This window comes from Gymnodraco acuticeps, unplaced genomic scaffold (assembly GCF_902827175.1).
Source record: "Gymnodraco acuticeps unplaced genomic scaffold, fGymAcu1.1, whole genome shotgun sequence".
Taxonomy (NCBI): Eukaryota; Metazoa; Chordata; class Actinopteri; order Perciformes; family Bathydraconidae; genus Gymnodraco; species Gymnodraco acuticeps.
In genome coordinates, this window is record NW_022992265.1 from 2,177,179 (window position 1) to 2,289,004 (window position 111,826).

Here is a 111,826-nt window from a genome sequence, read left to right on the forward strand (position 1 = left end):
TAGGGAAAGATGATCTCAGGGTAACTGATTTGAATGTATAGTACTAAGATGTGACAGGAATAGGATGCTGCACATTTGAGGTATAAGTAGATTGAGAGTCAGTCATATGGGAGCAGACAGCTCTGTTTGTTCAAGCATAATAAACTGTGACATGCACAGTGTGTGTGTGGGTGTGTATGTATGTATGTGTGTGTGTGTGTGTGTGTGTGCTTCCAATTGCATTTTGCTAGTCCATCAGGTAAATTGTTACTGTTATTTATATGTTGTTGGTACACACTGAACACCACTGTTCAGAAAAGAATGTCCCAGAAACCCAGAAAACAACACACACACACACACACACACACACAATTGTATGTTAACTAGGGCTGTCAAACGATTACAAATTTTAAATCAGATTAATCACAGCTTAAAAATTAATTATGTAAGAGATAATGTGCAGCAACGCGGTCATTATGGGGAAAAGAACACCGACAGGCTGATCAGGAGCCCGACGCGAAGCGGAGGGATCTAGATCGGCATGAAGGTGTTCTTTTCCCCATAAGCCCAGTTTCGGCCCAACGGTATACAGTTAAATCGACCGGACTTCTTTCTGAAGATGTGAGCGTCCTTAACAACGGTCAATAAGTCCTTGACAGCGGTCTGTCTGTTCGGTATTAACAACGTGTCACGTGTTCTGAATTGACCAATCAGAATCGAGTATTCAACTAAGCCATGTAATAAATCCATTTAACATACAGTATCTATGTTTATTATAACATTGTTCTGCATGTCAAAATGAAAGACAACCCACACACCTATCAATCATTAAACCGTGGGGTCTTAATTCATTACGTGTTGATTTCTATCAACGGGGGAGTACTTCAGGAAAGTCGACAGAGGGGGAGGGGCGGCGGCGGCTAGTGGAGTACTTCGTGACCACAGAGTGTGAACGTTGTGATCAGCTGTTTTAGCGCAGTTCTCAACACTTTTCAAACTGCTTTCCATGCGACAATATTCCCATTAGGAAATGTATTTATCTAGTCTATTTCCAATGTAAACGATCGAGATACGCAAATTTATTTTTTGAAATACGTGCCTAATGACCTTGGGCGCTTCCATCGATCCGGGACTTTACCAGTGACGTCACTGTGTGGGTACGGCTTCCTGGGCCAAAGCTCAATACAGCTGCAAACAACATGGCGTGCAATGCACCAGTGGTTTACAACAAAAGAAAACGGTCGTCGTCAGGAGCGTATTGTATTGCCCCAGGCTGCACAAATGGTTTTTATACAAAGAAGGAAGAAGTACATTTCCATAGGCTGCCACTAAAGGATGAGAAGCTGCTCAAAGCATGGGTTATTTCCATCAAACGGTCCGATCCGCCGCTGATCAGTACGCACGTGTGTGCAGCGAACACTTTACAAATGACGATTATGTCCACAAAATGAGGTTTGATGAGTCTGGATGCCTGGTTCAATACAAAACATCGGATTTGAAGCCAGAATCTGTTCCCACAATATTCGATTTCTCATCATATGCAGTCGGGAACACCGACCGTCCCAGCACGTCGGCCGCGCAAGACAATGACACCAGTGTCAACAAACGTGAAGTTCGAGCCACCAAACGAGCTGCTTCAGCTGCCGAGAGAGAGGTAAATATTGCAGCACTACCAGATTACTACTACTACTTTCCCGGCTCGCCGAGGGTGCTGGCGTTGTTTGTTCGCCGCTCCTCCGCCCCAAATATTGTTCTTTAGTACAGATCAGAACCTCTCCTGTCTGGCTCTCTACTTTTGAAACGTCAGTCATCAGCAAAAATAGCAGCATCTCTATATCGAATCGACACAGATCTTTGTGTTGTCATCTCCTCAGGGGCGTAGCTGGAAATTCTGGGCCCCATGAAAGAATCTATTTGTGGGCCCCCAATCCATGCGAGTGCGCGTTAGCGCGCACGCTAAAAAAAATGTGGCCATTTATTTATTGCATTGCACTAGCTTTTTTGCTGTAGCGGCCGGGTTGCTGCCTTTCTCAGCAGAGTGCTAAAGCCCTACCTGTTACACGCGCAAGTAATTCGAGGAGGCGCGAGTGACAAGTGTTGAGCTATTGGTGGGGACAATTCAGGATTCTTGGATACTGGTGGGGTCATGACCTTGCGTCCACCCCCTAAACGACACGATGAAACCCAACCTCGAAAACCCTGTTGAAGTTAATGAACTGTAATGGACTGCAAGAAATCAACATGCACTGACTATCGACTTTATCTTCTGTCTATTTAATTGAAAATTACACCCAATACAGGAATGAACAAACAAAAAATCTCAACATTCTTTGACTTATTAAATTAAGATTTGAACAACACAAGGACAAAAGTATAAATTAACTGAAGATTTGAACACAATTATAAAACAATAAACTCTCAGGACATGAACACACTTACAGCAAACAATGAAAAATGTAGTGCTAGAGGACTATGCATCAGATAGTAATTGTTCACAATGTGGGCTGTAGCCTGTCAGCTTACTATAGGGAAACATCCCACAATCCTGTCATAGACTGGATTTGTATCCCTAAATCCCGAACGCCAATCGCCGGACCTTCTTGGTGGCAAAATCTTTTACGAGCTCTTTGAAATCAAGTGACAGAGCCAGCTTGCTTTCAATCGATAACATTGCAAGGCTGTTCAACCTCTCTTGCGACATGGTAGATCTTAAATAGCTCTTGATAAGTTTCAACTTACTAAATGATCTTTCACCACCAGCTACGGTAACTGGGAGCGTCAAGAAAATTCTGAGGGCAATGCAAACGTCTCCAAAAATGCTCTGGAGTTCCATCTTGTATATTGCATTCAGTAGATCAAGAGAGCTACAATCAGGGGGGAAAGTGGCAGAAAATATTTTATTGAGATGCCTTATCTCTCTCTCAAACTGATCTGTGAGATCCTGTGAGTATTTCTCCCTCAGTGGCTGACACACAGAAGCCATGACACTGTCACTCAACTTCCCAATTTTAAGTATGGCAGCAAATTCTTCAACAATATTTGCTGTTGTTTGGAACCGAGTGTCCAAGTCACTTATGATCTGGTCCATGGCAGTGAAAAACACAGTGTTACGGAATGTTGTTTCTGGCCTATCCTCCTGACCTGTTCCTTCAGCAGTTTCATCATGAAACCTCTTCCTCCTCCTCTCACGGCAAAGTTCTTTTTTGAAATGAGGTGGAACCTCCCTGACTGGAGTATCACATTTCTGTCATCAATAGATTGCAATACTTTCACCCAAATGGTGAGAAGGACAATGGCATCAAATGACATGAGGTAGTTCCTCAGACCAACAGCTTCAGATCTGGCCTCACCTGTGAGACTGCATGAGCTCAGTATGGTAGCAAGGGCTTCAATGACACCAGGTAGGTGCTTTGCTACAGGTTTCATAGAATCAGGTCTCGCACTCCAGCGAGTGTCAGATAGCCTATGTACAGAGCAACCTGTTTTCTTTTTGTATATAGACCAACGAGATGGACTGGCACTTACAAATGTGTAGAGGCGGTTAATGTAACCAAAAAAGTTGGACACTTCAGGGCTCGATTCTGCAGCATGCACGCCTACCATATTCAACGTGTGGGAGGCACAAGGTGAGAAAGTAGCAAGATTATTCTTTTTCAGTATTTGAGCTTGGACTCCCTTGATTTTCCCTGACATATTCGCCCCATTATCATACCCTTGCCCCCTGCAATCACTAATGTCTATCCCTAGATCCAGAAGCACACTCTCCATCATGCCTGCTATTTCACATCCTGTTTTTCCGTTGAAATCTTTGAATTCAATACATCTTTCAGTGATCTCCCATTCGCCTGTGTCTTCATTATAATGTACATATCTTATGAGCACAACATTTTGCTCGGTGTGGGAAATGTCAGGCGTTGCATCACAAATGATTCCATAGTATATGGCATCCTCCCTTTCCGTCAGAATGGTTTTTAAAACCTTTCCCCCACACAATTCAATAAACTCGTTCTGGATGTCTGGGCTCAGATAATGAGTTAGCTGGCTTCCTTTTTTGGATGTCCTGATTTTGTCTAAGTGGTCTTTCAAGAGTGGATCATATCATGACAAAAGTTCTAGCGTACCTACAACATTTCCATTGTGGACATCGCCCAAAGCATGCGTTTTACCTCGGAAAGCTAAATTCCTCGTTGCCAAGTGCAGAGTGACATCAAGGAGTCTCTGCAAGATAGCTTTGTTTTTCTCAATTTCAGACTGTAGCTCTCTCTGCAACTGATGATCAATGCCACATGCAGTCATAACCGAACACTGTAGGTGTTTCCATCGCAAATAACAGTCCCTGTGATTCCTACTTGTTTCATGGCTTGGGAATTTATCATACATGCGACGCCACTCGACGTCACACATCTTGTATCCCTGGTCACTACTCAAAGCACTAAGAGAGGGTATTTTTTGCTCCTTGGAGAAAAGAACACATGGTATGCAAACAGTGCATTTGCACTTTCACTGTGAATCAACCAGTCCCTTTTCACTTTTCCCCTACCCTTATCTGCTTTGGTGTATTTCAAGTAATCTGGAAATCTCTTTCCCTTTGAATCATGTGGAAATTCTTGATCTGTTTCTCGCATTGCTAATTTATTTACAATAGTTGCCCTGTCCTTGTCACTCATCCTAGCTGGGAACAACCCATGGTCAAGTGATAGCAGATCTTCTACCTCAGACACCACTACAGGTGGCTCAGTATCTGTGGCATCCTGTGTCGGAGCCTCACTTTGTCCCTGACATTGACTGTCCATAGCTGCTTCCTCCTCATCTGTGCTGCTTTCATGGTCCTCGACCTCTTCTTGTACTGGTACTTCTGCCTCTTCACCTCTGCTCTCCTCGTTGGCTGCCTTGCTCGAGGGCCCTGGCTCTAGAGTATCCATAGTGTACATAATTTATAAAATGCCCTATAATAGTAATAACACAGTACAGCTCGAGCTATCTCTTAATTGTTATAATAATAATAATAATAATAATCATTTGTATAGATATTTTCCAATTGCTCAAATCTAGCTATAGCTACTGTAACAACCTCAATTTAATGTGCCAGTGGTCAATGGTATTGCAATTACTGGAAGAACTAGAGTAACTAAATGTGAATATTACCTAAAGTTGTATTCAATGCATGGTAAGCATATTTAAAATCTGTTTGTTAACCCCAAGCCCTGCTGCTTTACCTCCCTCTCCTTCAACTGGGAGCTGGCCTGAGGGAAGGGGTACTGATCCTGAAGCCGCATCTGTGCATTAGAGCAGATGTGATTAGCATGTAACATTATACAGGTTAGGTTAGCTAGCCATAGCAAAAGGGCATAGCTGCTGGATACAAATTCACTGGGCTCATCCACACTCATCTAATTTTTGATAGCAACAGGTAGCTAACGTCAGCCACAAAATGTTGGCCAAGCTGTTATGGGCTTCAAAACAAGTTCTGTGAATAAATACCTTTCTTGTGAAAATACTTGGTGACTAGCTGTCGACCTCTTTTATTATTTTCCTCTTGCTGACGTTTTTTCTTTCGTTTCTGAGCTCCTGATTCATGAGCTGTAGAGGACATTTTCCTGTCAGTCTGTTGAAGCTGCAAGCTGCTGGTGCGCTGCTGTGCCGCCTAGTTATAGTTGAAAGTGGGGGTGCAAGATTAGTAACTGGCAGGCAAGGGGTGGTTTGGAGTGGGTCAGGCACGACCACCTCCATGGCATAATTTAATGAACACCTGTACGTGCAATTTCCTGCAATATAGAGCACAGAACTGTCTCAAAATCCTATGGGATCCTAAAGGATTCCTATAGGGTTCCAAAAACGTATAGAGATTCCTATAGCATTTTTTGACTAGGGATGTTATCCTACACTTTAAGCTGTCTGATATCCCATTACCTGTAACTCTTGGGTCTCTTTCTCACTTCCTCTGCCTCCTCCCTGAGTCTGCACAGTCACCACATCATTCTACATTAAAGAGAGCAATACACTTATGAGTACACTGAACTGGTTTGAATACACAATCTTTATGCTACTCTGTAAAGAAAGGGAGAGGGGGGAATATATTATCCAAGTATTTGTGTCTTAATTTGTTATGTTATCCTACACTTTAAGCTGACTGATATTTCCATTACCTGTAACTCTTGTGTCTCTTTCTCTCCTTCTCTGCCTCCTCCCTGAGTCTGCACTGTCACCACCACATCATTCTACACAGGAGAGCAATAATACACGTATGAATACACTGAACTGGGTTGAATACATGATTTTTTCTTTTTTCTGCCATGTTCTACCTGGTTGGCTGGCTACACACACACACACACACACACACACACACACACACACACACACACACACACACACACACACACACACACACACACACACACACACACACACACACACACACACACACACACACACACACACACACACACACACACACACACACACACACACACACACACACACAGTGTGCAGGTTAGTTACAGTAGGAGATGGGCTTCTATCATATTATCTTCTATCATTCTATAATTCATTCTTCTTTTATTTTCATTTCAGGTAGTTGTACCTTAAGATAATTGAAGGCTGGCATCTGTAAATGCAGATAGATATAAGTACTTTATTCTTATTTTATTATCATTATTTTCTTTCCAATTAAATGAAATCAGGGGGGGGGTGTCACAATCTTTGGAAACTTAAAAACTCGCTATTAAGTGTCTATAATCAGCACAAGTTCTTTCATTGCGTATTATTAATTCGTGCCATCTCCTACCTGCTGGCTCTTTCCTGCTCACCGGTCCCTAGCCCGCTAGCTAGCTAGCATTATCGGACCTAGCAGGCTGCTACCTAGATGCTCCTCGGCTGCCTGAAGTCTGCTGAGCTAACATTTCTGTCTCCACCCCAACTCCACCCTCCGCGGCTCGTGTGGGTCTTCCCATCCCGCTGCGATCAGCCGGCTTCCCCGCTGAAAATGAATATCCGGTATGGATAACCGGAGCGAGGACCCACACAGTGACGTCACCATTTGGGACTCCCCTAATGGCAGCGGCCTGGTCCCGGAATTCCCCACCCGGCCGGCGGATAATTAATTTTCTTTTGGCGAGTAATATCATATACAATAAATATTACGATCAATATCCATTGTAAAATGAATAAACTACTGGAATATTATAGCTGTAATCAGGGCCGGCCCTAGACATTTTGGTGCCCTAGGCGAGATTATGATTTGGTGCCCCCCCCCCCCCCACCCCTCCAAGCAATACACAATAGAATATATAAAGAATAAATGAAAAATCTCTACAAAAGACCAATACACTACAAAAACAGAAACGTATTGACATAGGTAATATACATAAAGGTTTCAAATGTATTCATTATTGTATGAACATGTTTTAATTGGGGGGTGGATGTCACATCCTCTAGGGGGGTCCCTATGCCCCCCCGGAAAGATTTTTTTTTGACATTTTAAAGTAAAATGCTTCAATCTGGTGCACTTTGAGCACACAATTACTAGAGACCTGATAGGAGGTACAACTCTAAAACACCCATATGAAAAAAATCGGTTTACATTTTAATAACCAAATAAGTATGTGAACATAACCAATAACCCACAGCCAATAACAAATAAATGTAACATATTTATTTATTTTATCCTTATTATTAATATTGTAGTTATTAAATGAAAATCACTCATCACTCAAAAGTAGCTTCTCTTAAAACTTTAAGAAAAGAAAGTGCAAACGTGGACACAAATATAGCCAACGGAGCTCTTACAACTGAGGTTATTGCAAATAAATTAAGATAACGAACAACATTACACACACTATAAATCAAATGAAACAGGCAATCAGAACAACAAGTCTCTGCTATGTTATTGTGTCCTTTTAATTAGTCCACATCCTTAAAGTCGGACACGTCTCGACTTCCTTGCTGCAAATTCATTTATTGTATCGTCAAATGATATTTGCCCGAAACCTTGCGATTTATGCTTATTAAAGCTAATGTATTGAGGTATTCTTGAGCCATTGACGAACTCAGGTATGTTTTAATGAGCTTCAATTTGGAGAAGCTCCTCTCCCCAGCAGCAACTGTCACTGGAATAATGACAGCGATCCTGAGGGCCACCCACATATTTGGATACACTTCGTTCATTTTCTTCTTCTGTAGGAAAGTCAGAAGTTCCAGGGTGGTCATGTTGGCTTTTGGCAAAGCTGGGAAATTCTGCATCTCTAGTGCAAGTTCCCTCTTATCTAGGTCTGACTGTCCACCCCAGCTCAGGGTGTTGCTGAGTGTTTCACACTGCTTTGTCAGATCTTCCTTTGGCAGGTCAGGGAAGTTGAGTAGCACCCCAAACTTTTCCTCTACTTCACCTAAGGCCTTGAATCTGTCCTGCAGTGATGCAATGGAAACATCCACCACCATATTGAAAAAAGAAACTTCGAGTTTCTATAGTGCATCACTCACTTGCTCCTCCGGGGACTCATAGGAGAACTGTCTCTTGGTTGTTCTCAGCCTCTTCTGCTTGAGAACAGCTTCCACATTCATTTGGCCACAGATGTCTTTGGCAGATGCTTGGGCAGAAGCAAATCCATTGCTTCTGTAGCTGACCAAATAAACTTCTGTTTTTCTCAGTAGGTCAACAGTAATATCCAGCTGCATTGACACTGATTGCAACATTTTGCTGACATGTTTGATGTTGGTCAGGATGTCATACCATACCACAGTGCATATTGCAAAGCGGTATGATCCAACCTCTTCAGCCAAAGATTGTGCCTCAATTTTTACAACTCCATCTGTAGCTTTATCCCTCACCTCTAGAAGTGACTTCTGCAGCCTGATACCTTACAGCCTCTATGCTGTTGATCCGACTCTCCCATCTGGTATCAGACCATGATTTCAATGTGATGTTCACATGGCTTTTCTCACTGTATCACTCAGTGCTGGCCAGTCAGCAGGATCTGAGGGGACTGCAATGTTAGACTCAGATGGGCCTGGGCAGTCAGCAGGATCTGAGGGGACTGCAATGGTGGACTCAGATGGGCCTGGGCAGTCAGCAGGATCTGAGGGGGCTGCAATGGTGGACTCACATACTGTGCTCGTTATTCCTTCACCTGCAGGCAGGCAATCCAAACATGCAAATAAGTTATTCATGCTTCAGTTTACATTATTTATCATAATAATAACAATAATAATAATGACAAAAGTAGTGTATTAACGATTACACAGAGACCATAAATGTTTGGCAAAACTTACATTCTTCAGAGTGTGATGTACATGGGAGATCAGATGTTCCTTCTCCAGCAACTGGGGGCTTTTTGAGGTATTTCTCAAGTGCAGCTGGAAAATTATAGGGTAGATATTAGCACATTACAAGCAAAAACATGTATATACAGTCAGGCAAAAATACTGCTGCAATCTGCCTCAGCTGTATGCAAGTTCACAACTAGCCTATATAAAAGTTAGGTCTGGACTTTGAATCAGGGGGTAGCAAGTTCGAGTCCCACTGCAGTCAGCATGTCGTTGTGTCCCTGGGCAAGACACTTCACCCCAAATTGCTCCTGTGGGGATTGTCCACAGTACTGAATGTATGTAAGTCGCTTCGGATAAATGCGTCTAACAAATGACATGTAATGTAAATAATAACACCTGCCCATATTTGTTGGTCAGCCTCACTTTATACAAAGGAGCAGTTATCCAGATAGCTTTCTTCTGGCTAACATTCACATTATTTCGTTACAGAAGCATATAAAACAAAGCATTGCACAATAATTAGACATTAAAAAGAGCAGAAAATAAACAAATTATTAAATATAATAGAAAATAAACAGAAAAATAAATATATATATATAATATATATATTTTTTTATATACACACAAGTTGACCGTGAAAATAAACTATCTGACAAATTAAACACTATTGGAGGATCAATTTACAGCTATCACACACATACGGATTTTGGGCCGAGGGCGACACCGTACTTCCGGTATCCACCATTTAACGCGAGGTGCAAGCAGAATATCATAGTCTATTGCCTTAATCAATATCTAGTCAACTCTAAAATACCACATATATGCATTGGCATGATAATATTATTGTGACAAGTGGGGTATTCACCTGGTGTTTCCAGAAGATAGACGTAGATGCTGCCAAAATTGACCGAAGGCCACTTTCGAGAGTCGTTTTTCCATACATCTGCAGGCAGTCTGTAAGGGCAATCGGACAACCCACACAGCTCTAGTTTACGCTGGTACCGACCTAGAGCACACCCCTCAAGTCCAGAGATGTAATCCGAAGACATGCAGTGATTTCTTCGGTCGTTAATTCAGAAAAAAAACCTAGTGCGCTCTGCCTGGCTACGTTAGCTAGCTGTTTATATTAGCACCTCCAGGATATTACCACCTCCAGGAAAATGGCGTATTTCTATATAGATATATGGCGCGCGTTGCATTGTGGGTAGCTCGTGACGTCACTGTGTGTGAAAGAATAAGAATAATAACACATAAATAAAAACTTTAAATCATTTGTATTTATCATTCTGTATCAGAGGCTCGCGGCTAGCATGGCATCAAAGCTGTATCATGGGCAGGCTACCTCCTTAGCTAGCTAGCTAGCTAGCTTAAAATCAAATGTCTAACGGTACAGTACATACTGACTTTTTTCTTTTTTACACAAGCCGACGTACCTCTGTCTTTGACTTTCGATTCCTCCTGTTCTTTTTTCCGTTTCCTTCCCGTTGCCCCTGAAGGCTTGGACCTTTTCATAATGCTAATTGTTTGCCTCTTGCTGTTGCATCATTGCAATCTCCGACACTTTCAGCTGGAGCTGCCGCGTCACTTTGGCTGTGAGCCGCGGCCCGTGGGTGCCAGATAAGCGACCATCCCCCCCTTTCATCACTTACAGTTACAGCGCCCATGGTACAGGGCAAATGCAAAATGTTGCCGCCGGCCCTGGGTGCAAAGGGTGTTTACTTTATTCAATTATTAATGTAAACGTATTACATCAAGGGCATACAATTAGGCAGAATTAAAAAAAAAAACATTTTTTAAATAAAAATAAAAAATGTATTAATTTTTTTTTTTCTCCCAGCGCAGCGCCCCTCCAGATCTGGCGCCCTAGGCGACCGTCTAGTTCGCCAGTGGGAAGGGCCGGCCCTGGCTATAATGGTGTTTCCTTTCCCTTTTAACAGCAGCCCTGTCTGTGCACACGGAGACCGACTCTGTCGTCCGGTGATCTAACCGCCTTCTGGAAAAGCTTCACAAGTACGTCGGTACGCAAATGCGCTTTGTGACACACAAGTGACGGTACGCATTTCAGATTACGCACATAACCTGCGTACCAGTTATGTGCACCCATGTACTACAGCAAAAGTATTCTCCGTCGGGACTTCCTGCAACCCCTGCTGAAAAAACCAGCTTAGACCAACAAGTATATTGTCAAGTATATTGTCTGGCTGGTCAGGCTGGTAAACCAGCCTGACCAGCCAGACAATATTAGGCTGGATTAGTTAGCTGGTTAGAGGGGTTTTGGACACTTTAGCTGATCAGGATAGCTGGTTTGGTCACAGTGGTCTAGCTGGTCACCATTAGCTGCTAGCAAACAATAGCCTTCTCTGCTAAGCACACACGATGCTAACGTGAAACACAACTTGGCTGGTTAACTTACATTAACATACAACTGTCGCCGTGACGCTTAACTCATTTCAGACGGCATGCCGTCAACATGCACATTATTGCTGTAATAACAATTATGAACAATATGGAGCTAAGCATCATAGCGCTTTACTCTTAGCTCCTATGTTAGCTACAGCTATCTAGCATCAGTGACCGACTTCCAGTGAGTACTAGATGAGAACAAACTTAAATTCCTTGTCTAACAGTGAAGCAAGCAGACAACAAGTCTTGTGATGAACCTCAAAAAACGTGAACATTTATATGTAGGACATGATAGACAGTAATATCTTAACTTCCAACATGTCCACACACCAGGAGGAGGGAGGCACGAAAGAGAACCGTTCCTCTGGCCTGCAGCCAAGAATCACCGCAGACGCATGCGCAAAGTGGCAGTGTGGGCCTAATGTCTTCAAGTAGATTTTACCCAGATTGTTTGTGTTTCAGTTGGTACTGTCACAAATTAGGTAGTGTAGGTAGAATTTACCCATTCATATATACTAACAATGCTCACTTATATACCTTGAGTACAATTTAAATGATTTGCTTGGATAATATATACTACCCTCCAAAATCCTTTTTTATAGTGTACCAGCCGTGATTACAGTCGAGCAAAGAGACGCAATGACTGGTGCATCAGACTGTCTGATGGATCTCGGGGAGTTGCATCAGATTCTCTCTTATGATGTAGATGGAAAAAGTGAACTTGCCTTGCTTTTCATCCCATTTTACACACTTCTGGCTGCCTTCCCACAAAGGGTGTCTGTGCCACACATTGCCTGCATCAGACCAGGTGACAGATCACAAATGGAACTGATTGCAGTACATAGATTTCACCACAAGTGTGTTGTCATAGAATGTGCTGAGAAAGTGTTTGTGTGTGATTTACCAAACTCAATTGAGAGAGATTAAAACATGGCAGTAGTTGTTCACATCAGGGATACTTAAGTTATTTGTGAATTGGTCAATATATTATGAAAGCTTGAGCCAACATTCTTAAAAGTTTGCACCATCACCAAGTTTGAATAAAAATGATCAATAAATATGCTATGGAAACAAGTAAATGTTATTTAAACATAGTTTTAGCATGCTACAAGCAATACACATTTGCAGATTCTTGGTCTGAGAACATTTAAAAATAAATTATTATTAAATGTGAGTTTAACAGTCTGCTTTTAATCAGATTGTAATTTTAATCTGCTGCAGTAGGGCGGCAGCAAACAATTATTTTCATTATCGTTAATCTGTCCATTATTTTCTTGTTTAATCGATAGTTTTTTGTGGTCCATAGAATGGTAAAATATGCCCAAATACCAAGGTGATATCTTCAAATGTCTTGTTTTTTCCACAACCAAAAAATATTCAGTTCACTGTCATAGAAGACTATAAACCGGAAAATATTCACATTTTAAAAGTGACTTAAAACGATTAATTGATTTTCCAAATAGTTGTAATTTAATAGTTAGCAAATAATTCATTAATTTAGTAATTGTTGCAGCTCCAATCTGGGGCATCTTGTAGTACATTTGAGTGTTTTATTGATGTATTTTCTTTTAATGTAAAGATACAAGTGGGTCCTGAATTGTGTTTAATGTATTGCTTGATTATTGACTTAATGATGAAATATCATTGTTTGCCATATATTTTGTGTGTCATGTCTTTAATGTAAACATACTGTTAAATTACTAATTACAGTTTGTCAATGATTGTCAGGAACACAATTGTCTGAAAATCCTATATAAAACAGTCTGATATGACAGACAGACCTCTGTATTGCATTCTTATGAAAGGGAACTATACTTTAAAAGGCAAAATGCTACCATTCAAGTACTTTTACTACTACTACTAGTATTTTGGCTTACTGCATTTCTTATTGTTATAAATGTTCTTGAATTGTCCTTGAGACTGAAATGTTGGAACCTACTACTGTTGTGTGAATAAGATGATAAAAAAGAGATGTGATTATTTTTACACATGTAAATGTTTTTTTAAACTTATTTATTCTCTCTTCTAAAGAAATTGGTGTTGGTATGCATTATTGCTGGTTTGTATTATCACCAAAAATCTTCCTTATGATGACAAAACATGGGTAAAACAATGCAGAACAGTTTTTCTACACATTAGAGTACGTAAGTACGTAAGTACCCTTGGCCACCATTTATTGTTTTGCCTTCAAGCCTATTCCCTCTTCCATAGGTCTGTGAGACCTGGGGTCTTATATTAAATCCTTATCTAGCCATCAGATGTGACCTTTTGTCCAGTGTTTGTCCATATTAGCTTCCCTTTGAAGGTATTTCTGTGATGATTGAGTGTTAGAAATTCAGCTGAGTGATGGAATTACACCATTGGTCGGTCGAATGCCACTTCCTGTATCCAATTCAAATTAAAGACTTCGTTTTAAATTAAAAGCTGTGTTGCTTTTCTTAAACTTTGTTTTAAGCCACAGCATATTGCCTTGTTAAATAACATTACTACTACATTTGTCAATCAAAACCACAGTTCCTGCACATTAAACTATTTAGCGTTGAATATGCCACCTGAATGATTGTACTGTTAAATTGTTTGATTATATGAATGAATGAACTGCTCCATGTATCAGATTTTAATTGATTAATTACATTTCACTCAAAGTAAATTAAATAGATGAAATCAAAACAATTTAATCTTATTTTTGTTGAAATAAAGAACAGAACAAACCAGGTCCATAGGTCATATGAATTAACTTAGTTAATAGTATGTGGGGAGAAATCCATAATGTAAAAAATCAAACCATCTTAACCAGCTTGACCAGCTTACCAGGCGGGCTTTGCTGGTCAGTCCAGCCAGCCAGCCCGCAGGACAATCAGCTTGACCAGCAGACACCAGCTTACCTGGCCCGGTTGACCAGCCATACCAAGCTGGCCAACTATACTAACAAACCAGCAAGACCAGCTTGGCCAGCTTGTCCAGCCTGGTAAACCAACTAAACCAGCCTAACACCAGCTAACACCAGCAGACACCAGCTTACCTGGCCCGGTTGACCAGCCATACCAAGCTGGCCAACTATACTAACAAACCAGCAAGACCAGCCTGGCCAGTTTGTCCAGCCTGGTAAACCAACTAAACCAGCCTAACACCAGCCTAACACCAGCTAACACCAGCTAAAACCAGCAACCATCTTAAGCTGGTCTAAGCTGGTTTTTTCAGCAGGGACAACACCACGCCGTTATCAAAGATGTTCTATTGGGAAGACGATCACTACGTGACAAAAGTTTTCAAAACCGTGGCTACTGAAATCAATCTTACTAACTGCTGTCTGTGCAATTTACTCCGCGCGAGTTGGCAGACTTTATTTTGCTTACTTTAACATCATTTTTCATGGTGGGGCTAAGCCATTTCTTGGTATGGGTGTAGCCTACCCCAGCCATACCCTGGCGCTGCCACTGGTGGCACGTATGGGGCGGGCCATTCTGCACATGCGTTAAATGCGTTAAATATTTTAACGCAATTAATTAAAAAAATTAATTACCGCCGTTAACGCGATAATTTTTACAGCACTAATGTTAACAAACAATAATTTCAAAAGGGTCCCTGGGAAGGTGCCCCACCACCATTATCTTTTGATTACAGTAACTATTTGCACTACCCTTTAACCTAATTATCCACACAAATTCAAAAAAGGGGGAGCTCAGAATTACTCAGGAATGCTCAGTGAATATAAGCACCCAGAGGAAAGGCGAGAACAGTAATTTTACAAGTAGAGGACTGAACTATTCTGGTTGGGAAGAATCTTAATTATAGGTCACACAGCTATCCACACAGCCTTGTGTTTTATTCACGCCCATGCTTTAAAAATAGTGTGATGTGGAAAGGAAGTTTTGTATTCTGCCAGCTGTCAAGAACCAAAAAAATCTATCTGTCTTTCAGTAAAATCAAGTAATCTTCACCGACAACAAATGTGCCCATTCATCTGTCACTGGAGAAAAATCTCAGGTTGACACTTTCTTGATTTTCTCATTTCTAGCTGTTGGAGAGACTTGTTGCCTTCACAGGGTGTTGGGAATGTTTATACTAAATTAAAAAACAAAGATCAAAGTTAAGGATACTCTATCAAGTATTATCGGCTTATTAACAAAACAATAATTTATTGTTACTTTGCTCTATGAAATGCTGTTTTAAAAAAATACTATAAGCAAACTTACATTTTGATCAAAAGTTATTTAAGTTAACACTTCAGCCACACCGAATCAGCTGCTTAACCTACTTATACCTGGTCACCACCATGTAGTTTTTCTCAGAACCTGAGATCAAACTATCAAGGTCCTCAGTCGCCAATCATCCCATATCGCTACAACATCCACACAGTGTCTGGGATCTCAGTCAAATCAATACTAACTCAGCTACATTGAAAACGGACTCCTTTTGGAGGCTTATATTCAGATTGGGACCCCCACAATAAATCTCAATCTGCCTGGACTTCAGTTGGTCCTCCAGACCAGCCTGACATATGACATCCATCCCCCATCTTTCTTCATCCCTTCCCCTTGTATTCATCAATGCTTAACATCCAATACCTGCTGTAGTTAAATATTTAACTGACATATTGTTGTTACTTGGTCCTTGCTTTTCTATGCACATATCAGTGGGCATCATTTGATGTTACTTTTCCATTATTTAAGAACTAAATGAAGCCATTACTGTGGTCAGGACTGAGCTGAGTCACTTCTCAGGATCATTAAACTCTTAACTTCATTACAGACCTCAGAAAATCATTCCCTTTAGATGATGTATTTCATATCTGAGGAAAACCTGTGAAAGAGGTTTTTTTTTTAACTTTAATCCCAAATCTTCATTCCTTAGCAGAACATCTTTGATAAAGGTCCCATGTTTTGGCAATTTCTACTGATCATAATTCCATTGTTTAGAATAGATTTACATTGTTCAAAAATCACATTGGTTTCTCATACAGCATCTCTGTATAGTATTCACTCTCTGTCCTACACGCCTTGTTGGAGCTCCTGCCCCCCCCCCCAATTCAGTTGAAATAGTAAGCCAGCATGAAAAATATTTCTGCCATAACTACATTTGATGTTGTCATTAATAGTGTACATTCCTGGTAGTTGAATATATGTTTTATATGTACAAATATCAACAACTAAGTAGCCTACTGTAAGCATCACATATTTACAGACCCAGTATGGCCTACACCTAAACAGTTTTTCACTTTCAATTGGACTTCCAAGTAGGCTACTTGTAGGTGTCTTAATAATTTAAGTGAACAATGTAAATAAAGTATGACTTTAGTAAACACTAGTAAAATATCTTACAAAAACAATTTCAAGATATGGGTGAAAAAGTGTTGGTAAGTTGCTCCCTGTCAGTGACGTGCGGTGAGGTTCATGGCTGGTGAGGCACTGACTCTTTCTGAGTCAGATATACAAATATTATATTTTGACCATAATCGACATATTCGGTTATTTTCAAAAGCTTTTTTAGTTTAACAGACCGTTCAACAAAAGGATACCCAAAATCTAAATATTGGATTGTTCTTTCTTAGTAAGATCCCATTTTCATTACAATTGGGGTCTTACCTTGACTTGAAGTCCATGCTATCCTTCTGGACAACAATCTCTATTACTTTTTTGCAGAGCCCTAGAGAGATAGGGCTCTGCTTTTTTGTAAAAGTCCTCCTTATCTTCCTCTAGTTTCAAAAGTCTAGTTTGTTGTTTGCATCTCTGCGTAGAATAACAGTAGCAACAAGAACCTGTGGGCTCACTTGCGCCCCCTTCAGTGCGGCAGAGGTTATGGCTGCCTCCCCTGGTGCTTTTTTCATTGCCGTTGTATGATGAGACCAGCGAGCCTAAATATCATATATACGTGAAATAAGTTATTTAGAGACTATGGATGGCGAGGATAAATGTAATAAAGGGATCTACAAACATTACATTGGTGACATACAGTGAGATGGTGCAGGCATGCGCTTAGTGCCCGCTTTCCAGACAGTTTCTGTGGGGTGACGCATTCTGAGGTGAGGCAGAGCTCATCTGTGCCTCACCAGCCTCACCTCACCACACAGTAACTGGCTTGAGCGCGCTCACAAAATAAGTGCCCGCGGTAAATTAGTGCCCGCGCTCCAGCCAGTTACTGTGGGTTTACAAGAGGCAGAGCTCGTCCCTGCCTCACTTCTCATCGCTACCCGTAGTTGTAGCGGAGCTCGGCAAATTTGCTAATTTTGACTATAAAAAGCGATTGGAATCATACATAAATCACATTTACAAGTTACAACACAGATCAGTGGAGACATTTTATTATTATTACTATTTAGTTTTTCTTTAGTTGTTTTTCCCTTACATTGGAGTATGACAGGTGAGGCTCTGCCTCCCCTGCCTCCCCTGACTGCACGTCGCTGCTCCCTGTGGCTTCTCTAAGTGCAAGCACAGTTTCCAACTGAACATATTTCTAACTGGAATACACCAAGGTTAAATCATAAAAATCTATAGGCTACTGTGGGCATAGCCTGTGGTATCACTGTCAGTGACATACACATACTTGCCAACCTTGAGACGATTCTTGTTCAGTTTTCTGTGAGTTTCTGCCTCACCCTCTCAGACTTTCAGTTGTGCACGCTACTAAAGAGACGTGCTACCATGAAAACCAAACAATGGTGTAGCTGTATTAAAGTCAGAGTGGAAACAGTCGTGAGTAAATCTGATTTTGTCAGAAATCGGGAGAAATGCGGGAGAAATATAACCCCGGGAGGAAACCGGGAGAGGGCAGTGAAATCGGGAGTCTCCCGCGAAAATCGGGAGGGTTGGCAAGTATGGACATACACTGTCTGTGAGCCTAACTGGCATTTTCACAGCAGATGGTTGTCTTGACAAAACACAGAGTTATTTACAACATTAACGATCCAAATCCAGGGACTACTGGCATTTATTCTAACTGAATAGAGTCATCGTTAATTAATGCAATTAGTTACAGCTGTGCCTTTCCCGCCATGACAACACAGAGTAGGCCTATCTGGTGTGATGAGACTCGCTTTAGGTAGCTACCTTTATCTTTTGAGGGTGTTTATGGTAGGCCTATGTTTGTTTAGCATTAAACCATGCGGTGAGTTAAAATGTATAGCTACTTGATATATTGACCAATATATCAATCAAAAGATAGGCATACGTCTTTCTTTTAACACAAATGACAGACATTTGCTGGCAACAGCTTATCAATTGTGAATGTGTTCTGCTTTGTTTTATATCATTAGTTTACATAATCAGGCTTATTGAGTTTTTTTTCTCCATTAAATATATCTAATCAACGAAGCAATTCATTGGCAAAGTCATCTTTAATGAGAATAATCCTGACATCGAACTTCTCAAATCCTGGCTTTAGCCTCATTATAGTTATATCTGTATAAACTGCAGAGCTGAACACAACTCTAGTGTTGAGGTTTAATACAGGAACCGCTAAAGCCATACATTAATTAAACTGTGTGATGTTAGCTCGCGCTGCCTCAGTGAGCTCTTCCCGCCAGCAGAGCGCGTTGCTGCGCCTCGTACAGAAAACCTGAAGCCTCCTAGCAGAGCACACTCCCCGTTTCTTCTCATCGCTACCCGTAGTTGTAGCGGAGCTCGGCAAATTTGCTATTTTTGACTATAAAAAGCGATTGGAATCATACATAAATCACATTTACAAGTTACAACACAGATCAGTGGAGACATTTTATTATTATTACTATTTAGTTTTTCTTTAGTTGTTTTTCCGTTACATTGGAGTATGACAGGTGAGGCTCTGCCTCCCCTGCCTCCCCTGACTGCACGTCACTGCTCCCTGTGGCTTCTTTAAGTGCAAGCACAGTTTCCAACTGAACATAATTCTAACTGGAATACACCAAGGTTAAATCATAAAAATCTATAGGCTACTGTGGGCATAGCCTGTGGTATCACTGTCAGTGACATACACATACTTGCCAACCTTGAGACGATTCTTGTTCAGTTTTCTGTGAGTTTCTGCCTCACCCTCTCAGACTTTCAGTTGTGCACGCTACTAAAGAGACGCGCTACCATGAAAACCAAACAATGGTGTAGCTGTATTAAAGTCAGAGTGGAAACAGTCGTGAGTAAATCTGATTTTGTCAGAAATCGGGAGAAATGCGGGAGAAATATAACCCCGGGAGGAAACCGGGAGAGGGCAGTGAAATCGGGAGTCTCCCGCGAAAATCGGGAGGGTTGGCAAGTATGGACATACACTGTCTGTGAGCCTAACTGGCATTTTCACAGCAGATGGTTGTCTTGACAAAACACAGAGTTATTTACAACATTAACGATCCAAATCCAGGGACTACTGGCATTTATTCTAACTGAATAGAGTCATAGTTAATTAATGCAATTAGTTACAGCTGTGCCTTTCCCGCCATGACAACACAGAGTAGGCCTATCTGGTGTGATGAGACTCGCTTTAGGTAGCTACCTTTATCTTTTGAGGGTGTTTATGGTAGGCCTATGTTTGTTTAGCATTAAACATTAAACCATGCGGTGAGTTAAAATGTATAGCTACTTGATATATTGACCAATATATCAATCAAAAGATAGGCATACGTCTTTCTTTTAACACAAATGACAGACATTTGCTGGCAACAGCTTATCAATTGTGAATGTGTTCTGCTTTGTTTTATATCATTAGCTTACATAATCAGGCTTATTGAGTTTTTTTTTCCATTAAATATATCTAATCAACGAAGCAATTCATTGGCAAAGTCATCTTTAATGAGAATAATCCTGACATCGAACTTCTCAAATCCTGGCTGCAGCCCCATTATAGTTATATCTGTATAAACTGCAGAGCTGAACACAACTCTAGTGTTGAGGTTTAATACAGGAACCGCTAAAGCCATACATTAATTAAACTGTGTGATGTTAGCTCGCGCTGCCTCAGTGAGCTCTTCCCGCCAGCAGAGCGCGTCGCTGCGCCTCGTACAGAAAACCTGAAGCCTCCTAGCAGAGCACACTCCCCGTTTCTTCTCATCGCTACCCGTAGTTGTAGCGGAGCTCGGCAAATTTGCTAATTTTGACTATAAAAAGCGATTGGAATCATACATAAATCACATTTACAAGTTACAACACAGATCAGTGGAGACATTTTATTATTATTACTATTTAGTTTTTCTTTAGTTGTTTTTCCCTTACATTGGAGTATGACAGGTGAGGCTCTGCCTCCCCTGCCTCCCCTGACTGCACGTCGCTGCTCCCTGTGGCTTCTCTAAGTGCAAGCACAGTTTCCAACTGAACATATTTCTAACTGGAATACACCAAGGTTAAATCATAAAAATCTATAGGCTACTGTGGGCATAGCCTGTGGTATCACTGTCAGTGACATACACATACGTGCCAACCTTGAGACGATTCTTGTTCAGTTTTCTGTGAGTTTCTGCCTCACCCTCTCAGACTTTCAGTTGTGCACGCTACTAAAGAGACGCGCTATCATGGAAACCAAACAATGGTGTAGCTGTATTAAAGTCAGAATGGAAACAGTCGTGAGTAAATCTGATTTTGTCAGAAATCGGGAGAAATGCGGGAGAAATATAACCCCGGGAGGAAACCGGGAGAGGGCAGTGAAATCGGGAGTCTCCCGCGAAAATCGGGAGGGTTGGCAAGTATGGACATACACTGTCTGTGAGCCTAACTGGCATTTTCACAGCAGATGGTTGTCTTGACAAAACACAGAGTTATTTACAACATTAACGATCCAAATCCAGGGACTACTGGCATTTATTCTAACTGAATAGAGTCATCGTTAATTAATGCAATTAGTTACAGCTGTGCCTTTCCCGCCATGACAACACAGAGTAGGCCTATCTGGTGTGATGAGACTCGCTTTAGGTAGCTACCTTTATCTTTTGAGGGTGTTTATGGTAGGCCTATGTTTGTTTAGCATTAAACCATGCGGTGAGTTAAAATGTATAGCTACTTGATATATTGACCAATATATCAATCAAAAGATAGGCATACGTCTTTCTTTTAACACAAATTACAGACATTTGCTGGCAACAGCTTATCAATTGTGAATGTGTTCTGCTTTGTTTTATATCATTAGCTTACATAATCAGGCTTATTGAGTTTTTTTTTTCCATTAAATATATCTAATCAACGAAGCAATTCATTGGCAAAGTCATCTTTAATGAGAATAATCCTGACATCGAACTTCTCAAATCCTGGCTGCAGCCCCATTATAGTTATATCTGTATAAACTGCAGAGCTGAACACAACTCTAGTGTTGAGGTTTAATACAGGAACCGCTAAAGCCATACATTAATTAAACTGTGTGATGTTAGCTCGCGCTGCCTCAGTGAGCTCTTCCCGCCAGCAGAGCGCGTCGCTGCGCCTCATACAGAAAACCTGAAGCCTCCTAGCAGAGCACACTCCCCGTTTCTTCTCATCGCTACCCGTAGTTGTAGCGGAGCTCGGCAAATTTGCTAATTTTGACTATAAAAAGCGATTGGAATCATACATAAATCACATTTACAAGTTACAACACAGATCAGTGGAGACATTTTATTATTATTACTATTTAGTTTTTCTTTAGTTGTTTTTCCCTTACATTGGAGTATGACAGGTGAGGCTCTGCCTCCCCTGCCTCCCCTGACTGCACGTCGCTGCTCCCTGTGGCTTCTCTAAGTGCAAGCACAGTTTCCAACTGAACATATTTCTAACTGGAATACACCAAGGTTAAATCATAAAAATCTATAGGCTACTGTGGGCATAGCCTGTGGTATCACTGTCAGTGACATACACATACGTGCCAACCTTGAGACGATTCTTGTTCAGTTTTCTGTGAGTTTCTGCCTCACCCTCTCAGACTTTCAGTTGTGCACGCTACTAAAGAGACGCGCTATCATGGAAACCAAACAATGGTGTAGCTGTATTAAAGTCAGAATGGAAACAGTCGTGAGTAAATCTGATTTTGTCAGAAATCGGGAGAAATGCGGGAGAAATATAACCCCGGGAGGAAACCGGGAGAGGGCAGTGAAATCGGGAGTCTCCCGCGAAAATCGGGAGGGTTGGCAAGTATGGACATACACTGTCTGTGAGCCTAACTGACATTTTCACAGCAGATGGTTGTCTTGACAAAACACAGAGTTATTTACAACATTAACGATCCAAATCCAGGGACTACTGGCATTTATTCTAACTGAATAGAGTCATCGTTAATTAATGCAATTAGTTACAGCTGTGCCTTTCCCGCCATGACAACACAGAGTAGGCCTATCTGGTGTGATGAGACTCGCTTTAGGTAGCTACCTTTATCTTTTGAGGGTGTTTATGGTAGGCCTATGTTTGTTTAGCATTAAACCATGCGGTGAGTTAAAATGTATAGCTACTTGATATATTGACCAATATATCAATCAAAAGATAGGCATACGTCTTTCTTTTAACACAAATGACAGACATTTGCTGGCAACAGCTTATCAATTGTGAATGTGTTCTGCTTTGTTTTATATCATTAGCTTACATAATCAGGCTTATTGAGTTTTTTTTTCCATTAAATATATCTAATCAACGAAGCAATTCATTGGCAAAGTCATCTTTAATGAGAATAATCCTGACATCGAACTTCTCAAATCCTGGCTGCAGCCCCATTATAGTTATATCTGTATAAACTGCAGAGCTGAACACAACTCTAGTGTTGAGGTTTAATACAGGAACCGCTAAAGCCATACATTAATTAAACTGTGTGATGTTAGCTCGCGCTGCCTCAGTGAGCTCTTCCCGCCAGCAGAGCGCGTCGCTGCGCCTCGTACAGAAAACCTGAAGCCTCCTAGCAGAGCACACTCCCCGTTTCTTCTCATCGCTACCCGTAGTTGTAGCGGAGCTCGGCAAATTTGCTAATTTTGACTATAAAAAGCGATTGGAATCATACATAAATCACATTTACAAGTTACAACACAGATCAGTGGAGACATTTTATTATTATTACTATTTAGTTTTTCTTTAGTTGTTTTTCCCTTACATTGGAGTATGACAGGTGAGGCTCTGCCTCCCCTGCCTCCCCTGACTGCACGTCGCTGCTCCCTGTGGCTTCTCTAAGTGCAAGCACAGTTTCCAACTGAACATATTTCTAACTGGAATACACCAAGGTTAAATCATAAAAATCTATAGGCTACTGTGGGCATAGCCTGTGGTATCACTGTCAGTGACATACACATACGTGCCAACCTTGAGACGATTCTTGTTCAGTTTTCTGTGAGTTTCTGCCTCACCCTCTCAGACTTTCAGTTGTGCACGCTACTAAAGAGACGCGCTATCATGGAAACCAAACAATGGTGTAGCTGTATTAAAGTCAGAATGGAAACAGTCGTGAGTAAATCTGATTTTGTCAGAAATCGGGAGAAATGCGGGAGAAATATAACCCCGGGAGGAAACCGGGAGAGGGCAGTGAAATCGGGAGTCTCCCGCGAAAATCGGGAGGGTTGGCAAGTATGGACATACACTGTCTGTGAGCCTAACTGGCATTTTCACAGCAGATGGTTGTCTTGACAAAACACAGAGTTATTTACAACATTAACGATCCAAATCCAGGGACTACTGGCATTTATTCTAACTGAATAGAGTCATCGTAATTAATGCAATTAGTTACAGCTGTGCCTTTCCCGCCATGACAACACAGAGTAGGCCTATCTGGTGTGATGAGACTCGCTTTAGGTAGCTACCTTTATCTTTTGAGGGTGTTTATGGTAGGCCTACGTTTGTTTAGCATTAAACCATGCGGTGAGTTAAAATGTATAGCTACTTGATATATTGACCAATATATCAATCAAAAGATAGGCATACGTCTTTCTTTTAACACAAATGACAGACATTTGCTGGCAACAGCTTATCAATTGTGAATGTGTTCTGCTTTGTTTTATATCATTAGCTTACATAATCAGGCTTATTGAGTTTTTTTTCCATTAAATATATCTAATCAACGAAGCAATTCATTGGCAAAGTCATCTTTAATGAGAATAATCCTGACATCGAACTTCTCAAATCTTGGCTGCAGCCCCATTATAGTTATATCTGTATAAACTGCAGAGCTGAACACAACTCTAGTGTTGAGGTTTAATACAGGAACCGCTAAAGCCATACATTAATTAAACTGTGTGATGTTAGCTCGCGCTGCCTCAGTGAGCTCTTCCCGCCAGCAGAGCGCGTCGCTGCGCCTCGTACAGAAAACCTGAAGCCTCCTAGCAGAGCACACTCCCCGTTTTCCGTGAAACTGAGAAAAGGGAAAAGCCCTGTTGTGTTTAGTTTTTTTTTTAGCACTGTCAGAAAGCTCATACACTGCGAGCTTCCTCCACCTTCCACACTGCTTACAGGACTCTCCCAGGATGCTGTCGAACAACCCTCACATCGGGCACAAAGTGGCAGGCTGTTTGATTTTCCTCTCCGTCTGTAAGTAGGACTCACTTTACTTTCTAATCTTCATGTCAGTGGGCTCGGACCACACAGCTGTGAGGGACGTACTGACACCCTCCACAGTAAACAGTGTGTGTTGTTTGCAAAGGTGAAGCTATGTTTGGAAAGAAACGACAGTGTAACGTTTTACGATCTTTGAGTCCCTAACTGTTTGTGAAGTGCGGAGCCATGATTCGCCTCAACTTCCTGAGGAGTTGAAAGGCGATGTGCACGCCATGTGGGTTTATGCAGAGCACTAACTGCAAGTTTATACCGGAGTTAATCACAGGAAAAGGTTGGAAAATCTCCTCCTTTTGGAATCACATTTGTGTTTAAAATGTGTTCACGATTGCAAACAGTGAAGTAGCTTCTTCCTGTCATATCCACGGTGCACGAGTGGGAGGCAAGCCCGAGCAAACATGCACCTAAAGCCCCAGCTACTGTCAGCCTTACCAAGTCAGTCTGGATGTATTGTGTACAATGCATTTAGCAACTAAGTAGAAGAGTGAACGACGTGCACTAATTTATTCCTCTGCTGCCAGCATACCCACAGTGCTAACAGACTACTAAAAAAACGCAATTATGCTTAATTTTAAATACAAATATTTATAAGTAATTCTCGACTTGTGCTTGATCACATGTTTACTTACATTCCATGGAAGTGATTGCTTAATTATAAATAGTTAATGGCTTGAATGTCAAATATTTCAGGTGATTTTATTTGACCATTTATAATAGAAATATATGCAGTTTGTCCCTGCATATGTTCTGCTATACAGTATCTAATGTATTCAGTGATGTGTCATGTCCATTAGGTTGGGTGCAGCAGCACACAATGAGTGGCTGCAGCTGTGGAGAGAATTACAGTCAGTGACCAATATTGCATTGGCCTTGTGTACTATGGCCGTCCTCCTGGAATGTGGTGATAAATGCTGAGCGCTGGAGACTGTCTGCCTTGATGGGACTGAAAATTGTCACCGTTATAAGAAATGCCAGAAAACACAAGGATCTGCTAATATGTTGTTACTGCAGAAAAAGGGCTACATCTGCCTGGGTCAATAACTTAGGAAATAATTGTGTGTTGAAGACTACAAACGGAGCTAACAGTTTTCAAGGATGGTATTATGGAATCTTAACGCTGCAAGAATTATCTTCAGGTAACAGTGATTTATTATTAATTTCATTCAATCTATAATATTCAGTTTGAAATATACACTTTGCCACCCTAATGCATTGTTCATCTGCCTACTTTTCACCTTATTCACTCATGCTAGACAATTAACTGACATCATCAAATTATATTCAGTTTTGCCACATTGACCTTTTTTAGGAAGGACATATCAAATATAATTGATGACATGTTTTACCCTCAATTTCTGGTTAGGGGTCACATAAGGCTTATCGCACTAGTTTATTAGCTTGAATGGGTGAATATTCGATATTAGCAATCCTGAAAATGCCCAAAAACCTATACTTCAGAGATATTGCCTGTTGATATGTAAAAAATAGAGTAGTGTGGGCAGCCAGTCATTCTTGCAATCCACTGGTATCCTGTGCACAAGTGAAAGCTGTGTGTGGCACAGAGTTGAGCATGTTTAGTTGGGCTGCTGACTCTGACAGGGCTGCTCTTCTGCTCCCCCTGTATGTAATATTCATGGACCTAACACCAAGGAGCAGCCCAGGTCCAATTTGATGACATTATGGTGCCACCTCCGCTGTTTTTCAATGATGTGGTCCACGAGACATCAACAGACTGTCATTTCTGATGTGCATTGGAGCCATGTGAGTGCGATGCAGTCGGCATGAGGAGCAGCAACCTCCAAGTTGGATGATCCAGCATTCCAGACAGGCCGTATTGCAATTTTGGCAGTTGTGCTAAATCCACAAAGTCTCAATGTGATTGTTGATATAGTTATACAACTACAATGATGTGTGGTATTTTGGAAAGAGAGAGTACTGAACCAAAATCTGGATTCCATTTTTAGGCTGATTGTTCTGTTTTATAATACAGGAACCAACCTCTCATTGGTTAGTGCTGCATTGTCATCTTAGTTTAAGGTTCATTATCTTGAATATCTTATATTTAAGCTTTCACTCAAAAATGTTCTTAAGTATTGTAAGGTTATTGTAGATGATGATGGTTAGAAGATAACTTAATTACAGCAAAAAAACTCACAAACAACCTTAAGTTGACAGCCAGCTGTTGACACATGTTTTTTAAGTGATTGGAGGACTGAGATTGCAGACACTAGTAGCCGAATTGAGTCTTCTCAGCATGCTGGGTGAGAGGATGATGAGGGCTGTGATTCAAGAGGTTTTCAAGGTCCAGCTGCTGCTGTGGCTAAACTGAAAAGCCCCTGCTGAAGTGGATCGGCAGCCATTAGAGATACCATCCACAGGCAAAACTCTTTGGGATGCAGCATATTCTGAAAAGATAACTATGTCTGTTATTCGTTTAGAAGTGCTTGAGGGCCTTCACACAAAACAAAGGATGTTAACTGAATCAAGATAAAGATAGTATTAAGAGAATTCCAACCAGCAGCAAAACTGGGTTAAGATTTGCCTGTACAACTTCTAATTGGCTGCTTCAGTGCCTGAGTGGAAATACAAAGTTTTGATTTAATTTGACACAATGCCAGATGAAGCCTGTTCTTCTTGCATACCTAACATTAAATCAGATGCATTATTACAATTGTATGTGCAGTGCATACTGTGTGCCATCTGTGCCACTTCTTTGAGGAGCTACTTTTATTATAATCAGTTGGCTGCGTCTATCACCGCAAAATGTTTATCATTGAAATATTAATAGAAATAATTTTGTGATTCACTTTAAAGGATTTTCGCCAACAAGGCTAAATCAATCAATCAATGTTTATTTATATAGCCCAATATCACAAATGTTACATTTGTCTCAATGGACTTCACAGTTTGTACAGAATATCAGTATGACAATACGACACCCTCTGTCCTAAGACCCTCACATCGTACAAGGAAAAACGTCCAGTTTAAAGGGGAAAATGGGAGAAACCTCAGGGAGAGCAACAGAGGAGGGATCCCTCTCCCAGGACGGACAGACATGCAATAGATGCCGTGTGTAAATCGAAGAGATAATACATTTGACAGCATAGGTAGTCCAAATGTTTGGAAATGCATGTGTCTATAATAAGAAGATGAATCCACGAGGATGTCAACAATCCTGTGGGAGCCATCAGGGAAGTAGTATGATGAGTCAGGCAGGACCACAGTGATAGGTTCAGCCACGACTCGAAGTCCAGGACTCAAATCCAGGACGCAGGATAGAGGATCCAGGACACAGGATCCAGCACTCAGGATCCAGGACTCAGGATCCAGGACACTGGATGCAGGATCCAGGACACATGACTCAGGATCCAGGACACAGGATCAAAAGGATCAAATGAGTTTAATCTGCAAAGGTGTCCTATCGTGCAAAATGCACTGATGTCTTTTATACATAAATATGTGTCCCCGGTGTGTCAGGGAACTCAGTAAGTGTCAGAAAATAAAACCCTCTCTCTTTTCCTCCGTACCCAAGTCTCTAAAAACGGGGGTACAACAGAGCTGATCCAGATTTACGTCGGATATGACGTAATATCGGAAATGTGGACCCACGGCCCGATCCGAAAGTTGCTATCAGAATCAATGCCCGACGTGTTTTGGAAGTAATATGGTCTTTGTTTACATTAGCAAGCATCACTAAGGGTGCATTCACACCAGCCGTTTATAGTCCGGTTAAATCGAACCCTGGTGCGTTTAGCCGCTTGGTGCGGTTCATTTGGGTCGGTGTGAACGCAGTCCGAGACCTCTGAAGTGAACTAAACAACCGGACTCTGGTCCGCTAAAATAGGTGGTCTCGGAAAGCTTGCTTGCAAACTCTGGAGCGGTTCATTGCTGGTGTGAACGCAGTCCGCACCAAACAGGAAGCGTAGTATTTACGTGTCACAATAATGCGGATGTCTTCAAAAATCTTTAACGAAAGAGTCTTTCAAGACATCCGCAGTTGTTTAGTTAAAGAGTGAAGCAGAATGAAGTGTTGAACAGTGTCGTGTAAAGTAAAAATGCTCCGTCAACTTCATAAAATGAAGAACACCTGTCGTCGGTGAAACGCCCCTCCTTACTGCAGAACGTCTCTCATTATGTTATAATGTTTTTTAACGGACGTTGTCTGATTATATAATCATATGCGCGGGCCGCTAGTGTCTGTTGATCTCCAGATTAACAGCAGCATGAGAATAACCTGCCGAAAGTGCCGATGCTCCATGGCGGAGGCTCCGGTAGAAATTGCCGGGATTTGCGTTTTTACCCCCTTAATGTCTGACCAATGGTTGAACAGCATTTCCGTGCACATGACTTGTGTTTAAAGTTTATAGTCCGTTTGAGTTTTGCTGTGAACGCAAACTGAACCTTTTGAAAAATGAAACAATGTAACAAACTGTGGTCTGGTGCGCACCAGAGAAGCGAACTATTAGGTGTGAATGCACCCTTACGCACGCCGTGTGTAGGGGCCGTTCACTCAGAGCTAAGCTGTACTGAAGACAACAAAAGCAGGAAATAAAAAAGGAACTCTCCTTGTGATAAACCCGCAAAAGAAAAAGCATTTGAGCTCCATACTGTTTCAGAAATAATCCTTGAAGTGGTTTGGAACATGATATGGAAGTATTTAGCTGTATCTGCCGGTAGAAATCTCTCTCTTCCCTCTGCAGCTCACAATGTTGCTCAAAAGGGGGCGGGGCCAGCATCTACTGACTGAGGATCAGCACTTCTCTAACAGGGCTGAAATAGAGGGATATGAGGGATGTCTAAAATGCATTATCTGTTTGGTATTTTGAGCATAATACATCATAGACATGTTTTTAATATATTTGTGTATATATATATGAGACCCATAATATATGCCTAAAAATAGCACGATAGGAGATCTTTAAGCAATGTTTGATTAATAGGGACACAGCTGAATCTTTCATTAAGATGTTTTTTTTTACACTGAACACAAAGCACATTTTAAAGAAGCAAACAGACATGATTTGTTCTACAGGCAACAGAAATTGACGGGTCTGCATGAGTTCAAACACGTTTCTTATTGAGTTATGTGACTCTATTCCTTGTATGTTAAACTGATAGGGGTCTTAAAAGAAGGAATTCTGACTTTTTATACGTTTTTAAAATCACTCTTAGTCTGGTCCATCACAATTTCTGAGGCATGAACCATATTGCCTGACAAGAGTTTCCATATAGAGCGATTCTGCTAACCCAGAATAGGTTCATTGACATTAATTGATGTCCTTTTTTCATTTAACCCGCAGGTTTTTGAAAACTCTTGCTTTCTGCAATATCTGTGCTCAGTTAAAAGGTCAAGGTTTAGAAAAGTCAATCAACATGGTTGTCATAGAAAGGCAAACCTAAATTGTGCCGTGTAGCGAACACCCATCTCCTGCATCAGTCCTTATTGCTACACTTGCATACTAGACACACACCTCGCTACATATGAAGCAATGCATGCATTGGCACAGAAAGTTAAACATTGGCATTGAAATCATAGAAGCATCCAGTATGGTTGTAATACTTGCGTATACCAATTTCAGTGCTGACACACAGTCCGTTAGCTAACAGCTAGACTCGGCATTCAACACCCGTGTTGTGTTGACTGTGGACTCCAAAACACTCTGCAGTCATACATTCTGCATGAATAAAGCAAGATGAAAGTTAACTGTTACATTTTAACACTCCTTAATGGCAGAAACAAGGTGACATGAGAATCCCATTTGAATCTTGTTCGTCACCACCAGTAGTAATTATATTCTCTCTTTGTATGGCCCTCCACCTGGGGAAGTTAGTGCTTTGGCCTGCATTGTTGCATGATTTTAGATTTGATTGTCTTTGCCAGATGAAGGCTTTTCACTATTCTCTCCTCTTCGGGGGCTTTTTAAGTTTAAGTTGGGCATGAGGATTATCAGAGCCCCTTTTTAAAGCTGACACTCACTGCTAATTAGCACTGAAGTAACTATAGCACCTGGATAGCTGCCTTTGTTAATGTGAATTGTGTAGTGCACAATGTGTAGTTCTTCCAAAGTGCTTTCATGTTGTGTCTCCATTCATTCCCACTCCTGCCGTACCCATTTAATCTTGAGTGATGTGAAAACTTTTGTAAGACACCAAATCACTTTCAAAGTAGCAAATAATTTTTTAATTGCCCTGAATGAAGATTTTTTTCAGTAGTTTCTTAGAAGAAAATCGTTCAACTCTTATAAAGACAAATCGTAGTCCTGTGAAGTACACACTGTACATATTTTCTCTGTACACCACCAACTTGATTCTCTCCCATGGTTAAGTTTGTTTCCTGGCTAATTCCATCAGCCATCTGCTTTTATTACAAAGACAATATAAATTGAGATCTTGTTGAAAGGAATTCATCCAAACCATCCTGAGGTTTCGGCGTGTAAAGCACTTTGTAGAGTTTGTAAAATCAAAGCAAGATAGTTCTCCTCGGTGCGGCTCATTTTGAAAACACGGTTGGAAACAACAGACTCGATTATGTAGGCTGGAGAGGCGATGAGATGGAGGTGCTCCGATCAGCAGTCCTGACATTATGTAGGGAGTTACTTTCCCACTCTCGCTCATTGTGTCTCAGCCTCTCCCTCTCCAGGGTAAGCCGTGAAAAGATGGGCAGAATGAGCAGAATGTATTATGGACATATTCCTGGAGGAAGCTTCTTTTCACTTCAACACGTAGATGCCAGGTTACAATGTAGTCAATCTCATTATACAGAGGTGGGATTTAAGAATCTGATGTTATGTTTGTACACTTGGCAGCAGGAAATTATGTCAATTAGTCATTATGTAGTAGAGTAGAGTTTGGTATAGCTGGCTTTTTGTTGCTTTAAAAAAAAAGAGGGGTTGTAATGCAAATCATTATATTTTCCCACATTATATCGCTTGTTTTTTTTCAACATGCATGTGCTTTACTTTTCTTTAGAAGCCATAATGTTCTCTCTTGAAGAGATCAAGGACACTTAAAATGAGCAGTAGATAAATACAAAGTTAATTACTGTGAGAAATATCGAATTGGTGTTTGGAAGAACAGGAATTTGTCAGCATGTCGAGCTTGACTTTTCCTTCTTGACATTGGAGATGGCAGTGGACAATCGATGCTCAAGGTCTTCTTTTGTGTTCAGGGCCATTCATCCATATCGGGAGACAGTGTTATCAGTTGTATCAAATGTACAGGTTCCCCCTTTACGTTATGATGATTTTTAACTTCCTATCCGTGCTATATATTATTCTGTATATTAAACAATTGAATGATTGTAATTGTTTCAGCATCGTTTCAATACTTCCAGGGCCACGGCTTCATCTGAAAGCTCATGAGCAGCTCTGATTGTGTTTCATCCTAAACAGTCCTCATTACAAAAATACTCTGTTAATTGCAGTTTATAGTTTAACTAGTTTTCTGTTATATAAAAAATAAGCAGCTTCGGAAAGAAAATGTGTTTGAACATACGATTCTCTTTTTGAAATCTTAGTGTATTTAGTACTTAGTGTATCTGTGAAAATCTGTTTTTAAAAAAAAAAAGGTGTAACTGTAATCACTACCTTCTTCATTTGGTTATTTTTACTGAGCAGACGTCTTCTCTTTGAAAAGAACATGCACCGAATAATCCTTTTGCATGGTTGGCCAAATTGGACTTTGTTATTTTTTTTGTGCTTTCATGACTTGAATAATTAGGTTCATTACACTGTGCGTTTGTTCTGAACTGATGGCTTTACACACTGAAGTGTTTTGAAGTTCTATCAGCTCCTCTGAATCATTTAATAAGAGGGTTTTCTTGCTTTTAAGCCAATTTACTGTAGCTGGTCAAAATTACACAGATGGTATCCTTTTTATGAAATATGTTCCTATTTTATATACTGTAGGACTTTTTGTGTGGACATTGGATATAATACTACCACAGGAATTTCTGCTGGATTCTTTCTAGATACCTTAGCTTTTAGTTTTAATCAACGCTCTCAGTGGCCGGCTAATGGCTGCCACAGCGAGCCAGGAGGAGAGAGTGTAGCTCTTTCTCAGGTCTATTACCTAGTTAAAGTCAGATTCAAAGCTGACTGATGTTGAAGTGCAAGCTGCCTGATTTGATGTAAACGGCTTTGTGAATTAATTCTCTGAGACATTGCTGTTTTTTGATGTATTGATTTGAAATCCCGGGAATCTTTCTGAGAAGATTTTCCTGGTCTCAGAATCGATGGCAATTTAATTGGATAGAAGCTCTCAGGGCTCTAATTATAAACTCAACTAGATGAATGGTGCTCTCAACGATCCAACACATACTCCGCACGAAGGACTTAGGCTCCGAGTTATCTTTTTAATTGTAATGATTTGTGTATTCCTGGAGACACTGAAATGTTTTGTGTATTCCTGGAGACACTGAAATGTTTTGTGTATTCCTGGAGACACTGAAATGTTTTGTGTATTCCTGGAGACACTGAAATGTTTTGTGTATTGCTGGAGACACTGAAATGTTTTGTGTATTCCTGGAGACACTGAAATGTTTTGTGTATTGCTGGAGACACTGAAATGTTTTGTGTATTGCTGGAGACACTGAAATGTTTTGTGTATTGCTGGAGACACTGAAATGTTTTGTGTATTGCTGGAGACACTGAAATGTTTTGTGTATTGCTGGAGACACTGAAATGTTTTGTGTATTCCTGGAGACACTGAAATGTTTTGTGTATTCCTGGAGACACTGAAATGTTTTGTGTATTGCTGGAGACACTGAAATGGTTAACTGTCAGACAGAGGTCAACTTATATTTTATTAAATGTTGTCAGAAATATTACAGTGACTCACTCACCAGATATATTATCACAAAGGTTTATAGCGCAATATGCACAACATAACTATCAAACACGACATACAATAGAAGGAAGGTTTGTATTACCCAAATCTAAATCAAACATGGGACAGAAAACAGTACAGAGCCATGATCAGCTGGAACTCTTTACCGGTTCACAACTTCACATCATTCAGGAAAATTCTCAAGTACATTTCAAAAGGTTGCTAAAAATATATTTAAGTATTACAAAGTAAATTTGAACTGTGCCTGTGGCTATGTATGCATATATTATGTACACTTATTTGTATTTACTTTTGTTTGGCCTTAGGATGGCGATAATTGGATGACCATTTTAGTTTTCACTTCATTTCACTGTAAATTGCATGAAATTATGAGCTGTTTTGTTTTAATTTTGTTGTATGTATGTTTATGTATGTTTTGAGTGTGTGAGGACCCCAGGAAGAATAGCCAATGCTCATGCTAGTGCTAATGGAGATCCTAATAAAGACAAATATTCCAACTATAATAGCCTATAGCAGTCTTTTGTTGTGTAGCCCTGCCTGTGTAAGGCAGCTTTTAGACAACCTTGATAAAAGAAGAGACTGTTTATGGTTCAGTTTCAAATGATTTGCTCCTATTTGTAACATTGTCTTAAAGAACAACAATTCTCTTTTCTTTTCTTGCAGTTCACATCAACTTTTCTGCTGGCAGCACCGGAAAGGGCTCACAGGTAAGAGAAAACATTGGACTCCTGTGATTCTTTATTTCCTGATTGCAGATCAGTCTGAACTCCTGTGATTTGGCTAGCTTCTTGATAATTAGTGTTAATCATTCATCTGCTGGTCTCATCACCTCTATTAAAGCCTTAATGACCTGACCACCTTAAATGAACAACAATGCTGTTTTGAAAAAGGATTGTTTATTGTCCTCCAGATCAGAAGCTTAATGTTCTCCACAATGCAAATGATTTCCCTCTTTGATTCTGCATTATCTAATTCTGCAGTTGCTGCTCGATAAATAATTAACATGTTCAGTTGTTCTACTTCTCATTGGTGTAAGAAGATGTTGACAGTCTCCTGGCAGTTACGTAGCATCACAGAAATGGGAAACTTATTATCTTTCCACTGATGGCAACCGCTGTTATTCCCAGCAGAGGTAAAAAAAAAATTAATTTTTTTTTCACTTTAAATTGTCTCATATGGTTGTTTTTTTAATTTAAAGTGAAATTGAATAAAACGCTGCATACACAAATATTCTCTTAGAATTCATTATCAGTAGCACACAAAGGTATTGGTCTATAATCAGATTTAAACAGTTTGCTTACGTCTGTTTTATTCTGTAAGATAATTGTGACATGCTATCAGTATGCCTTTTGCTCAGTCAAAGCCTAGGCTCGCATAATATCAACATTGTTAGTTTTCTTTTCTTCTTTTGAATATTACTATTAGGGACAGCTGCCTGTCAAGAGTTATAAAGAAAATATGTAAATGACATCCATTCAGGAGAAGAAACCCATTAAAGAAATGAAAATAGTTTTTGCAACAACGGAAATCAGGACCAGACACCAACACTGCTCCTAGGGCTGTGTATAGCTTCCCACTGCTTTTAATACTAGGATGGGTTGAATGCAGACTCTAAATTACACTGTGTGCTTTATACACGAGTGTCACAATTTAAAAGTTGATTTTGATTCGAATCCTTCATTTCCAAGTAGAACCAAGCATAGAGCACAGAGGAGGCAGAGGAAGTGTAACAGGTTTATGGCTCGTGTCACTGTCGACAGAGATGTGTGGAGGAGAGGGGATGACCAGGTACGACAGAGGGAAGAAGGGAATGGAGAGCTGCTAGGCGGCACCGCAGGCAGTGAAAGCATGGTAGAGTTGGCAGCAGGCGTTTTATTTAACACTTTCCATAATGTCTTTCAGGACTTTGCCCCAGGGAAATACCTTAAATTCCTAGTGTTGTGCATTGAAACATAGCGGCAACCTACGGTGATTTAAAAAGTGTGGTTTCTTGAATGGCCACTTGAGGCTGGCTTCCAAGAGAGTCATTCTACTAAGAACCTAATGTTAAAATGCCCAGCTTTACAGCAGAAATACAGGTTTCAAATTGTTTACAGCCTTTTATCCAAAAACGGACAATGTTTCATATAGCTTACCTGTTGAAATATTATTAAGGCTTACAGTTATACCTAATAAAAGTTGTGAATACTTTGAGTGATAGCTGGGCACCTTTACTTAGCTTACTGCTCTGTCACCTGGGCCCATTATAATATCTATTGAACAGCACAGGAAATCAGAGGTATGCAAGCATAGGCTATATAATACAATTATATTCATCCACAATTTCTTTCTTCTTTGCTTTGCTTAATTATGCTGTTTTGAAGTTAAGTCTGTGATGGTTCAGGTCTCATGGTTTCAGGGGCGACATTGGTATCGGGACACATAGACAAGGTAGCAGAGGGAACACAGGAAGTTAAAAACACAAAGAAAAAAAACATGCAGTGGCAGACCCATGCCATGATTCACTTGTCTCATTTACTCTCCCAGCATGCCCTGTATTTCTTAATTAATTCACAATACCATTTTTAACATCGCTTTTTGACAGCAATCCCCCAGTTGGAGAGTAAGACCAAAATGTGTTTTACACTTCGTATCTGGTGTAGTCAGTATTATATTTAGTGTCTTTTCACAAAGCCCACCTGCAGTGCAAACCTGGTTATTGACCTGTTTTTGGTTCTCCTGAGCCATGAGAACAACATTAGCAAATTAGAGAGGAATACAAATATAGGTCATGAAAGCACTCGACTTAGTTATAGAAAGTCATAGCAGTAGGCCGGGCAGTCATTTACATACTCCTGAGAAATGTGCAGACTCTAAACTTTGCACACAATATTTATTATTTCAAAAGTAAACCAGTTCCTGAATGAGGCAATTCATTGTTGCTCTTCCAACTGAAAATGATTACCTTTCAAACAAAGGTGCAATGAACTGTATGTGGGACCTTTCTGTCAGTAATATCTTTTAGTGGAACAAATCTGATTATATATATAACAACAAGTATCTTAATAGACTACCAGATCAAAAAGATAATAATATGTGTTTTGGGCAAATCAAATATCACCATTTTTTGCTTCTGCCTCAAAACATTGTCAAATATCTTTCCCTTGAATTTTTGAGGGGGCAGATATGTATTGGATTTGTTTCTCTGGAACTTGGGTGTCCAACACCTTTACTCATTAAATTAAACAAGTTGTTTAGAAACATACAGTTTTCAACTCACAGGACTGATAACAGACAGTGGCTGAATTTGCAATTTATTTTTGTATTTTTTCTTCTTTTTTTTTAATGGCAGAACATCAAGAAATAAGTGGATTGTGTATAGACAACACTAATATATAGAAAGTATTTACCTGGCTTCTGAGAAGATGACATTGTAGTATTGTATATATTTAGCTAATTTGTTAGCATGGCATTTAGAAAACACAAATGTATCTCTTTTTAAGCACTGTTTGTTCTACACAAACAGTGCTTAAAAAGAGATACATTTGTGTTTTCTAAATGAAAGTGAAACAGGCTCTACGCCTGTTTCACATAATGTTGTGCCATGCAGTGGTCAGCATTGAAGATCTGGCAATAACTTCAAACATCTGGGCTTATCCCATCACGAATAAAATCCGGCTTCTGCGGGGGCTCCTGTGGTGTGTGTGTGATGATATGGGTAACGCTGATATCCGAATGCTAAGTAGCAACAACCAAACTAGTATAACACTTCCATCAACATGTTTTATAAAATTGATAAATAATCTTTTAATGTGTTTCCGCATCCCATGGCTGATGTTTGCTCCCTCACGGTGGAGGAAAAGATGATCCTCTTTTAAAGTTTGCAGGCAGGATATTTGAAAAGATGCTCTGCTTTGATCAGTATACTGTAGTTGCATCTAACGTTGCTACAAAAGGCATGTGATATGTAAAGCAGGAACTACGGTTGCGGCAGTCATTTTCTGTGGTTGTCTTTGAACACAGTCTGTGGCTTGCATAGAGACACGTTTAAAGTGGACCGATCATGCTATTTTGAAAAATATATTGTAGGACCATACCTATATAACATGTCTGTGAAGTTTTTTTTTCAAAATACCAAACAGATCATGCATTTTAGCCATGCCTCATTTCGCTGTATTTGCTCTATTCCAGCCCTGTTTTTGCAAGGGCTGATTCTGTGACGTAGCTTTAATGCAAATGAGCTGCAGCTGACCACACCCCCCTGCAGGAGAGGGAGATCAGCTGCTGGGCTCACAGAAGAGGGGGAGGAAAAGAGAGGCTCCGTCCTCCATGTTTTGTTCTTATATGATTATATAGAGTCGTTATTCATTTGTTTTAAAGCTCAATAAATAACAAAGAAGACCTTTGACCGGCACTTTTCTAATTTTGTCCGGAAGATTTAAACTTTAACGGACATGTTGACCGGGGAAAAAAACTGAAACTCTGCCGCATGGTCCCCTCGTCCCTTGGAAGAGGCGGAGAGGTAGATGTTTTTCATCTGCTGGTGGCAAACCGGAGAGAATTACAACAGGAGCAAACGCTTGCCTCGGGGAGGGAGAAAAAGAGCCAGAGCGGAGAATAAACAGAAGGGCAACCATGGCAACCATGGCAACCATGCGCGGGAAGTCTTCTTCGCTGCTTTTGTGGCAGGACTACAGCGCCACTTACAGGCCTGGCATATGTACTACAGCGTCTCCAGCGCTTTCGAGCGGTCTCGTGTGAACGGTAGGGGTGTAACGGTATCCGTATTCGTCCCGTACCGTCACAGTTCAGACGTCACGGTTCGGCACATGTAGTCACACGACGAATACGCCTTTTTTTTACGAGTGGGAAAAAAGTCTGTCATTCAGGGCAGTATCCACTACACTATATATAGGCTAATCCAGGGGGCGGAATTGCGCCTAAAAGCTGTTTGCCAGCCGCCCTTAAACGACAAATGAAGAACAAGAAGAAACACAACAACAAAACGAACAAAATACAAGAAGAAGAAAAGTTAGTATGGCGATTTCAGATAACACACAGGAGCTAGAACCCACCTGCTTCTTTTAAATCAGCTGTGTGGGAACATTTCGGGTTCCCTGTGGACTACAATAACGATTAAGTGTGCGAGTGGTGGATCGGACGAGTGGTGGATCGGACGAGGACGGTCTGTCGCTGTTGTTCTACAGTGGTGCGGTATGCTAATGGTAACACACGCCAAACATGCTAAATCATATCAGAAGGCATCACCCAGATTTGCCAATCACCGGAGCCTGGCAAAAGACAACAGCAGTTCAACAGCTGATCCCCGCTGTTTTTAAGAAGCCAATAGACATGAAAGCCGAGAGACCAAAACTAAATAACGGAAGCTTTTGGCATATGTTTTTCAACGACTTTGCGCTCTTGAAACACTTTCTTAATATTTATGTCATATTTTCAAGACATTCTTTTTAGTTTTACAGCTTGATGAAACCTTTTTGTTTGACATCAGCCATTATAGATAATATGGCCATCTGAGTGTACTGTGTAAGGTTTGTTTTTAACTGTTTAATACAGTTAATTATTCAAAATGTCAGAGTTCTTTATTTTTAAAATGAAACTTGCACTATTGTTCAAACATAAATAACAACAAACCTGGAATTATGCATTTGGGACTTTTTTTTTGCTTTTTCTTGTTGTACCGAACCGTACCGAACCGTGACCCCCAAACCGAGGTAAGAACCGAACCGTGACTTCTGTGAACCGTTACACCCCTAGTGAACGGACATGTCTCGTGTGAAGAACACTATTCCGGGCTGACGTCAGCTCGGATGGAATCTGTATCCGCCCGTTGTAGCCTTGTTTTTAAAAGATTTGGGTACGGAGGAAAAGAGAGAGGGTTGTATTTTCTGACACTTGGTGAGTTCCCTGGAACACCGGGGACACATGTTCATGTATAAAAGATGTACAAAAGTGCATTTTGCATGATAGGTCCACTTTAAGTTCCTACAACTCTCGCCCCCCTCCTCCTTTGAAGACGGCCTGAAGCCTCTGATGATTGGCATCAGTTTGAACTTAGAACGACTTGGATAAGTTAGCCAAGACAAGCACAGGTACCGTGATTATCTGCTGCTTCAGGGCTTCATAAACAGACTAAACAACAGGGTAGTACAGGTTTGTGATTTTAAGCAGAACTGCCTTGATCTCATGCACTAAGGACTTCCAAACTGTGAGAAGAATACAGGAGGACAGCAGAGTGTGAGAAATTATTTACACATTTCCTGCTGAGGGTTTTGCAAAGCCAATGGAAAAAGTTGTTCCTGTCACTTTGGCACCATATGGATGTTCTCAAGACACATGAAAACACTTTTAAAAGTAATTTCTGGGCCCAAACAGGGCACATTGTTATATAAGGGGTGACTTTGCCTTCAGGGATTGTTACTAAATGGGGGGAAAGCAACAACAACTCTTACAAAATTCACAAGAACATAACCAGTTCACCAGAAGTAATTGAAAGTGCTGATCTTTGTTAATTCATTGAGCTGTTTCATGTGTTTTCAAAGTTAAATGGTAGCTTCATTTAAAACAAACATTTTCTTAGGGGTTCATCTTAAGGCTTAGCAGTAGGTAGTGGAAACGGCACAATTATTTGGATTCGAAATTATGAGGAAATTACACTAAATAGTCCAAGGACTGAAGCAGCAGGAGACACTTTTTAGACCTTCCACCCTTTGTATATTTAAAGAGTAAAGATAACCATCTCTGTGTACTCAATCTTAAGTGCTATCAGTTGTGGACGTAATGAAAACTCTTGAAGAAAAAGAGCTGCTGCCTTCTTACACAACCAACTCAATTGAAGTCATCATGTTGGTTTGAACAAAAGCATCTTCTCTGATGTGTGCAAGTTTACTTGTTTTCTGCCAAGCATCACTTTAAATGTCATTTGTGCTGCCTAAACAGCTGTCACTTTATGGATACAAGCTTTTCATTCTCCAGCATTCCCTAGGACAGTTTAGCCAGTCGGTAGATCAATTGTATCTACTGACATTATCCCTTACCTGAACCCTAATATCAAAACAACCTTTATTTGTGAGGTCCACAGTACAGTATAAAGACCAAAAATAAGTTTAAAAGATTAGCCTTCAATCAATTATAAATTGTCACCGTCTAATTGAATATTAAAAGGTCATGATGTTGTCTTATGTTGTGTGGCAGACTGTTGTCTTGCTCAGTGTGACGGTGACTTCTGCCCATGACAGATCCTTAAAGTAACTGCTTCATGAAATATTTGATTGCCTCTATCAAAATAGAGTCTCCATTTATGTAGACAGATATCATGATGGTCTCCCTTCAAGTTAATTTACATTTCTACCTTTTTTGTTTACGTTTTTATTCTCAAAGGAGAACACGGGGAAGGTTGTTTGCAGAGCTGCTTTACGTATTTTACCTATCGTGCAAAATCCACTTTTTGATGTCTTTTATACATAAATATGTGTCCCCAGTGTGTCAGGGAACTCACAAAGTGTCAGAAAACAAAACCCTCTCTCTTTTCCTCTGTGCGCAAATCTCTAAAAACGGGGGAACAACGGAGCTGATCCAGATTTGCTGCCGATATTACGTAATATCGGAAATGTGGGCTGGCTTTACACCCACGGCCCTATCAGAAACGTTGCTATCATGAGCAGCCATAAGCTCCACCCCCTCTTTTTCTTTTTATATAAGCTTTATACCCAGAATCAGCACTTAAGTAACAGGAAGTGAAATAGAGGGATATGAAGCATGGCTAGAATGGCTGATCTGTTTGGTATTTTGAGCAAAACACTTCATAGACATGTTTTTTTATATATCTGAGACCTATAATATTATGCCTAAAAATAGCATGATAGGAGACCTTTAAGTTAAATTGGTATTTAACTGAAATGTTTTATTTCTATGTGTAAGACACTAACAACACTTAAATCAATATATTTTGAGAGATGCAGATGCTGGATAATGCTGCTGACAAATCACCCCACCGCAACCAGTGTCATTTTGTAACTCTTTAACCCGATTCAGGTAAGCCACATTTACAGTGAAGCATGAAAGCTACATTGAGTTATGTTTTCATGAGTAAATACACTCTTTATTTTGGTAAAATATATCAGCCGTCTCACCTAGAGGCCAGGGAGTACTGTGACCCTAAATAACTTACACAGCAGGGCCTGACCGCAACAGTTGCCCCAGGCAACCAGAATTGGACCAATGTCAACATTTCTGTGCGGTCTGGTTGCCTCAAACAAAGCTGAATGCCTCCTGCGTACAGTCTTCTAACTAAGTGAGCGTGGCCCAGTTGAACTGCTTTACTGTGTGAGAAATTGTACCATTATAGATGGAAAAATTGAAAATACGAACCTAAAAACTTTAGAGAATTAAACACAAGGCTATTATTGATGCATTAACAAGTGGACCTGGAAGAAAAAAAGTGATACATTTTTTTTTTTTCAAAGAAATGGGAACAAATACTCTTTTGAAGTTTAGGTAAATACAACATTAAGAGTCACAAAGCTGAAAAAAAAAGAAGGCAGCCTAAACATACGTTATTAGTGAAAGAAGAAAGAAAGTAGTGCATCAGCTAATGGAAGAATAGAAATAAGCAAAATTGTACTGGAATGCAAAGATAATTATTTTTCCAGATTTGCCTTTGGTCCCCAGATCAAAAACCTATTTGAAGCGACAGAAAGTGAGAAGCTGTAGATCTAACCTGGCCTGCAGGAGTGCAATATTCTGCTGACTGTAATTTATCCTGCTAATTACATTTAAGTTGCTAATGTGAAATTGAAATGCAGCAACATTAGTCGCTCATTCACACTTTTAGATTCCAGATTGTTAACGAAGCTGAGCCACCTGTTAATCAAATCTATTTTAAGTCTGCGTTGTTGTTTTTCACACAAAAGGAGAGAAATGGAGGCTAAAATGAAAATTGTGTCATTAGAAGTTAATGACAAGGTTAATTTATTTGTCATTGTATGCCAGTTGTAGCACTTTTACGCTACAGTTCACACAGAGACCATAGCACAAATGTTATACATAAAGAAACATCTAATTATCACCGATCAATTACATCTTAAAGTTACATATAATTACTATGTTTTTTCAGTGTTGCCAAGTTAGCAACTTTATTGCTCTTTGACGACATATTTATTGCTGTTTTTCGGCACATGCCAGAGCAGTGTGCATAGTTTATTTTATAAGAGTAGAATTCAGCGTAGAAAAGAAAGTCTTTTTTTTTGCCTTTTCAAAAACACAAGAGCATTAGAGAAAGAATGTATCACAGTGTGTTTATCTGCCCGAACCTGCAATCCTCTGCAAGTCTGCCAACTAGTAGTCAGTGGGCCTCGGTGAGCATTGATGTTAAAGCAAAGGTGTGCATCATTTACTACATGTGGGTTTATGGGTTATATAAAAAGCCTGTCCACAATTAACATATGCACTGTGTAGTATTTATCTTCTGTCTTATATTTTGGGAAGTGTAGACTTCTAGTTAATATACTTTTATATACAGTGTACTGGCCGGGTTTAACTTAAAAAGAAAAATGCTCTCGTCTATCAATTTTCCTTATATTATATAATTTCCCTACTTCGTAGATCACCAACTAGTCAGGATGCTGACTTTTTATCTGAGACATGCAGCTTCAACCTCGATCCTCTAACATGATGTCATGTATGTAACTATCCAGTGAATGGCACCCTATTCGATTCTTGTTTCAGGGATGCTAACTGCCTGATTCTGGAATGACTGTTATCAACATTCTTTTTTTCCTATTTTCCATTTAAAGTCAACAAAATGCAGAAAGAGGATATGAAGAATTGTCTGCTAATGTTCAAAGGCAGCAGACGTTTCAAGCCATTAACCCATCACACATTAAGGGCTTTTACTTGTGAATAGAAAATTACTTCTTCTGGCAGCCTGATATTAAGGAAGCATACAAAAGGCGTGTTAATTCTTAAACACCTCAATGGATCTGAAAGCCTCCTCTAAATTAAACTGACAATTTGCACTTTACCGACAAACCATTTGAATCCTCACTTAATTTAAATAGAGAAGGGCCACCATTTAATAACTGTGTCCTCCTCGGTTCCCAAGGATCTTCTAGACAGCCAGCGTCTGGTAACATCGTACATTTTTCTCATATGTCAAAATTCAGAAAGTCCTGCAACCTTGAATCATTGTTTCCATCAGTGAAGAGAAAGCTAATGCGACCTGACAGGTCACACACATCAGTGGAGCGTCTGAGCCCTCGGGATTGAGAGCTGTCGCAGGGGGCAGGAGCTTTGCCTTGTAAGTCTTTGAAGAGCCGCCAAATCAAAGGCAGGGCTCAAAGGGTCGTCTTTGCTTATGTCCTTGATAACGTAACAATCACATTAAGCATCGTTTTCAAGAAGTTTGCTATACACCTCTTTTGGGAAAACCGTAGCCGCAGTGCTGCTGTTCTGAGGTTTAGCTACACGAGGCACAACATTTCTGTCTGTCTACATCAGTGCTGAGGTGCCACACACCAAAAGCGCTCAAGGCATGGTGAAACTAACCCCTTCAGATGGATAGACAGTGTAGACTCATAGCTATTCCTTTTCTAACAGCTATGGGTTTCTGATTCTGCTGCAAATGGCTGACAGCCTGCTGTCAGATGGGATTAGGGAGAGCGTTACCTGCGTGCAGAAGCATACAAGGCCAGAAAGTGTTGAGCTCTGTAAGCTGAGGATAATTCATTTCTCTGTAATGGCAAAAACAATGTTTGACTTGATCCGAGTTCATTTTTCTGCAGATTATAAGATCGTTTACCAGAGACAGATTTGTAGCCCTGGTGTCACTCAACTGCTGCGATTTTCTTTTGAAGAGTGATCAACGTGCAGGATTTAAAGATCCAAAGAATGACTTTTTAAACATGTTCATTCACCTTGTTGATTACATTTGATCGTACAGTAGATTTATGTATATTATAAAACAAACAAACATTGATTTATTGTTTTCGTTCCGTTTAAAATTACAGGATAAATTGCATGATTTTAATTTTGCCTACAGAGCATTGGAGTTTTATAATAGTCATAATGAAAAAGGTAGGAAAGCATTAAAACAAGTATAAATACAACATAACCTGATATATAGGCATTCAATCTAAATATTAGATACAGAAATAACATCATATTATCTGAGAAGTGGAGGTATAGTAATGCATCAATGAGCTTGAAGGCTAAACAGACAACATAACGCTGCACAGTTGTTTGTAATACTGGGAATACAAGGCCTATATTACAACAGCTCATTTCAAAATAACTTCTGAAATATGCAGCAACATTACAAATTGATGTGTAAAAGTATACGACTGGATTTAGAGATTTCTCCTTAAAGTTTGATTAAGACCTGCCATAAAACATTAGGTCTTATCTACAGTAGTGTCATGTAGTTCACTTGTATGCATCACAGACACACACAACTCAATAATATTGGTAACGTTTCAGCAACCACTTAATTCATCCCTCGAAGGTCTTCATTTATTTCTTCCTACAGTTACATTGCACTGATTTTCTGTCTCCTCTCTGTCGGAAAAGAATAAGTGAAAAACTTTTGTTGGAGATGTAAAGGGATATCTGATCCGCTTTTCAAATCTCCACGCGTTCCTATGAAGCTGGTTATAATACAGGAAGGAATCCATATCTACAAAGTAACCGTTAACAATAATCTACTTTAATGGCAATATGACAATGCAATACAATCATTACAATACAACATGATATATTACAGTTATATTGTAATGCTTAAGGAGTAATGCCGGCTTACTCCTGCACTGGTTCGCATACTGCAGAGCTACTTTCACCCGAGGGCAGCATGTGAAGAAGAGGCCGAACGCCAGGGATCCACCGGATATATACCAGAGTAAGAAGGAGGGGTTTGGTGTTAGGTCAGCTGGTCATCTTTTCAGGTCATCTCATTGGGAGACGCAACGCTGGCCAGCAGGAAACCAAACAGGCTCACAATACAACCAAAAGTCTCAAGGCCTGCATACCTACACCTCCCCCACAGAGCAATAAAACCCTGTTTACTCCAACCAGCCCAGAATGTTTATAGCCATTTGTAGTCCTTACATTTATGAAAGGATAAAACAGAGAAATCAATATAAAACACAAACACAGGTATTGTTTGAACAGTATTCACTTAACTGCTACTGTTGATAACCACCAGAGAAACCCAAGGGACCTCTCTTAACATCACAACCACTGTAGCTCGTTCTAAGTTGAATGCAAATCAGGACATGCTCTCACCTTCCCCCATCTTCCTTTGTCCTCAAAAACACATGTCAACAGGCCCCATATCCAGCTCACAGTTTTACCCAAATTATTCCCATTTTAAGCTTATCCATAGTTTGCTAACATGAATAAATACAAATATAACTCTACAAATTGCAGCTGCCAGTCTTCTGTCACAGCGACCAACTTTGTTTTATGAGTATTAGCCTTTACCAAAGCTTGATTAGAGTTATTATCTGATAACGAGTCAGATTCTCCGGGTATGTGAGATGCATTCCTTCCTCGAGGTGCCCTCTCTCTTCAGCTGAGGAAATGATTTCAGAGTAGTGTTTGATAAGATGAGACAGAAACCTTGCAGGCATGACTAATGCTACTGAGTCCAATTAAGCTGATGTCTTGTACCCACTGAATTAAACCATCCTGATATGATCTTGCCTGCCTGTGCATATATTATTTAACTCTGATCACCTGAAGAATCAGGAAAGGCAAAGAGCCTTACATATGCACGCCACATCGCTGTGCATATGGAGAACTTCCTTCTGTCATTTCTTTCATCAGAAAATGTGCCTGATTAATATAACAGGAAAGATACGACAGTGCAGGAAACAAATGCCCCTCCAAAAAATAAATGTGGTCATGACAGCCATATGAAACTGTTCATGTGCAGGAAATCGACTAAATTGATAGGTTTCTTTTTCTATTATGAAAATTGCTCTCCCTCGAAATGTGCTGAGATAGTGCGTTACATATAGGCTTCTTCACACAACAGCCACCAAAAGTGATTATCTGTAACCACTGCACCACACCCACCGAGAGTGAATTTATGACTTAGTTAAGCTCTCTGAAGGCTGCAACAGCTTGCCAGTAAAATGATTGTTAGTCTAGAGGAAGTCATAAATCAAATCAGGCCTGGGTTTGTCATTATCTATTAATACTCTGCCGCTCTTGAGTTCTTGAAAGAGCCAGAACTTGCACGTTCTCGCCTTCTCCCAAGACTGAAAGATTTCCTCTGAAAGATGGAGGTAAAAGACAACCCTTCAAAGTTAGCTTGGCTTGTGATTGATTTACTCATCCCTCCACGGTCTGCAGCGTACCCCGACAGCTCTGGAGGTGGAACAGTGTTGAGTGCCTTAATTGAGCCGAATGCGCTGAGCTTAAATGCTGCAGGCACAAAACCCACACAATTAAGAAGGACTAATGACGTGGGGTATCACCCATTATTTCTACAAATAACCCATAGGGCTTTCCTCATTTACTAAGCCTTAATTAATGATTAGGAAGACGAAATGGAGTATTTAGCTGAAACTGAGCTCCTTAACACAAGCCATGTTTTGACATTTTCTGCATCTTTTGTAAAAAGTGGATGTATATAGGTCATTATTTGAAGATGTGTTTGAAGAAATGTTTTGTTGCTGTAATTGTTGAAAAAAGTATTTCTGTCTTTTCAGAGCCAAGATGATATGCATGTCATCCACCACAATCAACTGGGTAAGTCTTATTCATATCCAATTGAAGTAGTTGAAAATGTAGGAAAATAAAACAATGAAAGAACATTAAATAAATGGCTTGTCATTTCAGTGTAAATATTCTGTACACACGGGTGCCAATGAAATACTCACTGAAGCACAACGCTTCAGGCATTTCCATTTAGGAGAATGGCTCTAAATGACCCTACTTTTAAAATGACACATTACATATCACTTAATTGCAGATAGGAGTCCATGGGGCATATCCGTTGCATCATGAAAAGTAGCCTAACTACATATGCCACGTTATAAAAAGTACATAAATAAAATAATAAGTATATGACTGGAGAAAGGTTCATCACACCTATAATTTTTACCGTATACTTTCTAATAAACTAATAATTTTGGTGGAAATGTCCTAACTAATATTTTATTTAAGGTTCAGATTAGGGCTGAACGATATATCATGTCATGGCGATAACCGCGATATGCGCATGCGCGATATTCACACCGCAGGGACGTGCGGTTTTATTCATTAAAAAAAAAAAAATGCTAACGCACTTTAGCACAGAATTCAAAATAAAGATACCCTTATTACTTATCAAAACTGCACATACAATATATCCGATTAAAGCTGAGACTCCACAGATTCACTCCACTAAGCGATCCGATCTCGCGACAGGGGAAGCAAACACAGACATCACAACACGCTTTTACGGGAGATCGTCTCACCGTAGCTGTCAATCTGATCAAAAGACGTGTTCAATGGCATTAAAACGAGAAAAAACGCGGCTGAATCGGTTAATCCATAGGTTAATAATGTATCTGTGGCTTTGAAGCAATTGTTTATAATCCATAATTCCATTTTTATGTAAAAATCGGAGCACAAAAGTTAGCTGCTAATGGTAGCCAGCCACCAGAGTGTATGCAGCTTCCGGTTTTGGCTACGCGTCACTCTCACTCCTTATTTGTTCATGTGTGTAGAACTTCCCCTCGATTCCATTGGCGCTAGCGGTTATAAAGAGATTCCATTCGTCAAAATCGACCAAGGGGGGCCAGAGATATGGAAAATCCACCCAAATGACCCCAGAAGTGTTTTTTTTTTGCTAAATCTCTCTAAAAAGGTCAAATGTCACTTGTTTTGCATAAATCTTGATACAGGGTACTTATTATATGTTGTACTTTGGATTCCTAAAGCTTTTAGTCTACCTTACCATCATCCAAGGGTAGTTTTCACTATAAGTAAAAAATAATTTTTGGACGGACACTATAATTTACAGTTTTTTACCATGTTCAATCTGAATTTTCTTTAAAATAAAAAACATCTATATTGATTCTGACTTTTCTACATCCAACTCACAGGTTTATCATTACTTTGAGAGAATAGATTATTAATTTAACCCTTTTAGAAGGGAAGATATGGTCATTTGTTCTGGGAATGTCATTTTCGAGCCTGAGACCTGAAAAACAGGCTCAGTGCTTAAGTAGGTGAATTAACTCAAACACGTCATGTTACAATTATTTTGCTGCTTGCTACAAAAGGAAAACTTGCATTGCTCTCATGTCAGGGGTACTTGAGTGAGTGACATGCAGGCTCTGCATGCACAGCAAACCACCAATCACAATCATTCTTGATCAGATCACAGTAGGCCCCGCCCCGCTAGTTTGCAGACCATCAAAACACCGGTAAAAAATGAGCAAGGCACAGGAGGACAATACCTTAATCCGGTTAAATATAATTTAAAAAAAACACAATATATATCGCAGGGGGAAAAAAATCGCAATGTCAGTTTTTTTCAATATCGTGCAGCCCTAGTTCAGATGTATTTTTAACATACACTGTGAATGGACAAATTAAAGACTTTATCAAGGACACCATGCTAGGGACGAGAAAAAAGGCAGTTCTCAACGCATCCCTGTTTTCATTTACAAGCGACGAATATCTCCCTCCTGAATATACAAATGAAACCCTGTTTATTCTTAAGAAATAAAATTAAAAAACAGATGCTCCCTGTGAAATCATGATATGCTTAATAGATGTTATCAGAGACTATAGTAATTACTGTTGCAAGGAAAAGTATGTGAACCCTTTGGAATTACCTGGATTTCTGCATAAGTTGGTCATAAAATGTGTTCTGATCTTCATCTAAGTCACAACAATAGACAAACACAGTCTGCTTAAACTAATACCACACAAACAATTATATGTTTTCATGTTTTTATTGAACACACCATGTACACAGTCACAGTGCAGGGTGGAAAAAGTATGTGAACCCCTAGGCCAGGGGTGGCCAACCCGCGGCTCGCGAGCCGCATGCGGCTCGAGAGCCAGTTTCATGCGGCTCTTCAATTCATATCGAATTTTATATGTGTGAGTGTGGGGGAGAGACACGGACTCCTGACAGTTAGACCTGATATTTAGTAGGTCTGTTAAGTATTGAATGCTGATAATTCTGACGTAATTTGGCCAGTCAAAGTTGTTTGGGCACGGATAAAATCGCTCCGTTACTTTCGTCCCGGCTCTCCCTACGTGTGTACTGTATGTGTGGTGTCAGGTGTCTGTATGAGAAGATGACAGCGCCGCCGTCTAATTTTGATCAGGAGCGAAGCGGAGGGGTCTAGATCTGCATGAAGGGTGTTATTTTCCCATTATCCCGCTTATTACATGGCCACATTCTCAACAAAGTAACGATATGACTCCCAATATTAATTGAAATGCTTTTATAGATTTAGAAAATGTTTTTATTGATTTAAAAAAATAGTACGCTATTATTTATTTAAAATGACATGCATCCGCTAAGAGAAATAGTCCGTTGTTACTGTTTGAATGTAGCAACGGCAGGAACTGCTTGACAGCGGTCTGTCTGTTCTGGATTAACAATGTGTCACGTGTTCTGAATTGACCAATCAGAATCGAGTATTAAACACTATCTGACCATGAATTGAGTTTGATCCTAAAATGGCAGGGAATAAATGCACAGCTAAGCGAAAATATGAAGACGAACATAGGACGTTTTTAGTAGAGTGGGAGAGTTCATATTTTTTTATCGAACGCAATTGCAAGCCATTTTGCCTTATATGCCAGACAGCATTAACCCATTTCAAGGCTTCAAATCTTCAGCGCCATTTCACCTCACTCCATGCTAACATCGACCATGACTTCCCAAAAGGTACGGAACTTCGCAAGCAGAAGATAAACACCTTGAAAAGTCAGGCAGAAAAGCAGACACAGTTTTTCAAAAAAATAACGAAGCACTCGGAGACCGTAACACTTGCATCTTATCAAGTTGCTTGGAACATAGCACAAGCTAAAAAGCCGTACAATGAAGGGGAGTTTGTTCAAAAATGCCTCAGTGACGTGGTTGAAATCTTGTCTCCAGAAAACAAAAAACTGAAACAAGCGGTATCAGACGTCCAACTGTCCCGCCACACTGTTGAACGCAGAATATCGGACATTAACACCGCCATCGAAGTGCAGTTACACTCTGATCTTCAAACGTGAGTTTTTCAGTGTGGCATTGGATGAGTCTTGTGACATACAAGACAAGCCTCAGTTGGCAATATTTGCACGATCAGTCTCAAAGGATTGTGTTATAAAAGAAGAACTCCTTGATATTGTGCCATTAAAAGACAGAACCCGTGGCATCGATGTAAAAGAAACAATGATAAATGTGTTTGTGAAAGCAAATGTGCCCAAGCAGAAACTAACTGCAATAGCCACGGATGGAGCGCCATCAATGGTCGGATCTGTGAACGGGCTTGTGGGGCTGTGCAAAGCTGACAACACATTTCCCGAATTTTGGAATTTCCACTGCATCATTCACCGGGAGCAACTTGTGTCAAAATCACTGAATTTAGACAACGTCATGAAGCCTGTGATGGAAATCGTAAACTACATCCGCACGCATGCTCTTAACCACAGGCAATTTAAGAATCTCATCGCTGAACTCGACCAAGGGCTTCCAGGAGACCTGCCGCTGCACTGCACTGTGAGGTGGCTTTCTAAAGGCAAAGTGCTGTCTCGCTTCTTTGAGCTGTTGGATGCTGTGAAACTGTTCATGGAACAGAAGGACAAGGATTATCCGGAGCTCTCAGACCCCAAGTGGATTATGGATCTGGCCTTTTTGGTCGACATGCTGTGTTATCTGGACAGACTGAACCTGGATCTGTAGGGAAAGTTAAAAATGCTGCCTGACTTAGTGCAAAGTGTATTTGCGTTTGTTAACAAACTGAAACTGTTTAAGACACATCTTCAAAAGGGAGAATTAGCGCATTTTCCCTCTCTGCTAAAAGCAAGCGCACAAGCCACCGGTGCCACCCGGAAAAAGCAAACAGCCCGTTATGCAATATTGATTGAAACCCTGCAGGAAAACTTTGCGACCCGGTTCCATGATCTACATGTGAAAAGGCCACACATTACGTTCCTCGTCGATCCTTTTAATGCTGAGACGGACTGTTTGAAAGCCCCGCTAGTCAAGGACGAGGCGGTGGCCGAGTTGGAGATGATCGAACTTTCAGAGGATGACCGACTGAAACCTGTTCTGAGGGAAGGGACCCTTGAGTTCTGGAAAACTGTGCCGATCGAAAAATACCCAAATGTCAAACGGGCTGCGCTCAAGCTACTTTCAATGTTTGGGTCAACATACGTCTGTGAGTCTGTGTTTTCTACCCTGAAACATGTGAAATCCAAGCATCGATCTGTTCTGACTGACACACATGTGAGAGAATTGCTTCGAGTGGCCACAACGGAATACAAGCCAGATTTGAGGAGGATTGTTCAAAGCAAGGAATGTCAGAAGTCTCACTAATTTAAAGTAAGATAAAAAACCTTTTCAATTTTGTTTACTGAGAGTTTGTGTGTGAGTGCACACAATGTTCATTGTTATGTTGTTATGTTAACTGGCCTCTGAATACTGGTAGGAGAGGTTTAATTCAATTTCTGTCAATATTATGCCATCTACAATGTGTGTGTGTGTGTGTGTGTGTGTGTGTGTGTGTGTGTGTGTGTGTGGTGTGTGTGTGTGTGTGTGTGTGTGTGTGTGTGTGTGTGTGTGTGTGTGTGTGTGTGTGTGTGTGTGTGTGTGTGTGTGTGTGTGTGTGTGTGTGTGTGTTGTGTGTGTGTGTGTGTGTGTGTGTGTGTGTGTGTTGTGTGTGTGTGTGTGTGTGTGTGTGTGTGTGTGTGTGTGTGTGTGTGTGTGTGTGTGTGTGTGTGTGTGTGTGTGTGTGTGTGTGTGTGTGTGTGTGTGATGTGTGTGTGTGTGTGTTGTGTGTGTGTGTGTGTGTGTGTGTGTGTGTGTGTGTGTGTGTGTGTGTGTGTGTGTGTGTGTGTGTGTGTGTGTGTGTGTGTGTGTGTGTGTGTGTGTGTCCTCGCCTTACTATACTTGTGGGGACCTAAATCTGTTTACACAGTCACGTGTGGGGACTCGCCTCCCTTATGGGGACAAATTGGAAGTCCCCATGAGGGGAATCATTAATTTTAGGGTGAAGACTTGGTTAGGTTTAGGATTAGGGTAAGGTTAAGGGTTAGGGTTAGGCATGTGTTGGTTAGGGTTAGGATAAGTCTCCAGGAAATGCATGTAAGTCAATGTAATGTCCCCTGAAGTGATGTATACGGTGTGTGTGTGTGAAGTTTTATATTTTCATTTTATCTGTGAGAGAGAGAAGGGAAGAAGAAAGTGAAAGAGCACAGAGAAAGGCTGAGAACAAAAGAGAGAATGAGGGAGGGGGGGGGTGCACGTGCATCTGTGACTGTGTGTTTGATGTGGCTCTTTGCAGTAACATAGTCAAAATGTTGGCTCTTAACCTCTGACTGGTTGGCCACCCCTGCCCTAGGCTAAAGACTTCTTCAAGAGCTAATTGGAGTCAGGAGTCAGCCAACCTGGAGTCCAATCAATGAGACGAGATTGGAGGTGTTGGTTAAAGCTGCCCTGCCCTATAAAAAATACACACCAGTTTTGAATTTGCTATTCTTAAGAAGCATTGCCAGATGTGAACCATGCCTCGCACAAAAGAGCTCTCAGAAGACCTACGATTAAGAATTGTTGACTTGCATAAAGCTGGAAAGGGTTACAAAAGTATCTCTAAAGCCTTGATGTTCATCAGTCAAATAAGTAAGTAAGACAAATTGTCTATAAATGGAGAAAGTTCAGCACTGTTGCTACTCTCCCTAGGAGTGGCCGTCCTGTAAAGATGACTGCAAGAGCACAGCGCAGAATGCTCAATGAGGTGAAGACGAATCCTAGAGTGTCAGCTACAGACTTAAAGAAATCTCTGGCATATGCTAACATCTCTGTTGACGAATCTACTATACGTAAAACACTGAACAAGAATGGAGTTCATGGGAGGACACCACGGAGGAAGCCTCTGCTGTCCAGAAAAAACATTGCTGCACGTTTGAAGTTTGCAAAAGAGCACCTGGATGTTCCAAAATATTCTGTGGACAGATGAAACCAAAGTTGAGTTGTTTGGAAGGAACACACAACGCTATGTGTGGAGAATCCAAAGGGGTTTTTCTTGCAACTGTATGTCTATAAACATTTGTATTCACATCCAGGATATTGCTGCTGTCTTTGATAGTTGGGTCATCATTGGGTCTTTGTTTTGATATTTGAGTCTATCTGTATTAGAAACAGGAATGTTGGATGACATTCAAAGGAACAGTATTGAAAAACATTATCACTTTATGTAATCATAACTAGTGAATCTTGAAATGAAATTTTTTGGAAAGGGTGACATTTGAATATGTTGGTAAAAGGGCTTTTGTTTGATGCCTGTCGTGAAAATGTAATCTCCACAGTTCCTCTGGCTTTTTCATAAATATAGTCCCATCTCTTTATCGATCTGACAGCAACCAGGAATTTCATAAGTAGAGCAAAAAAAAGAATCTCATGCATGCCTTTCATGCTACAGGGAGCTCATACAATCACCCTCAGAGTGATTTTCGGGAGGCTGCAGAGGAATTTGGAGCTTCCTGGACCTCTGCCTGTTGTTCATTCAACTGGGTCACCACAGATGTGAAGGCGCACAAAAGCAACTTCATAATGCTCTCATTTGGCACCTCAGCACAGAGAGAAAATACAAACAGACAGCTATCTCGAAAATAATTGGAGCTTCACTATCTGGCACCACTATAGTAATTTTCCTCTGTCACAGCAGAAAAGCTACACTCGCCTGCAGAGAAAATTATATGTGGGCAGGCATTCAGGAGATGAATAAAGGAAAGTTTGGTTTTCTACTGTGTTAAAATACAGAGAACAGCAAAGTTATACCTGGATTGTTTTTTCTGAAGGAGCTGGTGACTTTTAGAAGATGTTCCATGTAATCGCAAAACAATGTTTCTTTGGAGTAAATACAATGTGCCAAATCTAAAAGGGATTGATGTTTCATTTAAGTCTGAATGAAATTGGGCATTATGCAGTTGTTCACTATGCATATCTGAAATAACGCATTCACCTACAAAAATCATTGCAAGTACTCTAGACATACATTATTGTGCGGCATGTAGTGTTTTAACATTTTTGAGGTTTGACTATTGTTACAGCTTAGCAACATGAATAGCTAAAACCTTGGAGAACTTCACCTACAGACATGCCCAAGGAAAATAAATTGTTCAAAATGGCATGATTAAAATATGATTGCTTAAAATGCTCTCTATCCGGGCCCAGGGCCCTAACCCCCTACCGATTGTAACACAATCTCCTACAATACAATCAACGAATGTCTGTTTTTAACACAGTTTACTGTTGCATCCCAGTTCTTCTTCGTCTTCTCATATCCCAAATCGTGTAAGGCCTTTGGCTGTCTAGCCCAATCAATTCAGTCAATTCACTTCATTTTGAGACCGGTCGTCTGAAGAAGAAAATGTGCAATAGTTAAAAGGAGGCTTTATATGCAGTTTCACAGTAGAGGATTCACAGAAAATGAATGATATTGAATTTCAAGAACCTTTTTCTTTTAAACTTTAAAATTATAGAGGGTAGTTTCAGATCATGTGTTCTGACTTACTGCTCCTGTTTAGAGTACACATTCATACATGTGGAGCACAGGGAAGTCATGTATTTGTACAAGAGAAGCTGTTAAAGTGGAAACTGACATATTTTCCCAACCTGGCATTTCCAATCATACTATTGTTGATGCATCCGTTACAAAGAGAACACAACCACTTTCCATTTTCCTCGGTGCAGAGTAACTGCCAACAACATAGGACACACTTTATATTGATCTCCATGGTTAGGATGGAAACTAGAAAAAACGATATTCTTTTGTTAACTGGTATAGCTGGGGGAACACATTATCCTCTTCCTGTTGCACAAAGGTTGTCACTTGTCACACTTTGTTTGTGCTTTAAATCGAGTTTTCATTTTCCTGCAGATTGTTCCCAGGGCGGACCGGATTGCAGAGTGAAAGTGTGACTAGGAAATGTATCTAAATGTTTATGGTGTCATCATTTCATAAAATTGTGCATCTGATATTCATATTTTTACATTAACATAGGCAGTTTCGATTATAATCCAGTTAGCTTTTCCCCCAGACCATAACAAAAATGTATTACTTACTTAACTATGATTTTACATAATATACCTTTTTATTGGGGGGTTTATCGTATTCCTCCGAATTCTCTTCATTTTAGTCATTCACTCTAATCAGTGCAGATATACAAGTTTTGATCTGCTATATTGCAGTTATCTATCTTTTTTTTGTGTTTTCAATCAAGATGTTTTCTTGCTACTTGTTCCTAAAGGATTTTACACTGACTACCACTAAAACCTAAGAAATGACAAGGCCCTACATTAAAAGTGACTTTTCACACTTGGGTTTTGATGCAGTGTTTTCCTTCAACCATATTATGGAGACGATTAGCTGTGGAACATGTACAAAATATAAGAAACATATACAAACGTGTTAATCATATTTTGAGTGGACATACTTATTTTTCGCCAAGTAACTGCAACTTCTGCTAGTCGAAAGGTGAAAGAAACCTTAAAACGGAGACAATGAAGCAGTGTGTTATTATTTACTCTTATGTTCTTAAAACTAAAAAACTCTTGGCTCAGTTCTAGAATGGTTTCTACCTTTTTTTCGGATTCTACAGTTTATCCTGGTCATTCATCTTTGTTTCCTTGAATGATTATTGAACTTTGTCGCACATTTGGAAATAAACCATTGGTCTTTGACTATAAGGGAATAGCACCATAATCAAATTGTCAATGCGGGTGTTGTTGGGGAAAAAAATGACTGTAGCTTTGGTTCTTTATATGTAGGAGGAAGACAAATATTCCAGCAAACAGCAGGCGCAAGTAACACTGACTTAGCAGTTTTTATTTTTAAAGTTGGATTTTTCTTAGTACAGCGTCGTTCAGGGCACAGGGAAACTCTTTGCCACAAACAATGAATGGAATTGCTTGAGAGCAGAGAGGTTGTGCCAGAATTTAAATCAGATTGTCATTGTAACAATTATTTGGCCCAGGAAAGCAGTGCTACTGTCCCTTCAGAGGTGGCATTATATTCATGAAGTGGCTCAGAGCCAGCTTTCAGGCCATTCACATTGCATCTTCAAAAGCTAGAATGTTCACAAGATATTAAACTAACTCTTCCTGCATACCAACCCACACTCCCTGTGTGTTAACCTTTCTTTAGCTGATTCTTAACCCCTCATGTTGTGCCTGGCTGCATGTCGTTGTTTCGGCTTGTTTGTATTTCCTATTCTAAGCACAGCCAATAACTGTATTGTCCTCATTAAATGAACACCGCACTTGCATTCTCAAAATGGTTCCAAACAGTGCTGGAATATATTGATGTATGGGCTATGAAATGACTCATTCATCAAAAACAGAAATCAGCCTTTCAGAAGCCAGGTAAATAACTCTATTTCCAAGTGGTGTCAAATAATACTATATGAATAATGAATGGCTTTTGTAAGAAAACCCTGGAATCTGTTAAGCTTTAATTGCCCTGGCTTCCTGAATTATTGATTCTAAATGAGGTTTAAGGGTTAAGTTCAACTCTCATTAGTCTTCAGCACACTTGTCCATAGGGTTATGAACTCTAATGAGTGTAATTAACACAAATTGGAGACCCTTTTTCCCAATATTTTACGTGTTGCATTTACTGTGTGGTTGTTTAGTGAGTCTTTGCATCACTACTTCTTCTCATAGCTTTCCCTTATCTATATATATATATATATATATATATACCTTATCTCTCTCTCACACATGTATTCCCTTCCTCTTTTGCAATTGTGGTGCATCTCCCTATCACTCGATTGGTTTGCTTCCTTTCACTTCCTTCCTTTCTCCCACCTCTCTTCTATTTTCCTCTCTACTTACTAAGAGATATTTATGATTCTGTCCTTTTCAGCAGCAGGCTGAAAGTTAAATACACCATGCTCTCTATTGATCATGTGCAAGGCAATTAAAAGTCTGTATGAATATGAGAAGAGGGCTGATGGAAAATCTTTCACTTGCTGTATGAGACATAGGCCTGTGCCACACCAGATGATTGCCTATAGGGAGGGTAAATTATTTGTATGCGGCTAAATCAAACTCAACAGACTAAAAAGTTTTCAATATTGAATTTGGGCTACCAGATTGGATATCACCTGCTGTCTGTGGATTGGCTATTAAATCCTGGTGCTGTGTGGTGTGACGGTCATGGTTAGTTTGGCCAGGAAACTGCAATCCAATTCTCTTCAGTGTGGAATGTCTTTCGGATGCACCGTTTTTGGACGTGAGGTGGAGAGAGATGGAGTTTTTAGTAGAAGGAGGATTCTGTGCCATTTTGTCTTGGGGAGTTCAATAATGTGAGTCATTGGAGTGGAGCAGGTTTTACAGCAGCACAATCAGCTGCTGGATGAGAAAGTCAGCCTATGGAAATGAGCTATTGACATCCTCAGTCATCTTTGAAAAATGTGCTGGCAATGAAGAGCTTAGGATCTTTCATGACGGTTTCATTGTTACCACAATAGCCTAATGGCTCCACTTGCAGAATTGTATCCCTCTCGACTCAAGCAGGCATGTATCATTGCATTTACACTAGCGATCTGCATGCTCTCTGTTGGTTTCCTTGGGTGGACAATTGTTTCTTTAACTGTGGGGATGCAGATAGTCCAGGCTGGAAGGAAACTTACCTGAAACAGCTCTGGTGACCACACACACCTGCTCTGTGACACTGATGGAGATGACAGAGCTCCAGGAGTGCCTGGAGGTCAGTGAGCTCTCAGCTCCTCTGCCACTTGGCAACGTCTGCCATCCTGCTCTAAGGAAGTGTCACTATTGATTTGTGTCAATGAGGTGACAACACTGCAGGGCCAGGCCACAACGAGAGCGCACAATCTACATTCAAGTGCGGATATTTACTACACCCTCTTGTATTTGGCACACACCAGGAAATACGAACACGTTGTAGTTTATTGTCCTTGATTCTTTAATCAGTCTGATCCTATCCCCTCTTATGTGCTGACAAGCCTTCACATTGGGGAGACCTTAAAGGGTGGCATTGAGAAAGGCATCAGATCAGAGAAAGAAAGAGGCAGTATTCCCCTGTGTCTCATTTCATCCAATATATTTCAAGGCTGATCGTTTTTTTTTTTTCTGTGAAGTGGCCCCAGTGGAATACTGAATGAGTGAGGGGAGGCAAACGAACACTAGACTCATGCTTTCTAGTTCCATCAGCCTGGCAAAATAAAATCATCTGTTCCAATGTGACCGGGGCTTTGGCTTCGTCTCCCGAGCAAGCTTCAATCTATTTCATTCGAGGCATATTATGTTCAGCCAAGAGGCATCCGTGTATTTCACTTAACTGCCAGAAAACAAGCTTTCTGGCATGTTTTGCACCAGGTTGCTGTTTCACATCTTCGCCCTTCTACTAAGCAGATGAATTGATTGCGTAATAGCACCCCTGGGAATACTATTAGTAATACTAGAGTTGAAACTGCTGGTACTAAAATAATTTCCTCTGTGACAATTCTAAAAACTGAAAAAACAATACAAACACCCTGTCAAGCAACAAGGGCTTTACAAGAAGAGGGAAGAGTCTACAGATACACTAGCGGATGCGTGCCATGCCTTTTTAGAATGATAATTTATTTGAACCCAAATGTAATTTTTGTGTAAGTTTAAAAAATAAAATGTTTTTTCTAGGATGTGCACCAACTTGGCTTCTCCTAAACTTTTCAAGACACATTGATCAATTTAGATTATTTTGATGTGAGTTGCCAAGTGTTAAAGATATCAGCCGTAGGCGGTTTTGCTTCTCTCATATATAATGGAGCTATATCGCAGTCAGCTTGTGGTGCACACATTTCTAAGTAGAAGTTATTATAACCATTTTCAGGTTTAATAATTGTATTTTGTGCCGCTACTGTGGCATGTTTACATACTTTAATGTTCACAAAGTGCTTTATTTTTCCTCATACTTCCTGTGCTGCTGCACCTCCTTTCATCTTCTGTCTGAAACCAGAGCCCAGTCTGCTCTGATTGGTTAGCTGGCCGGCTATGTTATGATTAGGCGCTAGCCAATAGAAGAACAAGTGTTACGTAGTGAAGTAACTTTGTCGTGGAAGTAAACAAAGGACTAAAATCTATATAACACACAACAGGAAAGGGATGTTCCAAAAACCATAATAGGGCCCCTTTAACGTCCTCTTATAACACCCTAACAATGCAAGGGCAAGCTACAAGCATTCTGGATGTTTTCATATTCCTTTCAGATCAGAGGCGTCCGTGGATCATCTCACACATCCACTTAAAAGGTGGAATCCTTGGCACCAAAGTCGTTGTGCTATAATTAAATACTGGTAGACATATCGATTTCACCGTTGTAATCTTGCATTGGCTGCTGCGAGTGTCAAGGTATTGCACAGAGGTGATTTTTACCTGATAGGAGAAGGGCACAGAATAATGGAGGTGGAGGAAGAAGGGCGTTATAACGGGATTTTTCCTTTTCTCCATGTGGTTTGATGATTAATCGAAAGCCATTAGTGCGGAGATGAGGCACGTGAATTCAGTCTTAATTATTTTTGTTTTCTGCCTTGGATTCTCCTCTGCTTTGACATCAGGGGTTCGCATTATCTGCAGAATGAGGAATCGGCGACCTTCTTATCTGATTTCTGCTGTTTGTCTCATGCAGCCGATATTGCTGTACTGTGCAGTATCAGGAAGCTGCTAGCTCACCTGAGGCTTTAAAATGCACTGCTTTTATGTGAAAAAAAACACACACACACAGCCATTCATTTAGCAAACTCAGCAGAAGGACATTTAGTGGTGTTCGCTCTGTAAGCTTAGCTCCCGCTGGAGGTTAGATCTGTTGGGAGATGGACATGCTGAGATTTAGTAAGTAAATCCCCCCCTTCTCCAGGGCTCCAGGATCAATGGGACCTTTGTTATCAGCCGAGCAAAGGGGAGTCACACCCACCAACACTTAATTAAAAAAGATGTGACACAGATACTGTACCCTGACATAGTGTCTACCCCTGAACCCGCTGTTAATATGCTTACCCAGGGTGGGAATAGGTTAAAGTAGTGTAATTGAGGAGGAGGCTATCCATCTAATCCAGACATTGTCAGCACTCGCCCTTTCCCTTTTTCCTCTTGTTGCCTTTGCAATATTCCACTGGGAAGATAAGAGTCCTGTCACTAGTGGCTGTTACCTAAACACTACATTTCATTAATCAGCACATTTTGCAAAGCTTTATGGGAAAAAGTTATTCTGGTGATCATAATTTATGATTGGTACACCCTTTCTGACTATATGCTGCACACATACTTAAGTAGCTAATTAAAACGTCAAGCAAGTGAGTTCTGTTTTGCACAAAGCCTGTTATTTTAGTTTGAACCTAAATGAAGAGGAAAGTAAAATCCCAGTACATCTCATTATTGGGAAGTTTCTGAGCTGCCTGTCATAGCAGGAAATCTTTGACATGTCTTCTGCTTTTCTTTGTACTTGACACCTTGATATTGGCTCCCAACTCTCTACTTTTCTAATTCTTGAAAAGCCTTTTTGTTGTCACATTCATTCCAGCCAGTTCCTGCAGACTTCAGGTTGGTTTGAGGGACAGCTAACGGATTAAGGAGATGTCAAATGTGATTGTACAGAGCCAAAGACAGAATGTCAGATCTTTTTTTTCCCTCCCCCCCGGTCCTTTGGTCTAGTTTTGATTGTACTGGTCGTGAGAGCCACCGGGTTTATGTGGACGTGTTTGTGCAGCCAATGTCATTCTTCACTGAGCTGTGTCACTGCTGCTGCCCTGTAAATGGATTTCACATAAAGAGGACCTACAGGCCTCTGAGTCAATGACAAAGATGGTATCTGAGCATATTGTCAGCATATAAGTAGCCCACATTAGCCACTTTTCAAACTGAGCAAGTGGGTCCCTGTTAACCTTGGCCTTACCATGCAGCAACAATTCTGAGTTTTAATATTAATGCAGCTCAGAATGAAGTGAACAGCTGGGCCGTGTCCACCTTTAGGCACCTCAGAGGAAGACTCTTCTGACTGCTAATCTTTTATTAAGTAACACAGTCTGGGCTGTGACATTTACATACTGAGACAATTAAGCTCTTGATGTGCTGGTTATTATCACCAGGCCAATAATGGAGATTAGCAAAACCACCTCAGTTATTCACACCGCGGTTCTTATCTTGTCCTGCTCTCAGAAGGTCATCGATTGCCATGATCCTTTTTCACAGTGTGTGAGCAGTCTCATAGCTTTGTCCTGTGTGTTCTTCCAGACCTGCGGGAGATAGTGTTCGTCATCCAGAGTCAGAGCAACTCCTTCCATGTGAGGCAGGCAGAAAGACTGAGAGCAGACTTACTGCAGCAGGCTCACACTCTGAAAGAGGTAAGATTAAAGACATCTTTCACTCAAGCACACATGCTCTTAGTTTGGAATACATTTTAGAAGACATAATGTATGTAATGACCATCAGTAGCATAAAAAGTAACATCTGAATTAGAATCGTTTTAACCTGTAACATTTATTTTTTATATAAAATCCATTCGGGAGAAATAAAACGTGATTGCACAACATAGAAAAATGAATGCTTTTCAAGTGTTGGTCATGTGTCAAACTGTTGCTTAATTACTTAATAATGTTTAATGATAGTATGAAGAATTATTAATGGACCCTCCATATGAAAGCTCTTACGTCCGAAATGTAAAAGGGTACTGTGAAATATGCAACACCCTCGGTTCCTTGCTACAGCGGATAATGTGCTTACTTAAAATGTCATATATTTATAAAATCCAGATATTTGTGCGGCTTTGAAATTCAGATATGCAATTGTTCTTCTAAAAAAATCAACCTTCTATATCTGAAGGCATACAGTATTTAAATGATAAGCGATGATTATCCATAAGCATATGTTCATCCAAATTAATATTGTAATTCCTGATTTTAATTCAGATATTCCAAAGAATGCTGCAGGAAAGAAAAACAATGTATTCTCTTGGGAAAATAACTCATTATTTTATGCAATTTGTAAAATATGAGTAAGCACATCAGCATTATGTCAAAGGAAGACAAAGTGCATATTTACAGGTCGAAAGGCCAATTTATTTCTGTTCATTTAATCTCTTCAGAGCAAGATGTAATACATGAATTATTCCATTTAGTTAAATACTAAATGTAGCATCCCTAATGACATTATAGCAAATTAAATGGAGGAACTGCTCGCTGTGTTTCCTGTAGCAAGAGACCAATTTAGATCTCATATATGAGTTTATGTTTCTGTGGTCTCTGATTTTTTGTTTTTGTTATCTCAGTGTCTTCCACTGCTGGATGACTCAACACTTTAACCTACATTTCACTGACTCTGCCCAACGAAAAAGATATATAAAATATTATTTGTCATAATGACACACATATGTACTGCTGTTGTTGTGGTTTTGAAAAATACTAAATATGCCACTCCTTTTTAAATATATTGCTCTAAAATAAATGTTATCTTATATTTGAAATCACATAAATTGAATGTGGCAACAGTTTGAAAGGATTGTTTCATGTTTCTTGTGATTAATTGTGGCATCACTTTGTGCCAGATGATACGATTTATCATGAGAAGATTCTGTTACACTAATAGGCGTCACATTTCATAAGGAGAGACAGACTTTATGAATAACACATGTTGTGTTTGCATTTATGATCTCAGAGATGTCTGGCGTTATAGTATCAGTTGCATGCAATTACACAAACTAAGTCCAGGGAGAGTTTTAATCAGCAACTTCTCAAAGAGGCAGCAGTAAAGACTTGACAACTTTTCAAAACGATATAAGAATCAAAGACTTATGAGCTAAAGGAGTAATCTTCAGCCTCAGGTATACATCAGCACACAGACCTGCGATACCTCCACCAAGTCCTTGAAAAATCTAATAGTTTTGATGTAATGTTCCCTTCCTAATTCTTATAGATACCAGCCCTAGTGATAACTGAATTGTGGCTTACTGTTAGTGCTGGATTCCACAGAAAAACAAATCAGGAAAAAACTCTCCTTTATTAACATTTAGAGTATACTGTAGATACAAATGTAGACTCTGTGATTGATCATAAATATAACCACCCACAACTTTTAAGAAGTAACAACCAGCCATCCACCACTTCCTCCGAGGCACAACACACACACAAATCTGCTGTTTAACAGTCAGGGTTTGTGCGATACTGAAGGGAAAAGATTAAAGTCAAATGATACAAGGCATGCTTTTAGTTTGTAGATGTAAAACATTCTTGATGTACAGTATCTTGTTATCTTGATGTTTTGCTTCACACAAAGCCTTTTTTAATGTCTCGCAAATATCTTTAAAACAAAAGAAAGAATGGCCAGTATTGTGATCAAAATATCTGTAATATAAAACTACTTGATTAAAAAGCTTCCTAAATGATTCAGAGATGACTTGGTTTTGCTAAATATCAGAATGTTAGGCCAGCATCATAGATACATTAAAGATTTTGGCTCATCAGAGCACCTCAGAGACAGAAAATGCGTGAATTATCAGTATGTCTGTCTCCACATTTTTCACCCTGAGCATAATGCTTCAGTTTTATCCTCGTCTGACTGTGTAATCTGCGGATATCACAAAGCCTCCCACGAACAGGAACTTGTGTATTCGATGTGGCTACTCACAGCCTATGTTCCTACAGTCTGACATTGTGCCTTCTGGGAGGAACTCACATTACATTAACACATTAGTTTTGTCGTTTTGACGATGCTCATGTCCACAGAGACATTCAACAGAACGAGATTAAACTCAGAAACCCATAGCGGCAGTAGTGAAATACACCATGTTTCTAATTGCATTCCTATGCATCACTTGAGTAATCTTACAATGTATCCATTTAAGGAGCCACTGGGATGAAAATATGTTAACATGGATCCCCTCATTTAGAGACTTGCCCCTCACTGGCATCCCCAAAGTGTAGTTCAGTGACCCCCTTCTTTTCTTACAAGTAACCAAGAAACAGCTCTTATCTGTGGCAGAGTCTGCAGATTGCACACAACACCGCCTCCTCATATTGAGATCCTCCTTTATCATTGGATTGCCAATAGCTCTTTAAAGTTAAAGCATAATCGTTAAGATTGTATTATAATCTGAAGAAAACATTTAGTTTTTCTCTAAGTTATACTTTTATCTCAACCGTGATGGCGCTAACATCAAGGAGAGTCAAATGAAGCATCGTAGGTGTCATTACAGCTTTAGTTCAAAGATAAAGCTCATATTAGATGAGAGCTAATATGCTAATAGGACTAGTTAAATATAAAGAGTGTCAGATTCATCCCCTAAATCAAACGGTGCGTGCTGTCATACAGAATGGCTGAGAGGAGACTGTTCACCCTGACTTCCTGCATGATGAGTTGACCATGCAGTAATGAGCCACTGGGTCTCACGCTCTGCTGCTTTGTTTTCATTGCAGTGTGAAACACTGGCTCTCGCACACACGTACTCTCTCAGTCGTCGCTACAGAGCAGTGTTCTGAAAAACATTCCTCCTATTTGGATGTGGTTATGTGCACTGTCCATGTCCTGAAATATCCGTGCTTGCTTCCAGTGATATTTCCATCTTACTTACAATTTACTTCTCAGTGTTAGCAAGTGAAAGCAGAAACCCAGAAGGCAATATGGGTTTTAAAGAATGATACAAGTGTGTTTGGAAGCTTTATCTTCTTGAAAGAAAATATTTGATTTATTCCGCCTTTTTCGATTGTATCAATTACATGTAATAATTAAACAAACAAAACCTAAGTCAAGCCAAAGTCAGACTACATAATGTATGCCTGATAACGCCCATCAGGACGAACTTTGGGGATAGTTCAAATAAGTGATAATAAGAGTGTAATGAGAGCTGATCGGGACCATTATTCTCAAATGAATGGAAAGACGGCTAGACAGAGCCCACACCCATAGGCAACAAATCAATCCGGGTTTATTTTCATTCATCAAAGTATGTGAACATGTGAAAACACTCATTCTCGTTGCTGTTTTGGTGAACTTTACGGCATTTTGCTGTGAGTTCACGCAGCGCAGATATCTCAAAGTGCAGTACCATACAGTGATAATGAAATATATTGAAATACAAATTAAAACACCGGCCTCAATTGCAATATTAGCTTTAACAGAGTGTGTGTGAATTGTATGGGCTAAAACATCCAAATACTAGTACAGTCCTTTGTCAATGCTGATGAACCAGTTCTAAATCACGCCTTTCCCATTCTGTGTACTTTGTTGGAGGAATACAGAAATCACTGTATCTTTCTTTATGCTGTTTTTGTGTGTGCAGAAACCACCGGTGGTATTGCTTCTTCATAGTTTATCAGATCACGAGGGAGATTGGAGTATCCTTCCTCTGCTGCCCAAGTAAGTATGCCTGCACTCTCAGGATCGAATGAGAATGTTGATTTAACGGTTCAAAATGTGAGAAAAATGTCAGAAACTTTGTGTCAGTTCAGATTGAGGAAGTTATATTTAGGTTTTTAGGACATTTTGAACCACGTTTTAGGGCTGCAGATGGCTGGGAAGCTATTATCTACACAATAACTGATTGATTGCCTCACATTATAATAAAAACATTCCTAATGTCTCTATAACTGCAACAATAACCCTATTACTGCAGTCATTTGGTGGCCTGAGCAGCATGATAATGACATTAGTTCCAGTCATCTACATGTGTGGGCCTTCTAAACATCCAATATATGTTCAATAATGGTTGTGGGAAGCTGTGAAATAACATCGGAGTCTGTTTTTTTTCCTCCATCATAAAGATGTAGGACATAGATCACCAAAAGCATCCCAAATCATTACAGAGCCGCCCTCTCTGAAAGTCTGTGTGCTTGTGATGTTTTGTTGCCTCTCTCCCCTCGAGGGAAACTGTGTGGCTGCCTTGATCTGACTGGGTCAGAAGCTGCAGTTAGAAACTACCTCACAATGGACTGAAATAAAAAAAACAATGTTCTGTAGAGTTTGTGTGTGCATGGCAATGTTCCGTTTATTTCTAGTTCATTATTTAACTCTAGTTTTAATTTCTTTTGTCTCAGCTTATCGAACTCCTTCGGGAAAAACTCCTCCTGGATTGTATTTCTTGAGGAGGAAACAAATGTGAAGACGACTAAGCTGGTTCAAGTCCTTTCAAAATTTGACAAGAATAAAGTAAGTATTAAATATTCCCTCTAAACCCCCTTTCCTGTCTCTTTCTGTCTGTGTTGCTCTGTCTCTCTATGCCAATTTCATCAGCGAGACCAAAGCTCCAGCTTAGTTGATCATTGGTTCAATCCTCACAGTATCAGCTTAGCTCCTGCACTGAGCTCTGCCTGCTCACTTTGTAACCTGTCAGACATGTCACTCCTGTCTCTGCTGTAGACCTCCTTTAAGCTCTGTGTCCCCACTCATGAAATTATTTTTGTATATGGGTAGAGTAGGTTGAATATAAATAGCGTATTAGATAAATGCTGCCATTCAGAAAATTGTACACTGTGGGTCTAATGAAAGATCTTTACTAAACCAATCTTAGCTAAAGCTTTCTCCATCCAGTTTTTTTAAATAACCAAAAATGGCACATGTTAGAGAATGTGGCATTTTTCTGTTGCCATTTGTACTTAAGCCATAGTTGTAATTCATTATTACAACTATGTAATGTGGAGAAAAAGGTCAGATGTTAGATGAATCTACTGGCAACCACGTCAGTATGTTGAATACAAAATGTGGTTTGCAGAATGACTACATGAGCTCCTGTAACTTCATTACAGTACATATACATTTAAAGCAATTTTGGGAAGTAGGCTTACTTGAGAAGATTGACAACACAAGACGTGTATCCTGTACATATGAATGTAATCATATCAAACTCTGCAATAAGACAAATCACATGTTGTGTTTTTTCTCTATAAGTTTTTACCCCAGATGCATCAACAATTATGAAAAGAGTCTAGATCTTTGTTATGTCAAGAAATCTCATTATCTTCCCAGCCAGTGACAAACGTGGTTACTACAAATACTTCCAAAAGTTTTCTGGCATTGTTAAAAGTTTCAAATGAACTCAATATGTTAAAGGTACAAGAATAAAATGACAAAGTGTAACATCTTACAGAAAAGACAGGTTACCTGCACTCATGATGACATCCTGTCCCTCACTTCTTATTTATCAGGAGTGGTTTCTCGGTAAGCCCCTGTATGACAAGGAGTCGACTATCATTCATCACTACGCGTTTGCAGAGAATCCCTCCATCTTTAAATATCCCGACTTTGTTGCTGCTTGGGCCTTAAGCACCCCCCTTGTTGTTCGGTGAGTACGAATCAGTTTGTATCTGTGAAATTGAGTCGTTACGTTATCATTGCAGTAATATTTTTTGTGGAGTTTTGTATTTGTCATATATCAACCATAAATCTGTGATTTGTTATTTTAGGCTCGCAGACAAAGTGAGAAATGAACCACTTAAATCTGACTTCACCATTGACCTGAAACATGAGGTGAGATAACGTGCACTTTACACGGTCATAGACCTGTTGTGTCTGCTGGAGTGAAGATGAGACTGCTGGTTTTTAGCCATATCCTCACACATTTCTCCTTTCTCACACTTGAGCCAGTGCCAACCTACTATAATTTATTTACACAAAAAGAGCAAGGCATGAAATCCATCTAACCTTGAAGTGAAATCTCATTACTTTGGAGAATTGTCACGGTGCAGCATTGAGGTTCTTATTTTTATCACTGAAATTCAGTCGGGTAGGCACCTAGGGATTTCTTTGAGTAAACGCAGCGCTGGACTTATCAGGCTCAGTCGGTAAAAGGTTGTTCAGGAAGAGATGGCATGATCTCAGTCCCAAGATCCAATTACAATACCGTATATTCTTTTTATGTATGCTTTTTAAAGGATGCTGAGTTTTCAAATGAAATCAATGGACATATTATAAAATGGTGCTTTTGCAGATTAATGGGTCTTGAAATGCACATCACAAACATGCAACTGCAACCTCAGTACATAATAAGATGACTTGTGAATGTCAAATACAGACAAATATGGCATGCCTCCTCAATATCATTCCAGTTCACTGTCAGTAGATTAGCTGCAGACTGTGAATCGGCAAAACATCAGTTTTTAGTTTCTGTAGTTCCTATTCTGTAAGACTGTTCCTTATTCAGACAGCACTGATGCCACTGTCTTCATTATATATTATTTTACCGTACTGCTGCGTCGTCCCCTGTAGAATAGTTCCACTATATCCCAGATTTTACTTTGCTCTTCATCAGAAAGAGGTACTGTGATATTCAGCAGCTCTCAAATTCTCCCTTTTGGTCTGTCTTTTGAAAGCTATCTTAAATGTTACATTTGATGTGAGAGCAAAATTGTTGTTTACTATAAAAGAAGAGTGAAGCATTCCACGTGTCTTCAGTACATTTTTATAATAAAGGATTCATTTCTGTTATATTGCATCTTGTCTTCAGCTTTAACATTTGAAAAAAAACATCTTTGTTGATTACAGGTTGCCTTGTATATCTGGGACAATGGCAACGGTCCACATCTCACTGGCGTTCCTGAGCTGTGCACGGAGCCGGAGGGCTCTCCCCAGACCCAGCACTGCGCCACGTCTCTGAGCACCGCACCTCCTCTGTGTGTGAGTACAGGCTCTGTGTGCACTTCAATTAGGTTGTCCTCAATTCCCTGGGAATGGTAAAAGAACAAAATTAAACATAAAACCGAGGGCACTTCACTGTGATATGCTGGCAGTTCTCTGATGATGTACGATATTCTGCCTTTTTGTGCCCACGGTAACATGGAAACAGCACCAATATTTCACAGCGCAGCCTTCAACGTAACTGCCTTTATTCTCCATTCAGTAGAACATTGTCCATTAACCTAAAAAGACAGGAAGTTTGCTTATTCAATTAGATTTAGTAATCCACCAAGAATGACATACACCTCCGTTGCTTAGCAACATCCGTTTGTGTCCTCTCATTTTCTAGAGTTACGACCTCATTTTTTTCCCCCATCATAATGTGGTCAATGGTAGCCATCTCCAATTCTGATTGATGTCTTATTCTAACATTAAAAGTATTTAAAACACATTTTTGGCTTGCCTTCTGGCTTCATCCTTTCATTGTCTTGTCCAAGCAAATGGAAATTCACATGCAAATCTGCGATGTAAGCTGATGACTAATTAACTCTAAAATTATTCTTCTCCTTTATCCTCTTTATCTCTCTTGTTGGCCCTTGTTCACACATAGTCATCAGATTTTTGTTACATGAGCAAATGTTAAGTGGTGAATATAAATAAAGCATAAGTGTCTAAGGGATCATTTATTCCTGGGAATAAGCTGGTTGTGTTGTCTCTTTGTAGAAATATAATTTTTTTAGCAGAAGTGTTATTTAAATGAAACAACCAATTGCGATACTGACAGAAACTGGTGCTACACTGCACTTTAATTAGTCGTTGAATAGGATCGTGTATTAGAAACGTTATTACAGAAATAGCAATGATCTTTAGAAATGTATCTTATGTGTAGGTTCTTTCAAACTATATAATACAGAGAAAGGATATAACAGTGAGTTGCATGTGTGCAAAGAAAAAGGCAGTTTCTTACTGTAAAATGATGATGATAATAATAATAATAATAATTGGCAGTATCTTGAGGCCGTACTTGATGTTGCGTTGCATCTGAGTGGGAGCCAGCTAGTGAAAATATATCATTATTGTCCCACACAGTAAGTAAGGTCGGTACTTACAGTGCCATGTAGAAAAAAATGTAAGTCTACTTTAATCAAGATTGCCGGTGCACTTGCGTTTATCGCAAAAGATGTTCCATGTTATAGGATATTATAATTCTGACCTTGTTGGAGTGTTGAATCACAAAAATGTTCTTTCCACATGGTATGTGATATATTGTTAATACATTGTTTGCTGAGAGAACATTTGGTTTGTGAGCTGAGAAGACGTGACCATTCTTCAGGTGGCAATTGCAAGCACCCTGGAATAATCAATAACTTTATGAGAGCTTTGTTGACAGTTGGTGAGGCGAGTCGAATTTGGGATGTCAGATGTTTTCAACCCTGCCCTCTTTCACAATTTAACAATCCGATGCTCTTCATATGGGATTTAAGCCATATACTGGATGTGCATTATGTGGTCAAAAGACTGATTAATGTTTGTTGTAATCCAATTAGTTATAACAAGATTATATTAACGTACATTTAAATCACTATATATAAAACTGCATTCATGTAACCAGACCAGAGGGCAATATTTGAGCAGCCAGCGGAGAAACATTAAGGTCACAAGTTTAATAAGTATTCAGGGAGGAATTTGGATCACACACACAACAAGATTGGACATAAAGTAATCTGCTATTGTTTTAAACATTCACAAGACAAATAGCCAAGCAGGGGCCACTTCAGCATAAGTGTTAAGAGCTTCTAGAGGCAGATTCAAGGAGGCAAAGTACAACAATCATCACAACATGTGCTTTGTTGTTGATAAAAAGAGAAGTAAAGCTCATAATATAAATGCCTTCTTAAGGTTGTTGGGGTCTTGTATCAACAAAGCATTGCCTTTCTATGTGACAATTATGTAAACAAAGAAGACAGACTGGGTTGATGACTATTATCTGGTGAATATAGCAGAGCATGGAATCAGCTAAAGAGCCAGATATTTCCCAAAAAAAAGAAAAAGGAACTAAAGCGAGTGAATATTGGACTCCAGATAAAAGCTAATGGTGCTCTGTAGCTACTCCATGTGTAAGTAAGCTATTGTTTCCAAACAGTAGATCATGACTAAAGTGAAAATAGTCATTAGCTGCAGATTGTTGTACATTATCATTTAAACTTTCAGATTACTTTTCTATGCTCGAGCTTTATCAGAAGTTTACTTCACATCGTGTCGACAAATGTTCTTGGAGATGTGATGGTTTGTGCAGCAGCTGATGACATCTTTAATATAGCACACATTTGTAATGCATTTTGTCTGAGAATTGAGTGTGTCTTTGTGTGAGTGTTTGAGCTTTTATTAAGAAAGAAGTAATGCAGGCTCTTCCATGTTTGACTGTAAGTAATAAGGAAGGGATCAGAGATGTTACATTTTCAGTTTTATAATCCCTTTCATTTAATGTATCATATTTCCCAGGCTCCCATGTTGCTCCTCTTTTCATCTCCAAGGCTATTACATTTCACACCTCCATCCATCCATCTTCTCCCGCTTATCCGTGGTCGGGTCGCGGGGGTAGCAGTTCCAGCAGAGAGCCCCAAACTTTATTTTCCCTGGCGACATCAACCAGCTCTGACTGGGGGATCCCAAGGCGCTCCCAGGCCAGCGAAGAGCAATAATCCCTCCACCTGGTCCTAGGTCTACCCCTTGGTCTCTTCCCAGCTGGACGTGCCTGGAACACCTCCCTAGGGAGGCGCCCAGGTGGCATCCTAACTAGGTGCCCGAACCACCTCAACTGGCTCCTTTCGATGCGAAGGAGGAGCGGCTCAACTCCGAGTCCCTCCCGGATGACCGAACTTCTCACCTTATCCCTAAGGGAGACACCAGCCACCCTGTGGAGAAAACCCATCTCGGCCGCTTGTATCCGCGATCTCGTTCTTTCGGTCATGACCCATCCTTCATGACCATAGGTGAGGGTAGGAACGAAAATGGCCCGGTAGACAGAGAGCTTTGCCTTCTGGCTCAGCTCCCTTTTCGTCACAACGGTGCGGTAAAGCGACTGCAGTACTGCTCCCGCTGCTCCGATTCTCCGGCCCATCTCACGCTCCATTGTTCCCTCACTCGAGAACAAGACCCCGAGATACTTGAACTCCTTCACTTGGGGTAAGGACTCATTCCCTACTTGGAGTGGACAGTCCATCGGTTTCCTGCTGAGAACCATGGCCTCAGATTTGGAGGTGCTGATCCTCATCCCAGCCGCTTCACACTCGGTTGCGAACCGATCCAGTGAGTGCTGAAGGTCGCAGACCGATGAAGCCATAAGAACCACATCATCTGCAAAGAGCAGTGGTGCAATCCTTAGTCCACCGAACTGCAGACCCCCTCCCCCATGACTACGCCTCGAAATCCGATACATGTATATTACAAACAGGATTGGTGACAAAGCGCAGCCCTGGCGGAGGCCAACCCTCACCGGAAATGGGTCCGACTTACTGCCGAGGACCCGGACACAGCTCTCGCTTTGGGAGTACAGAGATTGAATGGCCCTGAGTAGAGACCCCCTCACCCCATACTCCCGCAGCACCTCCCACAATAACTCGGTCATACGCCTTCTCCAAGTCTACAAAACACATGTAGACCGGATAAGCGTATTCCCAGGCCCCCTCCAGGATCCTTGCGAGAGTAAAAAGCTGATCCGTCGTTCCACGACCAGGACGAAATCCGCATTGTTCCTCCTCAATCTGAGGTTCGACAATCGGCCTGACCCTCCTTTCTAGTACCTTAGAGTAAACTTTCCCGGGGAGGCTGAGTAGTGTGATGCCTCTGTAATTGGCACACACCCTCTGATCCCCCTTTTTAAAAAGGGGAACCACCACCCCGGTCTGCCACTCCTTCGGTACTGTTTCCGACTTCCACGCAATGTTGATGAGACGTGTCAACCATGACAGTCCCTCAACACCCAGAGCCTTCAGCATTTCACACCTAATTCAGCATAAAGTCTTGGATTTTTTACATTAGCTGCAGTTTTATCAGCTGTTGGTCTTTTGTTTCAGAGGGAGAGCTGAAGAGAATCAGACAGCCAAATGACCTCAGACGGAAAAATCTAATTCTAATTTCCCTTTGAAGATATCAACTCGGTCTCCCACTGATACTTTGACACTTATTATTGCCTAAAAAAAATACATTTTAACAATTTGGCCGAATATAAAATAGATACTGTCTTGATATGTGATTTAGAGTATGTGTCATGTTCATGTGAGGAATCTCTCTGATTTGTGTCTCCTATTTTCATCAAAGGGGGAGCCTGTAAATAAAGAAGATATATTTGTTGCTGTGAAAACGTGTAGGAAGTTTCACAGTGAAAGAGGTAAGTCACACTCCCGTGCTCACAAAATCTGCCAAAGATACACAATTTACCTTTAAATGGCTCATGCTTTTGACCTGTTGTTTCACTTAATGGATTCGCTTCACCTGTGACACCATAATTAAGCTTTAATTATTATACGATTACGTCTGAAAGGATTTGAAAGTAGGCCTATTTAATTTAAACCTTGAAGTTCATAATTGCATGCACTTCTCGACACTGGAAAATCCTCCGACAATCCTGCAGATGTTTAAAAAATCTACTACTTCTGTTAAGCTGTTTATTTGCAAGCTCTGATGGTGTCACGGCCTGGCTCTTGGCCATAACAAAAGCGTGGAAAGGACAAGATATAAGAAAATATATTTATTACAATAACCCAACGTTAACACAAAAGCTACCCCAATGTGATGTGTTAATCAGTAAGATCAGTAGTGTAGATGTGGGTGTGTGAACGTGGTGTGGTGCGAGGTGTTTGAATGCCAAAACTAATGTAAAGGTAAAACAGAAGCATAAACGAAGTAGCTGCTCTCCCAAAACAGGTCCTCAGCGGAGAGAACGATCGAGACTCTGGCTCAGGCCTTTTACTCGTCCGGTACCGGCAGCCAGGTGTCCTCAATCAACGCTGACACAGGCAAAGGGAGAACATTAAAGGGCCATAAACACACAACAGGCGATAGTAAAGCAGGGGTCGTCACAATGTCAATAACCTATCTACATTGAATCTTCTTATAACCTGATAAAAATGTAGCAGGTTCAGTCGATATATCAAATTGCGGATTCCTTTCAGAGGGAACAGAGAAATGGTGCACTACATTCAAAGAGTGGCGCTCAAAAGTAATTGCACAAATTACCCTAATTACCATTTCATCTGGCAAGCTGCCATTATCCGTTTCAAATGCAGACAAGATGGAAATGGATATTTGATTTCTATTTCAACCTTAGATCAATAAGAAATGGAAATGCAACAGTCTTTTAATACATTAAATGTCTCTATCACAAAGTGTTAAGGCTATTTTAAACTTCAGTAATGATTATATGAAGTAATACAAAAACAATCATACCACACTGATTCGAGGCCGTGGAAACATGCAGTCACTTAGATATAAAATACAGTTCATATAAAAATAAGGTCAACAATCTGATGTGGTCCCAGAGATATCTCCTTTTTCTTTTCACGGTAGTTCATAGAATTTATATTACTGAGGCAATATGAAAGATTCAACTTTTATAACTAAGTTTAATTATTGGGTACCTTAATACGGCAACAAAAAATAACTAGGAAACAGAGGTTTCCCATTATTACTTCACTAACGGTTTCACTAAAATAAGTAGTACATTTACATATCTCTTTTTTTTGTATTTCTTTTAACAATAAATTCTTTCAACTGTTTTCAAAACGGCATGAGCGTTTACTTTACCAGTATTCTGATATTTAGCTAAACTAATGTTTTCTTTTTTACTAATGTTTCACCATACGTATGTTGGGTTTTGTTCTAAGATGTGTAGGATGCATTTTGTCTGTTTTTTAAACCACTCTAACACCTATTGATTGGGACAGCAGACCCTCATCTGCATGAGATTCTTTCATTTGAAGCTTGGTTTTCATTTATTTCAATGCGCTTATATTAAAAAGCATTATGATAGTTGGAGCTAAACTGGCCTTGAGCGGCAGGTAAGGTCAGCCAACTCAACTTTTCAGTTTGATTCTTTCATTGCCACTCTAATTCACTTTTGTTGATTTATGAGAGATGAACACAGCCTGGAGCTGCTGCTGCAGATCTCTGGTTCTTCTTTCTTTCCCAGCCCGCATACACTCTCTGCTCGACATCCCAGAAACTAATCACAAAACCTGCAGCACTCATCAGTCAGATCCCAATCAAATCTATGGGAAATCTCGACTAAAGAAGAAAAAAACGGCTGGTCGTCTTGGGCTTTCTGTTGATTGAAATTCCTCAAATGACAAACTGAATCATTGTCCTACAAATAATGACTCGTTGCCTATTTTCAATCTTAAATCTTATGATTTATGTCTTTAGAACCCTTGCTAATATAATATTTATTTTTTTAAAACAGACCAAAACATAAGAGAAACCATATATTGCAATAAATATGCTTATTTGCTCAGGGAAGTGAACACAGCACAGAACCAAAGTTATGTTTGTTGTGAAACTTTGTGAACAGTGAACACTATTGATTTGTGTCTCTGTTGCTCTAGTTCCAGTGATAAAGAAGACCTGGGAAAAGGATGCCTTCTTTTTAGAGTACTACAGTGACCATGCCGACCCAGCCATACCAACCATTAATTTAGGAGTTCCAAACACAGAAAGAGGTAAGTGCCACTTTTATTTTGTTAAATAAAGAAAAGATCAAGGCGTTGTCGGAATATCTTTGTATCATCCTAGAATTGAATCTATTAATGATTTAAAATGTTGCCAGCATTATTTTATTCAATCTGGATATATGTTGTCATATTCCATACCTAGCAACAGACTCAGCCAACCTCTTTATGCATGCTATGATGTTCTCCCACACATAACATACTGCCTAACAAGCTGGTTATGAGCAAGCCAGACAACTCTGAAACTAAATCAGGTATTTCACAAACAGACACTTGCCTGAAACGCCAATAACTTTCATATTTTTGTTATTTTGTTTTGTTGCACACAAAGACAAGACATCAATGCAAGCCAAAACCTTTAATTTTATAACAAAATAGCAGGTTATTTAATTTTTTGTCTTGCACAAGATATTCACTAACAACAACAAGGTTCACTTTTTGAAGCGCAACTCAACTTTTATAGTCATCCTGCCAAAAGCAATCAACAAAAACGTAATGTTATTTAACTCAACAATTCTTATGGCTGCAGACAAATAGTCAAACAGCAAGTGAACCTATCTAATTTTCATCTAGCTCACACAACAAAGGTGTCCAGACAAAAGTACAGTTCATTAATTTGTATATGATTGTTCCACACTTTCCAGATGATTGCCTCATCTTTATAGTTTAACAGGGGCTTGAACCTCCCACAATGAGTCAGTATATTATTTGAAAGGATGGTAGTGGTAGGAAAGCCAGAGCAACTACCAGTGGTCTGTGTCCTGGAACATGTTCCTGTTGAGTGAAGAGCATCACCTAACCTTTAAACATAAACTGAAGAGATCTCTAAAGCAAAGCAAACCTTATGTCACCATGGTTACATACTCATTGTTTTTAAATATCTGCTCTTTTTGTTATATTCTTTTGTATTTTATTATATTGTGTTGTATCATATTGTGTGGTTATGTGCTTTACTGTACTGCTTGCTGAGGCATTGTATCGATACTACTACAGATATAAATTGGGTCATTAGCTAACCCTGGCATATGTACATTGAGGTGGAAACTGAATGTTGATTAATGTGCACTGTCCCTGGTAAATAAATAAATATGCTAAACTCCTTCAGCCTCAACATCACAAACAGGCCTTGGATAATGCTGCAGGGTCAGCTGAGCTACATAGAAAAATACAATGTGTATTACTAAAGTGGAGATTTTACCCAATTATGTTGGGATTCCTTAACTGTATGATACCGAGATATTTTTGAAACTATTGCATGATTATTTTATTTGTTTTCAGAATAATTCCGAGGTGATAAATGTGTCAGGGCCGTCTGTTTGTTTTGGATGTGAGGAGCTTATCGCCAAATGAGAGATATAAACGGCACATTTACTCACAACGTGATTGGCCAACATCCCCTGCTGATTTCAACAGACTGTAGAACTGTCAGTATTCGATGATATGCTTGCTTGAGATATTATTTTCCCTAAGATTTGGTGAAAATCTGTCATTTTCATACGTTTGCTAGAGTAACTGCTGGGTCCATCTTTACTAACGTCGTAGCTAGGCCAAGTGTAATTTTATTAAAAAGTACTGGTCAATTTGTGACTATGCAAGACAAGGCAAGTTTATTTATATAGCACTTTTCAACACAAGGCAATTCAAAGTGCTTTACAAAAAATGAAAGACATTAAGAAAATGGCATTTAAAATCAGTCATTAAAAAGAAAAGCTAATAAAAGAAACATTAAAAGAAAAAATACATGGATAAAAGTTACAGTGCAGTCTAAGATATGAATAGTTCAATTAAAAGCAGCGACAAAAAGAAAAGTCTTCAGCCTGGATTTAAAAGTAGTAAGAGTTGTAGCGGACCTGCAGGTTTCTGGGAGTTTGTTCCAGATATTTGGAACATAATAACTGAACGCTGCTTTACCATGTTTAGTTCTGACTCTGGGGACAGAAAGCTGACCAGTCCCTGAAGACCTGAGATATCTGGATGGTTCATAATTTAGCAGGAGGTCAGAAATGTATTTTGGGCCTAAACCATTCAGTGCTTTATAAACCAGCAGCAATATTTTGAAATCTATTCTTTGACACACAGGAAGCCAGTGTAAAGACTTCAGAACAGGAGTGATGTGATCCACTTTCTTAGTGTTAGTGAGGACTCGAGCAGCGGCGTTCTGAATCAGCTGCAGCTTTCTAATAGATGTTTTAGTGAGACCTGTAAAGACACCATTGCAGTAGTCGAGTCTACTGAAGATAAAAGCATGGACAAGTTTTTCCAAATCCTGCTGTGACATTAGTCTTTTAATCCTAGATATCTTCTTTAGGTGATAGTAGGCTGATTTAGTAACTGTTTTAATGTGACTGTTGAAACTCAGGTCAGAGTCCATGACTACACCTAGATTTCTGGCTCTATCTGTTGTTTTGAACATTGCAGATTGAAGCTCAGCGCTAACTTTTATACGTTCTGCATCCAGTCATTGATTTGTTCAATGCACTTACTCAGTGTTTGAATTGGAGCATAGTCTCCTGGTGAAATTGTTACGTAATTTGTGTGTCATCCGCATAGCTATGGTAACTTATTTTGTTGTTCTTCATTATCTGAGCCAGTGGTAGCATGTAGATGTTAAAGAGAAGAGGCCCCAAGATGGAGCCTTGAGGAACCCCACATGTCATATTTGTCAACTCAGATTTGTATTTACCTATAGAAACAAAGTTGTTTCTGTCCTTTAAGTAGGATTCAAACCAATTTAGAACTGTTTCCGAAAGTCCCACCCAGTTTTCCAGTCGGTCTAGTAATATGCTGTGGTCAACAGTGTCAAACGCAGCACTGAGATCTAATAAAACTAACACTGAAGTTCTGCCACTGTCTGTGTTTAAGTGGATGTCATTAAAAGACCTTTACAAGAGCAGTCTCAGTGCTGTGGTTTGGACGAAAGCCTGACTGGAACACATCGAAACAACTATTTAAATGCAAGAAATTACTCAACTGTTGAAAAACAACTTTTTCAATGATTTTACCTAGAAATGGGAGGTTTGATATGGGCCTGTAATGTTTCAAATCATTTCTATGCTTTCTTGGCACAAATAAGATGATTGATTGATACACGTCCTATTTTAAATTATGAATCAACAGCAAGCAGTTAAACTTAGACCCCGGCCACACGAGGACGAAAACGGCTAAACGCATAGGATTAACGCAAACGCAATCGCAAACAAGCTTCCGTCCACACGCAATAGTTATCTGGATAGTGTCTGCCCACACGAGACCGCTCCGTTTAGCTCCAACCGCTGGAGAAGCTGCAGTACATATGCAGGAGCCTGTACGTGGCGCTGTAACTTCCTCCACAAAAGCAGCGAAGAAGCATGGTTGCCCTTCTGTTTATTCTCCGCGGTGGGGGGCCGAGGGAACCGGGCAGAGTTTTTCGCCAGTCAACGTGTATTAAAGTTTAAATCTTCCGACAAAATTATAAAAGTGCCGGTCAAAGGTCTTCTTTGTTATTTATTGAGCTTTAAAACAAATGAATAACGAATCTATATAATATAATAATAAAATACACGGAGCCTCTCTTTTCCTCCCTCTCTTCGGACAGCGCCAGTGTCTGTCTCATGCAGCAGCTGATCCAGTAATGAGTGACCCAGCTGACAGTAAAAAATAAAAATATTTATATCTAGTTTAGGTAGTTTGAGAGGTAATTAAAATAGCTAAGGGTGATGATCGGACTTGAAGTGTGTGTTTTACTCCGCATCACAGCGGGAGGAGCTGCAGGTAAGCAGAGCTGCGTGTCTCCGTCCTGTCAGATTAGACTTCACTCGCGTTTAGGTCCATATCGAGAGAAAGATAAATAATCTGAATTCAGTGTTCAGTTTACTTTGACGCGGGGGTGAGCAGCAGAGGCGGGGCTATTGCCTCATCATTATCAGAAAATTATCGTATAGGGCGTACACACAGAGCCGTTGGACCCCCCAGAGCGTTGCGTATGCCGTTCTATCCACCTTGGGACCCGTTATCGTTTACGCAGTCGTTTAGTGCCGTATTCGGTCCTCCTCGTGTGGCCGAACGGTCTATATGACACTAAACAGTAACGCAAACGACAGTTTTCGTCCTCGTGTGGCCGGGGCATTAGACAGCATAATGGCAGAGAACAGCTGGCCTGTCAAGGTTATACAATCGGCCTAAGACCTGTCAAGCTCACTGGTTTTATGGGGCGGTAATGTGCTTGAACATTTCTTGGCCAGGAGCAGTTTTTTCCTTGGTCTTGCCATCACCGTTTGGTTTCCAGGCAACAAGAGTAGACACCAGAAACCGAGTCATAACCACAACTTAAAATTACAACTTTTCATTAATACACTTTTTTTGTACATACAAAATAAGCAATCAAACTTATTTAGACAGAGCCATGCTAGTAGCAGTATGCTGTTTGTAAACACAGATCATTTAAAGTCTGTCTATTCTCCCCCTGCTCAACGAATAAGCGAGAGAGAGAGCAGCAAGGTGAAAAGAGCTCGAGTTGTGAATAAGAGAAATAAAACATAATTTTTTCAATAGTTTAACTGCGGTTACATTCCATAGCACACTAAACACAACCAAAGAATGGTAAATGTACCAGATTTTGAATAAATGAGGCAAGTTCTTCAGCCTGCTGTGTCTGCAGCTTTATACAGTCTATCTATGGCATGGGTCGGCAACAGGCGGCCCATTGTTGGCCCGCCAGCAATAATATTTGGCCCGTAATTTTGAGAATAAAAAATAAAATATTATTTTGAGATTTTTTTTGTACAACATAGGACCGACAGTCGCACATCAGGGTTTCCGTTAGCCGCCGATCGATCGGCCGCCGGTCATTATCGGCCGATATTCACTCTTAATAGTTTGATCGGTGCTCTCTATAAAGGCCGATCAGAAGAGCTGGATCTGATCGATATGGTCATAAACGCGAGTGAAGTATAACCGGACCCGAGAGAGAGATCAGATCAGCTGCTGAGTCTGACGGAGACACGCAGCTCTGCATTATCACCTGAAGCCCCGCCCACTGTTTAGCGAGCTGCATGAGAAACTGACGGGCTGTCAGGAGAGAGAGGGAGGGAGAGGGGAAAAGAGAGCATCCGTTTCTCCCGTGTTATTATTCAAAGTTAATGTAAACTTTTGAATAATGTACGTCTTCATCTACTACAAGTAGTTTGTTTGAATGTAATGATGATGTTTTTTGTTGTTTGTGGAATCATTTATTGAAAAATGAATCTGAACTTTTCGATCTGTAACGATTATAAACTGAAGCAATATAAAAATGAGCCCCATTAACTGAGTTTTAAACATCAGCATATCCTGTCATAGTCCGGTGATTACCTGCTAACGGAAACTCTGCTACATGATTCTTATTATTATTATTGAAACATGACCAGTGAGTTTCAAATTTTGTCCGGTAAAATTCTGTCCCGACATATCCGCTTACATTCATAATGTCAGCGGAGGGAGGGGAAGCGGCGCTGTGGAAGAGCAGAGTGGCGATGAGAGCTGTCATCTTCCCTTTACAAGCTTCAAACATGTATTTATCGTGTGATTTTGGAAATGAAAATTTCATATTCTGAAATCCAAGACTTTGTTTATTTAAAATCAAACAAAACACCCGAACCCCGAAAAACTAGTTTTTTTACGCAAATCCACGTTTATTTTGAAATGAGCCGTTGCGACTTTCGACTGATTTCGATAGAGCGGTCACATATGGCAAATGTGTGGTTGTGGGGAACCAGGTCAATTAAAGTACATATTTAACTATTAAATACATTGAGTTTGAGTAAAATACTTGGTTACTGATTAATTTAGGTTATAATATATTAAATTGCAAAGCAAAACTGCTGTAATTGATTTATTTTGTCCTTTGGTATTTTTTAAAGGTTTTCAACCTGAAAGAATCCTAATGTGTCCTTGAAAAGTTGAAATAAAGAAAAGGAACAAGGATTCCAGTTGTCCATGCGTCCTCTGTTGCCCCTCAAGCCTCTCAAATGTGGGCAAACACTCAAATAAATGCCAAAAACCCAGAGAACTTGACAATACTTATCAGAATAAAAGTATGTTAAATAACACTGCTACCATAACTCTACTTTACTCAGTGGAGGCTCGTCCATTGAGGAAAGGGAGGACCATCCTCCCTAAAATTTCAGAGAAAAATAAACTTTGAAGAGAACAATAAATAGGCTACACCTCAATTTAAAAGATAAGTCTGTTAAAATACAGATAATAGCCCTGGCTTTGGGACTGAAATGGGGCTAGAGAGGACGAGCCTCCCTTTGGGCGGGTCTAGCCAGAGGCTCTGGATTGGGTGCCTATATCATCAGTGAACCACTCAGCGGATCTGACTGCGCATCAGTGTTGATGGAGGGTTATCAGCGATATCAGAGTTTTTTCTGAACCGGGGAACAGGGGCGCTGCACCCTCTTACCAAAATCAATTCCTTGAATTAGGCTTTGATTATGTTCTGGCCCGCCATCTTGCGGCTCAGCAAAAAATTGGCCCAAGGCCAAACTTACTTGCCTACCCCTGGTCTATGGTGTGCATGCATGTGGTTAAATACTGCACAACAGTAACATATTTTTAGTGATGTTCTCTATTCCTTCAAATTTAGAGAACCTCATTTACAATTCTAGACAAGATCTCTAGTGTTATCATCAATATTGGAACTGCAGTTTGAAAAAGTATGTCAAATGATGCACAATCCCTCTTTGATGTTTTGATTTCATGTTATGGTGCACCACACAAAACACATCTTATAGGAACAAGCTGATGAAACCGTATGGAAGAATTTTTTACATCTACCCAAAAGTAAGTTGAAAATAGGTAGAAGAACCAATAGTTTACTGTTCCCTTGCCTTGAGAAGATGCACCTGGCAACAAAGCCCACTGGTTCCCACTGTAGGTGTCGCGGGTATGGCCCTTCAGGAGGGAAAACTCTGCTCGATCTGAGAGCCGACATCCGTCGGGAGAAGCTTAACCCCAACAACATCCTTAAGCTTCTTCTGAGGGAGATGCTGGATGCTAGAGATGAATAATTTATGATAATCAGACACATGTACGAAAACATGTAATGGAGTGTCAGACCACTCAAAGCTATCCAGGGGAGTTTTTAAAGACAGTGGTAGCTCTCTGCAGCCTCCTGGTTCCCTGAGCCAGAACCCATTTGGGCTGACATTATTTTACAGTCTGATGGCTGTCGGCACAAAACAGCACCTCAGACCTCTCATGTTGCACATAATGGGATGATGCATTGGCTGCTTTCAGCAAACTGTAGGAGGGGTGAGGGGTTGTTGTTCGAAAGAGTCTGGTTTAGTCTCCAGCCTTCCCTCAGTTACTGACTCCAGGCAGCTCAGCTATTTAACAAGGGACTCCTTTGCATAGAGGCAGGGAAGGATGCAAACTTACATCAGCTCTCTTAAAAATGTAGACTTATCTGCTGTAAAGCTGAGACTCGCCAAGAATGAAAATCGACCTTATCTCGTAAAGTTACTGTGTTATCCGTTCAGTTTGTTGTTGATATGCAACCCCCGTACTTGAGGGCCGCCTTGTCTCCACCACCTCTTCGTCGGGGATAGTGACAGGTCCCAGTGGCTTCTTGCTTTGTAACAAATTCTCTAGCATCTACTTTGCCTTCCTGACACTGAAGTGCAGATAGTTCTTGCACCAACTGTCAAAGTTACTACTGTACCCTCGCTGGAGTCTTTTCATTAGATGATTTTAAACTTAAATGTAAATGAGAAATAGCCACAAAGAAAGTTTGATCAGGTTTCTGAAGATGCTTTTCACCCCAGCTAAAATCTGATTTCAAACCAATTAAACGTCTCACTCGGACTACATTTAGTTGGTTTGTGAAGAGCATGAGGATGTGGTTTGCATTTTGTTCAGCCTAGTCCTTGTCATATTCTGACAACAAAATGCCCCCGGTAAATGCAAATGTGTTTTGTTACATGATTGCAGCAACCACTACATCCTGGCATCCTGATGCATCTCATCATAACGGCACAACAACTTAAAATGGCATAATAAAAAGGAAGGTCACAGTACAATCAGCTAGGCTACCACTGTGCTGCTCATCATATAATGCAGCAATTATTTTTTATTGTTTTTACTTGGGCCAATTTTGGCTGAAACCTGCCTACTCTTTCTTCTTTTTTCAAAACTTAAAAGACCTTGATTTTAAAACATCAAAACAACTGTCAAACTTGGCATGACGAGAACAATGACATGCTAACTGATTGTATCATACAGTGAATGACTACTTAGGGGTTACACATAGGTGGAAACATTTTAATTCAATGTGGTATAGTTTTAAAATAAATGTTCTACCTAAAAGAGCACATGGTTTATATTTCATTGTATTGACTGAATGGTGTTTAAATTGTCTAGTTCAGATTTCGGAAACACTACTGATTATAATAGGCCCCAGTACAATATTGCTGTCTGACACCCAACCAAAAAACATTATAGGTATTACGTTTTTTATGATATGATATGGTATAGCTATGAAAACCACAAAATCTTCCCAGTTTACGAGGTGGAGGTATAGCGACTGTTACATTATTTCTTTAAAAATCTATCTATTAACTGACTGATTGTTGCAGCTGTAGTTGATAACGGAAAGATAATTAACTGTCATCTGTTAATTACACTAAGGAAAGGAACATTATTTGTATATTATGTTCATGATGTTCTCCCTCCGTGCGACAGATACCAGGGTCAAGGCAAGAAATGACGTGTGCTCCATTCACATTGTGCATACTTCCAAGCTAGCAGCTGGTAATGCCATGTCAACAAAAATCAAGTGGAAGTTGTCTGACTCCTCAAACCTGCTCATTTGCATAACTGGACAGGTTACCTTACTCCGGGTGCCAAGAGTTTAATGGCTTACTCCAGAAAACACTGCAGAATTATTCCAGTATTTTCTGAAGCCAGAGTTTGATCATTCTTTCTCATAGATCATCATGGAGAAAGTGCCTTTTTTTCCCTTCATTTTGCCTTGCACTGCATGCCAGCATTTATTTTTTGGAGACAACAATTAAGTCTTGGAAGTTTGACAGCAATCCACTGTCCATCATCAAGGCAGGGGGTTTTCTCTGGTTTGGTAAGCTGCCAAATACTTAAGCTACCCTCTGTTTGGTAACTATGCATACTGTCAATCAGACAGAGCGCTTAGAATGCAAATATATCCTAAAATACAAACAGTAGGTTTCCTTACAGTGGTTGAAGTCTGATGTCTGATGTCTATCACACTGAAGACACACTACTTCTCTCTGGCCCTCTAGTTAGAGTGGGGTCACGACTCCTGACTGTTCCATGTGTTGCTTTATCTGTTGTGATTTATTGTCTTTTATTGTGATGTAATGTGTTTTTATGTGTTTAAATTACATGTACAGCACTTTGGCTCGACCAAAATCGTTTTTAAATGTGCTCTACAAATAAAATTTGATTTGATTTGATAAAGTAAAGGAGACTATAAGACGACTGACCTTTGATTGAACAGCAACATGAAAACAAGTATCACACTGCGTCTTTAAAAAAAAAATGCATTGCAGTCGGTCACATGGGGATATAATGTAAGCCCCAGGCAACTGTGTTAATCAGATAAGCCTGTATCAAATGGTATACGATAGAGGTCAAACATAAGCATCTGTGCCAAATACCCAAACAATTTTGGATCCATTATCAGACTATAATTCATTCAAAGTCAGGACATACAATCTTTTCTCTCTTTTTGTTCTTATCCTTCCATTTCGTCAAGATAGATGGATTGAAACTATGCATTATACATTACATCAAGAAAAATGACCTAAAGGCTATACTTAAACCATAAAACCCATTATCTTGGTTGCCTTTTAAAAATAAGCTTTCACACCATTCTAAAGTATTTTGGTAATGTTGCTGCAAACTGTGATCATAAGGAAATTTGAAATATGTTAAAAGCTGAAAAGCCTTTCAGTAAAATACAGTATTGAAAATTGAAAGGTAATCTCCACAGAGGTAACAAGTTTTTGATAGTCAAGTGAGTAGAAAGGTGATGCAAGACCTTGAAATTGGAAGTCAAACTTTATCAAGTAAATACTCAAACTATTCATAGTCAAGTTCATGTGGTAGGGTCTCTTTTTCGAGGTGACATTCAAATTATAGAAGATGCATGAAAACATGAACATGGAACCTGCTGCCATGGCCCTGAATGTCACTCACTAACCTCCTCCAACTAGAAATAAGATTACCATGCTTGTCTGGAGATCTGCCTTTGAAACTGCATTTTTGGATTTGATTCCTGTCAGCAGTTCAAGGTGTCCTTACTTATTCTATATTCAGATTCCAGGAAAAAATAACACTGTGGGAGCCTTATAAATAAAACAGTAAGACCTCAGTATTCTTTGTGACGCTTGCCACATGGGATTTTCATGTCTCAGCTCTGAGTCCTGATGGCATGCAGGTATTTGATGACTATATTTCTTTGGGTTCCTTATATTTGTTGTCTACTATCACATCACTTTTTTTATTTCCAGGAGTTGGCAGAACATTTTGTTCCACATGGCAGGCATGTCACATACGGCATACTAAAAATATGATCTTCTAGGTCCATCATACCAAACATACCATATCATTACAGTATATCTTCGGGATGCAAGATTATAGGCAGGGCCGCCCCTGGCCAACTTGGGGCCCCAAGCGACATTGTGAGATGAGCCCCCCCCCCCAACCGACAGGAGTGAACAAATTATTTTTTGGAAACAAGGTTGACTAGTTTGCAAATATAATTCCTGTTTATTATTATTATCAACACTTTTTTATGCAGTGAGGTAAATGGTTGTGCATGTATGTCGTTCAGTATGCGTTTACAGGTGAATACGTCTGCATTTCCTGCCAAATACTAGCCTCAAAAAGATTAAAATATAATTAATGCAAATAAACAACTTCTACTAATAATAATCAATTCAATAATATAAATACTATATTATTTTATTATAATATAGTTGTAATATAGTCAAGACAAAACATGCTTATGACATGCTCAAAAACTGATATTTCTTAAATCTGTATTCAAATGTAGTTCCCTCTGTCAGCAATGTATCAACAACTACACACACATTTCTATCAGTATTTCTCTGTGTTGTGGTTGACATGACTGTTAGGAGTTAAGGGGAGAGGCTGAGCATCACCATGAAATGTGCAAATTGACATAAAAATGAATAAATGGGGAAAAAATGCTCCATGTTTTTTAGGCTGTAAACTTTAACTGTTATGTAAGCCAACTAGACAGACAGTGTATCACTCTTCCTCCTGTACATTAGCAGATAAAAGGCATAACATACTTGAATGAATGGTAAATAAAGAATGCTGGAAATAACTGCATCTCCATTAGCCTGTATGCTCTGCAGAGACTGCCTTCTTCATGTCGTGAATTGCAGCTGATGTTTTAATATGGCAATTGGCAATTTAACTTATACAACATTCGCAAGTTGTACATTTGACTCATACAATAACCCACCTTCGAGTGATGCTCTAGTTTCTTCATGTTTTTTTTTTTTTCCCTCTTGCTTGTGCCGGACTGAAACTGTCTTTTCACCGACATCTCTTCACCTGCACTAGTGGCCGTATCAAAGCCGTGATTGGTCAGATGTCGATTCATTGCAACGGTGTCGGGTTACAGACGTGCTCCCCTTGTCACCTCTCACTCTCGCGTGTCAGCCGGGGGTGCGCGGAGAACTGAGCCGAGAACTGCGCACAGCAGCTGAGGCCCTCTGGGCGGGGCCCCCTGCGCAAGGCGGGGCCCCATGCAGCCTGCGTGATTGGCCTGTAGGGAGGGGCGGCCCTGATTATAGGCACCAGCTTTCTACCTGCACACTAAGCTCGGGACAGCGTGTCCTTGCATTGGGAAGACTTCCTTTAATGCTGTACAATAGGCATCTTACAAAGCTGAATGTGTGACTCTTCTTTGATCACTGAAGTGTCCGCCTACTGTAAAGCCCTGAATGCTTTTGAGATGTCCTTGAGTAGAATACCACTTGTTCAAACTGTATGGTGCTGTTCTCCTCCTTGTTAGGCTTGGATACAGTAGTCCCACTTGTTCCTAAAAGGCTCATATTAAGATAACTTGTGTCCTCTAACAAAATGTTGCTATATTTTGTATATTGTTTTAAAACAGACTAATTATAAGGATTATTTAGTTTATCAGTAAGAGCACAATATCAACACTACCCAGGCGGGATTCCCACATTAGGTATTCATGCTGAAAAATTGATTCACTCTTTAAACTAAACAGAGGAATTAATTGTGACTCTTTGTAAGCTTAACTCCCTTTCAAATTATTTGTGTGTGTGGGTTTTTGTGTATGCAGTCATGTCTGTGGATGTAAATGCCTGCTTATGCAAAGTGTGTTTCTCTTACCGCAAAGGTCATTTATCTTTGTATTCCAGCATAGAGCACATGGTCAATGCGTGATGAAGTCGTCGTACAGGCCAGTATATTGATAGCATGTCTCTGTTTGCAGGCCACTGTGGGAAAACATTTGCAATCCTTCAAAGATTTCTGACCAGCTCTGTCCCAAACACCAAGTGGCTCCTTGTTGTTGACGACGACACACTTATCAGGTATGTTTTCATGTTTCAGAAATGGGTTTTCAAACCGGCGTTTCTTCCCTTTTTTTCAACTGGGACACGGTGTCTGTTTTTTAAATGCCATGCTTTCATTCTTCTTCGACGTTTGAGTGACATGTATTCATACATTTTATAACAGATTCTGCTCACACAGCCATGAAAAGGCTTGCACATCGAAAGAGAGAAATGCTGGAAATGAAGTCATTTAGGGGGAAATTAGTTCTAGAAATATTACCATCCTGTTGAACATCTGAAAAGCTCAGAGCATAAATTCCAGTCCAGCCGGCTTCACTTATATCCGTAAGGTTGCCCCTTCATGTGGAAGCCTCTGGACGTGTTATAGTTCCTGAGGGAGGGCAGTCATTTCAGCTACTAAATGGACAGTTTAATATGTGTGTACCTGCAGAGACGTGTGTGTATAATGATCATGAGTGTATGATGAGTCTGATCTTTGCTTCCTGTAGCCTCTCCAGACTGCAGGTCTTGCTGAGCTGTTACGACCCATCTGAACCCGTGTGTCTGGGGGAGAGGTACGGCTACGGCCTGAGCCAAGGGGGCTACAGCTACATCACGGGAGGTGGAGGGTGAGTTTCATAGCTCAGACGCTCAGGGAATAATGATGAAAGATACAGATGCAACAGAGAGACTATAAAATATGTAATGGAAAACCTGTAATATGTTATTTACAGATATATCATTTAAATTCAGTTTAAAGCTGTGCTGCTCCCTGTGGTTTGCAGGCTGTCTTACAGTAAATATACTCAATAGAAATGTGGAATAAATCACCACAAAATGCAGTAAACAGACGGTCAGTTTATAAGACAAGAGAGGGAGTCATTACTTTATCCTCACACTACAGTATACAAACTGTTGGTTACTGCAAGAAAACATACTGTACACAAATACAAATTCTAAAAGATACTTATTTTCTTATAACAAGTGGACAATAAGTAGAAGTTATATTTCAGCTGTCAGTGCTGCAGCAAAGCTCTCCAACAGATACATCAGTCGATTTGAGTGAGCAGTGTGAGAAACTCTATTCAGGGTTACTTCACTCGCCGTGACACTTAACAGCCCTGCAACTGCCAGTTTTTCTCAAAAGTGATATCTTCTAATAACTGTTTTGAGTGGCAATGAGCAGTTTTTATTTTTGGCAGCTCGAGATTTGTTTCTTCATATATAATTGCATCTCTTTTCAAAGAGATGTCGCATCCTTGTTGTGCAGAGCCACATCTCCCTCACGGCTTGTTTTTCAGTTGTGCTCACTACGCTGCCGCCCTCTTACCGACTGAATAACATAAGCTTAAGATGACAGTTGAAAGACATGCTTATTATTTTCTGGTCATTTCTAACAATAACTCTAAACTGATCATTTACAGCTCAGTTAAATTGTCTGAATGTAGCTGCGTTGTGTATCTGCTCTCTCTGATGTCCCTCTTTGTGTGGCTGCAGTATGGTGTTCAGCAGGGAGGCTGTGGTCCAGCTCCTGAACAGCGGCTGTAAGTGCTACAGCAATGATGCGCCGGATGACATGGTGCTTGGAATGTGCCTCAATGCCATTGGACTTCCTGTCACACACAGTGCTCTTTTCCACCAGGTAGTATTCACAATCTTTCAATACATTCTGTGTGTCCCCGTCTGTGTATTTGTACCTACGGTGGTCATACTGAGTTTTTTTCCCCTCTTTTTTTGGAATGAAAATTCATCACAATATTTCTTTAGCAAAAATATACTGGAAAAGGTTTTTCGGCTTAAGCACTAAAAAACTCAACTGGCCAGTTTCTGATATCAAAGGCATTGCACACTCCCACAGGTGTTTTTTGTTCACGATGCGCTTAAATCTCAGTACTCAGATATCAGGAATTTCTGAGAGCAAACAGAATAAATATGTGGGCTCATGGAATGACTTGCATGTGTATAACTTGCAACTATCCACATCATTGGACATCTCATTGATTTCTGCAGAATTGTTTTTTTAAAGGTTAAAGATATTTTGCAATGACATTTAGGCACTATATAAATTATATATAAGTCTAATTACAATTACAATGGATCCGAATGGGCATCCATGTTGTCAAGTCGGAAGTCAGCTAGTCATACTAGGAAAAGCATGTGTGTATTTATTAGGGCTGTCAAGTTAACGCGTTAATAACGCGTTAACTCAACAACAAAAATTAACGCCACTAATTATTTTAACGCGATTAACACATGTGTATTTTTTTTCCTCGGCCGCCCCGTAGTTTCAGAGCGCATCGAGTTTAAAATACCATCTACAAGCTGATGCTGACAGCCCTGCTCCTGCCGCCCGCTTGTGGCAGACCACACTTCCACGCTCACCGGCAGGCACCGACTGGCTGTTGGGAGGACCGGGAGGGTGTGTGTATGTGTGGCCCGAGCGAGCGAGAGAGAGACCTTACGTGCATTGTTGTTGTTAGCATCTGGTGCTAGCTAGCTGCGCTAACGGATATGGAGCTGTTTAAATGAAAACAGAGGAGCGACATTTCGCCACAACTGCGCCGAGTACTTGACTTTATGCAGGAAGCCAGACAGTGGGACATTGTACGAAAAGTCAGCACACTCAGCACGGATAGTGCGCAACATGATTGCAGCGTCCAGGCAGCTCCCGTTCGAGCATATGCCTTGAGTTGCACATAGCTCCAACGATCCATCACACACACACACACACGCACGTGCGCACGCACACACACACACACACACACACACACCATTTGTATTGTATTATTGTATGAGAGAGGTTCCAGGTTGAATTGAGGCGAATATTTGTAATGTTCAGAGGTTGTTGTGTTTAATATTCATGAGAATATTTGTCATTGTTCAAATGATAATAAACATTAGCATAAAGCATATTTGTCCACTCATATGTTGATAAGAGTATTAAAAACTTGAAAAATATTCCTCTAAGGTACATTTAGAACAGATCAAAAATGTGAGATTAATTTGCGATTAATCGCAATTAACTATGGACAATCATGCGATTAATCGCGATTAAATATTTTAATCGACTGACAGCCCTAGTATTTATACATAACAATACATTAAAGGTGGGGTAGGTAATTTTGGAGAAACCAGCTCGAGTGTGCTAGAATTTGAAAATACACAGCTGGAAAAAATCTGCCACTTCCTTACAGAGCCCCTCCTCCAACACACACGAACTGTATATCTGTAGACTTGGTATGTCTTAAATGTCCGGTTAGGATGTATTAGAACGAAATCTAAATGAAAATTGTAAATAAGCAATCTGTATGTAAAAAAAACACCTGTATGTAAATTGTAAATAAGCCATCTGTATGTCAAATATGTCTTATATGTCTTAAATGACATGATGAATTGGAAATGGGGGACCCTGATGTAAACAAGACGAAAGTCTTTCTCTGGTCTGCATCCCCTTAACAATTGTATGTTTTGAGCTGTACTGTACTGTACCCAATATACAAGCTGTTAATACACTTTTCAATCAATCAATCAAAACGCGCACATGACCAATGAGGGCACGAGATAAGTTTGTGCACAGATGGAAGGCTGACAGGCAGGTCGGTCATCCAGTTACTTTAGCCGGGCTGGCTAAAATGATTGGTCGTGCTTTTTACAGTACTACTATGGCTTCCACAGATGACATTTTTTAATGGATTTTTTGTCAAAGCACTTAAGATATTCATTGCTATCGGGATGGTAAGAGCATTCCATGGAATATAACAAAAAGTGTATCTGGAGCCGGTTTCTGAAACGTACCTACCCCACCTTTAAGCCCCTGTCACACTGTCCCGAAATTGACACCCGATGGACACACGAATATGGAATTGTGAATTTCGCACGAAGATGGCCCCGAACCACACACGAAGGCAACATTTACATTACATTTAAGACATACAACTGCAATGAAAGTACCAAAAACAATTATGTTACAGTACTATGATACTGTACTGATATCTTCAGACTTTGTTCTTTACTTTATCCATCTTTATATGTAGAAAATATTACGTTTTCTCCGTAATGTTGTTTCCAACAACTTCCTGTCAACTCTCCTTCAAAATAATATATGATATCCTTTTTAGTTTCACAGAACACAAATTGGGTTATTTACATAATATGTTTACATGATTTTGTTGTGCAATAAAACAACCCGATGGACACACGATAAAGGAAATGTTCAAATTCGGCTCTGATTGTAGCAACATCTTAAGCCATCGTATGATCGCTGGTGGAGTTTCTCAGGCTAACTTCGTGAGCGGTGGGAAAATCTTTGGCATGCCAAAAAATTGCAGAAGGACCTTGAGAAGGTTCATTTTCGTGTTGAATTTGTGTGTACATTTTGCCCTTCGTAAGGCCATCGTGAGGGCATCTTGTTATCATCGGTGCCATCAGGCATTCGCCCCGATCAGAGTGAAGGCGAATGCCCGATGGCACCGATGATAACACGAAGATGACACGATTCGACAAGATGCCCTCACGAGTGCCTTACGAAGTTGCCGCTCATGAAGTTGCTGCCGGAGCCTGAGAAACTCCACCGGCGGTCATACGATGGCTTAAGATGCCCTCACGAATGGCCCGATCTTGTTACGATCAGAGCCGAATTTGAACATTTCCCTTATCGTGTGTCCATCGGGTGTCAATTTCGGGACAGTGTGACAGGGGCTTTACTGTAACAAGAGCTCTATGCAAGTATCTCAGTAGGTTGTGACAGTGAGCCAGCATGCACAATAACAAAACTGAAGAATCTAAATGGAATTCAGCCATTGTTCATTTAATAACTTCAACATGTTGTGCTTTCCTACTGTGAAATGTCAACCTGCCTTCTGTGAAAAAGTTGTATTTGTTCAACACAGACAGCAGAGTGAGAGTTGTGTCAACCAAAAGACATCAATACCACTCACTGTCTCGATTAGCAGAGATGAGTGAAATCAGCAACATATAGATTTAATCCAAAATGAATGGTTACTCTGTCAATGAATCAGACAATAAAATTAACAAATTGCCTCAACATTTATTCTTGTTTGAATCCCTTTATACAAACAATGGTTCCAGTTGCTCAGTTTTCAGTATGCACTCTCTGTTTCCACATACTCTTTCATGCCTTCATTCTTGCTGCCTGCAGCACTTGCACACAGTCTCTTGTCGCTGCTTCCAGATATAAATTACTGTACTTAATCTTACCTTTCAGGCACGCCCAGAGGACTACGCCAGAGACTTCTTAGCTCACCAGGTGCCCATCTCCTTCCATAAACACTGGAACATCGACCCCATTGCTGTTTTCAACAAATGGCTGAAGGATGACTTGAGGACAAAAGCTGCAGAGGGACTCGATAAAAGCACTAAGACAGAGTTATAAACATTTTAAGCACACAACTAGTGTGTGTGTGTGTGTGTGTGTGTGTGTGTGTGTGTGTGTGTGTGTGTGTGTGTGTGTGTGTGTGTGTGTGTGTGTGTGTGTGTGTGTGTGTGTGTTGTGTGTGTGTGTTGTGTGTGTGTGTGTGTGTGTGTGTGTGTGTGTGTGTGTGTGTGTGTGGTGTGTGTGTGTGTGTGTGTGGTGTGTGTGTGTGTGTGTGTGTGTGTGTGTGGTGTGTGTGTGTGTGTGTGTGTGTGTGTGTGTGTGTGTGTGTGTGTGGTGTCATTGACCTGAAATATTGCCCTTCACAGATGTAAATGTTTTTGTATTGTTGATGTTGTTATTAAGAGGGACCATGTGAGTGTGTGTCCATGACTAAATCTGTGAGTGTCTTCATGACTGAGTTGCATGTTATTTTGGAAATATGCACACAATATGTGTATATTGATATCCTATGAATAATCTCAACCCTACAGAGATCTTCTCTGGGAGATACTGTCTTTTAAAAAAAAATCACTAATGCTGTACAATGTGCTCTATTTTGACATAAAAGTATAAATACTTCAGAACTGTGTGCGTTCGTTTTCATTCGAGGCTTAAAATATGATTTAGTTTAAACCAGTAATTAACTGATATAAACTAAATTATATTACCAGAAGTTATTTATAATTTATGTTAAAGGTTAATTGAGGCTAAGACTAAGACAGTAAAACACATGCTGTGTTGGCAGTTTAAGGCATTAAAGCTCTAAAGTAAGCTGAAGGTTTAGAATTACTCCATTATTAAAAGGGTTCAACTGCTGCTTTGGCAGATAAGAGTCTTAACTTTACATTACTTTAGTTTTTACTTACTTTACTTACTATTACTTAGAGTCATTGCGTGCCTATTGATTTGAACACGATCCGTGTATCCATCATTTCCTGGTCTTCTCTAAAGAAGAGGGACCAATGAAAACGTTGTCATGTTGCCGTTGTTCCGCATGGAAACAACTACTCCAAGACCATCTGTTTCTCAATGCTCTCTTTGAACCCAATTGCAGGAACTAAAAAGGAGCATGAAGTTCATAGACATACTTTCTTGTAATATATAAGCTGATATCCTGCAGAATGAGGTAGAAATTAGTTTTATCAATGTCTATACACATTTTTCATTAGGACCTTTTTTCTCACAGAATGATTTGTCTCATATAAAAAAAATGAATTGGCAGACCCATTGATTTGCTGACCATTAAAGGTCGTTTATAGACCTTGAGCCTCAGTTGAAGAATGAAACCTTCCTCCTGGCTGTTTGCCACTAAAAGAATAATTTGCAGCTGTAATACTTCATTCAGAAAGAAATGGAGCCGGCTGCTGCTTCATGGTGGCGAAAGCATTAGAAAGACCTGATTTCTATGAATTGCTTCAGATTAATTACACTGCGCTAATGAAAATCTGAAAATGCCATTACTGTCAGTCCATGGAAGACCTACTGTAATACAGAAAATGTCCCTCTGTTTGTAATGTGGAGCTAAATGTACACTGTCCTAATGGCACAGAAGGCCAGCTCGAGTTCATGAGAAGTAATTTAGCCTCAGGCATTTGACCAGTGCAATAATTCAAGGAGACATCTGCTCACACACGTATGAATTGTAGCCTTTTTGCAGGAAACAAGTTAAATTCCTTGAGGGACTCACCCGCACATGAAGAGATGAGTGGTGGTAAGACAGCACTGAGGGAAATCCTCCTTTATTCTGCAAGTCCACACAACATGCTTGCTTCGCCAATTTTTCTAGTGTGTCAGCAACAACTTCCGACTTGGGTTAGACTTTGTTTGATGTTGAATTTAAAGCTTTAATCCTCTTCCAAAACAGTCAAACAGGGAGAAGAGTGTAGTTCTGTATTTCCTCCAAAAGACATTGTCTATTTTCTGTTCAGTGCAGCTTCTGAGTTTTTAGATAAACTGAGCTAACCCCTGTTGGAATTTTGAACTGCTGGTTTATATTATTATTAGGTCTATTATGTCTCAGACCCTCCTCACTGAGTTGTAACTAGCAGGACATTTATTTTATTGGTCTACCTTGTGTTCATTTGACCTGTAAACTCCTGCAGAGATTTTACAGATTGAAATGATTTATGTGTCCTTAGTCTACAAAGTGATATCCTCGCCTTGCCTTGACATCAGCACTGCAGCTTTGAATGTAAATCTGATGATCATTATAGTCACTAAAGGGATTTTAGTGCCTTCATTTTAGACATTTGTGCTACAATATTGCTCTGTGAACTTTTCTAACTGTTTCTTTTTTGTCCATCGTCCCCATTTCTATCATCCAGGGAGATTGGGCCGACTTGGTCATATGTCTCTGAGGCTTAACCTGACACAATTCATCCTTTTAAGATTTAAAAAACTCCAACTACATCTTCTGTTATAAAGGTAGTTTTTTGGTTTTGCTAGTTTAATATCTGCCTCTGAGATACTTTCTCTCACTAGGCCCTCTTAAAACTGTGGAGATCTTATTTTGACGTTTGGACTAACCCTTTGGAATACTGTGGATTGTGTTGGAAACAGGAGCTGAAAAGGTTTTTTGTGGACTCTCCATTATGTGAAGCAGTAAATGACATTTAGTTTGCAAATGAACTGTAAAGAAAATTTAGGTTTTTAACATTTTAAGTGTCTGCCTTTATCTTTGTGAAATCTGGGGTTCAGATGGCCGGATTAATATTCACTAAGCTTTTTCGAAATGAAAGAATGTGTGAGCCATGGAGAGATCAGCTGGATAGCACTTGGAAAAGTTAGAATTTTCAGTTATATCTGTTTGAGTCTTCACTGTGACCAGCAGGGTCTCCATAAGGGAGTAGAAGAGAAAAGCTGCCACAGTGAGTGTCATCTCAAATCACTGTCAGTCGGCTCAGCTGACGCTTTTATCATCACTCGCTCTGTGATCTCACTTGTTGCCAATCTGTTTTCCATCGCTTCAGGGAACAACAGTGACTGTAAGGCTTCTCTTATATTTAGAAAAACATATATAAACTGTGCATATACTGTATATATAAACATACGTTGATACTTTATACACTGACATTCCCAAACACACATAAATCGTGCCAAATGAAGTGAGACTGGAAGATTTGATGAACCCTATGTGTAACATTGCTGACATTAACAACTTTATATCAATGGACATTTTAACCGATACTGTCCAATCAAGGTAGGGACTGATTTTGAACATTATGCATGCAAAAGGTGTTCATCAGCAGGAGCCATCTCTTTGCTTGTCTATTTGCAACAAGTGAATCATGCTCAGAGGCTGACAAGGCTGTCCAATAAATAATGTTTGATGTAAATGTATAATTGCAAGGTATAATAAGGTAATATAATTGTGCTTGCACAATTTCACCTAACAGAAGAAACTCAGTGTCAAATTGTTATACGGGGCTTGAGAGGGATCTCTTGTAATAATATAATAATAATATATTTTATTTCTATAGCGCTTTTCTTGAACCCAAAGACGCTTGTAGAGAGGCAGAGTGGTTTTTACAGAGGGTGATAAATGTGTGCAGATGTACCGGTATGTGAGCGGGTTGCAATAAAAGCCAGGCCAAGGACAAGTGTTCAAGGTCAGATAGCTACAAGTTCTTAACCACCGCTTACACAAGATTAATTTTATAGTGAGGTCAATAGTAAATTATATATTGTGCTGTCAGACTGATAGGGAATAAGATCCTAATATTCCTGCATTCTCACTCTCTTATTCCAAAAGAAGATTAGATGGGATCAATATATAATGTATTCTGGTTGGCAGGGAAAATTGTCTTGAACAAGTTGCAGCCGCAAGGACATGAAAAAAGCAGCACCGGAAGAAGAAAAAATATAACATATCAAACTACAACTAATGACATACACCATGGGGGGAAAAAATGGTGTCAAATTACTGTACGCTCAGCATAAATAAATAATAGGAACTGAGGAAAGCATACTGTAGGGATTTGAGGCAGTATGTGAGTTTGTGCTGTGGAGACCCAGACTATCATTCTGAGTTAATCAGTTTTATTGTCAGGGGAACAACAGACTGTGTATCGGCAGAGGCTGCATGCGACACTGTATCACCCGCCTGATGGGGAGAGGGGTATTAGCTGTCCAAGATGAGAGTGGAGTCAGCTGATATACTGGAGATGCACTTACCGTATGCATATTTTCCTGTGTGATTAACTTTTTATGGATACTACTATACAGTATACAAAAAGAGCAAAGATAAAATTGGTATTAGGGTCAAGAAGTTAACACCCAAAAAACAAACCTCAACATAAATCACCAAAATACAGTATTGACAGTATAAAAATAACTAACATTTCCTGAGATTTTATGTTGGCAGCATGATCTTAAGTTGTTTTTTATGACCCAAATGTAGTTTTTATAGCGTCCCCATGGCCTTATGATACACTAACAGTTATTGGTTCTCTTCAACAGCTGCACATTGATGGCAGTAAGGACTGACCTTGAATCGTTACCTGCTGATGAGTGGTGCTGCTCATGACAAGTAAACTGATCTTTATGAGGAAAATCTCTGGAGTGTTTTATGGGAAGGACCAGTCATCACATTTTGAGATGGACATGAACTGTATACAGTATAACCTGACGTGCTAATGATGCGGATGTTTGGAGTGTATATTTTTTTTTTAAGCTACCATTGGTGTTAAAATTAACAAGGTTTGTGGAGAGGCTGACAGCTTCTCTGGTGATATTCATGGGCTCAGGAAAAGTATTAACTTCAACAAGTTTGCTGAAAGTGAGAAAGGAGTGGGAGCACTTGATTATGTGAGCCTTCACCTCCAGTTCCCAACACTATGAGCTGCACGTATGGAGGTTGACCCAGCTGCGGGATTAGGGGAGAGTTGGGTATTACTGTCATGGAGGAAAATATGCGCTGTATGATTTTGCTCCAGCAGTATAACCCTACACCTCTTTTCTTACTGCAGTCTAAGGAGTATATTGTGGTTTGTCTGGTATGTTAATGCAAAATGCAGAATCTTGTACCCCCAGTATTAGCATGTTGTGGCTCTTCGAGGTTATTGGTGCTTTAGAAATACCTGCGGACAGTTTGTCCTCTGATTTTGACCTGACCTATCTTTTTAGGAGACACACTGCTTCACCTGGGGAGCAACTCCACTTCTGATTCAACTGTCCTTGACTGAGGCACATCAATTTCAGTGTGTGTTACAAAAACACTGGTCTGCTTTCACATTCAGCAAGACCGCCGTTAATGACATTTAATAATCATAAAATACGAAGTGAGCAAAGCAGCTTGGTGTGCAGGTGCAATGAATGTGCAATGAAACAGCACGGTGTGATGAATTCCTCCACCACATTTGAGACAGAAAGCAGAGAAAAAAGCCACCTGTTCACTTTCATCTCTGCATGAAATGTAATTATTGTGAGAGGTGTGGGAAAGGAGAAGCAGCATAAGGTCCACAAGTCACAGCTGTGGGCTCTGATATGCGAAGAAAAGTCTGGAAGTACTGCCCTGTTCCTTCTACATTTTTGGATCAAAGATGGGAGGCCACTGTTTGAACTTCTCACTTTAAGTGTTGATTACCTGAAAGGGAAGACTTTCTTTTCATCATAGTAAGGTGATGTTCGTTACAAAAAATGTTGAGTTCTTTAACAGTCAGTTGTGAGTCCAGCTTTCAAAGGTACCGGAATCTCATATAGTATTGCTTAAAGGATGTCTGTGTTTTTCACACAATGTTAGATTCCTCACTTCCTGTGAACTCACAATGACCTCGGCCCAATGTCAGTATTTTAGGTTGCCAAATGGGTCATTAATCACAGCTCCATTTGTAAATCAAAAGGTGGTACTTCATCCAGATGGACATCTTGTTGTTTAAACTGGTATATTTTAGGATATGCACCACTAACAGTTGCCAGAAACACAGAAAACACTGTTGGAAACAACATGTGCTTGTGAGGAAATTAGGCAGTAAACATACCATGCTTCATTTTCAACATCAAAGTTTTCTGACTTTGATGTTGATGATGGGAAATAAAATTGGAATCGTTTCAGAATAGCTCATAATCCTTTTATGGCATGTTGTTAGTGGTTTTTATGATGTTCAGAATCAAATCAGCCAGCAGCAAAGCACAGGTTAGAACCGGGGAAGACTAACATAACAACGTTTTTGATGGAGATAGCGCATTGAAGGAGTCAAATAAAGGGACAATCTTCATCATGCAAATGTCCCCCCTGAAAATGACATATTTTTTGTCATTATTTATTTTTACTAAAATGCAGCCTTGATCCCTGATTCATGACCTATTCACATTTTGTCCCAAACTAAATTCCCAATGAAAGTTCCGTATTAACATTTGTGAGGATATTTAGAGTGAAAATAGACTACATGAATAACAATACCGTGAACTTATGACCTGTAGCCCTTTAGCAAGAATAATGGGTTAGGTGGAGAGCAGTTTTGAAGCATGCATTTCAATGAAGAGCAGAATTAAAAAGCCAGATTAGCCAGGAAGAATTCCAAAGTTACATTTCTAAAGATGTTTTCATTGGTGTGTTTAACTGTGACCGGCAACTACTCTGGGTTCATTGTTAATGTTGGTTCATTGTCTTTTTTGCGTATTTTTCTTTTGATAAAGCTCGCCAGGATACCCTCCCTGAAAATTGCTTCATTCCAGAATGTGTACTGATGGTGGCACCACACAGAGTGCAAACCTCGTTAAAACGTCCTCCCCTGCCTGTGTGTTGACAACTGTTGGTAAATATCAAGCAGCATGGTAGCGACAACTGAATAGCAATTCATTTCATGCACACTTGATCTAGATTTCCTGGCTGGTTGTATTTCTTAAAGGGCTAGTGTTTAGTATTTAGGGGGATCTTTCAGCAGAAATACAATATATTATTTACATTGATTTATTTTTGTATAATCCCCAAAAGCTAAGAATCATTGTGTTTTCTTAAGCTTAGTGTGAGCCCTTCATAGAGTTCACTATTTTTGCTCTGCCATGTTTTTAAACTAGCTCAGAATGGACACGCCAAACACTGGCTCTAAATAAGGTATTTCACATTACCTGAAGGCCACGCTATTTCTCTGTTCATATTCAAGTTACAGAATTGACAGTAATGAGTTTAGGAATACACACTTTTTCTAGGATGCGGTGTTATATGCAGTTTTAACCCTTAAATCTAATACTAACAATATCACGCTCGGCCCAAACAGTCTGTACCTAATCCTAACAATATCTTCCCCAGAAATGCTGCACTGTAAAAAGAAAAGCAGCAAACTAAAATGTGAATAATGGGTTAACATTAATTGCTGGATCTATTAGTGCCCACTCATCCAAACTCAAATAGCAGAGTACAAATACAGTATACATGCACATGGAGTGAGAGGTAGATTAGAAAAAACGTACAAATGGTTTTCTTCGCTTGACTACTAATGTATGCCATTATGACTCTTTAGAAGCTGGGGTCCAGTTTTTGTATTTGATTAATTCCTGGTCATGTAGGACCATGTGAAAATGTAGGAGCTGTATTGCCGACAGGATGAAGGCAGCAAGATTCAGGACCAGCAAGTTTATGTTCGAAATAGTTTGCCCATCAGCTGCTTTACCATAACCTATAAAGACAGAGTTCTGGTCCAGTTCTAGTTTTCTGTGATTAGGTCCATTTGTTTTCTTTGATAACAATAACTCAGGGATAGATTAATTCTACCATTCAGTTTAAATCCACTTATATCAGTCCAGTGTTTCTACACTAATATGTCCCAATGGTCATTAATATCACTTAAATGGCTGTCAGTATTATTATTATCTTTATTGTCTCCATTATTATTGCTCTGGCATGGCCTCATGCAAATTCACAGCAGCGATGATGAGTGCAGAAACTTTCCTCTGATGAGTAGAAAAAGCAGAGATGTAATGGAGCGTGACATTTAAATGGAATGGAGCTCTGTTGTTTCATCTGTCCTCTCTGAACAATAACTTTGAAGAGGGCCAGATAGAGACACTCTCCACTTTTGTTTTATGTAGTAAACTCACTGTGCTCCCTGTGTAGTGTACTTCCCTGTTATGAGTCAAAGCTGCATTAACAGCAGTGTATGATTCCAGGTACTTGACATTTATTTTATTTTTTATTTGCTGTGCATGCCTACATCAGCATGCTAATATACTAATGGCTAGAAGGTATAATGTTTACCATATTCATCATCAGAGTTAAGTGTGTCAGCATGTCAACATTTGTTAATTAATACACACACATAAAGCTTAGGCTTATGGGAATGTCATCACTGCTGCGAGATCAGTCGTATGTGTGATTTATTGAGGTTTTGACCTTATATAGCTAGATGAAAAGGCAGGAGATTCACAGAGTAAGCAAAGATTCCCCATGTTTACTCAAATGGTGACAATCTAGTGAAAGTTGTTGGCTAAAAGTCGTACACCATTCTTAGAAAAAAAGAACGCTTTACTTCATCGTTCTCACAGAACAGTCAAAGCCAAACAAAGTTCAGATGCAAGTAAGCATGGCCTCATCACTGGCGATAACTTTCTCACCCAGGCATGATTGCTTTGAGAAAGATGTAATGGCCTTTTATTTTATTGCAGTCACCTCTTGACTGAAAGGCTTTTTGTTCTGCAGAGTGTTTACACTACTTATCTGAAGCATTATTAAAAAAACATCACAGATGTAATTAGCAATACATTTGATTGAGTAAATAGGAGAGGATTAGCACTGTGTGTTGGTACATGTTTGTCTTTATACAACTAGTTTCAACTTGTGTTAGATGTGTAGTCACTGATAGGGGCTTTTATGTGATCCTGTTATGTGAGGCAAATTGGTGTAAAGCACAAAGGGTAATACATATTCCTGCCGATAATGAGTTGATATCACTGCCCTTCATCCTTTACATCCACACACACTAATCAAATTACGAGACAACCAGAGGACACATTCCATGCCTTGCAAAACAAAAGCATGCAGAGAGCAGCTTTTGCAGCTAAATGTTCAGACGTTTGGGGTCTGTAAGTAGCATGTCAATAAGACAGTGACAAGTAGGATTAGAAATGAATTTCAACATTGTCAGAAACCTATCCATAATGTATTATTTATGACTATCAATCCTATCTACATTTATAGTTTTTTACTCTTTCCATGATGTCTTTCAAACTGTCAGTGTTATACCATTTCAATATTATGTGAGTTTGCTTCTCCAGCTTCTGAGGATGCATGAATGTTATTTGATTTATACCCTGCCCCAGAAAGACTCCTAAAGTGAGTTGATAGGCTGATCTGGGCATGTATCTTTTAATTTTGAGTGGTATTCCTTACAGCAGCCCTGTAACTTAAAGCTGTGTCATCGTGTGGTGTTATATATTTCCAGAGAGGCAGATTGTTGATCGAATCAAAGATAAACAAGCAGCCTTCCTGCATGCTTTTGTGCTAGGTCCATGCCTGATATCCCCGGGGGGAGATTAGCAGGTAGAGGACAGATTGAAACCAGACAGAGAGGGGATGATGAATTGGAGTATCAGTTCTAGGAAAATAATACACAGTACCCACCTCTGCTTTCCCAGAGTCCTAACAGTGTGGCCGATGTTGCTCTTATACCCAAAGAGATGTAAAGGTCTTCATATTCATTTCAAACAATGCTGTAAGCCCAGCACCAGTGAAGCAGCAACAATCAATCATCTTTAAAGTTGACAATAGAGTGATGCTTCAGGGTACACAGAACAGATATAGCCTGATTTATTTTTCCAATGTTGGTAATAATTCATCCTAAATAACATCAAATTGACAAGCCAGCTTTACAAATCCATAACAAAAAATGACAATGTCCAAAGTATCCATCACTGTGAAACATGCAAATTGAACATATCCATCATTTATTTACAGATAGGAAATTGAAATTGTCTCTGAAAGATGACTCAATGTCACTATCAACTGTCTGTTCCATGTGTAGATAACAGATCGGCAGAACCTACGTCAGATAATCACTGCCTGTTGAAAGCGAACAATCAGGGTGTAAAGCTACAAGTCCCTTATACGTCACCTCAAGGCTACACTATGTTTGTGAAACTGATCCAGCAAATTGCGCTCAAACATGACATGTGTGACTCCACTGATGTGCTGATCAGCAAGTGACAGTAGATTTTGTTTCTAAATCTAGAGTGGAGAGAAAAATCCATTAAAGTCCTCTTAGTGGCGCAGAGCATGGGGGCTGTAGAGTGCCGTGCATGGTGTGCCAAGTGGCTAGCTGTGCATAAAAGGAAATCATTTACGTGTCTGAAGCTGCCACCTCCTGATTTGCACTTAAGTCAATCTTAACTGATGTATCTGAATAATATAATATATAGTCCTTTAATTTCTCAGCATACCTTGTCCTTTTGACCTTTTTATGTAAATGTATGGCTCTTTAATGAAGGAAAATGTATCTCCGGAAAATTGTGTGAATGAGAATACCATTAATATGCGGGATAATTATTTTGTGGTCTGAGGTTTGGCTGCACAACAGATGCTGATTCTTACATTCACTTACAGAATTTAAAATCCTTTTACTTTTTTCATTGAACATTGTTCTCATGTGCAAATGAGTCTTCATATTCACTAAGTCATTAAACATGCCATTGCTGTGATGGCATCAGATGGCATAACAAGAGGTGACAGGACAGCACAGTGGAGAACAGTGTCACATCTCTGCTAAGTGAGACCCTGAACACTTGACGGCTCACATAAAATAACCAGATTCAAAAGCAGAATAGAAACACAATGCATGAGACAATTCTATTCAGCGAAGGATGGTTTAGATATTATGCCTCTCTCTTCCCTTTGGTATGCTTTGGCATGAAGCAATCAGAGCCTTGGTAAGAGAAAACATGAGCATGCTTTGTGAATTGTATGGATGATACATACATTCTGCACACAAGCAGTTACTCTTGTACTATCATTTGGAGATGTCAGCTTGTAAGGGAGGTTTTGGAGATTATCCAAAAAAATTGTGATAAGGAGGTATTCTTGAGTATTTAGCCCTTAAGATGTCTGGGTTTATTTAAACATGCATTATCATCTCACTTTCAACTGGTCTGTACTTGTTATTAATGAAACTGATATTGATGAAACTGATTTGCTTGACTGTCTCAAATTGTAATGATTGTATGCATTGCTTGAATTTACTTAACAGACTGTATGTGGTTTGTCTTGTGTGTCATGTTTTGCATTTTGTCTTTTTGTTTATGTATGTCTGTAAGTTGTTGCTATTGTCGGGACCCCCTTGAAAACGAGATGGTGCATCTCAAGGGGTTTATCCCAATCAATAAAAATGTCTATATATATGTCGGTATAAAAAGATCAACAATATAAGGTGTTGTCTTTACGCCTTCCAAGGTCCTGTATGCAAATTGTACGCTTTCCATCTGCCTGAAAACTGTTAGCTTCATCGACCAGCTGTTTGTTAGAGTTAATACCAGACATACATCTCCAGCTTTACAAGTAGCCTTGAAGTTTTTGCTTAGTCTTACATATCTACTCTCACCCATTTCTCAGTTTCATCATCTGCAGTGAATAACTTGGTGCTCTCCAAGATTCCAGTGCTAATTGTGCTAAGTTTCTCTTTGTTAACAATCACACATAGTCAACTCTGAACCATGTTTCTCAATGATACTCACTCTTTGTTTTTTTTAATGAGAAGTCAGACGATAAAAACTATACCGTCTTCCTCATAGACACACACATCCTCCATAGCAGGACTGTGGCTCCAACACATCACAGTGTGTCCAATGATTTTACAGTTCATCTGTGGCCTCTTCAATACTTCTGGTGGAATCATGCGTCACAGCATAGTCCAGGCAGTCAAAGCATCACTGCGAGACATGAGAGCTTTGATCCCTTCTACTGACCCGCCACTTCACTGCCTTCTCCCTTTGCAGCCACCTCTCAGTGGGGGACTGAACTCTTGAGCTGTATTTCAAAGGACGACCCATATTCTCCATTAAAGGAGCGAATACATGAATCAAGGGTCATCATGCTTTAAACTTTCAGCTGTGAGGTAGTTGGTTCCAAGCTGAAAACATTCACATTGTAGCAAGAAATCTCATATGGAATAGCTGCAGGAGTATCACAAATAACCCTGAAAAATGTCAAATGGTGATTGAACTTATACAATCCACAAGTTGAAAGTAAAATGTAGCTTACTCGGAAGACGTAGCTAATGTGATTGTATGCATGTCTGTGTGGGTCATGGCTCTCACAGCTGGTTTAAAGAATCTCTTTTTAATTGGTTTGCAGACTTTCAAGTGCTGAATACTACCTACGTGTACATCAAGTGCTGTGCTGTGACAATCCTCCACATCCTGCTTTATCCGGATTGTTCTATATTCCTCGAAGAAACCAGAGGAGCACTCAGATCAGGTCAGAGCTGCGGCGCTGAGCTATGCAACTGCTTTGAATTCTATCTTTCTTTTGTGTTGTGCACGTGCATGTGTTATTTCTTGTTGGCTACCCTAACAGAAATATCACCACAGGCAATTTGTTGCAGCCAAGAACACCTGGCTCACTTTAGAAGAAAAAACACACACGGGAAAACATGTTCTTATGCTTAATTGCAAATTGCATCAGTGCTGTTTCGTATTGAATTGAATAGATGCTGGTTTAATCAGAACAACACAGTTTTTCCAATGCACGTTTTTTTATCTCGGTTATTTAAAAAAATAAAAACAATGTTTTGGCTTGTAGTGCACCTGGTGCTATGTGACTCACAGCTCTGCTGTCAGCATGACAAGCCCTGTGTGCGCATACAGTTGACAAAGCAATTTTGTTGTTCTGGTCTAGACAGAGCTCTCGGGCATCCTATCATCTTAAATCAGTAGCTTGCTCTCCCTGAGTGCTAAAACAGTAAGAGGTTGATGGCCAGCCATTGAACTGCATACCAGCCTTGTCAGGAGATCTGCTCTTAACAGCAGCAGCTGTGTCTCTATGAGGCTCTGAGTTCACATATCACAGTCACTTTTCAAAAAGCAAGACCTTATTTTTATTTACTTCTGACCCATGTATAAGAGCCCTGAGAGATATTTGTAGATGGTACTTTCTCAGGAAGTGTATGTGTTTAAAGTTGAATTATTTACACTCTCCAACACTCATTCTGCCATTATTCTGTATATTATTATTCGGTATTCATAATCCTCATCATGATTGTTTTCCAAGCATACAGGTCAGTGGTGCTGCTTTCACTTTTTTCTCTTTGAACATATTTTCCCTCTTATCATGTTCTTTAACGCCATCTGCTGGACTTCTTTAAATAATTTCCCTGAAATTGAAAGAGGGGTATGACTCACTGTACACATCAATACAATACACATTATACTATATTTTGGTTTACGTGGCATTTGCAGCTTGTAGGTAACTCTTACATATTCTTTAGTTTGAGGCTAGCATTATCATTTTTACAGTTTATATTCCTCCTTCATATTCCTTTCTTATTGATTTGTTGTGCAACCATTAAACATTTGTGTAAGTGTAGAAATGGCTGACAAGCCAGGAAGCTTGTTAAGTGTGTAAACTCATTATATGACAGTTCTGTGTACTGTAAATATTTTATGTTTGCAGCAGTATATCCACAAATGACTCAAGATGTGAACAAACTTTTGATACAGTTATTGAAGAGGGATCAGTGGTAGTAATATATATATATATATTTTAAAAAAAAAATTGTATTTCAGGTACCTTTATTGTAACATTGATTCTGTTCTTGTATTGATGTGGTGTTTATATGGGGATTTATTTCCTGCTGAGTTATGTTTTGTGTAGAAGGCTTAAGCCCATTAGAGGGAGAAGTGCTGCTGTTATTATACATTATTATTATTATTATTATTATAAATTAGCTGTTTTCATACAGATAAAACGGAGCTAAGAAAAGTTGCAACAATTAATTTTATTATTTCGATATGATAGGCTAATGACCTTAGTCTACTAATAATAAATAGGCCAACCCAACTAATTAATAATACATTGAATAAATCATTTTTTCCATATGACTGTCTATTACATTTCTTGTGACTGTGGAGCACCATGCTTAAATGTGTTCTGATATTTTTAACTCGGTGTATTGTAGCCTCTATGATGTGTAGTCAGACCCTCCACAGGGCGCTTCCATGGCCCCGAGCCAGGTCAGCGTGCAGAGGAAAGCCGATGCTTTGCATGATTTTCATTATTCAGGAGGACATGAGCAGGGGCCTGCTGGGGGCGGAGTCTGTCTCAGGGCTGATGGAGGAGGACACCGAGCGGAGAAGTGCATCCGAACAAGTGGATCGCTTGGAGGGACGCTGAGGCTCAAACTTTGACTCACTTCTCGAGTGGAGATGGAGTAAGCAAAGCAAAAGCACCTGCTGTAGCCGAAGGTATTTATCATATTTTCAAACGTTGGCACGTCTGTTGAAGTTAGTGCACCTCATTTTATGGCGCCGTAACCGTATTGTGTTGTTTTCAAGCCAGAAGAAAACTCTCAGGCCTTTCATGAGTTATAGTGCCGTGGTATAGTGGTCTAGGTTCGACTTGTACTGTTGTTAAATCGCATTTCGAGATGTTGTAAATACAACTGAATGATAAGAAGTCTAAAATGTCGTTTAGTTTTGACATGTTTTCTAAAAGAAAACCAATCCTGAATCATTGTGTTCCTTTGTACATCTGCGTGACACCTGCAGTCTGAAATTCAGAGTTAACTTGAAGTTACTAAAGCGTGTGTTTTACTCTAACACGGAATACTTTACTTTATAAACATTTCTCTCTAAGTTAGGTGTCCGTAAAAGTAAAACCGTAGAGGGCATTGTGTTGCGTTGGAAAGAAGGAGACACCAGTGAAAGAATAGTTAGGTCAATAACTGTTCCATAATCATTAAGTGGGTCCCTTCATTGTCTGTAGCTATTGGCCGTTAAATGAACTTTTCTCCTTCCATCAACCTCCTACAAGATACTTCAGATCGGAAAAATATTCGAAAACTGTACAATTATTAAGATGCCCCATCCCTAGTTATTGACTAGGCTACTTGAGGCATCGAGACCATGGAGAGATAGACTCCCCCCCCCCCCCCCCCCCCCCCTGCTGACCCCTGATGGATGTTTGGATGGTGCTTTTTTCCCCCATTTCTGGTTAATGAGTTTGGCAAACATAATTTCAACCTTCAAAAACAGTTCCCGTAATGTATTCTATCTATTAGACTGAAATGTGCCTTAAACTAAGGGAATCTCTTTTGTTTTTATGAATAGCATTAATACATACCTTGCTTGTATTACAGTGCGTTAGTCAGACATGCGACGAACATGTTGATATCTCTAGAGACCCACCCTCACAAAGCCTTTCACAAAAAGCTTCTCAAATTATTTTACTCTTGATTATTTTGTGTGGTACGGTTTTTTGGTAAACAAACAGAACACATGTTTCTTTGTGCAAAAGAGCACCGTAAATAATGTTCACCTAATCTGACTTGACATTAATAGCAACAGTAAAGACTATTGTTTTGCATGTTAATGCCGACCTAAAAAGTTTCTCACATGAAAACTCTGTCAAACTTTCCATCAAAAATAGTTATATCCCTACTGTCAATATTGATATATAATACTGTAATTCCAAAGTCAGTGCAAACATAGAATATAATAGAATATATCTTTATTGTCATCACACATCAGTGCAACGAAATTCAGTTGGCATCTCTCAATGCAATACATAACATAAATAAGAACACATCCATAAAAACAGTGATAAAGCAGAGATAGTAGCAATAATAATCAGGGTCATCATATGCACTTTACCAGAATGTTAAAATATATAAAGCTACAATGTTTAAATATAAATAGTTACTAAAAAAAATATCAGTTGAGACTTAATAAATATACAAATAAATAACATGGTATTTTAGGCTGCAGTCTTTGATGTTTTTCTTTAAGCTGACTTGTTTAATTAAGAAAAACAGGCCTGCACCTCGTACCATTAAAAGTACAGAATAAACATTTTAAGGGTTTTCATTTGAACATCCAATAACATTATCAAGGCCTCTTTAGGAAAGAGTAGCTCCCCCTCACAACAGAGACTGCATGCCTGTAGGCAGTGGATATAATGAAGGATGTAAAAACATAACTTAAGTCTTTCCTTTTTGATATTTATAATCCCTTCTGACTTCCTCAGATAAACCCCTGCCCTGGGCAATAAAAGACTGAATCAATGATGAAAATGTAATTAACAGTTAGTACCATGCCGACATTAGCCAAACATTCAAACATCCATCAGGAGAATTACATAAATTCCCACCAAAAGCTAAGAATTTCTGTTGAGGCGCAAACCCATGGACACAATCACCTCCTGTAAGTGGATACGCTTTGTGTTCACCTCACCTGGTCTCTTGTTTTCAGAGGCCACAGTGGCTGCATGTGTTCAGTATGAAGCCCCTCCCTCCCCAGGTTGATAATAGGCCGGCCGAGCAGGGAACAGGTGCAGATTGTGGGCTTGTTTGTAGCCCTTGAATAGTCCTTATGTGTATTGATCTAACCCTGCACAGAGGACAGGTTTGTTTCCACCTGTTATGTGACGTTATAATAAACGTGGAGATTGATGGATCAAATAGCCAAGATCCGGAGATGGGGCAAGCATGACCTGAAAAACTTGTAAAAGCTTCACAGCCTTGATCCCATGTGGTATTATTAAGTCATTATGCAAAGTCCTTCCACTTAGCATTCGAGAGATTTGTAAATGTTTAAACAGCACCACTGTACAGTAGCTTAAAGCTGCTTGTTCTTTGAGCGTCTAGAGAAAACAGATAAGTAAAACGCACAGCAGTGGCACTTTTATATACATGGATATTTGTATCACTTGAAGTTGTGTTACGTAACAGTCATCTGTAGCTAGCTTCAGTTCCCACAGTGTGCTGCTGCCTGTTTGACCACTTGTTGCATGGGTGTGCTATTCTACATTCCGTGAGCATAGCTGGTTTGTGCTAACTTTAGCGCCTGATATCTATCAATTATTCATCTTGGTGTGCTCTCTACCTGTGCCAATCTAAATGTGTCTCACCATGGTAACAGCCCTGTGTCTCAGCCCGAGAGTATTTCAGTGGCCGTGCCGACCTTGTTTCTCAGTCCAGGCTGTTCTGCTCTGCTCCACATTCTCACACATGATGCATTTCCTACTGAATGATGATCCTTTCTTTATCCGGATGTATTATATAGGTTATTAATTGACTCAGCAAATAACTGCACATTTTTATATTGTCAGTAGTACATGTGTATAAACCTCAGGGCTGATTGCAGTTGTGAAGGTTTATAAGATACATGTCTGTGTATTTCGGTTGAACACTAGAGGGTGCACTATTACTGCAACATCCTTTGCTAGCTCGTGACATTTACAGTAATTCTACACAATAGCATGTGTCCCAGTTACTTTCTTTCTT

The 111,826-nt window shown here is 39.9% G+C and overlaps 1 protein-coding gene across 1 annotated transcript; it reads left to right on the forward strand.

The window, feature by feature from the left end:
- Window positions 1-24,901: 24,901 nt before the first annotated feature.
- On the forward strand, window positions 24,902-94,546 carry b3glcta (beta 3-glucosyltransferase a). Its single transcript, XM_034207160.1, has 15 exons — window positions 24,902-25,061; window positions 34,596-34,639; window positions 47,639-47,678; window positions 62,383-62,492; window positions 66,422-66,498; window positions 67,176-67,287; window positions 68,283-68,419; window positions 68,541-68,604; window positions 69,619-69,750; window positions 74,071-74,140; window positions 76,353-76,466; window positions 88,969-89,068; window positions 89,539-89,658; window positions 90,527-90,671; window positions 94,254-94,546. Exons 1-15 carry the CDS (start codon window positions 24,998-25,000, stop codon window positions 94,419-94,421), a joined length of 1,497 nt encoding a protein of 498 aa, XP_034063051.1. The 5' UTR covers window positions 24,902-24,997; the 3' UTR covers window positions 94,422-94,546.
- The last annotated feature ends 17,280 nt before the right edge of the window (window positions 94,547-111,826 follow it).

Coding starts and splice junctions, on each gene's coding strand:
- b3glcta (XM_034207160.1), top strand. CDS start 24,998: ATGCTGTCGAACAACCCTCACATCGGGCACAAAGTGGCAGGCTGTTTG. Junction 68,420..68,540: donor AGCACCCCCCTTGTTGTTCG/GTGAGTACGAAT, acceptor TTGTTATTTTAG/GCTCGCAGACAAAGTGAGAA. Junction 69,751..74,070: donor GCACCGCACCTCCTCTGTGT/GTGAGTACAGGC, acceptor TTTTCATCAAAG/GGGGAGCCTGTAAATAAAGA.